Source organism: Delphinapterus leucas, chromosome 8 (assembly GCF_059928025.1).
Source record: "Delphinapterus leucas isolate spDelLeu-1000000601 "Yukka" chromosome 8, BTC_Dleu_Yukka2, whole genome shotgun sequence".
NCBI lineage: Eukaryota > Metazoa > Chordata > Mammalia > Artiodactyla > Monodontidae > Delphinapterus > Delphinapterus leucas.
Window position 1 is genome coordinate 102128573 of NC_143136.1, and position 131429 is coordinate 102260001.

Here is a 131429-nt window from a genome sequence, read left to right on the forward strand (position 1 = left end):
TGTCCGCTCCCCAGCCCCCGGCCCCTCTCCTCCCGGGACTGACTCATGTCACGGCACTGGCTGGGACTGGGCTGGCCTGACACCCCTCCAAAGGCTGGGACGGGGGCCTGGACACTGGGCTCCGACCTCCTATAGCCCTGGAGCGGGGTGGGGGGCATCCTTCTTTATATGGGGTGCACACACCTGAGAACTTTCCAGAGAGGGCTGTCTTCATGCTCCATTCCTGGCCACCTATCTGTGCTCCAAAAACTCTCTCTATATAACACACACACACACACACACACACTCTCTACATTTATACCCAGAGCCAGGCAACCTTCTTTCTGCCTGTCACCTGCCAGGGACCGTGGTCACCTCAGTGGTCTGTCAAGTGATCTCACGCCAGTCCCCAGCCACCAAGGCATGGCCTTTCACGTCCCCTCTCAATGTCCCCAGCTGTATGATAAGGAGACCGGACACATCAGCCACTTTGTCTGCACAGCTCTCTGGACCTCGCCTGCCTCTTGATCCAGCCACCTGGGTACCTCTGCGGGGACCAGCTCTGAGTTTTCGTCCACTGAGCACACCTTGCCTGGCAGACACGCAGTGACAACAGGAAAGGGTGGGATACAGGGGCCTGAGGATAAATCTCCCTCCTCCCTCCCCCAGGCAGAGTGTGTGCGGCTCTCAGAGCCAGGACCCAGCGGTCTGCCATCAATCCCATGCGAGCATCCATTCTCCATCCCAGCCTGTTCACTCTCCTGTCCATCGCTCCATCTCCCAGGGGGTCACACTCCCCCAAAAAGGTCTCACACAGAGGCCAGGAGCCTCAGTCTCTGCTTGGGTGAACCCAGGTCAAAATAGTGGGGGCCTCTATTCTGTCACACAGGAAGGGTGTTCTTTAAAAAAAAACAATGTCAAGGCCTGGGTTTTACTCATGCTGCACCTGGTGCGTCCTTGTCTCCTTGATTCTCTGGGTAACTGATTCTTGCTGACCCTTCCTTCCTTCCTTCCTTCCTTCCTCTGCGTAATGAGGCTGAACCCTTGCAGAACTGCTCCCAGGATGAAATGAGACAATGCATCCAATGCACTGTGAGCAATGCCCGGTGTCCAGTAGGTGCTCAAGAGGGACCTTTCCAGCTGTGCCTCAGGAGGTGCTGCCTCGCTGGCTGCCCTGATGGCAGAGGGACCCACGCCCACCCAGGTCCCACACGCCTCTCTCCTCTGCCAGCCCCCAGATCTGGCGTTCGCAGGCTGGATGGTGCGTGCCCAGAGCCACGGCGAAGACTCCGGCAGGCGCTCAAGATCAACAAGCATCAGGTTTCCTGGTTGAGGACACGCACGTACACCATGTTCCCTCTCTCCAGAAGGAGGTGGCAGCCCCAGAGCCAGCCTTGTGCTACTCTGTCACCCTGACCCTCTCCCACGCCCCTGCCCTCGGTTTCCCCCCAGCTGCCTGGGCCCGTTCACCTGAGCAAACCCAGAGCAGCTCTGAGGTGTTTCTCGGTGCAGCAGCCCCATCTCAGAGGGACGAGCGCCAGAGATAACTGTCTGCTCGCCCTGAGCCAGCCTCTAATCCTGGGCTCACAAGGCTCCGGGGACTTGGCTCTGCTGGAATCTCTGACAGCATCGCCATTCATCTCTGGAGGCCAAGGCCGGGTGGGGAGGGTGGGAGGCTGGCAGTGAAGGAACTCCAGGATGGCGGGAGGCGAGTGCCCCTGGCCAGGTTGTCAGATACGAGCACTGCTCCCCCAGCCATCTGGCCAAAGCTGCAGGTTGCCCAGTAAGTGGAAGGCCAGGGCCCTGGGAAGGCCTTGGCCTTGGGAAGTTGGTGTCATCACCAAACGGCCTGGGAAAAAACTCACAAGAGCCCATCAGCCCTTTACTGGCAGGTGCGGTGGGAGCCGAGGTGGGGAAGCGGCAGGTCCCAGGGGTCCCAGAGGGTCAAGTCCTATAAACTCTGACTCCAATTTCCACATCCTACGAGATGGGCAAATGCGTGAAGTAAAACTGACCCTCTGGCCTGGCTCTAAGATTAATCTGGATCTAAACCTTACCCTTATCCAGGAGGCCAAGTCTGGTCCTGACCCAAACCTGGACTTGAACCCTAATGGGATCCAGTCTGCAGGCAGATCTCAATCTTTACCCACACGGAGGGCTCAAGAAACCCTTGTGTGATGAGTAACCAAATCGAACTCAGAAACCCTCTAGAGAAAGACTCTGGAAAAAGTAAAGCAGATTCAAAGAGCGGCTCCTCTGTAGGAAACCCACCTGCAGCCCCAGACCACAGCCGAAGACAGTGGCAGGGACTCAGGTGTCTGGGAGAGACACGTCCCTTCAGTGCTTCCGGAAATGGGCTGAGGGTCCCCAGGGCACCTGGGGTCAGTTAAGGTGTCGGGAGCAGTGGACAGGAACAGCTGGGCTTCTGTCCTCTGGGCAGTTCCTCCTCTCCCTGGAGGTCTCACTGCCCACCATGACCAGCCATTGATCATCCACACCCACTTGGGAACCCCTGCCAGGGCCGGGACCCATTCTGGGCACTCAGGGACGAAACACGTGCAGATCTTGCCCTCAGGAACCCAGCTGCAGTGGGGGAGGGAAAATGTATTCCCTTGTTTACTCAACAGGCATTGCACATCTTTTGTAGTTCTCAAGCTCACGGGTAAGAGTCCCACAGAGTGAGGCTTTGGAAATCTGATTTAGGGGACACCCCACTCACAGCTCCGTCTCTCGGGATGGGCTCATATGTGTAAACCTTCAGGCCTATGCATTTGTCTATGATGAGCAGTCCTGGGACATGATGGAAACCACTCTTGGCCTGTGACAGTGCCTTCTCCCCCAGAGCAGACCTTCATCAGAAAACCAACAACCATTCGAGAGTTGGAGCATGAATGTGGCACAGAGAGAGCTGGATAAGCCGATGCATCCAGAATTCTGAAAGGGCATTGACTAAAAAGCCTCCTTCTCATGGGCATTGCTGGGGTGGGCACTGCCAGTGTTTGCTTCTGTGACACTCCCCTTCTGAATGGCTGTGACAGTAACATTCCTTCTTTAGATGTTGTACAAGATAAGAATACATTTGGCTTCAAATTCTCTGAGAGGCTTTTCCTTTATGCTTATTGCCTCATGGTGACAAAATGGCTGCTGCCCCTCCAAGCCTCACAGCAACATTCCAGCATCCCCTCCACAAACCCTGACAGAGGGAAGCAGGAAGGCTAGAGGGAAAGGCACCAGCTTTGGAGCTGGCCAGCCCTGAAGCCAAGTCCCAACCCTCTGCTCTGGCAGCTTCACCCCTCTCGGAGCCTCCATTTCTTCAAACCCACAGGCTTTGGGGGAGGCTAGCACGTCACGGGGTTAAGTGGAAGGCTTCCTGGAGGAGGGGATGACTGAGCTGAGTGGTGAGGGAAGTGGGGGGTAGGAGTCAGCCTGCATGGGTGGGCGGAGGGAAGGGAAGGACAGCAGCTCCTGGGGCTGCTGTGGAAGGAAGGGAGAGGTCAAATGTGAGGGTGGATGGTGGGCAGGGCTGGATCACAGAGGGCTGGAGGGTCAGGCGAGGGAAGGCTGGCCTCCTCCCGCCCCTAGGAAGGATCTGTGCTGTCCCTGCATTCTCGAGGTGATGGCTCACGTTTGCACAGCACCCACGAGTTGGGGCTGCTCGGAACTGTTTACTTGCATTAACTCATTTACCTGGTACAGCCCTGCTCTGAGGTGAGGACTCTTCTCACCTCTATCTTACTGATGAGAGAATTGAGCAGGGAGGGCAAGGCAGTTGTCCAAGGTCACACAGCGAGTCAGTGGCACCCAGGCTGTCTGGTTCCAGAGCACAGGCTCCTAGACTCTACCCCGCTCAGCACAGAAACACCTTTGGGTGGCTGCGGCCTGGGATGGGAGCAGCCCGGCGCTGCGACCTCTGATCACCTTGATTCTGCTTGAACCTCAAAGAGGCACCTCTCCGCTGCCAGCCAGGTGAGGATGCCGCTGACCCAGCCCTTCAAACCAAAGTCGTAAAAGGCAGCTTGTCTCCCAGGGGCAATGCAGCTGGCGCCAAGCCCCGGGGGGTGGGCTACGGGCCAGGGACTTGGTATGGCTCCAGAACATCATAGAGCGATTTGCAACACCTTCAAATCTCCCGGAGCAGCCAAGAGAGGCAGGTGAGGTTCAGGCCTGCGGGAGGAGGGCCAGGTGTCGGTTTACCTGGGGATGGGGGGGGGGGGAAGGGCCCTGGCAGCCCACCCCTCCCATCAGCACGCCCACATTCTCCCCCATGCAGCGCAGTGCCTGGGGCCCCCATGGCCGGGTACCAGCCTCTGCAGTCCTGCCTACGAGCTCCGTCAGCACCCCAAATTGGTCCCCTGGCTGGAGCTGCCCACTTTCCCCTCCTCAGTAATTCCATGTGCAGGGGTCTCTGTGGGATGGGAGCACACACGTAGGTGGGGAGTGTGGCCGTGACCTGCCCGCCAGGAGTGCCCATTACCTTCAGCACAGTGGGCTCAGGCTGGGTTACCCGCCCCTGAACAGATGCAGGGGGTCGTAACTGTGGATGGTTTAAAGGCCTCAGATAAGACAACTGATACTTCCCCAGGGTCTGCTACAGGCCAGGCGCTATCGTATGGGTTTACCTCCCTCAGACACCTACCGAGTACCTACTAAGTGCCAGGCACCCTGGCAGGAGCATCCAGGTGAGCCAGACCCAGGCACCGACCATCCCAGCTAATTCCCACCACGAACTACAAGGGATAGACTGCCATTCAGGCTTTAGAGGAGTGAAACTGAGGCTTAGAGACGCCAAGCAAGTTGCTCAAGCTCACACAGCAGCCATGGTAGGATTTGAACCCCATTCTGAACACCTCCAAGTTCTCGTGCTCAGCCCCAGGGAACAGGGCAGGCAGGACAGTGCCAGGCGGCTGGAGCAGGAAGGCTGTGTGTAGATATGGTAGGAGTGGGCCCTCTGAGCAGAACGGTGACTCACCCACTGGGAGACGTCAACGCAGGTTACACAACAGGCCTGGCCTGTGCCAGACCCTTATTCTCACTCACTTTTTTCTGTTCCTTCCCTGCCCTTCCACTCCCTGTTCCTTGGGCTCCTTGAGTACATTCTGTTCTTGCTGAACTGAGCAGGGTGACCGGGTTAGCCCCGAGGACCGAGGACCCTCAACCACCGGGATGATCGCCGTGGCCTCCCGAGGGACCAGGGAGACAGGGGCTAAGGTGAGCACCAGAGCCCAAGCTGCCCAGGCCGCAAGTCTGCACGGCTCCCCCTGCTTTTCAGGTGAAGTTCAACACTCAACTTAGCTCCAGGCCTGTTCGATTGCTGGGGCTGCCTGCTCTGCAGTCTGGCCTCCCCCTCCCCTCCAGGGCCCTCAGAACAGAAGTGCTTCTCAGACACACTAGCCATCTCCGCATCCCTGGGCCTCCCACCCTGCTGCCTGCAATTTCCTAATGTGGATCATTGTACTGTGGTTATGTCAAAGAATGTCCTTGCATTTAGGAAACACTCACTGAACTATTTAGAGGTAAAAGCTCATCATAACTGCAACTTACTTTGAGACACTTTAGAAAAAATAAATTTCGAGAAATATAGATAAATGATGCAGAAGAGGATACATGGTGGATAGACAGGTGAGACCGGGTGGTGGGGACACTTGGAAAGGCCCAGCCTTGCCATCCTTTCACTTGGGACTTGCTTTTCACTGGGCACCTACCTGTCTGCGCTCTGCTCCAGGTACGGGTGACCCAGCAATGAATGAAGCAAAGCCCGCCTCCCAGGGACCTGCCGTCCTGCTGCAGGATACTGGCAGCTCCGCACAGCATGGGGGTCTACAGCGCACCCTAGTGGTGGAGAGAAAATGAATCTGATTAGCGGACTCTGGGGAGAAGTGGAAGGCGCTGGTGCAGCCCCTAGAGGCTGAGCAGATGGCGGAATCAAGGCCTCCAGCTGGGATGCTGGGCCATACCCTACTCTCAAGTTGCCACTAGGGAGGTGGTGCTGGGGGACCCCCCCCTGCCTCCTTTGAAAGGTACCCATGCCCTTGTCTGGAGGTGTTAGGGAACCATTGACTGAAACTGCCCACCTTGGCCAGGCACGGTGATGGCCATGTGCATGAGTTGTCTCACAACAAAAGGTCCCCATAAGGAACATGGCTCTGCTGCCAAAAACTAACTGGAAGAATTCGGGAGGGGCCCAAAGGAGGGAGGAGACACCAGCCCATAATATGTCCTGCCAGCCTCCCAGACTTCTCCTCGCTGGAACCCATCTTGCCTGAGCGATGCACGCGCCACCAGGAAGGATCCTGAGTCAGACCAAACAGGGGCCAAGCAAGGTGATTGGCCAGAGACAACCCGGAAACTAACCCCATCACCATAAAACCAGAGGCTGCGAGCCACGTGGCAGAGCAGCTCTCCTGGGTTCCCTTGCCCTGCTGCTCTCTGCCCGGGTGGGCGCCACTTCCCAATAAAGTCTCTTTCTTCGTCAGCATGTGTGTCTCTTCGGACAATTCATTTCTGAGTGTTAGACAAGAGCCCACTCTTGGGCCCGGGAAGGGGTTCCCCTTCCTGCAACAGAGGGAACTCACGTGGGCCTTCCACCCCCTGTCCGAATGGCCTTGGGTAAAGGCAAAGGGGGATCTCGGCTGCGGCCCTGCTTACCATCCCCTGCCCTACCAGCACTGTCTTCCTCCACACACAGCACAAGACCTCTGGTCTTCCCCAAGGTCATAGCCAAGGTCAGCCACAGGTGAGGTGCTTTCCTCAATGGACTTGAGGACTCCCACACTGCCAGCCTAGGAGTAGTCACTTCAGAGCATCATCATGCGGGGATTAGGGTCCAAAGCAGGGAAGAAAAGTGAGTCGGGGAGACCTCTGCTTCTCTGCTGAGCCTCAGAACTCAGCCACCTTTTCGGCAAGTGTCCAGTGTCTGTTGAGTGGATGCCCTTACAGGCCTGTGTGTCCACCACCTCAGGCATGTAAGTTGACACTTGCACGGGGCAGCTTCCATGAGAGCTGACCTCTGCCCATTTGACTCTGATTCTCTCGGGGAACCAGACTGTAATGCAGCCTTTCCTTGGCGGGGGGTCTGGCCTTGCCCTGCCCTGGACCCCATGCAGGGTCTTGGACCCTGGTGGTCGGCCTCATAGGGCCTCACCCCAGGCTTGGCCTCTAGTTTCACCAGCAGAGCGCTTGAGGGCTGGCTGGTGCCTGGCCCGGTGAGGGGTGGGTATGCCCGCTGTCTAGGACAAGCTGCAGGCCTACACAGGCAAGGTGGGACACGGGATGGACAGGATGCAGGTGCTCAGCAGGGAGCCCGGCAGCAGGAGGTCGGGGAGTGAAGCTCTGACACGTTCCTGACCACTGACCTTCTTTCTCCTCTGTTTTCTCAACTGGAAAATGGGTGTAATAACACCCATCTGGCAAAGCCATTGTAAGGATTTTCCGAGAGAATGAAGCACAGAGTCTAGCTCATAGTAGACCCTCAAGAAACAGCAGTTCCCTGATTTTTCCTTATAAAAGTTTCACGTGGGCTTCCCTGGTGACGCAGTGGTTGAGAGTCCGCCTGCCGATACAGGGCACGGGTTCGTGCCCCGGTCCGGGAAGATCCCACATGCCACAGAGCAGCTGGGCCCGTGAGCCATGGCCGCTGAGCCTGCGCGTCCGGAGCCTGTGCTCCGCGACGGGGAGAGGCCACAACAGTGAGAGGCCTGCGTACCGCAAAAAAAAAAAAAAAAAAAGTTTCACGTGATGGGCGGGGCAGTGGGGTGGATACTAATGAGCCCCCAGATTCCCCTTCAGGGATGAAGGGATTTCTCTCCAGGCTGCAGGGTGGGGTGCCCACAACCAGCCCCCCACCGTCTCTGCGAGGATCCCCGCCCTCAAGCCACGCCCCTCTCGCCTTCAAACCACGCCCCTCCCGGGTGACTAGCATCCGTGGACCAACCATCAGGGCGGGTAAAAGTGTTGCCCGCCACGTTGGGGGGCAACTCTGAAATGTGGTCCAGCCTCGAGCTCCCCGTGGGGCCCGCGGAGCGCCCCTCCAGACTGCCTGGCAGCCCAGCTTCTCCAAGCCCTTCCCTGCTTCATCCCCTCCCCGCCTTTGCAGTGCGGACCTCAAGAGCATTCCCTATTAAGGAGCACCTTCCCTAAAGAGCATTCTCTGCATGCTAATCGCTGTCCCAGGGTACCCAGGCCCCCAAAGTCCAAATTCTGAATTTATATAAGAAAAAAAATTAGATGGGCTTCGTTGCTCTACCAAAGAATCCTTTACTCTCCCAAAGAACTAACTCATCACAGGCTTTCCTTAAAAGGTGAGACCCTCTGGTGCATTTAAACTAGCACTCAAGTGACCCTCATTCTGTTTGGCCTCAGTAACTGGACTGCCCTTTGAATCGGCTGTGTCCAGAGTAACCCGCGGAACCAGGGGCGTTGAATGGAGGGCTGGGGTTTGCTCTGGACGGCTGGTCAGCTGTCTGCAACTCAGCGGGGCATCAGGGTCTCCAGAGCTTCCTTACTGAGACCTGTGGATCCCTCTCTTGCTGCATCCAGACCCTGGGCTGGTGCCAGAGCACCTGGGATGTGAGTAAGACAGGTGCCTGTGCTCCAGCTGTCTCTCGGCCCAGGGGAGGGCAGGGCAGGGTGGAGCGTCTTCGCTGGGACAAGCCCAGGGCTGTGGGAGCTGCAGGGGGGGTGTCTGGCCCACCTGAGTTTGGAGGCGCTCAGAGGGCTCCCTGCAGCAGGTGAGGGGTCCGACGGACGGTGGGCTGGACGTCAGTGGAGAGGTCTATGCCTGCAGGCAGGGAAGGCCGTCCTGGGCATGGAAGCCACGTGGTCGGGCCCTCTCCACATAAGCACCCATGCCTTTCCCGTGTCATCGCATTGAAACCAGGCACCTGCTCTTGGGAGGAAGGAAGTACGGTTGTCTTTATTCTCCGGGCTCAGAGAAGTGGTCAGGGCGGATCTGCCTGAGCCCTGTCGTGTGCCAGCTGGCCAGGAGTGGGCTGAAATGCCTCACGGTGGGCAGCTGAGCTCTGGCTCCTGGGGGCTGGGCCAGCACATGGCCAGGGGATGCAGAGGACCGCGTCTGCTCCCACCCATTGTGAGGCCTCCTCTTTCTCCAGGGCTGTCAGCCAGAGCCGTTTCGGTAGGCAAGAACTATGGACAACCGCTCTGGCCTTTGCCTGGCATGACTGTGGGGTCGGGGGAAGATGGGCTGGCCTCCCAGGAGGGGTCCCCGTGGACGGAGCACGAAGCAAGCACGAAGAACGTGGACCCGAAACCAAGCGTGGCCAACACCATTTTGTGGAAGAGACTGGAAGCAAAGCAGGTGCATCCAGAGGAGAGGACAGCAGACGATTCTTCCGGTCCGAGGGAACTGCCCGCTCCAGCTAGGAGCCCTCTGGGAGTGGGCCCTTCTTTTGCAGAATGACATGTTTCACGAACTGAGCATTTCTTTCTCTTTCTTTCTTTTTCAAACCTATTTTATTGTGAAACTTTATTGTGGATACAGAAAAGGGCACAAAACAGACACACAGCTCAGTGATTTATCACAAAGCCAACATTCATTAAGTCAGCGCTGGGGCAGGAAATGGACCACCGCAGTTCCCCAGCAGCCCCGCAAACCTCGAATCCTCCCCCACTGCCCTGCCCTTCCCCCCCAAATTAACCACTAGCCTGACATTCACAGCCATCACTTCCTCACCTTTCTGTTGAACTTGACCTCCTAAGCATCCCTAAACGCTCACAGCTGTGCCTTCTTTACTGAGCTAGGAAGTTGGGCAACACGCCTTCTTCCTGACTTTTCACTCACTGTCACGTTCTGAGATGGTCACGCGCCACTTACTGAGAGGTCTTTACTGAGCATCTCTGAAGCCAGGCTGGCTGGTCCCAACTGCAGGGCACCTCGCGGGCTCTGAGCCTCCCCACACCTGGGCATCCTGTCCAAACCTGAGGATGTCCTGAAAGTGCCGCCCGGCTGAAGAGCTCCAGAACTCAGTATGAATCCAGGCTACACCACTTTTTTTTTTTTTTGGCCGCACTGCAAGGCATGTGGGATCTTACTTCTCTGACCAGGGATCGAACCCGCACCCTCTGGGTTGGAAGCGTGGATTCTTAACCACTGGACCGCCAGGGAAGTCCCTTCACCACTTTCTGATTGTGTCGTTTTGAACAAGGTACTTGTTTTCTCTGAGACCCCATTTTCTCCTTTGTAAAATGGTGATAATAGTATCTCCTTGCAGGATGGTTTTAAGAATTACGGATGTTTGGGTAAATGCAGGCCCGTGGTACACATCTTGTCCTCTAAGCGATAATGTTCCTGTCCTGATGTGATGTATATACCATATTACTTATAAAGCAACCACTTGTGAGACAGACCTTTTTTCTACTTTATATTTGAAAGCATGATGGTATCTACGTAATGCTGCCACAGTCCTGACTGAAAGGACGCCCTCTACAAAAGAGCTCTCTGGGAACTTCCCTGGTGGCGCAGTGGTTAAGAATCTGTCTGCCAAAGCAGGGGACACTGGTCCAGGAAGATCCCACATGCCACGGAGCAACTAAGCCCGTGCGCCACAACTACTGAGCCTGCGCTCTAGAGTCCGCGAGCCAAAACTACTGAGCCCGCATGCCACATCTACTTAAGCCCATGCACCTAGAACCTGTGCTCTGTAACAAATGAAGCCAGCTCAATGAGAAGCCCGTGCACCACAATGAAGAGTAGACCCCGCTCGCCGCAACTAGAGAAAGCCCACGCACAGCAACAAAGACCCAACGCAGCCTAAATAAATGAATAAATAATAAAATAAAAATTTTTTAAAAAGTGCTTTCTGCCCTCAACTCATTCCCGGCTTAAAGGGAGTGGGAGGAAAGGCCTGCTGCCCTGGGGGAGCCCGGGACCCAAGCAGCTTGTCCCAAGTCCTGTCCCAGCAGGAGCCTCCCAGGGCCTTCGGATTCCTCTGGCTTCCACCACCTCAGAGCATGGGGTGTCCATGAAAATGTTCCAAAACCCTTTGTGCTCTGCCAGTTTGGGCATTTCAAACCCACCCCAGCAGGAGCAGAGAAGGCACCTCTCAATAAGCAAAGCCACCAGTGTTAGAAAGAAAGGCAGATGGAGGTGACCTCTCTGGCACAGGACTGGCACACCAGGAGCTGTGGGCTGCAGGTGTGGGGCAGGACCCTAAAGTCAGGCTTCCCCCAGTCACACTCCCTCCCCAACTGGGCACCCAGTCAAGCCCAAGGCACCCCCTGACGTGGATGTCAGGCCTCGCTGGGGACGGCTATGTCCCTGCTCCCTGGCCTAACCCCAACTCCTGAGTCCGTCCTGGCCACGATACCCCTTTGAAGCTAAAGTTTCAAGAATCCTGGCCAGATGGAGATCAATTTTAAAATACAGAATACAGTAGTGAAAATAAAGAAGTGAATGAATGAAATTTAACACCCTCATTCACCCGTGGATGTTCCGTAATCTGTTTGCAATTTCACCCATGGAGGCAGATGTCCCACTGAGTTAAAGAAATGGAATTACATTCAGGTCCCCAGATGTCACTCTGGTCCCTCTTGGTCCTTTGTCCCTGCTGGACCCCAAAGGGGACAGGATAGAGAGGTTGGGCTTGGGTCACTTTCCTTAAACTGGGCCCCACCCCAAGAGGCAGCATCTTATACCCAGATTGCTGGTCACCATGCAGGTATCAGGCCACCAGTCTTGAGCGAAGGTGGTGTCCTCCATGGGAAAGATGATGTGAAGAGGTGGGATGGAGCTCTGTGCAGCCAGAACCCCCCTTTCAGGGTGTCAGCCCACACCTTCTGGCCAAGCCTTTACCACATGCAAGTCAGTGCTTTTAAGCCTGAGGTTTTTCCTCGGAGAACAAGGGCAGTAGTCCTGTCTCACAGGGAACTATATCCAATCTCTTGGGATAAACCATAATGGAAAAGAATATAAAAGAAGAAAGTATATCCAAAATATAGCAGAGGGAGGAACACTCCCAAACTCATTCTATGAGGCCACCATCACCCTGATACCAAAACCAGACAAAGGTGTCACAAAGAAAGAAAACTACAGGCCAATATCACATAGATGCAGAAATCCTCAACAAAATACTAGCAAACAGAATCCAACAGCACATTAAAAGGATCATACACCATGATCAAGTGGGGTTTATTCCAGGAATGCAAGGATTCTTCAATATATGCAAATCAATCAACGTGATACACCATATTAACAAACTGAGGGAGAAAAACCATATGATCATCTCAATAGATGCAGGGAAAGCTTTCGACAAAATTCAACACCCATTTATGATAAAAACCCTGCAGAAAGTAGGCATAGAGGGAACTTTCCTCAACATAATAAAGGCCATATATGACAAACACACAGCCAACATCATCCTCAATGGTGAAAAACTGAAACCATTTCCACTAAGATCAGGAAGAAGACAAGGTTGCCCACTCTCACCACTACTATTCAACATAGTTTTGGAAGTTTTAGCCACAGCAATCAGAGAAGAAAAAGAAATAAAAGGAATCCAAATCGGAAAAGAAGAAGAAAAGCTGCCACTGTTTGCAGATGACATAATACTATACATAGAGAATCCTAAAGATGTCACCAGAAAACTACTAGAGCTAATCAATGAATTTGGTAAAGTAGCAGGATACAAAATTAATGCACAGAAATCTCTGGCATTCCTATACACTAATGATGAAAAACCTGAAAGTGAAATCAAGAAAACACTCCCATTTACCATTGCAACAAAAAGAATAAAATATCTAGGAATAAACCTACCTAAGGAGACAAAAGACCTGTATGCAGAAAATTATAACACACTGATGAAAGAAATTAAAGATGATACAAATAGATGGAGAGATATACCATGTTCTTGGATTGGAAGAACCAATATTGTGAAAATGACTCTACTACCCAAAGCAATCTACAGATTCAATGCAATCCCTATCAAACTACCACTGGTATTTTTCACAGAACTAGAACAAAAAATTTCACAATTTGTCTGGAAACAACAAAGACCCTGAATAGCCAAAGCAATCTTGAGAACAAAAAACGGAGCTGGAGGAATCAGGCTCCCTGACTTCTGACTATACTACAAAGCTACAGTAATCAAGACAGTATGGTACTGGCATAAAAACAGAAATATAGATCAATGGAACAGACTAGAAAGCCCAGAGATAAACCCACGCACATATGGTCACCTTATCTTTGATAAAGGAGGCAAGAATATACAGTGGAGAAAAAACAGCCTCTTCAATAAGTGGTGCTGGGAAAACTGGACAGGTACATGTAAAAGTATGAGATTAGAACACTCTCTAACACCATACACAAAAATAAGCTCAAAATGGATTAAAGACCTAAAGGTAAGGCCAGAAACTATCAAATTCTTAGAGGAAAATATAGGCAGAACACTCTATGACATAAATCACAGCAAGATCCTTTTTGACCCACCTCCTAGAGAAATGGAAATAAAAACAAAAATAAACAAATGGGACCTAATGAAACTTCAAAGCTTTTGTACAGCAAAGGAAACCGTAAACAAGACCAAAAGACAACCCTCAGAATGGGAGAAAATATTTGCAAATGAAGCAACTGACAAAGCATTAATCTCCAAAATTTACAAGCAGCTCATGCAGCTCAATAACAAAAAACCAAACCACCCAATCCACAAATGGGCAGAAGACCTAAATAGACATTTCTCCAAAGAACATATACAGAATGCCAACAAACACATGAAAGAATGCTTAACATCATTAATCATTAGAGAAATGCAAATCAAAACTACAGTGAGATATCATCTCACACCAGTCAGAATGGCCATCATCAAAAAACCTAGAAACAATAAATGCTGGAGAGGGTGTGGAGAAAAGGGAACACTCTTGCACTGCTGGTGGGAATGTAAATTGATACAGCCACTATGGAGAACAGTATGGAGGTTCCTTAAAAAACTACAAATAGAACTACCATACGACCCAGCAATCCCACTACTGGGCATATACCCTGAGAAGACCATAATTCAAAAAGAGTCATGCACCACAATGTTCATTGCAACACTATTTACAATAGCCAGGACATGGAAGCAACCTAAGTGTCCATCATTGGATGAAAGGATAAAGAAGATGTGGCACATATATACAATGGAATATTACTCAGCCATAAAAAGAAACGAAATTGAGTTACTTGTAGTGAGGTGGATGGACCTAGAGTCTGTCATACAGAGTGAAGTAAGTCAGAAAGAGAAAAACAAATACTGTATGCTAACACACATATATGGAATCTAAGAAAAAAAAAAGGGTCATGAAGAACCTATGGGTAAGACGGGAATAAAGACACAGACCTACTAGAGAATGGACTTGAGGATATGGGGAGGGGGAAGGGTAAGCTGTGACAAAGCGAGAGAGTGGCATGGACATATATACACTACCAAACGTAAAATAGATAGCTAGTGGGAAGCAGCCGCATAGCACAGGGAGATCAGTTTGGTGCTCTGTGACCACCTAGAGGGCTGGGATAGGGAGGGTGGGAGGGAGGGAGACGCAAGAGGGAAGAGATATGGGAACATATGTATATGTATAACTGATTCATTTTGTTATAAAGCAGAAACTAACACACCATTGTAAAGCAATTATACTCCATTAATAAAGATGTTTAAAAAAAAGAAAAAACGATTTTGAGGAGAGCATTAATGAAAGTTTAAAGTGCCTCAAACTCACTGTTCATAGGATTTGGGATTTTGAGGAGGCTGCATCTGACATCATCTATAGTCCTTGGAGATGTAAATATGTTGACTCTTGTTTCTGTGGACTTTCACTAACAGTGGCTTATCATCTCATGTATTTATTGGTTAGGTCATTGCTGAGCTAGCTCCCAATGTCCTCTACACTGCTACAGAATCTTTCTAAAACACTTATCTCTTCATGTCATTCCACTGCCTAACTTTCTTCAGTTATTCCCGTTGCCTGTAGGATGATTTCTCGGTGTGGCACACAAAATCGTTCATGATCTGACCCCAGGTGATTCATTTAGATTTACTCTCTCTCACTTCCACTTGTAGTGTATATTCAACAGTAATTGAACCCTAAGTCCAACCAGCTTTCTTATACTTTTATTCCTTGGCACAAACTGTTCTTTCTGTCTGAAAGCCTTCCCTACCACCTGTCTACCTGGGGAACTCCTCACAATACTTCACAGAGATGCTCTATACCTCCTCTTAAAACATTCCACAATTTACTACACAGATTTCAGCCACTCATCCAAAATCTCATTGAAATTTTAATATCGTTTTATTATAGCAATTAACATAGTATATTGCATTTATGTGTCTGTACATTTATTTCTCCATTAGATTATAAGCAACTTGAGCTCAGGGCTTGGCATAGGTGGTTATTTAGAAAGTGTTTGTTGGGACTTCCCTGGTGGCCCAGTGGGTAAGACTCCGTGCTCCCAGTGCAGGGGGCCCAGGTTTGATCCCTGGTCGGGAAACTAGATCCCACGTGCATGCCGCAACTAAGAGTCCGCATGCTGCAACTAAGACTCGGCACAGCCTAAATAAATTAATTAATAAATATTTTTTAAAAATAGTGTTTGTTGAACAAATGAATGAATGAATGAACGGTGCTTTAACCCCTCAGTCTTTGAGCTCTGGGATTATATTTTTCCAGCTTTATTGAAGTATAATTGACAAAGAAAAATTGTATATATTTTTTTTAAAAAAAGAAGAAAGTATATATGTGTATAACTGAGTCACTTTGCTGTACAGCAGAAATGAACACAACATTGTAAATCAACTATACTCCAATTAAAAAACCCAAAATGTGGCCATTTAACTGGGTCTACTGTGCACTTGGCCTGAACCATGGTGTATGCATCCCGTAAGTGGTGGTGACGGGCGTCTGGAACAAAGACCCTCCCAACCCCAATACTCCTGTGACCCCTCCCTCGGAGGCAGGGACTCAGCTGCCCCGACCGAGGCCCCTCCAAGCCAGACAGCCAGCCTCCACTTGTCTCGGGCGCTACCCTCTGGGCAGGTGCCTTGGCCACCAGGGCCTCCCCTTGATGTTCAGGTGCCCGCATCCACCATCCTCACCCGCTCCAGCTTCTCCCTGCATCCCTGTCTCCTGAAGGCTTCTCCGTGCTCTCTGGGCCCAGCACAGCCCAGCACCCTCAGTGGCCACGCTGTCCCAGGAGCCACCCACTCCCGGGCACGTTCCTGACATCTCTGATGTGGGAAGGGCCTGAGTTGGAGGACAGAGCCGGAGGACCTGGGCACCTGAGCTCCTTCTCAGCCTGGATGGGCTCCCCAGACGCCCGGGGACCTGGGCATGCTGTTTCCTTTCTGTGGGCCTCAGTTTCCCCCGAAGCAACAACAGAAGAGTTTATGTAACCAAGGGTGGGCTCCAGCTGCTCGCCGCTCAAAAGCCAATAAAGAGGCCAGGTTGGTGGAAAGGAAAGTGTGCTTTATTCTGGATGCTGGCAACTGGGGCGAGGCGGGTGGGTGGACGCCTGTCCAAAGGCCGACTCCCCCCCACACCCTGACAATCAGGGGACAAGAGCTTGGAGGGGGCTACGTGCAGGAACAGCACAGTCGGCTCTGACCGTCACCTTGAAATTGGTCATCGTTGGTCTGACCACCATCATCTTGATTGTTTTCAGAATAGTTAGTCTTCAGTTCCAGGGTCGGTTTGTTCCCGTTTCTTTGAGGCCAGTTCTTGGAATTGTGGCAGCTTAGGTCATGGCGACAGGCTGGTCATCACGTAGTTAACTTCTTCCACCTGTTGGCGGTTCCAGTATCTATAGGACAGCTCAATGGATATGGCTCAGAATATTATCTACAGCCCTTGAGAAGGAACTAAAGGTCCTTGACTCTGCTTAATGACTAAACGATTATTATTTGGTCTCCTTTGACTCTTTTCCTTTGTTTCTGCATTTCCTCGCTTCTCTGATTAAACTTATTCTTTGGCTAAAGTTTTTCCACAGACAAAAGGTGGGCGGAGGACATGGGAACAAGGACCATAGGGTCCTGCTCTGTTTCATTTAGACAAGCTCAGAGCTGTTCACAGCCTGGCCCTCCGCACCCTGGGCATCCTCAGACCCCCTCTCATAAATCCGTGCCCTCACCACGTCCCAGTCTGGCCCCTCAGGGCAGAGTTTGGGGTGCACAGACACACGCTGCGGAAGGAAGGTTTCGGGGGGACGGCTTTGAAGACCCCTGGACTGGGCGATGTCGAGGGTTCCCGGCCGCGCTGACCGTCCAGGGCCGGGTGACACGGGTCCGGCTGGCGTTGCTGCAGCCGGGTCACGCGGAAGCAGTGGATACGCCTCCTCTGTCACCTCTGTGCCAGAGACGGTCAGGACCAGCCCAGGAGCCTCAGCCCGCCTCACAGTGGGCCCTGTGTGCCCCCGCCCAGCCCTGCACCCCCAGGCCCAGCCTCTGTTTTGTACACAAACACCCAGGACGGGGCGTTGGAAACCTGCAGGCTGGTTTTGTCTTTCCAAAAACAATGCCCTTTTTTTCTTAAAGGGACCTTTGCACACTCAGGTTGGGAAGGTAAGTAGAGGCCCTCAGAGAGGGCTGGAGGAGATGGGAGACCACAGCCCTGCATCCCTCCGCTACCTGCACGGGCCGGAGGGTCCCCCTGCATCACCCTGTCCAGCAAGGTGCCTGCCTGCCACACAGCATAGCAGGCTCAGAGTGACTGTTGGCTAAGAAAAAAATAATGAATGAATCTTGACGCAGAGCCCCTAAACATCACCCTACCTTTGAATTTTTTTTTTTTTTTTTTTTTACTTTTTTGAGATTGTGTCTCTATCAGGGCAGAGTCAAGGAGTGATTTAGGGCACAGGCTTGAGCCAAAACACTGGGTTTCAGATTCTCTCTTGGACAAAGTAATGAGCCTCTCCCGCTCCAGTTCTCTCCTTCCTGAAACGGGGCTGTGGATGGCGTCTGAGCAGGGCCGTTGGGAGCGTTGGTGTCTAGACCCTGAACAGAGCCGGGCACAGGGGTGACACACGATGTGTCAGCAAGTCCTTTCTTCATCGTGGGTTTATTTATTTATTATTAAACACCATGGAGGCAGTGAATGCCGGACTTACAGCTGGTGTGCATTTCTCAGCCGCCCAAGAATGGGGTCTGTGGGGTCGTGCAACCGTGTTCTGCCCACGGTCATATGAGGGGAAGTTGCTGGGGGCTGCTTTCAGGCTGGCCTCTAAAGTCTCTCCTCCCAGCCTGCAGGGTCTGAGCCCGTCCTCTCTCTGGAGCGAAGGGTCAAATGGAGGGCTCTGGGGCCCTAGAAAACAGTGGGACCCCCAGAGGGAGGGAACCTTGGTCCCTGAATGACCACATGGAACACAGCCCAGCAGCCCAGATCAGCCTGGGACACAGAGAAGAAACAAATCTTTATTGTGTTGGCTGAGGTCTAGGGAGTGTTTTATGGTGTCTAGCATTACTTATCTAATATGGCCATAATGTGAGACTACAGTAATCAATTCTCCTCAGGGCATCGCCAACTTAATCTTTTTTTCTAATAATTGTTATCTTGGTGGGACTGTGTTATATTCTCGGTAGCCTTCTTGTCTTTTGGCTGCTTCACAGACAGCTGAGTTGGTCTACCACCCATTCTTCTCTTAAGTCGCTAACGACCTAAAAATAAATGGCACCCAAAGCACTAAGTAGCACTAAGTAGAACACGTGGTTCCATCCACCCCTTTACGTGGCCCAAGGGCAGAGTTGGGACATGGCTGAGATGGGGACCATGGTACATGACCTCACCAAGGGTGTGAAGAGTTGAGAGGTACCCGGAGAAAACTCTAATTTGAAAGGATACATGCGCCCCTATGTTCATCGGAGCACTATTCACAATAGCCAAGACATGGAAGCAACCTAAATGTCCATGGACAGAGGGGTGGATAAAGAAGATGTGGTACATATATACAGTGGAATATTACTCAGCCCTAAAAAAGAATTATTTCATGCCATCTGCAGCAACATGGATGGACCTAGAGATGATCACACTAAGTGAAGTAAGTCAGACAGAGAAAGACAAACACCAGATGATGTCACTTATATGTGGCATCTAAAAAGTGATACCAATAAACTTATTTACAAAATAGAAATAGATTCACAGACACAGAAAACAAACTTACGGTTACCAAAGGGGAAACGGGGAGAGGGATAAATTGGGAGTTTGGGATTAGCAGATACACACTACTATATATAAAACAGATAACCAACAAGGACTTACTGTACAGCACAGGGAACTTATACTCAAGATCCTGTAATAAACCATAATGGAAAAGAATCTGAAAAAGAGTATATGTGTATAACTGAATCACTTTGCTGTACAGCAAAAATTAACACAACATTGTAAATCAACTATACTTTAACTTCAAAAAAGAAAAAGAATTGGGAGGAAGGGCATCCCACAACCTACCTAGACGTCCTGGATCCTCCTTCCTGGCTCAGAGCAACACCTCAACCAGCAGGTGCTTCCTCCCTACCTCTGGCTCCATCACCCCCTCCCCAGAGCCACCTGGCACAGCCCTGGAGTCCCTGGCAGTCCTTGGAGCCAACAGACGCAGGTCAGAAGCCTAGCTCTGCTCTGGACCAGCTGTGTGTCCTTGAGTAGACGACCCAGCCTCTCTGAGCCTCAGCCTCCTTGTGGGCAAGACGGAGACGTTAACACCCACCTCAAAAGGTGCGGTGAGCACTGCGCGAGCTCACAAAATGTCAGGGAGGGAAAATCTCTCCCTCTACCCTCTGATGATGTTCAGTGATTGGGGGCCAGAGAATTAAATGAACAGAAGGCAGATTAGCAAGAGAAAAGACAGAACTTTAACCTCTTGTGTATACAGCATTTCACAGAAAAGTGTGACTCAAGGAGACAGATAGAATTTGGGGCTTTTACACCATCTTCGTAGGGGAAGGCGTGGGGGAGGACGGCACTAAGGGGAAAACAAGTCACTTGCTTTCCAGAATGACAGGTGGGCCCTTAGGAGGACAGGGAGGGATGATCATTTTGTGAAAATGTTTGTTAGGTGATGTCTTATCCAAGTGAAGACGTCTTGACTTTTTCTCTCTGGTGATAGGAGTCAATCTTCCCTGGTTATAAAACCCCCGGGGAAGGGATTTGGCAGCTGAATTCTTTCAGAAAGCTCCGCTTTTAGGCAGATAAGGAGAGTTTTTAAGAAAAACAACAAAAAAAACGCTCCCTGGTGGTGTGCTCTGGCTCATTCAAACGTCTGTAAGACCCTCGGCCCGTGGTGGGTACCTGACTCGGGGCTCTTTCCACGCCGACCCACCCAGTGTTCCTTTGCCCCGTGCTTGGTCCTTTTCCCAGCTCCCTACTCTCCCATCCAAAGTGTCCCGTTCCCCATTCCCTACTACCATAGCCCCATTCCCTGTCCTGTGAGTGAACGCACTCACGTGAAGTCCTGCCAAGGCACGCCAGCTGGTCCCCTGCCCCATCCAGGCACTCGTTCCCTGGGGCCTCCAGCTCCCACTCTTTCACTCGCCCACCACCATATTGCTCTCATTTAGTCATTCAACAAACGTTCCCGGAGAGGCTTCTCCCTGCCGGTCCCTGGGCTGGACCCCAGAGTGGCAGTGATCAGGCAGACCACCCTCTGTCCTCTAGGCGCTCTTCCCAGTGAGGGAGGCATTCAGACACACGGACAGTTCAGCCTATGCCCAGGAGCCCACGGGAGCTCAGAGGAAGAGCGGGACTGGCAAGCTCAGTATCTTGTTGGTACCAGGAGATCTGGGTCCACAGAGGGATGGGAAGGAGGGAGGGAGGGAAGGAGGGAGGAAGGATGTCCCTCCATCCACCTTTCTCCCCTCTGGACGTGTTCGGGGTCCAGCCCCTCCCCCCTCCCCCCACCCCCGTTCCATGTCAGCCTCTCAGATGATCAGATATTCCAATAGCCACTCCTGCCCGAAAAACTCTCTCCAGATAACCCCTTTCCCTTGTAATTGAGTTTAAATATTGATCTGCCCAATCAAGGCAGGTTAATATGCAACCCAGCTGAGCTCCCAGCCGCCAGGCTCCCTTCCCCAGAGAGCCCTGGGCAGCCATGGGGCATGGTCTTCTCTGGAAAGCGTGTTCATCTGGGGGCTTGGGCTGGGGGCTGTCCAGGCCTGGCTCTGCCCCTGAGGGGCTGGTTCCCCGTGACGGAGCCAAGAACCCTCTCCAAGCTAAGCCTTGGTGCCTCTGCCTACAGCACAGAAACCCCAGCACCTGCCCTTCCCAGCTCACGGACCAGGTGAGGGCAGAACACATGGACGGTTTGGGCCCTGTCCACTGCTCTGGCCAGGTCAGGATGCAGAGGGAGAAGCACTTCTGCTGGTTCCTGCGCTCAGCTGGGAGAACAGCTCTCCTTTAGGGGCTCTGCTTTGCTGGCGTGGAGCGGATTCTCTCAGGCTCCTGGGGGTTTGGTCCCTGTGAGTCAGCCCGTGAGGGCCCATCCTCTCCGACACCCTCCTGGTGGACTCTCCAGCCCACAGGGCAGAGGCCCAGAGAGTGTGTCCCCATCCCCAACTGGTGACTTTCTCTGGTCTTCCATGGGGACAACCACAGTCAGTGACGTGGGAGCTGCTGCAGCCCAGGACTCAAGAAGGGCTCAGTGTGGCTGCCACGCCTGGTCCAGAGTAAACAGGGGAGTGGAGAGCCAGCAGCCTCCACACCTGCAGCCAGGAGGCCTCCTGCCTCCCCGGGGGTGGGGGGTTGGGGGCAGAAACCGGTTTCACAACCCAAATCAGCTTCCCCCAGACTGAGGATGGATGATCCCAGAGCTGTGACCGCACTCCTCAGGTTCTGGTGACCTTTGTGTCCGCTGACCTAACATTCTCCAGTCACGCCCACCCCTCCGCCACCACCCCCCTCTTAGCTCCCACCCAGGTCTGCATCCTGGGTGACTTGGATGCTTCAAGAGGGCGCAGTCCTCCAGGGCAGTGGTTTTCAAAGGGTGGTCACCCACCAGCAAACAGCACCCACTGGGAACCAGGGAGAAATGCAAATCCTCAGACGTCCTCCGCCACCTCTGCCTCGCTGAATGGGAGACAGCGAGTGGGACCCAGCCCTGTGCCTTACGAGCCCTCCCCCTTCCCAGGGAATCTCAAGCTTAGGACACTGGTTCTCAGCAGGGGCTACAAAGTTACCACTCCTGTCAGGGCCATTCCAAACTCTTTACATAACTTAAACCCATTTAATCCCTAGAACAATCCTAGGAAACAGGCATCATTAGTCCCCTTTTATGGATGAGGAAAGCAAGGCACAGAAACGTTGTCACATCGCCCAGGTGACAAAGCTAAAAGCTGACTTGGAACCAAGGCAGTTACCCACTGCTTCAGGGGTTCTCAAAGTGTGGTCCCCGGACCAGCAGCGTTGCCTGGGAACTTTCTATTTATTTATTTATTTATTGGCCTCACTGTGCGGCATGCGGGATCTTAGTTCCCTGACCAGGGATCGAACCCACGCTTCCTGCAGTGGAAGCACAGAGTCTTAACCACTGGACGGCCAGGGAAGTTCCGCCTGGGAAATTTTTAGAAATACAAAATCTTAGGCTCTAGCTCAGATCTACAGAGTCAGAAACCCTGGGCGTGAGCAGTCCGTTGAACAAGATCTCCAGGTGACTCTGATGCAACTTGAGGACCATAGTACCCTATCCAATTTGAGGATCACGGCACCCCATCCTGCTGCCTGAAATTGGGGCATCACATGCAAGTCATCCCCAAAGCCTCATGCCCACATCGTGGCTAAGGGAACGTTTGCTGGAAATGGAGCATCTTGCGGTGTGGCCCTGCTCCTGCCCAGCTGGGACGTGCCTGGTGGGGCTCGCCTGCTTGGGCCTCGCTGGCTCTCTTGCAGATCGATGGGCAGGGGCAGCTACTGCTGAGCCCGGGCGGCTCTAGGTTCCAGCCGCTGGAGTGCCTGCCCAGGGTAAGCCAAGAGCACTGCTGGGGACACACCACCGTGCTTGTTGCGCCCTGCTGCCCATGTCTGGGTTCCCTGCTGGGGCAGAGGCCACACAGTCATCTGGACAGCCAGCAGCCAAAGCCAGAAAGAAAGATAGGGTGATGCGGGGTAACCCCCAGGCTCCAGCCTCTAACGGCTCTGAGGCCTTGATGAGCTCCCGAGTTCTTCGTGGCGGTGCGCGGGCTTCTCATTGCGGTGGCTTCTCTTGTTGCGGAGCACGAGCTCTAGGCGCGCGGGCTTCGGTAGTTGTGGCTCACCGGCTCCAGAGCGCAGGCTCAGTAGTTGTGGCGCACTGGCTTAGCTGCTCCACGGCATGTGGGATCTTCCCAGACCAGGGAACCTGTGTCCCCTGCATTGGCAGGCAGACTCCTAACCATTGCGCCAACAGGAAAGTCCCCAACTCTGAGTTTTTGAGCCCAATCCCATCCATCCCTTCTTAGTCTAAGGACCTCCATGGTTGTGTCCCACTGTGCTTAGAAAACAAACCAGAACTCCCCTACCCGCCCACTGAGACCCTGTGTGAGCCTTGTCAAAATGCAAGGCACAGCCCACCCATGGGCTGGGAAGTCAACTTGGCAGGTCAGGACCCGCATTTCTAAAGAAAAGGTGAAATGCAATCGTTCGAGTACTGTTTTGTGAGGCTCTTGTTCATAGGTAGGTGAGCATGTACTGGGTAAGATCGTAAGCCCAGAGAAGCACAGCTTTATCTGACCTGATCCCCGATCTCCATCTGTTTACCCCAAGCCCCCCATGGCATCACTTTCCTTTGGATCTTGGAAAACATCAAGCTGTCCCCCACCCCGGGACCCTCACCCCAGCTGCTCCCTCCTGTCCCTGGGAGCCTGGTCCTGCCAGGCCTTGTGCTAGGCTGTGCAAGGTCACATGTTGGCCTTGGGCTAGGCGGTGACAAGGGTCTAGGGTGGTGGCCACTGCAGATGTGCCCCCAGCAGGGCTCAAAACAGCCCACCCACTGATCAAGCTTCAAAGACCCCAGGCCTCCTATGAGGATGGTACTATCCAAAAAAGAAAAGAAAGAAAGAAAGAAAAAGAGAGAGAGAAAGTGAGTGTTGGTAAGGATGCGGAGAAATTCGAGCCCTTGTGCACCACCGGTGGGAATGGACCATAAGATCCAGCAACTCCACCTCCGGGTGGGTGTGTATGCAGAAGTGAAGGCAGAGGCCCCAATAGATACTTGCACACCCATGGTCACGGCTGCATTATGCACAACAGCCCAGAGGTGGAAGCAACCCAAGTGTCCACGGATAGATGGATGCACACACAGCATGCAGTGTGTGCAGAGAGCGGAATGCTATGCAGCCTTAAGAAAGGAAACCCTTGGGAATTCCCTGGCGGTCCAGGAGTTAGGACTCGGCGCTTTCACCGCTGAGGGCGCGGGTTCAATCCCTGGTTGGGGATCCCACAAGCCTCGTGGCACGGCGGGGAAAAAAAAGGAAGGAAATTCTGACACAGGGTACAATGTGGATGAACCTTGAGGACGTGATGCTGATTGAAATCAGCCAGTCACAAGAGGACACAGACTGCAAGATCCCACTTACATGAGGTCCCCAGAGGAGTCACCTTCATAGAGACAGAAAGCAGAAGGGTAGGTGCCAGGGCTGGGGGGAGGGGGAGGGGGCGGGGCTGCTGTTTAATGGGACAGGGTTTCAGTTGGGGAAGACGGAAAGTTTCTGGAGATGGACGGTAGTGATGGTTGCACAAAACAGTGTGAATGTACTTGTTGCTGGATCCTACCCTTGAAAATGTTGAAGATGGTAAATTTCCTGTTATGTGCATTTTATCAATACAAATGAAAAAAAAATTAAAAGGCCAGAGGCCTGAGTCACAGAGGTTTCTTACAAATGAGTTTTATTTGCTTTCTGACCCAAGCACAGAACCCCAAACAGATCTCTCGTCTGCACAATGGTACAGTAACAAGTGCAAAATATGCTTTATTTCGGGTACAAAACGTGGCAGTGTGACAACTTCTGCTTCAATGCCCACTCCCCCCACCCACGCCATGACCCATCCCGCTGCCGTCACACCCACCTGACCCATCCCAGGGCCACACCACCCCAATCAAGACACCCGCCACCTTCAGAGAAGAGTCACCCAATCTGGAGAAAGGTGAGGAAGTGGCATTTTAAGAAAGAAATCACTTTCAATACAGGAACATTGGCGAACACAGTAAGCAAGATTTTGCCCAGCAAGGGGAGGGCTGGTGGGAGGCACACAAAACAATGCCCTTCTCTGCTGTCCCCAACCAGGGCGCGGAGCCCAGGGATGATGTCGGCACAAAAGTGAGTGCTAAGGACAAAAGGGCTCCCTCCACCTGCGTGTCTGGGGCGAGAGCGTGCATGTCTGGATGTGGGATCCAGAGCCCGGCTCAGCCCACCAGTAGTCGTAGGACCCTGGGCCCCTGTCTGATTTCTCAGTCTTGATTTCCTCACCTGGAAACCAGGCTTCGGGGGCCTCAGAGCCGTGGGGAGGCTCAAATGAGACAACGGCAAAGCACAGAGCACAATGTGTGACCCAGGCGAAGCCAGCCAGCATCAGCGGCTGGTATTAACAGAGGACCAGCCGCAGGCTCCGGCCATCTGCACAGGGAGCGAAGGAGCCGGGGGGCCCAGAAAGGATGGCCAAGCCACAGGGAGGTGGCCCCATCCCGGCTGGACCTCAGCATGAGGGATTCACCACGTGAGGCTGCCTGGGGGCTGGCTTCTCCGGGGGCAGAGCTGGGAATCGGGCCCAGGGAGCACCAGCAAGCTGAGGCTGCCACAAGTGGGGCCCTCATCAGAGGAAGAGCAGCAGACACGTGCGGAGGAATTTGCGGGACCCCAAGGAGCTGCGAGGTCCTCAAGGCACCATGGAGGTGAAGGTCAGGCTGCACCTCCCAGGACAGGAAAGTCCCAGTGACGTAAGTCAGCAGGCCGCCACCCACCGTGGCTCGGGGCCAGTAGAGGTCCCTCACCGCACCTGGCCCTCGGGACACCAACCCCCAGCACCCTGCCCTGGGGATCCAAGGGTCCAGCAGGTCTCCAGGAACTGGACAGCAGGAGGGAAGGGGCAAGAGCAAAGGGCTCTGGTTCCTGAGTGGCTGGGGCAGAGCCGGCGGGGGGGAGGGGGCCGCATGCCCAACAGGCAGCAGGGGTTCAAAGGCTGCTCAGCTGAATGACTCTCCTGCTTCAAAGCTCCGAACAAAATACTTTTTTTACTATTTTTAAAAGTCCTTATTTTCTAGGATTTTCTTCAACATAATCCAGGGGGAAGAGTAACAGAGGTCTAACTCAGCAGTGGGCAGTTTTTCTGCAAAGGGCTGGATGGGACCTATTTTGGGCTTTAAAGGCTAAGAGGAGGTAAATCGATATTATGTCAGTATAAGAGAAAACAAGTTTCCATAACGTTTTTGATGATGAAATTCAAAATATAACCTTTGAGAACATTTTTTGGTAATACAGGTATACTAATGGGAATGGAACAGGGGAGGGGTACAGGATGCCTTTCACTTCATTGGGTTCAGTGTTCACTGTCATCAAAGAGACCACGAAACCCAGCAGGGAGCTGCATTCAGCTCCTGACGAGTGGGTGTAGGTGACCACTGCAGAGGCTGGGTGACGGGTGCCAGGGTTAACTATATTCTTCTGCCTTTGAGAAAGGATTGCGAACCTTCCATGATAAAAGGCTTCCCTGGTCCCTGCTAGCTCCCTGGAGACCACCCTCAGGGCTCCCCAGGATGAAGGGCACAGGACAGGCTGACACACTCCCTCTTCGGAGGGGGCTGGTTTGGCGGCCGGGAGGGCAGGGCGGCTCAGCCCCAGACTAAGCAGTGCCCGCCGTTCCCCACCTCACACCACCAGCTGCCCTGCATAGAACAGCAAAGCCGCCTCTCAGAGCTATTTCTTGGGGACACTGCCGCTAGAAGGGCCCCTACATGACAAGGGGGGGCGCCCCTCAGAACTTAGCCGTTCCCCAAGGGAGCAGAAGGACAGAGAAAGCCCAGGAGAAGCCTTTGCAGGGAGCTCTGGAGAGCTGGGCGGAGGCTGCAAGCGGCTCTCAGGATGCCGCTGGGAAGGAGGCCGGGGGACGGGGAGGGGCGCGGCTGCCCAGCACCTCACTGCCCTGTCCCCACAGGACAGAGGGGAGAGGGCTGGGAGGTGACCAGACAGAGTGTACAAACATTTCCTATTGGCCAGCCTGACTGATGATGTCACACACAGGATACACAGCCCTAGGGGACAGAGGGCACCTGAGGCAGCTTCAAGGAAGACCAACTCCACGGACTCCTTTGGGGTCCTGGTCAGATGACAGATGCCAGCACTGCTCCCCTCCCCAGATGAGCGGGACTTAGGGTGGGCATTTCCCCTCCATTAGGGCAACTGTGCCCTAAGCATCTTCGTCAACGGAGTCTAAACCAGGAGGATCCCATAAGATCTAAAGAGAGCAGCTGTAATCACCGCATCTAGGTAAGCTGAGGATGCTCAGGGCTGTGCTCACGGCAGATACAGGGGTAGGGAAAGGGGTCCACGCGCATCCATAAACACACACGTGCAGGCATGCATGCACGCACGCACACACACATGCATCTATAATGTAGACATATAGCCAGCCAATGGAATCCAGCCTCAGGCTGCAGGGAACAGCTGGCGGCCACTCTTAAGAGCGCTGATGGAGTCAAGTCAACCCGCTTGTAAGCTAGGCTGGATTCTTAAAGACACAGCTAAGATGCCATGCCTCACGCTGAAACGTGTGCAAACCTTGCGGTGCGTGCACCAGCCCAAGCGGGAGCATCTGAGGTGCCAAGTACCACGAGGAAATACACACACGCACGCCACCTGCCCACAGTAAGACTCTGATGGTGGGAAAGACGGAAAGCCTTGCTGCCCCTCAGACTCACCGAGGACTGAGTCAGCCACGACCCCAGAGGCCTCCCAGAGAGGAGGCAAGACCAGAGAGGCAGAAGCCAAGTGAGGGTCTGGGGACCCAGGACCCCTGGCTCTTGGTCACCTGCTTTTCCATCTTCTCTGAGAGCCTGGGGGCTGCCTTCTTTTGCCCCATGACAGCAGCAAAAGAGGCTTTTCCATTCTCGTCAACTCGTTAATGATTTTCAGACCTTAATTTACTCAGCCCACCCCTGACGCCACTCTGGACTTGGAAACTGGTGACACACTGTTCAGGCAGCTCCACTGTGCTCCCAGGAAAGGCCCCTCTAGGCTCACAGCTCTTCCCAAGAGGCCCTCGGGCAGAAGGTCACCAGGGCAACATCTGACCTTCGCTTAGGACCCCAAACCAAGATTTCGACCTCCCTCCCCCATCCTGCTCTTTCCAAAGGCCCATCGGCCCTTCCCCCATTCAAAAGCCCGTGTCTTTATTATAAAGGTGCAACTTGGTAACCAGGAGAAGGTTCATCACAGCCTTGCAAACAGACACCTGCCCAGCAAAGAAATGTGATGGCCTGAGAATAAAGCACTCAGCTTCAGGTGACCCGAGACAGTGGCCCAAGTGCACAGTTTATCTTTTGTCCCTCTGCGGATCCCTTTTAAAATGTGTTGCTGCCGAGAAGCCACAGCCTAGAATACGTGGGGGCAGAGGGGACAGTTCTGGGAGGGGCTGCCTGTCCAGCAGGCCCAGACTCTGGACTCAGAGCTCACAAGAAAGACAGTGGACAGGGGTGGGGAGCGCTACAGCTTTTCTGTACTTTAATAAAATGAACAAAACAGAAACAAAACCCAAAATCCTACAGCTAGCTCAGCTGACCCCTATGGAAGGGACGAGCTGCTGATTTGGGCGGCAAAAACATTTTGGTACCAAATGACTATGTGTATTCTTTTTTTGTATTTATTATTTTCTACTTCTCTGTAAGTGCATTCCAGAGAACAGAAGACTCTACCTACAGCAAACTTAAGGTACCAGATCTTGATTAGACCCTCATCTGGAATGAAGAAATAAAAATAGTAGCCTACCACATTTTTAGAATTAAGATTTCAGCCTGCCATCACTTGGGTCTGGGTAGTGGCATCTCTTGGGTCTAGTGAATGGCAGACACCTTGAAAGGCCAGCAGTCACAAGATCAACAGTCTAGTCCTGGATCTGGGGGACCCTGAGCAAGTTATTCCACTTCTGTGCGACTCTGTCTCCTCAAAAAAGGAAATGACTGGTCTTGATGCCCTAGAACTGACGTGTGGAGCTACACACCCAGAAAGGTTGCAGAACATCAGAGAGTGACGTGACCCAGTACTGCTGAGACAGGGAAAGGGGGGAGACAGCAAGAATAGAAAGCCAGGTGTAAAAATGGGGGAGCCAAACATGGGCTGAGTTTAAAAAAAAAAAAAGGTGAGCTTCCTAATGACAGCCCCATGTCGCAGAAAAAAAGATCCAGTAAGAATCAGGGGCCGTTAGCAACGGTATGAAGGCAATTCTATGGGGATTCCAATAGTCTTCTGAACAACTGGTGCTGGGACAGCTGGATATCTACATGCAAAAGAATGAAGTTGGACCCCTACCTCACACCATATATAAAAATTAACTCAAAATTAATCAAAGACTATTGGAGAGCTAAAACTATCAAAATTCTTAGAAGAAAACATAAGCATAAATCTTCTTGACCCTGGGTTAGGTGATAGTTTCTTATATAGGACACTGAAAGTATAAGCAACAAGAGAAAAAATAGGTGTCTTAGACATCATCAAAATTAAAAACTTTTGCCCTTCAGAGGTAAAAGTTAAGAAAGTTCACTTTCTTATAATGAAAGTGAAGGCAACCCACAGAAGTGGAGAACATGTTGACACCTCATATATCTGATAAAGGACCTGCATCTAGAATATACAAAGAACTCATACAACTCAATAATAAAAGGACAAATAAGCCAACTGAAAATAGGCAGAGGAGGTGAATAGACATTTCTCCAGAGAAGATGTATGAATGGCCAGTAAGCACACGATGAAACGCTCAACATCACTAGCCATCAGGGAAATGCAAATCGAAACCACGATGAGACACCACGTCACACCCACTGGGATGCTATAATCAAAATGACAGAGAGTAGCAAGTGTTGATCAGTATGTAGAGAAACTGGAAGCCTCACACACTGCTGATGGGAATGTAAAATGACGCAGCTGCTTTGGAAAACAGTCTGGCAGTTCCTCAAAAAGTTATTGAACACAGACTTACTATACGACCCAGCAATTCTACTCATATGTATATTCCTAAAAGAAAACATAGGTGTACACCAAACCGTGTACAAATATGTTCATAGCAGCATTATTCATAATAGCTCCAAGGTAGAAACAACTCAAATATCCATCAAATGATGGATGGATAAACAAATGTGGTATAGCCATAGAATGAAATATTATTAAGCTATAAAAAGGACGGCAGTACTGATATATGTTCAATATGGATGACCCTAGAAAACACTATGTTAAGTGAAAAAACAGCTAGTCACAAAAGACCACATATTGTATGATTCCACATACGTGAAATGTCCAGAATAGGTCAACCCATATAGAAAGAAGATTTGTGGTTGCCTAGGAGTAGAGGAATTGTAAGGAAAATAGGAGAGTACTTGCCAAGGGTACAGGGTTTCTTTTAGGGATGATGAAAATGTTCTAAAATTGATGTGGTGGTTCTGTGAATTGACTAAAAAATCATAGAATTGTATACTATAAACGGGTAAATTGTACAGTATGTGAATCATATCTCAGTAAAGCTGTTATGTGCTCCTCTCCCCCAACCCCCAAAAAGGAGAGGGAACCAGAAGCTTGTCCTTACACCGTAGGACACCACACCCGTTGTCCCAACGCAGTTACTGCTAGAGCCCCTTTCACTCTCAGAAGTGTCCTGGTTTAGATGACAAATTTATGTCATTACCCTATCACTATGTGATATCAGGCAGGTGGCTTCGCCCCTCTGGGCTTTGGTTTCTCCATCTGTAAAGCAAGGTCTACCCGTTCTGATCATCTCTATATTCCCCCAAAGCTCCACTTTAAAAGCTGTCAAGTCCTACTCGGTTGGTCACAGCGCCCACCATGCTTTATAAGTTGAATTTACATGAGCAAAGAGTTGAAGCCTGGGGCCAGTACAGATCAGTGGGTCCCAGGAAACAGAGATAAAGGCTAATTGCTGAGTCTACTGGTTACTGATATTCAAATTTCCCGAAAGTTAGGCCACTAAGAAAGGTGATCCAACCATTCCAGTGCAGGTGAAATGCCCCAAACACACCCTCTACAAATGAAAAAAGAGAAACATTTAAAGGGGAGCCCTCCCAGAGGATACAACGTCTCTAGGAAGCTTGGCAAGTTTGGAGGTCTTCTCTAAATGGGATTTGCTGAGTCCATTCAAGAGGGCCTGGTGTCGGGATAGTCAAGGTCATGTGATCCTACAATGGAATGTTCATTTCCTAGTCCTCCTTTACCCATGATTGCTTAGGAAATAAAATTATACCGAAGGAGCTCAAGAGGAATCATTTGGTTCTCTTCCCTTTTATATTCATGAGAATGTGCCTAAAATTAGTCTTTCTAGCCTCCCCCTGTCCCTCCCAAGGGCCTTAGAACTAGGTCTGTGTGGCCCCGTGGCATGTCTAGCCCGGCAGTGAAGAGATGCGAGCCCACCTCTGGGCTCCGAGCAGCAGCAGACCCTTAGAATCAAGGTAAACGTGAAAGAAGCAGGAGGCACAGAATAAACCCAACTCCCATCGATCCACCCAGTAACAGGAAAGACGGATGCTCACCAGGGTCACGGAGACAGAAAACCGACAGGAAGACAGGAGAACAGTCGCAAACCCCCATTTCATCAGCAGCCCCATCACTGAGCCAGTTACCAGAGAAGAGGGTGAAGGCAGGGACCAGTACAGGTGGCACCCTGGTACCCGGTGAGCTAGCCTCCAACTAGGGGAGCATCAGAGGAGATGCCCCACCGTCGGCCTCTTCAGAATGGCAGGGCTGGGAAGAAAAACAAGGAACCGCTCCCAAGCTGGGGCTAGGGGGAGGGGGAGGCTTTCTGCCCGCCAGAGACATGGCCTCCGAGGGTCTCGGCTAGGGGTTGGTCTGTGGCTTTCACGGGCTGGGCCAGGCCCCTCCTCGCCGCAGCTTCCCAGGGTGCGATTTCTACATCCAAGGGGGGGTCCGTGGGGCTGAGGGTAGGAGGTGGCTGCCTGCTCGTCTCTGTTCAGAGGCCACATTTCAGGATGACGTGGTAGCCGTCATTGCTCTCGGCTGCAAGAGACAAACATGGCGTTTTACAGGAAGAAAGGCAGGGCGCTGTGGCATCTGGGGGCCATGGGATTAGGGTACCAGCAGACACCCTGCCGTGGACACTGGCAGAGGCCACCCAAATGAGACTGTGCAGAAAAAAGCAAGCTGACAAAAGCAGAGATCTCAACGTACACCTTCACGGCTGCCTTGTTGAGTTTCTTTTTGACAGCGGGCTTTTCCACCACAGCCTGAGGCCCAAGGACTGAAGGGCCTATGTCCGAGGAGGCTTCGGGCGTCGTGGCCCCCAGGCCTCTGAAGGCAGTCGGTGGCTAGATGCAGAGAACAGGGGGGAGGGTCCAGGGCCACGGTCCAGGGTCTATGGCCCGGTCAGGGGGCTTTCATTCCCACCTAACCCCCACACTCACCTGCCCCAGCCCTACAGGGGGTCACAGCTGGTCTCCCACTTTTCCTGGCATGTGAGTTCCTTCTCAGACCCCTTCCTCAGGTGGGTCCTCCGTGTCCCCCTGGTCCCACCCAGCCCCGGGTCCCCGATCCACACGGCCTGCAGGCTCAGCTGCTGTATTCCATGCCCACCCCTCCCAGAGACCCACACTTTAGAAACATTCAAACGCGTCTTACTGTAAGTCCCCTACACACGAACGAGTTCCATTCTGAGAGCACGTTCGTGAGTCCAATTTGTTCGTACGTCCAACAAAGTAAGCCTAGGTGCCCAACTAACACAATCAGCTATATAGTACTGTTTCTACACCTGCTTCCGGACATCCTGGGCTCGAAATAAAGATACTGTATTCTATACGGTACTGTACAGTAAAGTACACAAAAGCACAACCACTTGTAGAGGATGCACGCACGTGACAATGTACGCCAGACACGTGAACTAACTTACGTGACTGGACACGTGAACACACGCTCGCATCTTTGAAAGTTTGCAACTTGAAGGTTCGTATGTAGAGGACTTATAGTACTTCTCGTTGGCACTGGGTTCGTGAAGCACATACTGTCTGGCCAGGATTCCCCTTTCAAAGTGACCTTGGCGCCAGCCACACCACTTCTCACGTTTCCGAGGCTAGGCTTCCCGGGAAGTGTGTGTTTCTTTTTCCCAGAGGATGGTCGCAGGTAACACTCTCTCGAGGGCCCACCCCATGCAGGCCCCACTCACCAGCCTGCTCTCCCCGATACTCCGTTAACCCGGGGGGAGTGCAGCCAACATCCTTTAATTAAACAAGAGAAGGCAGGGAGGCGGGGGCTTTACCTTTTAAGGTACTGAGGATGAAACAGGATTCATCTTGGAAATTCTGCACCATCTGAAAGGCAAAAGAGAGACCATGTCCCTTCAACAACGAGTTCAGAGACTGAAAAGCCTCAGCGACACCGAGTCCAGCTGCTCGCAGCATCAGAAATGACAGGCGCCGCGTTTACGCAAGTGCAGGAAGACGCTTGCGCTTAGCTCTCATGGAGAGGATGTGATACAGAGTAGATGGACAAAGCAATTACAGTTTCGAGTAACAAAAACTGAATGTAAAGGATGGAAAGAAGCCTGGAAGGGAATGAAGGTGTAAACGTTTAATACAAGACTAAATTGTTCCTGATTTGCTTTCGTTTTGCTTTTCTCCTAGTGACTGGGTTTTCCGATCCCTATAAGGACACGTTACAGGAGCGGGTGTGTGTAAACAGCACCAGATAAAAAAACTAAAGTGCTTTACACGGGGAAATATATTCAACATCTTGTAACAACCTATGAGGGAAACGAATCTAAAAAAAGAATACATCTATGTATATACACATATACTGAATCACTTCGCTGTACACCTGAAACTAACACGACATTGTAAACAAACCATCTTTCAATTAAGAAAAAAATGCTTTAAGGAAACCCTCGTGATTAGTAGGCTCTGCATATCAGAGTCCTTTGAGGACCAAGGATAAACAGAAGTCCACTCCCTGCGTCTACAAATGCGGGGCAGGAAGCTTATGATTACTCACCAGCCCCCGCTCTGGAGCTCTCGTTTTGATTAACAGCCCGGTGACCTTAGATAAGGCAACTTCCTGTCTCCAGGCGCTGTCTGTAAAATGAGGCTGTTTCGATGATAAAAATATATATATAACCAGGATGCAGAGCAATGGGAATGGGCATCCTCTTCTGGGGGGGGGGGGTCGTTCATCCAAATGACTGCTTTCTACAACTGTTCACGGGACGCAGCACAGATGACCACACACATCTCTCCTGCAGGCAGGTGCCCTAGGTAAGCTCCTGCATGTACACACACAAAACACACCTAAGAATGCTGAGAGCAGCGCTGTCTCTATGAGTGAAAACTAGAAACAGCCCTCACGTCACCCAGCAGTAGAAGCAGCGGGAACAAACTAGGACCTGATCACACCCGGCTGCTCGACAGGGCCGGTGACCTCCAGCGCCCCTCAACATGCATGAATCACAAACCGTAAGTCCCTGAAGAAGGCACTCCTATCCCCCTTCTATGAAGTTTAAAAATAGGTGAAATTAAAGAATGTATTGAAGAAGAACCAGGGAATGATCAATATAAAATTCAAACCAGCACTGGAGAGGAACATGAAATTAGCCCACAAAGGGAGTTCTAACAAACACCGCACTAACCTGAGTGCAGGCATCGAGTACTTTAGTTACTCTTTAAACTCTACAAATGAGCTTCCTCTATTCTAAATATGTATGCTGCATTTCACAATACACCTTTAAACAATATGAAAAATGTACACATCTACCTAAACATACCCACAACACACATACTAGCCAACGGGACGGCAAAACCCCTTTCCAGATGAAAAGTACAACCCACATTTTACTGCCCCCCCCCTCCCCGGATGACTGCCCCAGATCCTGCAAATCCGTCCACCTGTCGACCCCTGCCCCTCCCCCAGGCCCTAATGATGCATGAAGTACATTTAGGCTATGCCGCCGACCTGCTCCCTCGGGGACTCTTGGCAACCCCACTGCTGGGGCATGCCAAACCTGAAGCAGGGCCCACACGGGCTTAATCAGTAACTGCCTTGTTTAATGAAGTGCCCTTGCACCCCAGGGGCCGGCTGCACGGCTGGCCAGGCCACCTCCAGTGCTCCGGGCAATTAAGAACCGAAGGTTTCCAACTGATTCGGGGTTAAGAGGCAAGGAGACCAGGGGAATACGAATCACCTACTTAGCCGAGGTGGCGTTTGAGCTCTGTCCTCTGCTTCACTGGCTTAACTGCCTGCTCTGGGGGGGGGGGGGCGCACAGGGCAAGCTGGGGGAAGGAGCCCCTGCGGGGACCTGTGAAATTGCAAGTGTTCTGAGCATTCTTGGCTTTTGTCTTCACGGCAGAAATGCATTTGTGAGATGCAAACTGACGAGTTTTCCATGTCGTCGCTACTGCCTGATGCTCAGGGCGTTTCACGCTTCCCGGCTATTCTACAGGACTTGCTCAGGCCAGCAACTCTGGGCTTCATGTGCTTTATCTGTGAAACGGGGGCCAAAAAACAGCCACCGTACACTCGATTTAACGATGTGGAAGGAATTCTGAACTGGTGACAACAATAGCAAGTTGCAGATCAATGGCCCTTTGTTCAAATGGATCCTGGTTGTGTGTTTTTTAAAACCCACACCTACACACACTCAGGCATGCAATGGACACACACACAAAAAGTTATCTGGCAGAATTACATCAAACCTAAGGTAACTCCGCTAGGAAAAGGGAGTGGGGAAGATAAGGGCCTTTCACACTTGCCTTCTGCTTATATTGCCTGACTTCTATGAATTGTGAATTACTTTTTAATTAAAAAGGACAGAAGGGACTTCCCTGGTGGTCCACTGGTAAGGAATCCACCTTCCAGTGCAGGGGACGCAGGTTCGATCCCTGGTCAGGGAACTAAGATCCCACACGCCTCAGGGCAACTAACCCCGTACGCCACAGCTGGAGAGAGAAAACCCGCATGCCACAACTAGAGAAGCCCACGCGCCGCAAGGAAAGATCCCGCACGCCTCAGCGATCCCGAGTGCCATAACTAACACACGGCACGGCCAAAAAATAAAATAAATAAATAAATATTTTTTTTTAAAAAGGAAGGAAAACACCACCTTGCCCACCCCCAGGATGAAACTCCCATGAAACGGAGGACTCCCACGTAGGGGGGGCTTGGGCAATTATGATGACAAGTGACAACAGGATTGCCCCTGATGATGACGATTTATGAAATATACAGACCATTAAAAGCCTTACATGTTACACGCTGTCAAATTTAAGGATCTCTCCATCACTTGTTTCCCAAAACAAGTGCCTGGCTAATTTAGCATCTGCCGGTACCTGACACTGTTTTCTATTTTATCCTTACTACAGCCTGATTGATGGATAGAATTATCCCCGTTTTGCAGACATGGAAACTGAGGCTCAAAGTCATTAAGTAGATTTGCCCAAGGTCACCCGGCTACGAGGAGCCAGTCCAGGTGGGGACATGGGTCCAATTCCGAAGCCCACAACTTCCCTGCTTTCCCAGCCCCCCTTCCTGTACCGTTCCCTCCATCATCTTTTGCTGAGGCTTGCAGAGTTCCCAGGGTGGGTGGAGGGTCTGCTGGGGGCTGGGCTGGGGGCTCAGGGTTCCACCTCTGCTCCTATCAGGACAGTTCTGTGTAAACGCCTCATTTCAGGGGTGGTTGGAGAGCCTGTGGGCTCGACGCTCAGGCTCTGCTGCTGGGCCACCAGCCTTCCCACCACAGCCCAACCTCTTACGAGCTGTGCACCCTGGGGCCATTACGCAGCCTCTCTGTGCCTGTTTCCTATCTGTGAAATGGGCTCATGACAGCACCTGCCTCACAGGGAGGCTGCCAGGATTAAATGAGTCACTTAGAACAGTCGCCGGGACACAGGAAGCGCTGATGGAACTCATTATTGGTATTATTATTACTATTATTAAGAGAAGGGGTCCAGGATAAGACAAGCTTAAAAGCTTTTGTTCTACAACAGGCAGGAACGCATGAAACATGTCATCAAGCCCGTTTGATAACTCCGTCAGGAGCCAGCAGTGGGATCTGATCACTCGAGGGCACGGTCGCCAGGGGGCCGTGTTCTGTATCTGTGTCCTCTGTCAGGGGCCGCTTATGCCCTGCAGAGGCCTGTGTGGCCAGAGACAGACCCTGGAAGGCTGTGGCACCTTCACCATTCAGCAGAGGACACCTCTGTTCCCCGAGAGCCCCGGCCTCTCCATCATCAACCCAGCCCGTGTCACCTCTCCCGGGCCTGCCCCCTCCCAGCCCCCGCCCCTGCCCTGGGTGAGCACCTGCGCCTGAGTCCTCACAGCCCTGACTGTAAGCGCCCTAAGGCAGGGATGCGGAGCAGGGCACCTGGCCGAGGGCGGGGCTCCAGATGGAGAGGCGACAGCTGTTCAGAGCCCGTGGTCGTGGCCTCAGACCCCTCTCTCCCAGCTCCCCCGGCAGCCCCTGCAGCTGAGACCAGGCCATAGGCAGGTGAACCCGGTTTGCCATCTTCAGCCTAAAGTCACCCCCAAGCCCCGCAGGGCGCATTTCGGATGTGGGTCTGCGGCTCCCGCCCGTAGCCCTGGGCCCAGCGCCTCGGGCCGGCGGGGCTGCAGCGCTCACCTCGTTGCTGACCACCACGTGGATGCCGGTGGGGCCCTGCCGGTACACCCGATGGATGTGCTGCGGGGAGATGCTGTACAGGTTGGCGATCTTCTCAATCAGCTCCAAGGTGGTCAGCTCCTCCAGGAAGATGGCGTGGTACACTGCAGGGCGGTGGACAGGGCCTTCTATAGGACAAGTGGCTGCCTTCAAAGGAGCCCGCCTACCCTCTCCCCCGACCCCCCAAACCAGTAACGTGCTTGTAAGAATGTCCACCCCCAGATGGACTCGCAGGTTCTGGCTGTACTGGGGACGCATCTGGAAGCCGCAAGGCTCCCTCTCGGCCCAGCGCCAGCTGACAAGATTCCAGGCTCCGTTCTGTATTCCTGTTTCATTCTCTCTTGGGGGACTTGTGTAAAATGGAGAATCCCTGCATCCACCCTGGACCAAGGACGCCCATCTAGGGGTGGAGGCTGGAGGGGGAACAGCTGGCCGAAATCTACATTTAAAAAAATTTGGGGGGGGGGAGGCCGTGCCCCACAGCTTACGGGATCTTAGTTCCCTGACCGGGGATTGAACCCGGGGCCATGGCAGTGAAAGCCCCCGAGTGTCCTAACCCCTGGACTGCCGGGGAATTGCCGAAATCTGCATTTCTTATTAGAAGCTTCCGGTGATTCTGAGGTGTGGCCTGCTATGGAGGAGAAAATCCTGTGTCTGCATTCCTTCCCTTCCACTGGTTAAAGGGGTTACTGGACGGCTCCCTGTGGCCAAGAGTGAGACGTAAGATAATTGCTACCTGACGGCAGAAGAGAAAGGGTCTGTCCTTACCCTTCTCCAGGGCACAAACAATAGTCAGATGGAGCGCCGTGACCCCAAAGGGCGGGGTGGGGGGGCACCAGGAATATCACCAGACAGTTGAGACAACAGGGACCCTGAGGCTGGAAGCAAAAACCCAAACCAGTCGGGGAGGAGCAAACCCCGTGGGTGAACTGGGGGGGATGAAGCAATGCCCAGGAACTTCAAGTCCCTTAAAAAGTAAAACACAGCTGGATGAAACAAGAGGTGCTGAAACTCCTTGCTCAACTAAGGAAGGAACCCTTGGTTCAACAAATCTGATCGGCGGCCTGGTATGCTAAAAGCACGTGCGCACACACACACACACACACACACGCACACACGGTGGCTCCCTTTGAAGGGGTGGCAGAGGCCATGGGGTTCCAGCCACACGAGAGACTCGCCTTCCCAGGATTTCAAATAGGATGACCCGCACCCAGACCCTGTTCAGAGAATGTGGTCGCTGTGTAACCTTCCTTCCCAAACTAACGCCAGGGAAGAATCCCAGGCCTCTGTTGTAAGATTCCTTTTTATAACAGAATTCTCATTGAACTTTTCCCCCCAACTTTTCAGAGCCAGTTCCACTTTTTCGTATTTTACTCTTGGACTGCTGGCAGAAAAGAGCCAGAGGATTGCAGTGCGGCCCTCTGGCTGTAACCTTTTGTCTCTGGCCTTTCCTGTCCCTGGAGGAATGTGGGGGGGACCAGTACTGCTCAGAGCCAGCGGACGGTCAGTCACCCACTGCTCAGAACTCCTCTCATCGGGGGCCGCGTGGAGAAACAAGAGGCCCTCGAGCGGGCCAGCCTAGGTTCAAATCCCAACGCTGCCACTACTAGAAGCCAGACCTCAGCGCTCTCCACACCTCTGAGGCTGGGGGTGTGGGCTGGGCGCCTGCCCTCACCGCATGTGCAGGAAACCACGAGACTCGAGCTCTGTCCTTCACAGGCTGACCGCGGCGGAAGGACCTGGACATTCGCAGAAATGTCCTGAGGCCCGGACGCCAACTGCCAGTGCCCGGAGATTTGGATCCTGGCTCTGCCACTCACAGCACTGGCATCTCGGGGCAGCCGCTGTGCCTCAGTTTCCCCCACAGCAAACCATGAGCAGTTCCTACTAGGGGAAGAAAATGGAACACCCTTAGCCCAGGGTCTTGGGCATCCTTGCTGATCTGGAGGGGCCCGCAGAGAGGTATAGGGCGCTCTCTCTGCAGACGATGCAGAGTCCAGACCCCGCGCGTGGGGCCGGGCAGCTCATCAGACTCGGCACTCACAACGCTCAGAAGCAAGACGCTGAAAACTGCCAAACCCAAAGAGCCATGTACCCCAGAGGCGCTCCGAGACCCCCCTGTGCAGCGACCGAACCAAATGGGAAAGTCTCATCCAGCTGGCGGACACGCTCCTGGGAATACAGCTGTCACTCGTCACCAGCCAGGGAGCCAGAAAGCCCAACTTCCAGTTCTACCGTGAGTAGTTGAGTGGCATTAAGGGGACACAGCTGCTCTCCAGCCCTGCTTCCACAGGTGGAACATCGGTAACCTGGACCAGCCATGCTGGGAGATGATGCCCACCCTAAACATTTCACCCCTAGGATGAAGTACAACAAGAACTCCTCCTGCATGAACGGCGGATCAGAGGAGGCGTCCTCAGCCACGGACTCATGTTGCCTTTCCTTCTTGTGTCTCTTCCCGTTACTCTGCCGCCCTCTATCCGGCCAGGGGTGTGGGGTGCACCCCACAACCCACCACACAGATTGGGGTCCCCACCGCCGTCCCGCTTCTGCTGCAGGGGCACGCGGCTCTGCTCCAGCTCCTGGCAGACGTAAATGGTCATCTTCGGCCTCACGTTCCTGGCAGGAGGAAAGGAAATAAACAGCAGGTATGAGGGACCAAGCTCTGTTGTTCCAGAAAGTTCCAGAACCCAGGGTGGAAAGAGCAGTAGGAGGGACTTAGGGGGAAAGAAAGAAGGCTACGGGGGTACAGAGTGCCTTTCATCGAGGAGCTGTCGGGGACAGAACCCCGTCTGGAAGGACCTTAACAGCTTTGCACAGGCTTGCTGGGCACGGGGGATGGACGATCCCCCCACCCCCGACCCTGGTCCTGCAACCTGCCCAGAGTGGGGCTCCGCCCGGGGCACCAGTCTCAACATAGGAGGTTTTCCAGGGTGATAGTCAGAGCAAGCGCTCTCTCCGGCTCATTCTGAGCTCATTTCATCCTCACACACCTATGACGAAGCCAGGACCACCCTCCCCTTCTACAGATGAGGAAACTGAGGCTCACGGGGATTAAGGGTTTGGCCCAGTTGCCAAGTTCCTAAGAGGCAGATGTGGGATTCAAACCCGGAGTGAAAACTGCGCTGTCCACATTGTGCCTATTTAGACCACACCATCCACACCTGCCCCGCCCCCAGCAGGAGCAACAGGAAGCAGCTCGAAGCCCAGGACCGTGCAAGCATCTAAGAACCAGAGGAAGCGGCCAAGGGGCTGAGACTCAGAGGCCAAGGCCCCCGTCAAAGAGAGAAGAGGGAGGGAGGGGAGGAGGGGGCCTTCCGGGCAGGGTGGGCTGCGAGCCACAGCATCTCACTTCCCCGCGGGGGCCGCCACCCCACTCCTGGCACCTCCCAGCCACACCCTGTGCCCCCAGCGGGCACCAACACCCACCTGCCTTTGATGGCGTTAAAAAGCCGGATCCCATCTGCAGGGCCGCAGATCTGGACCAGGTCATCACGGGACATCTTCAGCAGGTCAGCACCTGGGCAGGTACATGGGGCCGCCTGTGACCCGGGGTGCGGGGGAAGGGCTGCACCTGCAGACCCCGGGGGAGGGTCGAGCCAGCCTCACCCTCAGGGGGTCCAGGCATCCCACAGGGAGAAACAGCAAGAGGAGATCATAGCCCCAGAGATGTCAGAAGCTCAACAACTGGCTTCACAAAGGCAGAGGAACCGCCGGGCATTTGCAGAGGTTCAGAAGCCCTCACTGCCTGTGGCTGCCTGGCCCTCCCTCTGGACCTTTTATTGGCATCACTGTCAGTGATGTATCTTATCAGTGTGATCGCGTGTGCACTTGTCCGGAGACGAAAGCTCACAGCTCCCCGACGCTGCCGTTCTGAATGTGCCCGGGCACCCGTGCACCCAGCGCCCAGGTCAAGAGGCAGGACATTCCCACCATCCCACAGGCCACCACCTCCCCCACCCTCACCTCTGGGGAACTGCTCTCCCCACTTCTCACATGCAGAGGAGTTTCGCTTGGCTTTTAGCACCTGTGTGAATGGAACTGAACAGTAAGCACTTTTCTAGGTCTGGCTCTCCCTCCAAGCTCCATTTAAGGGCTCATTCGTGCTGTATGTAGTTGTGGATCATTCGTGCCCACTCTTAGGTAGGATTCACTGCACGAATAAAGCACAGTTCCTGTAGGGCCTCTCTGCCACTGGGCTTTGGGGGTGCTCCCAGTTTGAGGCGATCATGAGTAACTATCTATGAGCATCCTGGTACGTGGATGAAGGCGAGTCCCTTCCTCGAGGCCCGAGGAGTCCCCTAGAGCTCTGTGCCCAGGTGGACTCCGGAAGGCACGAGGATGCCTTCAGCCTTCTGCGGAAAACTTCACAACAGCCACGTGGTCTAGAGCCACAGCGTTCGCCCCCGTTTCCTGCCACAGTTAAGATACAGTTTTAGGTACAATACTGGCTCCCCTTCCATGGGGAATAAAAGCCAAACTCCTTGCACTCTCCAAGAGGGCCCCTGGGCGCCTCTCTGACCTCACCTGCCGCCCGGCCCACTCGGCCCCATCATCGGGGCCCTCCGCTCCGTAGGCACACCTGGCAGGCCCCACCTTGCGCCTGCCCTCCGCTTGGAAAGCTCATCCTCCCACACCCACCTGGCTCGTGCCCTTGCCTTTCCAGGCTTTGCTCAAGGCCACCTCCTCGGCACGGCCCACACCACCCCCTGCTTAAGGGGGGGGCTCCCCTCCACCCTCCTCCCACCCAGGCTGGCCCAGGTCCCTCCACCAAGCCTGCCCATCCCAGAAGGGACACGGCGTGTTGAGATGGGCAGTTTACACCTCCGCGCTGACTCAGAGCTGCCCGAGGACAGGGTCCCTGCCTGACTGCCCTGGTACTGTCTACCCGCAGCACAAAGAACATGCTCAGAAAAGCTGAGCTCAGGGACTTCCCTGGCAGTCCAGGGTTAGGGGGCCCCGGGTTCAATCCCTGGTTGGGGAACTAAGATCCTGCAAGGCGCGCGGCGCAGCCAAAAAAAAAAAAAAGAAAAGAAAAGCTGAGCTCAAAGACCACGGATGGGGCGCTGGTTCCCTTCCGCTGCCACAGATGTCCTTGAGGACCAGTCTTCTGGTTTCGGCCAACACTTGACTCTCTGTCACTCTGGGCCGACTGCCGGGGAGCAAGGTTCATGGCTGTTACCCTGTCCCCCAATGCCCCCGGCTCAGGGCTGCTGTCTGATGGGACCACCAGCAAGGGCTTGAAAAACCTTTAGAGAAGGAAGAGCTGCTTTCCCTTCTCGCCCGTGGCTGTACCACCATCTCCCGGGTCACGGCTCTGGAGACAGCACGACGAGCAGCGTTTGCGAGGAAAAGGCTGGGAGGCTTGCTGAGTGTGCACCGGCCTGTTGGCTAAGGGGCTCTTCTGGGCGAAGCAGAGCCGACACTGCGGGTGAGGGGCACCTTGAAAAGGCTCCCAGCCGGTCCTGCCGCAAAGCCACGCTTGGCTGGACACCTCAGGGGCAGGACCGCCCACGAGCCCACGGCCCAGGGCCAATACACACAAGTGACCACAAGTGACCACTCTGGGTCCCCAGGACAGACCGCGGCCCCTGGGGAGCCAAGCGCACATGCTGAGCGTTCCGAGATGCTCGTGGGTTCTGAACACCATTCAGAGAAGCTCACCCGAGAAGCTGGCGAAGAGCCGGCAAAACTGGGAGAATCTGTTGCGGTGGAGCCACTGCTGGGCGTCCTGCGTGGAGGCCGAGGGAAGCAGGTGCTGCGGGCAGAGAGGACGGGCCTTGACGGGGTGCTCAGTCCGCACGGGACAGGCAGCCAGCGCCCAGCCGCGGACACTTACGTCACTGCCCACGGGCAGGGCCTCCACCGGGTGGGTTGGGGAGCTGTTGCTGAAAGGAAGAAGAGAGGTGGTGAGCGGCGAGGATGCTCCTTCCTGGCTGAGAGGCTCCTCGCTGGCCTGCCCTTCACTTCCGTCTGCTCTGGGGCTCATTTGAAATGAAATGGGTCCTCGAGAAAAATACAGACCTGCTCCATCCCTGGAAAGCCCTAACAAAGCCTCTGGTGTGGATGGGGGTCCTGATTAACTACACACCCTCATCCCTCAGCTACGGCTCCGGGGCTTGTTTTGGCCAGATGCTGTGGTCCCCACCCCAAGCCCCAGCACGAGGGAAGGGCAGGTTGACCAAGCAGACCAGGACACACGCCTCACAGGGACTCAGTGCTGGGACAGCGAAGGGCCAGCCACACCCAGGAGAGGGCAGAGGAGTCCCTCGGGGAATTATTCTGCAGCGAACAAGCACCCACAGTTTGGCATCCGCCACGAGAAAACCATTCTCACGTTTTTCCCCAAAGGGAGGCAGAGACCTGAACACCTGGGTTTTTATGTCAAGAGAAAGACACATTGAGAGACGACCCTTCCAGATGGACAGTGGTGATGGTACAACTTGAACGGACTTACTGTTACTGACCTAGCCACTTAAAAATGGTAAAATGGTAAATTTTACGTTTTGTGTATTTTACCACAATGAGAAAAAAACAGACCCCTGAGGGGACGACCCCTAGACCAGTCATCGGTGACTACAGATGCACGTCATCAGGGTCTAGGGGGTGCCAGGGACTTTATACATGTTCCCCTGACCCTGCGTGGAATTCATGCTCCCCCGGTCGTGAGGAAACCGGAGCTGCAGGAGGTTAAGGAACTTGCCCCCAGAAAGGTGCCGATTTAAGACTAGGTCTGCTGAATCTAAATATGACAGCCCTTCCTTGTGCCCCCTCTCAAGGAGGACTGTCCTCACCTTGTAAATCAAGTTCATGTCTCGCTTACCCATCAGTAGTTATCTCTCTAGCACGCATGGGTTCCATTCCGCATGTTCTACCCTCACCTGTTAAACCCGCCTGGCATCCTCCCTGCCTCACCCTGCCCCCACGAACAGGATGGGCAGAGCCATCACAGTGATGCCACGGCCCTGGGACAGGTGCGACAGCTGCCCGCTGGTCCCTGCAGCCCCGTCACCTCGGAGTCAGCACCGCCTGTGCCTCGGCAGGGCTGGGTCACCAGCAGTGAGGCCACTTCTGTGCTGCCGGCCTGTGACCCCAGGGGCAGGGAGGGTCCTGAGCTGAGTCCCACTGCCTAGTGACCATGCACGAGGGTGCAGAAAGATCTAAGAAGCCCCTCCAGGGACCTCCCTGGTGCTCCAGGGCTTAGGACTCGGCGCTTCCACTGGGGGGTGGGGGGCGGGGGTGGCGCGGGTTTGATCCCTGGTCGGGAACTAAAACCCTACAGGCCGCTTGGCGCGGCCAAAAAAATGAAGCCCCTCCAGCCGCTGCAGGGTCCAGAGATCTGCCTCCTGAGGCCCCCAATGTCCAGGAGGTGGGCTTTCCCCTGGGAGGCACCAGGCAGGCTACCTCAGGGGGCTGGCCCAGGACCCCCGCAGCCCAGCCCACTTTAACCGGGGGAGGGAGTGGGTGCCTGGTGCTCGGCTGCCCTAGCAGACAGCCTTCCTAGAGGTGTGTTCAAGCACAAGAACCTGGACATGTGATGCTAAAAATGGTTGTGAATGTTAACACCAGTCAGCCGCCCTGAAACCCAAATCGATGCCAGGCTACAAAAGGAGCAGAGACCCAGGGAGGAATGGGAGGAAAGGAGCCCACACTCGTGGTCACTCCAGGGACCGCAAAGGGAGAGAGGGCGCACGTACCCTTCGCCAAGGCCGAAGCTGTTCGGAGAGCCGTTGTAGCTTGGGGACGAGGCACTGTTCACCTGGTAAACCACGTCGGGCCACGGGGAGCACTGCAGGGAGAGAGCGCAGGGCAGCGGTGGTCCCGGCCGGGCCACTCGGTGCGGAACCACGATCCTTCCACACCCAGCCCACGCTGACCCGGCGCTCGGGGACGGGCACGCTGCTCGGGCCACACCGAAGAAACCAGATAGGGCAGAGAAGAGGCAGTCCCCAGAGCAAGCAAAGCATGACACGTGTCTGTCTGAGCTTCCGAGGAGTCAAAGCAAAGAGGGAAACCTCATCGGTCCCTTGATTCCTGGGTCCACAAGAAAAGAGACTAAAAAGCAAGACAGGCCAGTTGCCCACAGGCGGGTCTTGGGAGCAAATGCACGAAACAGGGAGCACGGGGCCACAGACCACTGCCAACGGGAAAGCACCAGAGAAGCTCAGAATCTCCCGACGGGCCTCAGCTGAGGGGACAGACGAGGCGTCTCCACGCTGACCAGGAGCAGCCCCCTTCCAACCCAAGTCTTCGCACATTTACTACATTTCAGGAGCTCCCCCGCTTGCAGACCAGGGAGACGCAACAACACGAAAGCTGTGACCCCTGAACTCCAGGAACTTCTCGTGCGGAAGCTCAAACGAACATGCGAGAATCCCCCAAGGAAAGCAGAGACGTCGGGCGCTGCCTGGTTGGGGGCGGCAAGGGGTAGCCCGAGCACCAAGCATTCCCTGCTTCCCTTCCCTGTGATGACACCGCTTTGGACACGGCCAGTCGGAAGCATTCCTGAGATTTACTATCACCCACCCGACCACAGGGTGGGTCAATATTTAACTCTGTTACGAGTGAGGCCTGGAATGTGTTGGTGCTAAATCCTGCAGCCCCGGGGTGGGGGGGTGGGGGGAACAGGAAGGTTGATGAGCAGACAAGAGGGGATCCGGCAGCTCCCAAGGTCACAGGCCAGGTGCGGATTTCAACACCTGGCCTGGGACAGGGGCTGGGACGTTGCCTGGAGCACGCCAGGGGACCTGTCCTCCAGCAGGGAAGTCGGGGGAGAGGCAGAGGCCGGGAGGAGAAGGGTCACCGGGGTGCATCACGAGCACACACCAGGCCTGGGAAGGGCTAAGGGTCCAAGCACGGCCCCACACACTGCAGAGCTGGCTCTGCCCTGCTGCAAGGGGGCAGGACTCCCTGGGCCAGGGCTCTCCGGCCACCGTCAGCCTCGACCCTATGAAAAGCCAGCATGCATCTGTCCACGCCACAGAATTAGCATCCCTGCTGCCCTGCTGCACATACTCTTCTGTGTATGGCTTTTCACACACACACACGCAAACACACCCTCACACACCCACAGGCCTCTTAGCCCCCTGTCCCTGGGCCTCACCCTTAACCCAGACTTAACCCCACCATGGTCAGCACTGGACCTGAGGCATCCACGGAGGGCCTCCTGAGTAAGTCAGATTACTCAGTGGACGAGCCCAACACCTATTAACTGGCCCGATGGCAGGACACAGCGGGGAAGAGTTGTTCAAATCAAAAACAGAGCCCAGTAAAAGAGGCAGTAGCAGCAGTGACCCGTGACAGGAGGAAAAGGGACCTGTGGTACGAAGCATCTCAGAGGTAGCCTGGACGGAAGAGCGGCTGGAGCAGGCTGGCGTCAGCGGCAGGGCTGAGAGGAAACGCACCCCAGTATCCACCCAAACAGCAAAGAACGAGAGCTATTTACAGTCTCTGACCCAGCAATCCCCCTCCGAGAACAGACGCTGCAGACATTCTTTCCACGTGCAGAACTACACTCGCACAAGGTGTTCACGGTACCCTGTGTGAAATGGCAAGAGCCTGGAAATAACCCAGCGTCCAGCAAAGGGCCATCCAGACAACGAAAGCTACACAGCTGGATAAAGAACTAGAAAGCTCTTTATGAACAGACAGGAAACAGACTCCAAGAGAGGCCATGAAATAAAGACAGTCAACCACAGAACAGTGTGTGTATGTACTGTCGGGGGGCAAACGTGTATGAACTGGCTTCATCTGCAGAGAGCGCTGGGCCAGATACACAAGGAGCCAGGGGTCGCCTGCTGCCCTGGGGAGAGAGACCGAGGCCAGACAGTGCTGGGAAGGATATCTTCCGATGGAGATGCTCTTATACCTTTTGAATTTGGGCCACATGAATATATTATCTATTCCAAAAATCTAAAATAAAAATAACCTAATTCTGAAATGCGCAAATGGTAGCAGAGAGCTAGAAGGTACTTGTGAAACACCTCCCTGGACACCAGGCCTTAACTGAAAGCAGCTCCAGACAAAGGAACACACCACGATTTAACGGGCGCTCTCGGTAGAAGCATTCACCCCAAATGGGCACTTTTCCAAGGATCTAAACCAGCCCTCGCCGCCCCTGGCAGAAGGCTCCGGCCGGCTCACCTCTGAGAGGATGGTGGTTTCATAGGATGGCTGGTACTTCTCCTTCTCTTGGGCCGTTCTTTTTTCCATCTTCTCTCGGTCAGTCTTCTGCTTCCGGTCAGCTCCCTTTGGCTGTAAGTGCAGAGCACAGGGGTCCAATGAGTTCAAAGCAGGCAGAGGCAGCTGTCAGGGGGAGATCCAGGGCTGAGCAGTGGGCCCCCCCACCCAAGGCCAGCACACTCCCCACCTCACCCAGAAGCCCAAGCAGGATCTCACGGACAAGAAAGCATCTCTCTCACCTCCCAGGCATCCGACACACAGGTCCACCCGCCTGGAGCCCCTTCCCACCCCGAGGGACTCAGAGCCTGCTACAGGGTCCTACGGGGACTCTACAGGGTCCACTCAGCGGACCATGCAGAAATGCTTGGAGCAGAGGTTTACCAGTGGCCACTTGCTAATGGAGAGGACCCCTCGAGGGCCTTCCGTGGGTTCCCCGTGGACCGTGACAGGAAGTGGATGAGCTGGGAGCTGCTGGCCGGGGCTCGGTCTACAATCGCACACCATCTTGGCCATCTTAGGGGCCTCCTTGCCCCCAAGTCCTAGGACTACGACCATGCTCCCGGCTTCCACCCCAGGAGGCCCAGCTGATGGGGACCATCCTGACCACTGGGACTATCCCCTCCTGAGTTCAGGGTCTGGTGGTCGGGGCCAGATATCAAGAGTCCACAGGACCCAGAACTGAGCGCTTTACTCTGTAGGCAGTGGACCACATGCAGTGGGCAGTCAGGGAGGAAAATTCATCCTCAAGCTCGATGGCGCCTTTGGGATCATCCTGGCGGGCACCTTCCTCAGGCTGCAGCTTTTGACTCCCAGCTCAGGAGATTTGAGGAAATAGCCCTCAGGGGGATGCCCAGGCTGGAGGGAGGGAGGTTTGCTGGGGGTCCTATGGGGACGTGAGTGACAGACCCGGTGTCCAGTGGGAGAGCCGGACATGCGGCAGCCGGGCCCCCATCATCTGGTTTCCCTGCTCCACCTCCATCCTCCTGTCCTCCTGTCCCAGAAAGGAGGCCCTTCTTCCCGGCCCAGAAGCATTACTGGTAAAGCGTGGCTGAGCCTGCCTGTAGGGGGCAGCCTGTGGGAAGCCAGCGGGGCAGGGAGCGGCCCAGACACCCCCATGGAGTCCCAGGGCCGGGCTCTGAGAAGCCAGGGCTTCCTAGTAACCAGGGTGATCTGAGACGGGAGAGTGACGGGCGGTTCGGCTGGGCTGTGCCTGGCGCCAGTGCACACCCGTCTGAGCTGCTGCTGGTGCGGGTTGGGGGGCTGGCCAGGTCACCTCAGGCATTCTGGGGAGCCCGTTTCGGGTATCAGAGGCTCCTACCCCCCTGCAGGAGATGGTAAGGCAGCTTCCGGCCCCAGTCCCCCAATAACGCCTGGTGTGCGGCTGAGAAGTTGAGCAGAGCCCTCACTCCTGAGCTTCCGCCTCGAGCTGTAGGAGGGGAAGCTCACGGGAGCCATGGGGAGGGCTAGGCGTCCCTGGCGCAGACTGCGCCTCCCTCCTACCGTCCGGCCGGCGCCCATTCCCAGGGCACGCGCTCGGAAAGCGCTGGAATCACACTGGACGCGCCCACCACCTGAGGGCAGAAGACAGCTGGTGGAACCCTGGACCTGGTCTGTGCGTGACAGGGAGGGGGTGGGACTGCAGGACAGGCAGAGGCCACCCGCTGCACAGCCTCGGAGCTGTCCAGGGTGAGCCAGAATCACCCTGGACCCCGGAGCACACACAAGACCAGAGGCACCGGTGGACGGGGTCGGCAGACTAATGCTCCCCAAAGATGGCCACGTCCTAATACCCAGAGCCTGGGAGGATGTTACCTTCCAGGGCAGAAGGGGGCGAGGTTGCAGATGGAATTAAAATGGCCAACAACGTGAGATTAAAATAGGAAGATGAGCCTGTATCATCCCGTGGGCCCAGTGTAATCACAGGGGCTTAGAAGTGGAGCGGGGGCGAGCCGGGGAGTCAGGGTGATGCGTGTGAGCGGGGCTCTACCTGCTCCAGCTTTGAGGATGGAGGAGGGGCCACAGGCCAAGGAATGCGGAGGCCTCCAGAAGCCGGAAAGGGCAAGGGAAGAGAGATTCTCCCCTGGGGCCTCCGGAAAGGAATTCAGCCCTCGTGACGCCCAACTCTAGCCCAGTGAGACCGGGTTCAGACTTCTGACCTCCAGCATTAAAAGACAGTATGTAGTACTGAGCCACTCAACTTTGGGTCATTCTTTTACAGCAGAAAGAGGAAACAAATATGGGGCAGAAATGTAACTTCCTTCGGAGGCCGGTTTCAAGGCTTCATAATGATGCAGCAGGTTTCTGGAGGGTGCTACCGCCCTGGCAGAGAAGACAAACTCACGCTCCCCCCCACCATCCCTCCCTCCCCACCCAGGGTGGCAGCGCTAACTGACCGAGGTGTCCCAGTGCACAGAGCCCGGCCAGGGCCTCAGGACCCTTTGCCCACAGCCCTCGGGCGGCCAGACGCTATCAGTGGGGATGAAGCCAGCCGCCCGGCTGTGTGGCCTGCGTGCAGACACGGGCAGCTTCAGGGCCTTCCAGTCCAGTTGGGAAACAGGCCAGATCACCACTCCACCACCAGGTTGATGGTTCTACCTGTGGGCACTTATTTCCACATCCATCCCAAGCTCAGGAAGATCAACACTGACCCAGCTTCCTCTGGGACGAGGCCCTATTTCTACGGCCGATCACTCTGGCATCTCCAGCCCCAGCAGACGGAACTTTGTCGGTAAGTCCCCAGGTCCCCTGATTGTGAAAGACGGGAAGGACGGGGAAGGCACTGGGGCCGGTCCGCGCCCCGTCCTGGGGCACCTGCTGGGATCTCCTGGCCGGCGGGCAGGTCCAGCCTGCTGGCGACGGGACCTGTGGTCCGGCTCGGCACCGGTCCGCCCACCCTGAGGATGATGCGGGGTCCGCGGCCACCCTCCCTCCCCGCGGGGCCACCCTGAGCTACACCACTGTGGACCGTCTTTAGGAAATACTCTGTCCAGACGGATGAGGTGAGAAGCAACGGCAGGAGACTGCAGGGGGTGAGACGAGAAAGGAAAAGAAGGGAGGTACCAGGAGGCCACTGTGCAGGGGCAAGGGAAGAACATTCGCTGGGATTAACACATACACGCTACCATACGTAAAACAGATAACCAACAAGGAGCTGCTGTGCAGCACAGGGAAATACTCTGTAATAACCTAAATGGGAAAAGTATTTGAAAAAGAATAGATACGTGAATATGTATAACTGAATCACTGTGCTGTACACCGGATACTCACACGACATTGTAAATCAACCGTACTTCAATAAAAACAAATAAACACGGGAGGTCTCCTAACTTGACTTCTAAGGAGAATCTAATGGGCAACTACAGAATGTGCGGCCAAAGTGCTTGGGAGGAAAAACAAAAATCTACAAGTGTGCCAATCCCACCACTCTGGTCAAGTAGAGCCGAGCCCGGCCGTCTGTGGGGAAGAAAGCAGGCAGGCTGGCTCATCAGAGTCCAGGCAGGAGCCCCGGGGCTACTTATGGGGACGCCGCACTCCCTGCTGGGCCTCCGCGTTTTGGCATCGCCGTCCCAGGCAGGGCGAGGGGCCGGGTGACGGCGGATGGAGCTGGCGGGGCCGTCCTACCTTGAACACCTTGATCTGGCAGCTGGCCGAGTGCAAGTGTTCCGTGTACTCCCCATTCTCACTCTGCTTGAAGGTATCGATCTGCACCCGAAAGGGCACGCCCTTCTCGCCCCCGTGCTTCCTCGGGGTAAACTCTGTGCTGATGCAGTGCACCTGCAGGGGACGCGGGGGGCAGGTAGCCAGAAGCAGGCGAGGGTGGGCTCTGGACCGCCCCCCGCCCATGGGCTCCTCTCCAAATGGAGGTTTCCATTCCGCACGGTCAGACCCACCTCCACCTCTCCGCTCTCCCCCAGTGCTGTCCACTCTGTCGGGCTGCTGGCCGCCCCATCCCCTAACCACAGAGGGCCTGCCCTCTCACCTTTGTCCCTTGACCTTGGAGGCCCTGCCTGACCACCTAAGTCCTTGCCGTTGCTCCAGGCCCACCGACCCCAGCAGACCCCCTCACTCCTGCCCCTGAGAACTCTCCCTTGGCAAATCCCACAGACCACAGAGCAGGGACCACAGCTTAGTCCCTAAGGGCCTGGTGGCCAGGTTACTCAGGCCAGGCCAGAAGCTGGGACCACTTCTTTATTTCTCGTTAGTGCCTGTTACACAGAAGGCACTTGACGTACATTTCTTGCTATAACGCTGTGATCACATCATAATACAATTCATCTTATTGTAATAGTAAACGATAACATTATTATAATTCTTTTAAAATGCAATTCAAGTATCGTAATTATGCAAGGCAAAAAGATCGCTCACTTTCACTGAGCGATCACTATGAACCAGGCCTTGTGGTCATGGCTCTATTTTCACTCTCTAATTTATAAGACAGGTGGGAAAACCAAGAGGCTCAAAAAGGGACACACAGTAAGAGAGCCAGGGGCAGGCCCGGAAGCACAGGGCCCCGGCTGGGCCCTTGGCCACCTCTATCTGCCATGGTGTTTAACACAAGGCCAGGTTCACAACCAGGTGCTTGAGAATTAAATAATTAATTTAATAATAGAAACAATTACGAAAAAAATTTTCACTTCAAATTATTTATGCTAGGCCATACTTATTTTGTAAAAAGCTTACATACTGATAAGCAAAACCCACACAGGATGCTACAACGTCCCGAGTCCTGTGATTCTGAGCCACACCCATCCACCCTTTCAGCCTCCTTTCCTGCAGCAGAGGGCAGGAGCCCATCAGGGCCCCCCGGAAGGATGGTTTCGAGAAACGACCCAATGCACCCCAGAGCTCCAGCTTCCCCACCGAGGGCAAGCTCCCTCCCGCTCACCTGAATGAAAGCAGACGCTCTCTTCGAAGGGTCCCACAAAAACTCAACTGCATTCAGCTGGGTCGGGCTGGCCCTGGGGTCCAAGATACCAACAGACAGTGGAATATCTGTGCACATACACACACAAAAGTGCAATCGTCAGCCACTCCCAAATATTTCAGGAAGGATTCTCATTACAGGTCCAAATTCCTTACACAATTCGAAATGCCAGAAGTTCTGAAAACTAGGCTTTGCGTAACTCACTTGGCAGAAGCCTGACTTGACGCCTTTACCCCATTGTGTAGAGTCATTCTGTTTTGCTGGAGGAACATTGCTCTGCTTGACTGCCTGTTGGCGGTGTGACCCGAAGCTATGGGTCTACACACCTTACTGTCATTCCAACTTCTGAGTTCCAAAACCCAGCTGGGCCCAAGGGTCGTGGATAAAAAACCACGGGCCACCGCCTGAGCCCCCAGTTCCATTTCCACTGCCCCTCTCTGTGAGGCCCCCCGGGCCTTCATCACTCATCATGACCCTTTAAGGCAGGATCTTTCTGCAAAGCTTTCCCTGCTTCTCGCTCCCTGACGGCAGGTCCTTGAATCCCACGTGCCACCCCATCCCAGGCCCCCGCAAAAGGTGAACCCCTGAGGGCAGGCCTGGTGGCACGGTCACCTCCACCAGCTCCTGTGGGGTTTTACACAAGGCAAAAGTGCGCCAATATGCCCTGGACAGGCCCGGGTCCGGATGGCACCCAGGAAGGACCCCCGTGTGCCTGGAGCTCCGTCGGCCTCTCCCTCCTGGCCCGGGAGACTCACCGATGTCCAGGATGCGATCCCCGGGCCGGCTCCACCGCCAGCCCTCCAGCTGTTGGTGCTCCGTGTACTGTAGCCGCCGGTCGTGGAACACCACGCGGATGATGCTCTGGGCGGGGGGAGGGGCAGGGGTGGCAGTAAGGGACAGCTGAGGGTGGGTCCTGAGAGGGACCCACAGGGAACCTGCCCTCAACCATCCCCAAGCCAGACACATCTCCTGCCCTCCAAGGCCTGGAGCTGCCTGGAGGCTTCCTCCCCGCACCCCTCCCAGAACCCCAACAATATGAATGACGGCACGAACACGAGTGCTGCCCTTCTTTCCAGGGTTGCTAAGCGCTCTGCACATGGGGGTCATCTACAAACCCTTCTGCACAGATGAGTAAACTGAAGCTCAGAAAAGGCTGGGAAGAGGCAAAGCCAGGCTGGAAGCCGAGTCTGTCCAACCCAGCGCCCAGTCCATCAGCCCACGTCCCTCTAGCTCCCAATGCTGCCGGCCCGCCCGAGGCCCACACTCCAGGGACCAGGAGCCCACCTCTGTCCCTGGAGCTTTCCCCAAACCTCCCAGGCACTCCCGCCGCAAGCCCGGGTGCTGGGACCCCGAGAGAGCACCCTCAGGAGCCCAGGAAGGGCACAGCTGGCAGCCTCACCTTCACATATTTTGTGTTCAGATCCTGAAAATCTCCCAGCTTCCGATTCTCCAGCAGTCGGATTTCATAAGACTGACCTGGAGGGGGGATAATAGGGCATTTTCCATTTCTGTCTTCAAATTTGGGACTCCCCCAGCTAGAGGTCTTCTCAACACCCTCAGGGCCCACCCAGGCCTCACGGCCCCAGGGACCAAAGCAGAGAACAAAGGCCACGGACAGCTCAGATCATGCTCTGAGTTTGTCCATGTGGCCTGGAGGGGCGCCTGGGGCTCCCAAGGTAACGCGCGTGACCCCTGGAGAGAGACAGCACCTCTACAATGTTCAAAGACATAGAATCGAAAACAACACACTTAGCGTTCAATTTACAGAACACAACTTCGTATTTCTTTTTTCTTTTTTCTTTCGGCCTCACCACGGCTTGCAGAACTTCCCTGACCAGGGATCGAACCCGTGCCCTCTGCAGTGGAAGCGCGGAGTCTTAACCACTGGACCACCAGGGAAGTTCACGACTTCATATTTCTTTATGAAGAACACCCCCTATACACTCGGATGGAGAACACAGATACTTAAATCTCCATTAAATAACTGACCGGACCCTTCCTGAGAGCAGGTTTAAAGGAACGAATAAAAGCCTGTTAAACATTGTCTCTAATTGCAGAATGAAATGCATTTTCTCAAGTTAAAAGAATTTCATGTATTTGAAAGGGTGTGGGGATTCTATTTGGGGACATGTAACCAGCACGAGCCAGTGAAAGAATGTAAATGGAGAAAAGATCCATCCATAAGAACAACCCCAAACTTTAAAGTATCTGCAAATAACCTGAAGAAAACTACACATATTTTATTGGAAAATAAAATATAGCTTGAAAAAATAGGATATGCCACATTCCTAGAGGGGAAGACCACCTAGCAAATGACGTCAACTTTTTCCAAATTAAGTAAATTCAACCACAACTCTACAACAGCTCAGCATACATCAGAGCTTCATAAAGCATGCTTTACAAATAAGAGAGAACAAATGATCTCATAATTGTTCTTGGTAAATCTAATCAAAATTTGTTTAAAAATTTGTGAAAATGATACACTCACAAGAAGTTACAAAAATAGTACAGAAAGGTCCTGAGTATCAACCCCAGCTTCCCCCAGTGATAGCATCTGAGGTCACTACGGTAGGTTATCGAAACTGACCATGGCACAGTACAATTAACTGAACTCCAGACCTCACGCAGATTTCCCGGGGTTTTGCAGGTTTAATCCAAGTTACCACTGGATTAAAAAACTAATTTCCTGGAATAAAGACACAGACCTACTGGAGAATGGACTTGAGGATATGGGGAGGGGGAAGGGTGAGCTGTGACAGGGCGAGAAAGAGTCATGGACATATACACACTAACAAACGTAAGGTAGACAGCTAGTGGGAAGCAGCCGCATAGCACAGGAAGATCAGCTCGGTGCTATGTGACCGCCTGGAGGGGTGGGATAGGGAGGGTGGGAGGCAGGGAGACGCAAGAGGGAAGAGATATGAGAACATATGTATAACTGATTCACTTTGTTATAAAGCAGAAACTAACACACCATTGTAAAGCAATTATACCCCAATAAAGATGTTAAAAAAAAAACTAACTAATTTCCTAAGGTTTTGTTTTAATGTGAATGACGACTCAATAGGGAAGGACTTTCTGAACCCAAAATCAATGAGGGAAAGAGAAATCTGATAAAGATACAGATACAGATGTAGATATATATACATCTATATCGTAAATGCAAACAGCAAACTAGGAGCAGCACAAATCCAGTGGTTAACAGCTTTAATATGTCTAGAAAAGCAATGATTAGAAAAATATTAAAACAAACAAACAAGAAAGACAAAACAAAACAAAAAAAATATTAAGACTCCCTGGAGTGGGTTAAATTGTAGTCCCCCAAAAGATATGTCCATACCCTAATCTCTAGAACCTGTGAATGTTACCTTCTATTTGGAAAGAGTCTTTGCAGATGAAATTTAAGTTAAGGATCTTGAGACAAGGAATGATCCTGGTTTGTCCTGGAGGTCCCTACATCCAATGACAAGTGTCCTTATAAGAGGACACACAGGGAAAAGAGGAGGCAAGGTGACCACAGGAGCAGAGATGGGATTGATGCAGCCACAAGCCAAGGAATGCCTAGAGCCACCCAAAGCCGGAAGACACAAAGAACGGATTCTCCGCTAAAGTCCCCACGGGGACCACAGCCCTGGAGGATTTCTGACTTCTGGTCTCTAGAACTGTGAGACAATAAACTTCTGCTGTGTGTTAAGCCAACGTGTTTGCAGTCCATTTGTTAAAGCAACCCCAGGAAACAAATATACTCAGTCCCCCAGTGAATAACAGAGCAGGCAGAGACTACGAAATTCAGTCCTTCATTCCAAGTATTTGCTGAGCACACAACCACACGCCAAACGCCGTGCAATCCTGGGGACACGGTGCCGTGGGCGTGGACATGACGCTGGCTGGCTCAGAGGTGCCCACTCGGTGAAGCCCCCTGCTCAGGAAGGTGGGACCCGTCCATCCAGCTTTCGCCAGCCCGGCTGCCAGGACGAGTGAAAACCAGAAGGACACACCAGGCCCCGGCACCGCTCAGGTCGCGCTGCTGAGCACGTTCCATCAGAAGGAAAAGGCATGGACCCCAAACTCTTGGCCTGCTCATGTGCCAGTTCCTAAGGGTCTCACTGACCTGAATCGACACTTGTACCTTTCTGAAAAACCCAGATTTTTCACATGTTTCCGGGCTCCGGAGCCAACACTCCCTTGATAGCGACAGGCAATGGAGCCTCACACACCCTAAACTGGTTTTTCCAGTGTCCTCCACCTTCCCCCAGGAAGAATGCAGCCAGCTCTGGCATGAGGCCCAAGGCCCAGATGGTCATTACCGTGGGTTTACGGGCGCCCCAGGGCCCCATGAACACTGACCCCAGGCTCTGCGGGGCAAGCTCAGCTCAGGCCCGGCAGGCGACACCTCCCGTTCCGCGCAGAGCAGTCCCCAGACATGAGCATCACAGGTGGCCACTCAGGGATCAGAGCTACTAATGCGGCTATAGGCCCCGGGTCCCGGCCTCCTCCACCAGCAGCACAGACCTGCCCCCCTGCTTCCCCACCGCATCTCCCTTCCTCACGGAACCCCCCCAGCCACTCTGCACCCGCCCTGCTCAGGCCTCAGACAGACGCCCGGCCTCCCTCCCCATTCGGCCTGCCAAGGCGCCAACACGCCTCCCCAGCCCCCTCCCACCCAGCGCAGCAGCAGCATCTCCAGTGACACATGGGCTGATGAGCAAGGTCAGGACGGCTGAATTGACCCGGGGGACATGGACATCTCTCTCCTTGGCCGGCATCACCTCAGGGCACGGGTGGGAGCTGAGGAAAGCGGGCTCTGTCAAGGTACAGGGCTGTGTCTGTTTTGCTCACCACTGTACTGTTTGACGCAGGGGGGACTCGATGTTCCGTGCTAGAGCTACAGGGCTGGCAAAGGCAAGACAGCCTCCCGCCCTCCAAGGGTTGGCAATCTTCTGGGGTATCTCAAACAGAACCGGCATAAGGCGAACCCTAGAGATGATCACACTGAGTGAAGTAAGTCAGACAGAGAAAGACAAATACCATATGATATCACTCATATGTGGAATCTATAAAAAGGATACAAACAAACTTACTTACAAGACAGAAATAGACCCACAGACATAGAAAACAAACGTATGGTTACCAAAAAGGTGGGGAGGGATAAATTAGGAGTTTGGGATTAACATATACACGCTATACATAAAACAGATAACCAATGAGGACCTACTGCATAGCACAGGGAACTCTATTCAATATTCTGTGATAACCTATAAGGGAAAAGAATCTGAAAAAGAACAGATATGCGTATATGTATAACTGAATCACTTTGCTGTACACCTGAAACTAACACATTGTAAATCAACTGTATGCCAATAGAAAAGAAAAATTAAATTTAAAAAATTTTAGAAAAGAAAACAAATAAGAAACAACAGAGATCCAGAGGGGGAGGTGGGGAGAAAGGGTCTGAATAAGAAAATAACACTTGGCGATAAACTTTGAAGAGTGGGCAGGATTTCTACAGTTGAGGGAAGAATGAATGAGAAAAGTAACCCCAAGCAAAACTGTAGTCGGGAGGTGGCCCTGAGAGACGTGCCTTTAGGGAACACCTAACAGCTTCCATTCACTGGGTGCTTACCCAGCAGCAAAGTCTGCCCAGGTATTAACTCACCTGAATCAACAGTGCAGTTTAGATTATGAGCCCCACCTGACAGAAGGAAGCAGAGGCTCAGAGAGGTTACCTGACTTGAGCAAGCTCACACAGCTAGTCAGTGATAAAGCCAGGAGCAGAAACTTGCCCCAGCCAACCTGGTGGATGTTCTCTGCTGGGCAGAAGGCTCTCTCTCAACTTCGCCTTTCTGGAAGGCATCTGGTTCCATTCTGGTTAAAGTTTGCCCCCAGCATCTGGTGGCATATAAAGCGCCCCATGAGCCCCATCCCCAGTCAAGATGGTATTTTTTTCCCCCTTCCTTCTCCCCTTTAGGACTAGAAATAAAGGGGATTCTTAGGATGACCAACTCGACTTGTTCCCTGACCCTGGATAAAGCACATTGACTCCATTTCCTTGTCTGTAAAATCCTCTGTTTCCTACACCCTAAACAATAAGCCAGAAGGATAGCAAGAGGGAGGAGATATGGGGATATATGTCTATGTAGAGCTGATTCACTTTGTTATAAAGCAGAAACTAACACAACAGTGTAAAGCAACTGTACTCCAATAAAGATGTTTAAAAAACAAACAAACATGACTTTAAAATTTTGAAATAAAATGAAAAGATTCTGAACTTCTGGAAAAAAAATAATAACCCAGAAGGATAAATAAATCACTACAGAAAATGACAGTAAAGCCTGTTGTAATTTCAGAATTGTGAAATGTGGGACAAGGAAAAAATGTTGGTCTTAGAATCAAGGGAATAGGATAATAAATAAGTAAACAATCACTTAGTTGTCATCTAGCTCTGTGTCGGGACATTGCTAAGCCCTCGTGAGCATTATTTCATTCAGCCCTCTCAACAGTCTTATGAGGAAAACCCATTATTGCTCTTGTTTTATAGATGAGGACATTAAGATCCAGAGAGGTTAAGTATCTTGTGGAAGACCAGACCCAGCTCTGCTGGACTCCAAAGACTGGTCACTTAGCCAAGCTATTCTGCACGGTGCCTGGTGGCTTCAAAAGTTCCCTTCTGGTTCTAATATTCAAGGAATCCGTCTGTTATATTTCTCCTGAATTTCTTGATATTTGTCTTATTTCATGACCCTGTTCCATCCGCCTAAACCCTCCCCTTTCTTTTAATGCTCAAATTCCTAATGCCCAGGACCTCAGTTCTCTGAACCAAGATGGGTCTTAGAAATCTGATGTATATGTGACCATTCTGTAGCATATCATTTCCTCATGATAAACGAGTCTCCCTGAAACACATGTTCCTATTCCCTTTAAAATACTCTGTATAGGGACTTCCCTGGAGGTCCAGTCATTAAGACTCGACGCTTCCACTTCAGGGGGCACAGGTTCGATCCTGGTGGGGGAACCATGATCCCACCTTCTGCGAGGCGTGGCCAAAACATAGAAAAATAAAATAAAATAAAAAAGAGAACAAGGGGATATATGTCTATGTATAGCTGGTTCACTTTGTTATAAAGCAGGAACTAACACAATTGTAAAGCAATTATAAATTGTAAAGCAATTATACTCCAATAAAGATGTTAAAAAATAAAATACTTTGCATAGCACAGGGAACTATATTTAATATCCTGTGATAAACCATTATGAAAAAGAATGTATATATATACATATGTGCATAACTGAATCACTTTGCTGTACAGCAGAAATTAACACAACACTGTAAATCAACTAGACTTCAATAAAATAATTTTAAGGTAATAATATAAAATATCCTGAACATATTATAAGGTGACAATAGCTAAAACCATGACATTTTTGGTATGAGGACAAATAGAACAATGTAAAAGAGCCCAGAAATAAACCTTTAGATTCCAGGAAACTTGATCTATGTAGCAGTGCTTTTAAAAAAAAGACAGACTTTTCAAGAGTGTGAGATAACCGGTTATCCATATGGAAAAATAAATCCATACCTCATATCACACATAATAAATTAATTCTAGGTGGATGAAAACCATAAAATAAAAGCAAAACCTTAACATTTCTAAAGAAAATAGGAGACTACTTTATGACCATAGGGTAGGAAAGGATTTCTTAAACAAGAAACAAATACACAAAAGAAAAATTATATCCTTTATAAAACATAAGAAAATCTGTGTTAAAATTTATATTGAGAAACTTCTGAAAATACCAGGGGTGCTGTTAATATTTACACAGTCCCTATCAGTGGGAAATGACCTAGCAAACTGGGGCATATGTTCACCCTATGGAAACAGAAGAAGGTCAACAAACACACGGAAAGATGTGCCGGACGGTACAAGAAAACAGGATACTGTAAAGTAAAATAAGATACTATCTAACATCTGTCCGAGGGACAAAAACTTCAGCTTGACAGTAGCAAGTGTGGATGAGCCTGTGGAGAATGGGCTCTACGGCACTGCTGATGGAAGTGTTACACTAATATAACCATTGGGACCATAGTTTGCCTCCCAACCCCCCCAAAAAAAGAGTTAGGCTAAGGACACACAAGCCCCTTGTCAAGCACATCAATTCTAGAGGCACATCCTAAGGAAGTACTTGATATGCACTGAGAGACTTAGATAAAAATTGCCCACTGTGGCATTGCTCATTGCAGTGAGAAATTGTCACCAACCTATATCCAGCCACAGGAGAAAGACACATTAATTCTATTATGGGACTTAGAAGGGAATAGCACACAGCACTTAAAATGAGCCCTCCAGAGGCATGGATCAACATGGAGAAATCTCAGAAACATACTATTAAACAAAAAAAGGGACACAGTGATGTCTATGAGACCAGTTATATAAAGTTTGGAGACAGGGAAAATACTGGTCGCCTTTATGGTGAAGTATGCATAAAGGAATAAAAATTTAAGCGTGCGCAGAGGGACCACCAACTTCACAACGATGGTTTTGCTTCTGGGAGGAAAGGCAACAGGATTAGAAACAGGTAAAATCAGAAGCAAATTTGGCAAGGTTGCAAACACCGCATTGGGCACATGAATATTTGTTCTCTTATTCTCTAGAGCATTCAGTCGATCTGAAATTAAAATACAGTTGACCCGGGCTTCCCTGGTGGTGCAGTGGTTAAGAATCCTCCTGCCAATGCAGGGAACACGGGTTCAAGCCCTGGTCCAGGAAGATCCCACATGCCGCAGAGCAACTAATAAGCCCATGCACCACCACTACTGAGCCTGTGCTCTAGAGCCCACAGCTCGCGAGCCACAACTACTGAGCCCGAGCGCCACAACTACTGAAGCCCGTGCACCTAGAGCCTGTGCTCCGCTACAAGAGAAGCCACCGCGATGAGAAGTCCCTGCACCGCAACGAAGATCCAACACAGCCAAAAATAAATAAATTTTAAAAAAAAATAGTTGACCCTAGAACAACGTGGGGGTCAGGGGCGCAGACCCTCAGGGCAGATCTGCCGTTCCTCTGCGTCCCTGGGCTCCGCCAACCTCAGACTGTGTGGTACTGTAGTATTTGCTATTGAAAAGAATTCAATCTTGTGTATAAGTGGACCCGCACAGTCCAAATCCATGTTGTTCCAGGGTCAACTAGTATTTCTCTCGCATGAAAAATAATTCAATGGAGGAAGAACTCTTGGAGCTGGCTGTCATTCTGCACTGCATTCTGGTTGTGGGTTCCAACTCCCCAGCCCTGCCTTAGAGGGAGGATCTCTTGGGCTCCATTGCTGAGCAATCATTGCACACCAGCCCCCTCACCCCTCCCCTGTGCCAGTGACACGCTGGGTGCAGGACAGCCCGAGACACTAGCAGGGGTTGCATTCACCATACGCATTCACACACCGCTCGCACCATTTTGCCACTGAAATTCAAAACCACCTGCAGTGTAACGAGCCTATTTTTTTTTATTTTATTGAAATAAATGTTGTGTTAGTTTCTGCTGTACAGCAAAGTGATGCAGTTATACATACATATATAGATTCTTTTTCATGTTCTTTTCCATGATGGTTTATTGCAGGATATTGAATATAGTTCCCTGTGCTCTACAGTAGGACCTTGTTGTTTACCCATCCTGTATATAAGTTTGTCTCTGCTAGCCCCAAACTCCCAATCCATCCCTCCCCCACCCCCCTCTCCCTTAGCAACCACAAGTCTGTTCTCTACATCTGTGAGTCTGTTTCACAGATAAGTTCAATTGTGTCGTAGTTTAGATTCCGCACGTAAGTGATACCATATGATATCTGTCTGTCTCTGACTTACTTCACTTTGTATGATCATCTCTAGGTCCAACCATGTTGCTGCCAATGTGAGCCTATTTTATTTAATCCACTCACTTCAACTTAATTTCTCCAAGTGCGTGTCACGTCTGCATACTGAAAATCATAAACATATACCATAATTAAATAAAGTCATGGTAAACACCGTACAGCTACGCAGTGCCAGCGTTCTACAGACCCGTACGATTACCGTGGGGATCTCGTTAGCACCCAGGTTTGGAGCCCAGACTCCCCTCTGGGCCCACGACTTTGTAATGGGTAAATAACTCCAAAAATGTGGACAGTATTGGTGGTTAACGCAGCAGGCTGATGTAAGTTTGAAGACACACCCAGCACACAGTGGCGCACAGGAGGTCCCCGGCTCAGAGGCTCCCCTGCGACGAGGCCATCAACAGCACGGCAGGGGAGCCCTACTGCTGGTGTGGCCTTCCCACAGCCTTGACAGAGCCCTTAAGGCCCTGGATTTCCTCCAGTGATCCTGTCCAGCACCCCACTAGCCCTGGAGCCGCAGAGGCCAGCAGAGCTCGGTGACCCCTTCCCACTTTAGGGCTCCAGCTTTAGCCTGCGGGGAGGGGTGTGGGCCCCTCAGCTGGGCTGAGGCTCAGTGGGGAGCCCGGGTCACCACCGGGAAGAGTGGCTTAGACTTTGTCCAAAGGGCCCTGACGCCACTCAAAGGGGGATGGAAGCTTCCCTCTTGCACAACCTCCCACTGCCCCCCACCCCCGTTGACCTTCCTGCTTCCACCCCACGCAGGGAGGGGCAGAATGGGGGAAGAGGGCAAGGAGCACATGGGAAAGGAAGAGAAGACTCTTTCAGGGAGGTTTTAAATAAAATGCACAAGTGCAGCTCTCTATGTGGTACCCGGCACAGGCAGGGGCTCAGCAAACCGAGCTTCCCCCGATCTTCCCTCGTGTAACCCACAATAACCAATGTCTTCCAGCCCAGGCATCAGCAAACTTTCTCCAAGAAGGGCCAGGCAGTAACTATTTTCAGCCATGTGGGCCATAAGACCCGTCACAACTCCCCAGCTTAGTCACTGTAATGAGGAAGCAGCCACAGACAGCACATGAATGAATGGGTACGGCTGGGTTCCAGTCAAACTTTTTATGGACACTGAAAGTTGAATTTTCACATAATTTTCACTCTTCCTGTTCACTTCCTCCTCCCAACTTCTCTCAGCACTTTGCAACTTTGCCCCTCAGCTTTCTTGCCTGATGGCTAAGTCGGAGCTCTCAGAAGCCAGCTACCAGTTTACCTGAACTAGATTTGTGCGCACACACACACACACCCATAGCCCCTTGGACAGTACTAACATGTTTTAGGTTTTTAACTGATGGCTGCAGAATCTGACATTAAATTCCCTAAAGCAAATAACAGAGCTGGAACTAGTCAGCCAAACCAAGAAGAACATGCAAAGATGTTTAACCTCTTTAGTGGTCAAAGACAGGCCAAATGAAAATAACGCAGACTTCCCTGGTGGCGCAGTGGCTAAGAATCTGCCTGCCAATGCAGGGACACAGGTTCGAGCCCCGATCCAGGAAGATCCCACATGCCGCGGAGCAACTAAGCCCGTGTGCCACAACTACTGAGCCCACGTGCCACAACTACTGAGCCCACGTATCACAACTACTGAGCCTGCGCTCTAGAGTCCGTGCTCCGCAACAAGAGAAGCCACCGCAATGAGAAGCCTGCACACCGCAATGAAGAGTAGCCCCCGGTCGCTGCAACTAGAGAAAGCCCATGTGCAGCAATGAAGAACCAACGCAGCCAAAAATAAATAAATAAATTTATTTTTTTTAAAAAAAGAAAAGAATGCAATGGCAGTTTCATTTATCAGACTGGCCAACGTTTAACAGATTGTTAACATCCTCAAGGACAAAATGTGGGGAAATGGGCTTTCACACGTCAGAGGTGGGAGAGGGGATGTCACAGCCTTTAGACAATATCCATCAATACTACAAACACATACAGCCTCTGACCCTACCATGCCATCTCCTGCACTCTAGTCCACAGAAGAAGGTGTGGAGAAAAGGGAACCCTCCTACACTGTTGGTGGGAATGTAAATTGGTATAGCCACTATGGAAAACAGTATGGAGGTTCCTTAAAAAGCTAAAAATGGAACTACCATATGATACATCAATCCCACTCCTGGGCATGTATCCAGAGAAAACCATAATTCAAAAAGACACATGTGGGCTTCCCTGGTGGCGCAGTGGTTGAGAGTCCGCCTGCCGATGCAGGGGACACGGGTTCGTGCCCGGGTCCGGGAGGATCCCACATGCTGTGGAGCGGCTGGGCCCGTGAGCCGTGGCCGCTGAGCCTGTGCGTCCGGAGCCTGTGCTCCACAACGGCAAAGGCCTCAACAGTGAGAGGCCCGCGCACTGCAAAAAAAAAAAGACACATACACCCCAATGTTCATAGCAGCACTATTTACAATAGCCAAGACATGGAAGCAACCTAAATATCCATCAACAGAGGGGTGGATACAGAAGATGTGGCACATATATACAATGGAATATTACTCAGCCATAGAAAGGAATGAAATTGTGCCATTTGCAGAGACGTGGATGGACCTAGAGACTGTCATACAGAGTGAAGTCAGAAAGAGAAAAACAAATATCATCTAGTATTGCTTATATGTGGAATCTAGGAAAACGATACAGGTGAACTTGCAAAGCAAAAATAGAGACACAGACGTAAAGAACAAACGTATGAATACCTACCAAGGGAAGAAGAGGGGAGGGTGGGATGAACTGGGAGACTGGGATTGACATATATACACTACTATGTATCAAATAGATAACTAATGAGAACATACTGTATAGCACAGGGAGCTCTACTCAATGTTCTGTGGTGACCTAAAGGGGAAGGAAATCTAAAACGGAGGGGATATGTGTATATGTATACATATATGTAAAGCAATATGTAAATACATATATTGTAAAGCAACTAATTCTTAATTAAAAAAAAAATATTTCTCTGAGGCTATTCAATGCAGCAGTACTGTTATGGCTAAAAACAAAATGAACTAAATGGTCAACAAAAAAAGAACAAAACAAAAAAAAACCACACAAACAAAACAATGAACTATATGGTCAACAGCTACGTTAAGACCATGCTGTGGAAGAGCACGCGGCTGTTACAGAGATTGAGGCCTGTCCCTTAACCAGATGACACAGCATCGTGTGCCCCCGGATATGCTGTAGCCAGGACACAAGGTCACGAACTAACCCTGCCTGAAGTACACAGCCTGAATCTATTCATGAGGAAACATCAGGCAAACCCACATCTGGCCTGGGTACTCTTCAAAATGTCAACCTCGTGAAAGACAGGGTGAGGATCCTCCAGACGAAAGGACAACTAAGCACAGTGCATCGTTCTGGACTGGACCTGGAATCGGGGCAAAAAAAACTGCGGAAAAGGACGGTGTCAGAACCATTGGCCCAATTTAATAGGGCTGTGTGGTAGGTGAAGTTATTGTATTAAATTTCCTGAATTTGATCATGGAAATATGGTTATAGAAGAGAATGGCCTTGTTTTGAGGAAATACCTGCTAAAGTAATTAGGATAAAGGAGTATGATGTCTACAACTAACTCTCAAATGATTCAGGGAGGAAACATATATATAAAATACAGAGATAAAGGAAATGTGACAAAACATTAAACACTGATGAATCTAGTGAAGGGTGCAGAGAAGTTCATTATACTAACCTTTCGATTCTTCCACAGTTTGAAATTTAAAATCACTTTGAGGGGCTTTCCTGGTGGCGCAGTGGCTAAGAATCTGCCTGCCAATGCAGGGGACTCGGGGTCGAGCCCTGGTCCAGGAAGATCCCACATGCCGCGGAGCAACTAAGCCCGTGTGCCGTAACTACTGAGCCTGCGCCCTAGAGCCTGTGCTCTGCAACAAGAGAAGCCACTGCAATGAGAAACCTGTGCACCGCAATGATGAGTAGCCCCTGCTCGCTGCAACTAGAGAAAGCCCTCGCGCAGCAATGAAGACCCAATGCAGCCAAAAATAAATAAAATAAATTTTTAAAAAAATCACTTTGGGGGCTTCCCTGGTGGCGCAGTGGTTGAGAGTCTGCCTGCCGATGCAGGGGACACAGGTTCGTGCCCCGGTCCGGGAAGATCCCACATGCCGCGGAGTGGCTGGTCCCGTGAGCCATGGCCGCTGAGCCTGCACGTCCGGAGCCTGTGCTCTGCAACGGGAGAGGCCACAGCAGTGAGAGGCCCGCGTACCGCAAAAAAAAAAAAAAAAAAAAAAAAAAAAAAAAAAAAAAAATCACTTTGAAAAAGTTAAGAGTTAAAAAATAATTTTAAAATTAAGATTATATATGTAAAGGACCTACTGTAGAGCACAGGGAACGATGCTCACTATTTTGTAATAATCTATAAGGGGAAAGAATCTGAAGAAGAATATATATATATATACACACACACACACACACACACACACACAAAGAATGTATATATATGTATTACTGAATCTCTGTGCTGTACACCTGAAACTAACATGATATTGTAAATCAACTATACTTCAATAAAAAAGATTATATATGTATAAAGTAAGCTACAAGGATATATTGTACACCACAGGGAATATAGCCAATATTTTATAATAACTGTAGATGGAGTATAGCCTTTAAAAACTGTGAATCACTATACTGTACACCTGTAACTTATATAATATTGTACATCAACTATACTTAAAAAAAAAAGACAGTGGAAACCAAAAAACAAAAAAAACTTAAGCAGATCTAGATCCACAATAGACAGAAAAAATCCAACACACACACACACACACACACACACGAGTGGGAAAAAAACAAGTCACTGAATAATATGTACACAATGATTATACTTTTATTTTAAAATGTTACAGTACGTATATCCCTATATTTGTGAGCCAAATATATGGAACTAGTAATGCATAGAGAAGGACCCTTCCCTCTTAAATTATACACATCTTCAGCATTAACTAGGAATATATTCCACGTGACTTTGAAAAAACGACACAAAGAGAAGAGGGAGTAGTGCCTCATACTGTCCCAAGCACATAACAGATGACCACGGTGACGATGGTTGGCATTTTTTAGTTCTAGCAGCAGGCTGGTACTCAAAAGCCAATCAGACAGGGGGGCATTTGGGGAAAGCAGTTCTTTGTCCCATAAACAGACACAGGCAGACGAGGTCAGACCCGGAGGTCTCTCTGGGCGGCCACCAGAGAACCTGCCTTCCAGGATCCCTGTGTCCATTTTGGGGGTAAGGACACCCAGGCCCAGGGAGTTGCTGATGTGCCCGAGGTGACACCGCAAGTTAGTGGCGAAGACTCGGCGGCCTGTGGCCTGGCCCAGGACGGGCGGCGGGGAGGAGAGAGGGGTCAGGGCAGACACACTGGGGTAGAGTCAGACCCTCCCAAGTCCTGGGCAAGTTCTCGAACCTCTTTGTACATCACTTTCTACATGTGCAAAATGTTCTTGCGGTTTGTGGGGAGGAAATGAGATCATGCACCTGCAGCGTGGCAGGGAGGAAGGGCTCAACAAGTGCCCATCGCGACTACCACCTCCCACCAACAAGCGTAGAGCCTCCCCTGGGGCCCAGCCACTGTCCTGGGTGCCGCACGCCCTCCCCACTGCTCCAGCACTGAGCAGACTGGCTGCCCAAGGCCATTCAAGGTCACCCAGTCCCAGGAAGCCCAGCTGGAACAAGCCCCCAGGCTACCTGACTCTCTTCCGGACTGTCTGGGGGAGGGGGTGCCCAGGGCAGACAGACACACCCCCGCCCTTCCAGCCACCTGCCCCGGGGCCGTGCCCACCGGGTGCCCCTGCAGCGTAGCTCTGGCCAGCCAGTGGAACCAGCGCAGGGCCTCCTGCCCGGATCACCGCGTTCCCAAGAACAGGAGGCAACTTCCCCGGGCCGGCCAAGATTTACAGGTTGTTTACTTTCCAACAGTTACTGCTTTGGGTAATTAATGTCACAGAAAACATAATGGAAGCCATCGCTACCTCTCAGGGAACAGACGGCTGGACTCCAGCAGTCCCAAGATAATAGCAGACGGGGAAAACGCAAGGCCACAGTGTTTTCAGCAAGGGTGGTCTGTCTTGTCACTCGTGTACGTGGGGTCTCGGGCAAGTGTGTAACACAGAGCGCTCACACACAAGGCTTTGGTGCAAAGCCACACACCCAAGTCCTGATCCAGACGGCCCATCACCTGTGTGACCTTGAGCCTTAACCTCCTCGCGGCCACCTACAAAGGCCAGGGACTAGGCTCCGTGCCTGGCATACAGCGCGTCCCCAATAAACACTTGGAAGACAGTAAGTATGTGTGTGCCTGTACCACAGCAGAAGAGGACATCGTATCCTGGAGACCCCTTCGAGAAGGGATTGTTTCCGGGGCAGGGGTCCGGAGAACATAAGATGCTCAGCTTGTGGTAAGCATCTTGCAGTGCCATAAGTGGGGAAACGCTCAATAAAAGGATGGAGGTGTGTCACAGCATCGTAAGAACCAGTCTGAAGGAGCTCCCAACAGCCACAACTGGAACAATTTCAGAAACAAACTAGATAACAATAGTGTTGAATTTCAACACAGAGAATAAAAGAAATTTCCACTAGTCTATACTGATATAATAAATAGGTGAATAAATAAATTAGTGGTAGAGGAGAGAAGCTCTTTCTTACAGTAGCGTTTCAATTACTAGACGTAGAAAGAATTATCTCCTCCTCCCCAGAATGTTTATTAGTTACAAAGGGGAACGTTGTAACTTTGCATCAGAGAAGCCTGGCAGACACCCCTCAATCATTAAGGTTAATGCCATCAGCAGTAAGACATATCGGTGTCATGATCCCCCAGTATGATGCCCTGGCAAGGGCGTCATGTCACTTCAACCCCAAAAGGGCAATAATCTCAACATCATCATCTAAAAACATCAGACAAACCCAGATTGAGGGGCATGCTACAAAATAACCGGTAACCACTTCTTAAGCCTGAAGGTCATGGAAGAAGAAGAAAGTCTGGGAAATTATCACAGATTGGAGGAGATATAACAACAAAATGCCATGTGGGATCCTGGATTGGAACCCAGAACAGAAACAGGACAATCGTGGAGGAATAGATAAAATTCAAATGAAGACAGAGAAGAGGTAACAGAATCATGCCCATGCAATTGCCTGGTTTCAATCACCGTACCGTGTTTATACAAGATGTTCACGTTATAAAAAAAGATGGGTAAAAGGTAAGCAGGAACTAGCAGTAGTACTAGTTCTAATTTAGACTAAGTCTCAATTAGTCTCTCCTTGTTCCCCAAAATGCAAAATGCTCCTATCCTCCAGCCCCACCCAGAACTGGGGAATGGTAGACCTGACTGGGACCCACGCTCGTATGCACTGCTGGCTGATTCCGAATCCGGGGTGTCTAGACCCCTAGACACTTGATTAGCATCTTCTAAAATTGTTTGATTTGCTCTCAGTACTAGGGATGGTTATCTCTTTTCCCTGTTTCATTCTACGCTTGGTTGTTGCTGGTTCACAGGAAATTCACTACTTTCTACATGATGAACTTTTATCCAGCCACCCTGCTAAACTGAATCCTTAATCTATGAAAATGAGTAACGTGAAACTGCAGATCGGCAACACATTACGACTTACACTTTGTTACAAAGCAGAAACTAACACACCATTGTAAAGCAATTATACCCCAATAAAGATGTTTAAAAAAATAAATAAATAAAAAATAAAATGCAGCAATTACTTATGAAAAAAACAAAACAAAACAAAATGGTAACTGCATTCGGTTCAACCTAATACCATGGTCCTTGCAGCTCAATACGCAAAAGGGCAGGAGAAAAATGGGCGATGGACATAAACTGCAGGTTTTTTAAAAGGTAAAAGGAATGCAAAAGGCTTTTCTCAGTTTCACTCATTTTTTCATGATGGAAAAGAAGGAAATGCAAATCAGAATCAGGAGCTTATTTTCTGTGCCTCTTAGAAAAGATTCAAAAGGCTGATAATATAGAGTCCAGGTAAGGATGTGGAGAAACAGGTACCCTCCTACACAGGTGGGAGGGGTGTACACAGGTAAGTTAGTAGCACAAAGGACAGCACAGGGTAGAAAAGCAAATCTCTAAGATAAGGTCAGAACTGTGACTCACTCGGGCATCTCCCTCCATGCTCAGCCCAGCAGGAACCATGTGCCGTGGCTAGGGCTGTTCACAGGCTTGCAGGCCCTTGATCTTGAAAGTGGGAGCCAGACCCTCCCGGTCGATTATATTCCAACCACCACTGCCTGGCCCCGGGCAGCCCCGTTTTCGGTCTCGGCCTCTGGTACATGGAGGACACCCTGGGGCAGTCACTGTGGGGCAGACCGGGCTTGTCAGGGCAGCCCCAAGGCAGCCGAAGCCTCCCCCGAGGCCACCCAGGGGAGTGGGCACCTGGGGACCATCTCAGGGAAGTGCTCCATCGTCAGGTTCTGTTTAGAGCGGAGAAAGGGCAAGGGTGGGGGGCGGGGGGGGGCAGCCACACTGATGCAGCTCTCGGGTGAGCATCTCATCTACCCTCCTGGAACCAGGGGATGGGCGCAGCAGCCCCTCTGGGGGGGTGGGCTGAGGACCTGTGATCCAGGGGCGTCTGGCGGCTTCACCGTCTGCCCTCTGGCCATGGACACAGGGAAGCTGGTGGGCACAGAGAGCATAAGGCAGACAGACCCTCAGAGCATCCTCACAGCGCTGGAGCCTCTCTGGCTTCAGTTTGCTCCTGAGACCCAGCAGCAATCCTGCCTTGAGGTCACCTGCTCTGTTGAGGCCGGCAAATGGCTGAAGAGGCCTCCATCACCCCACATTTTATTCCATCAAAACGATGGACGATAAAAAGCGCTAGATGTGGAGAAACTGGAACCCTCCTCTACTGTTGGTACAATGAAAACTCGTGCAGCTGCCTTGGAAAATAGCCTGGCAGGCCCTCATAAAGCTAAACGCACAGTAGCCATAGGACGCAGAAATGCCTCTCCTAAGTGCATACACGTGAGAAATAAAAACACAGGTCCACACAAAAACTTGCACCTGAAGATTCATAGCAGTACATTCATAAGAGCCCAAAAGTGGAAACCACCCAAATGTCTATCCACTGAAGAGTAAATAAAATGAGGTACGTTCGCACAATGGAATATTATTCAGCAGTGGAAAGGAAGGAAGTTCTGATACATGCTACATTGTGGATAGCCCTTGAAACCATTATCCTGAGTAAAAGAAGTCAGTCCCACAAGACCACCCTTTGCATGAGACCGATTAAATTAAATGCGAGAAGAGGCAAATTCATAGATGGAAAGCAGATTAGTGGCTGCCTAGGACTTGGAGAGTAGGGGGACGGCAGGTGGAGAGGAAGAAAATGAAGACTGACTGCCACTAGGTGCAGAGTTTCTTTTAGGGGGACAAAAATGCTCTAAAATTAGTTGTGGTGATGGCTTAACAAATTTAACTGACTAAACTAAAAAACAATGAATTGTACACTTAAACAGGTATGTGAATGTATATGGTATGTGCATTGCATTCTAAGGTAACTTTAAAAAGAGAGAGACCAGGGCTTCCCTGGTGGCGCAGTGGTTGAGAGTCCGCCTGCCGATGCAGGGGACGCGGGTTCGTGCCCCCGTCCGGGAAGATCCCACATGCCGTGGAGCGGCTGGGCCCGTGAGCCATGGCCGCTGAGCCAGTGCGTCCGGAGCCTGTGCTCCGCAATGGGAGAGGCCACAACAGTGAGAGGCCCGCGTACCGCAAAAAAAAAAAAAAAAAAGAGAAACCACATGGAAATCCCACTCTGTCACCTGAGGCAAGTCACACAGCCTCTCCGGGCCTCCATTTATCACCTATACCATACAGGGGGATGGGATGCGGGGTGGACAAGCTAGATCAGAGCTTCTCAAAATGTTCATAAATCACCTGGTCACTTGCAGGAAAATGCAGGATCTGATTTAGGTGTCCTGCAGCAGACCCCAGATTCTGCATTTCTAACCAGCTTTCAGGTGACACTGGTCCATGGACATTTTCAGTAGCAGGACATCAGAGACGGCATCTTAGGCCCCCTCCAGCCCTAATACTTAGGAATCTCCTCCGGTCCACCTCTGTGAATTCCCAGAGCATGTATGGTCTGTCCTTCCCACTCAAGACAAATAGGGTCCCCTAACCATCCAATGGAAGTGACTGGGAACTGGTCACTGGATGGAGACCATGTGTTCTCCACATGAGGAAGGTCAAGAACCTCCCAAGTCTGCCTAAGCACAGAGCACCTGGCTGGGCACAAGGGAGTCCCCGACCTGCAGAGCACAGAGCCATGAGTGGGGCAGGGCCCACCCTGTCCTCACAAGGTCCGAGTCTCTCTTTCTGGAAGAGGTGGAGAACGGCAGTATACTCAAGGCAGTGGCTCTCAAACCCAAGAATACTTACGTATCAATCACAGGTGTGCTTGGCGAAAACGGATTCCTGCCCCTCCCAGCTCTAACACGGAAGGAAGCACACACTCCAGGAGACTCTGATGCTGGTGGTCTGAGGCCCAAACACTGCCCCAGAGCCACCCTGGAGAGAAGATAGGATTGCTCTCTAAGAGACTGTCAGAAATGCACTCCACACGCTGACAAGTCTGGTCCACCTTCCAGACCTCTCTTTCCCCATCAGGAAAGGGGCAAAGTAGAAGGGGGGAAGGGAGGCCAGCTGTCCACCTCTGGCCTCCAACCAAGTCAACACCAATCCACCCAAACGATAGGTTTCCTTGCTGTAGGGCCTTGCAAGGAAGAGTATCCCATGGGGAACTGTGAGAGGGACACAGAGTCTGGAGAAGAATGAGGTAGGGACACCAGCTCTTAACTGACACAAAGAAGCATTTCCCCCTCTCCCTGTGGCCTCGACAGACTCCAGATCTGTCCAGCCCGGGGCTCACGCCTGCCCCGGGAACATTCCACCTTTCCTCTGGGCTTCTTCCTCTTCTTGGGAAAGGAAGGGGTTGGACAGGTCACGGTACCTACTTGTGTACAGCAGTTGCTTTAAAACAAGACACAAAACCCCTTCCTCATTCAGAGCAGAGAATCTGTACACGTTTTTTTTAATTGAAGTATAGTTGATTTACAATGTTTTGTGAGTTTCTGCTGTACAGCAAAGTGATTCGGTTATACATATATCTATTCTTTTTTTTTTTTTTTTTTTTTTTTTTTTGAGGTACGCGGGCCTCTCACTGTTGTGGCCTCTCCCGTTGTGGAGCACAGGCTCCGGACGCGCAGGCTCAGCGGCCACGGCTCACGGGCCCAGCCGCTCCGCGGCACGTGGGATCCTCCCTGACCGGGGCACGAACCCGCATCCCTGCATCAGCAGGTGGACTCTCAACCACTGTGCCACCAGGGAAGCCCTTATATATCTATTCTTTTTCAGATTCTTTTCCATTATGGTTTATTACAAAATACTGAATATAGTTCCCTGTGCTAGACAGTAGGTCCCTGGTGTTTACGTATTTTATATATAGTAGTTTGTATCTGCTAATCTCAAACTGCTAATTTATCCCTCTCCTCCCCTCCTTTCCACTTTGGTAACCATATGTTTGTTTTAGACACATTCTTCTAAGTAGTGATTCTAACCATAGTTCAGTGGTCCCTGAAACCTAACTCAGGAGCTGATTTACACAGAGCAAAGTGGGCCCATCTACTCCTGACCTTCCTTCCTGCCCCCTTCCCTCCAATCAGCCAAATTTTGTGGCAGAAGGGAAATAACATTTTTTGAGACCCACTTATAGACCTGGCACTTAAATTATCTTCCCAATGGATAAACAACAAGGTCCTCCTGTATAACACAGAGAACTATATTCAATAGCCTATGATAAACCATAATGGAAAAGAATATTTTAAAAAAGAATGTATATATTAATATAACTGAATCACTTTGTTGTACAGCAGTAATTAACACAACATTGTAAATCAACTGCATTTCAATAAAAAAAGTTTTTTTAATTATCTTCCCACAATGCCATACAAAGTATAACCCTTCCTACCTGTGCAGTGACCAGAGTGAAGTCAATTAAACCTGATACCACCTCCCCCAAACTGATGGTCTGTCCTGGTGGCCAGGCCCATGTTTGGTTTAGGAATACGTCACTCAAGGCTCCAGGCAAGCAGTTGTAGCCCCCACGCCACTGACCAGGGGCAGAGCTGCTCTGATCAGAAGTGTTCCTATGAAGTTGTCCAAATTATGGGCACCAAGCGCAACTGCATTTGATTTTCCCCTGGAAATTTTGGCGTGCGCTGCTTTGACTATTTTTACAGTAAAAAGCCAAGGTACTTTGGTGGGGGGCGGGGGGTGACGGGAATCAAACTAGCCAAAAGCGCTTTTGAAGAGTGTGTCGTCAGTTAACAGATTACAGAAGCCCTCAAGTCCACTGCAGCAGGGGAAAGTCCTTGGACGTTACAAACTCTGTTTCTGAATGCTTGGAATGCACTTAATAAAGATGCGACTAGGTCCACCTTTGCACCTTGACTGAGAATAGAAAGCAGGTCCCCCAAAATTTCATTCCATGGAGTGATGATGGCTCGTCTGGAAGGCCAGACACAGTCACTGGCAGAGGCATCAAAATCCTTCCAGTCCCGGGACTTCCCTTAAAAGTGGTTAAGACTCCATGCTCCCAATGCAGGGGGCCCGGTTTCGATCCCTGGTCAGGGAACTAGATCTCACATGCATGCCACAACTAAGAGTTCGCATGCCGCAACTAAGGAGCATGCCTGCTGCAACTAAGACCCAGTGCAACCAAATAAATAAGTATTAAAAAAAAGTCCTTCCAGTCCCAAGTGACTGGGGCCCAAAACGTCATAAAGATTTCTCGGAAGAATGTAGAACGTATTCTAAAGGGACGGAAAGGATGGGAGAGAGGAAAAAACACAGAAAGAGCTGGAAAACTTCACAGAAAGGGAACGGGAGGGCAATGATACAGCAAGTCAGCTAAAACCTCTGAAGATGATAACCTCACCTGCTCTCTTGAGCGATTACATGAATGATGGCAACTTGGCATCAGCCAAAAGAGTGAGTCAGAAAACGCAGACCGGGCTTCCCTGGTGGCGCAGTGGTTGAGAGTCCGCCTGCCGATGCAGGGGACGCAGATTTGTGCCCCGGTCCGGGAAGATCCCACATGCCGCGGAGCGACTGGGCCCGTGAGCCGTGGCCGCTGAGGCTGTGCGTCCAGAGCCTCTGCTCCGTGACGGAAGGGGCCACAGCAATGAGAGGCCCGCGTACCGCAAAAAAAAAAAAAATCTAAAAGAAATAAAATAAAGAAAGAAAACGCAGACCAAGGTCATCAGTCACAGGTCATTCTGAAGAGACTCAGTGATGCTATTAACTTAAATATTTCCTTAAAAAATCTTGAGAGTGGTTTCCCTGGTGGCGCAGTGGTTGAGAATCCGCCTGCCAATGCAGGGGACACAGGTTCAATCCCTGGTCCGGGAAGATCCCACATGCCACGGAGCAACTAAGCCCATGTGCCACAACTACTGAGCCTGCGCCCTAGGACCCGTGAGTCACAACTACTGAGCCTGCGTGCAGCAACTACTGAAGCCTGCGTGCCTGGAACCCATGCTCCACAACAAGAGAAGCCACCACAATGAGAAGCCCGCGCACCGCAACGAAGAGTAGCCCCCGCTTACTGCAACCAGGAGAAAGCCCGTGAACAGCAACGAAGACCCAACGAAGCCAAAAATTAATTAATTAACTAATTTTAAAAAAGAATATATGTATATATATGTACAGCTGAATCACTTTGCTGTACAGCAAAAATTAACACAACATTGTAAATCAACTATACTTCAATTAGGGAAAAAAAGAAAGAAAGAGAGTTTGTTGATGGTTGTATAGCCTGAGAGAAAGCTCAATCTGAAGGGGGGAAAACACTCACAAGTAAAAATGGCTGACTTAGAATGAGAAATCCAGGGAATTCCCTGGCAGTCCAGGGTTAGGACTCTGCACTCTCACTGCCAAGGGCGTGGGTTCAACCCCTGGTCGGGGAACTAAGATCCCACAAGCTGCGCGACAAGGCCAAAAGAAATTTTTAAAACAGAATAGGAAATCCAGCTTTTCCCAAGTGGCCCCTTTGTGCCTGTAACTCAACCTGCAGCCCAAGGCAGTGCCCAAGAAGGTCCGGTAATTTTAAATGAGCCATGGGTTTCTGATGCTTTGACATCTGGAGCCCTGTGAACCCTGGGTAGGGTGCCCCTCCCAGGGCTGGCCAATTCTTAGGGATAGTAAATGACTAGCCTAGAGTATGCTTTTCACATGCAAACTAACCTAGAGTCCATACTCCAGTCCATCCCCTGCTCTATCAGGTTTTCACAGAACGTCACACTCCACCAGTCCCCTGCCCTAATCACTCCAGAGCTGGGTGGGTACCAGACACCTAGGGACAGCCTTTCTGCCCCAGAGCCAATTCTAAACCTGCTTTCTCTGCCTCACCCACTCCTTCCCCTAGAGACCACCAGAAAGGGTCTCGCCCGGATTCTCCCCTCATTCCCTCTGCCTCCTGACTGACCCTGGTGCCTCTCCCTAAGGCCCTCCACGTGGGAACCATGAGTAACAAACTGTCTTTTTCATGGTAATGTCTCCTTATCTTTTGGCCTCACAAAGCCTGAAAAATAATAAAACCTCCATTGAAAACAGATCGGGACATCCCTGCGTCATCAGGTCCCCAGGGGAGCAAAAGGAAAAGCACAATGATTCAGGGTAATGTGGAGGCTGGATTCAGATTTACAGCAGCCAACCTCTGAACCCATACCAGCACGGCAGGACAGCGGATGTGTCTTCTCTTTAAATTAATCATGATGGAGGCCAACTCTATTTAATGTGTTGCTTCATGGATGCTGCATTTGTTCTCATATTATAATTTCTAATATAGTGTTTCTGGAGGTCTATGAAGAAATGTTGCCTGCCATCAGTAAACAAAGGATGTTGCAGCCTCGGCCGCTGCAGTCACCCCCCCCAATGATGCACCCCGAGGAGACTCAGGGTGAGAAAGTATAGGATACTGACCCTAGGTAGCTAAGGTGCATACCAAAGGAATGATTTCAATCAGCCCAGACTCTTGCATCTTCCCATACATAGAAAAGCGTTAAATTCCTTACCTTGAGCTGTCTGGTTTTCTTTAATTTTTAACATAATTCTTTTTTTTTTTTTTTTTTTTTCTGCACCACACAGCTTGCAGGATCTCCGTTCCCTGACCAGGGATGGAACCTGGGGCCCTGGCAGTAAGAGCACCGAGTCCTAACCATTGGACCACCAGGGAATCCCCTTACATAATTCTTAAGAATATGTCATTCCTAGTTCATTGGACCCCGTGGAATTAGACTGTCTAAGTATTCTATCTTAATTTAATTAAATAGTCCACCATTGCTTAAAGCATAAATGACATGTGACACGACCAGGAGACCTTTGAAACATTAAAAATCAGTTCTCTATGCTGAGCTGTGATAAGAAATCTGTACAAGGAAGCTCCTATTTATTTCAATAAATGTTGGTCTTAAAAACAAAGAAATAGGGACTTCCCTGGTGACACAGTGGTTAAGAATCCACCTGCTAATGCAGGGGACACGGGTTCGAGCCTTGGTCCGGGAAGATCCCATATTCCGTGGAGCAACTAAGCCCCTGTGCCACAACTACTGAGCCTGCGCTCTAGAGCCCATGAGCCACAACTACTGAGCCCTCGTGCCACAACTACTGAAGCCCGCGCACCTAGAGCCCGTGCTCCGCAACAAGAAAAGCCACCACAATGAGAAGCCCACGCACTGCAATGAAGAGTAACCCCCGTGCGCCGCAACTAGAGAAAGCCTGTGAGCAGCAACGAAGACCCAACGCGGCCAAAAATAAAATTAATTAATTAATTTAAAAATATATATGTTAAAAAAAAAGAAAAACATTATTTAAAAAAAAACAAAGAAATAAAAAAACCAAATCAATAACCAAAACCCCAGCTCACTTCTTAGTATTTTCATTAGCTGATGAATTCATAAATGAATTATGAGGAGTTGACATCTGGGAAAACATTTGTTCCTTAATTTCTGGGTTTTTTATTTAAGCTTTGTTGTGTGGTTTATAAAATCCTTTGCTGAAGAAACATTTCCAAATTTTATGGAGCCAAAATAAAGTATCCTGGCACAGCAAAAACAAACAATAACCAATACCTTAGTTAATTCTCAAGACAACACCTGAAGTTGTTCTGTATTTTACAGAAAACACAGTTGACAGGTTCGGTAACTTGGGAAAGAACAGAGAGCCAGGAATTGAAACATGGGTGTATCCAGCTCCAAAATTCCTGGCTTTCAATCTGCCACCAAGTTTCTAAGAACGGATAATTAACAGCATTATCCTAATTGGTGTTACCAACAAAGAGAAAGTCTGTTTTGTTTTGTTAATTTAATAGCACATGCTGGATATCCTTCATGGATATACATAAGGATCTACTTCATGCTTTTTATGGTTGCATATTCTACCAAATGAAAGTTCCCTGTTCAATAAGTTACTTTGGGGCAATATGATGGTCATTTGGAAAGTAACAGAGTTGGATTCCCACCTCATTCCTTCCATACCAAAACAAGTGCCAAAGTATGAAAGACCCAGGTTTGGGGGTGGGGGGGAGGACAACATTTCTAAAAAACAAGTGAATAAAAAAATTTTTTTTTAATTTTTTTAAAAAAGGAATTCCCTGGAGGTCCAGTAGTTAGGACTTGGTGCTCTCACTGCTGGGACTGGGGTTCGATCCCTGGTCAGGGAACTATGATCCTGCAAGCCACACAGTGTGGCCAAAAATTTTTTTAAATAAAAAAAAAAAAATTTCTTTAATTTAAAAATAAAGAAAAACAGGTGAATACTATTAAGATCTTAAAGTGGAGAAGGCCTTTCCCAAATGGGATGTGAAACATTAAAATCCAATAAGCCTGATCACATAAAAATTTATTAAAACTTTTATTATGTAAAATAAAGAACAAGCAAACAAATGAAAGAAAAATGAATAAAATATATGAAAGCGTGGGAAAATATTTCTAACACATTATCCCACATATGCAAAGAGCCCTTACAAATAAATAAAAAAGGATGAAAACTCCCACTTGAAAAATGGGTAAATCAGATGAAAGGCAAAAAAGCATAGAAACAATCAAATCAAATATGAAAAAATATTCAGCATCATTGAGGAAGTGAGGAAAGTATTGAGGAATACCTTATATTTTCCCCACTAATTACCAAAGGTTAAAAAGTGTTGGCAAAAGGATAGAAAAATAGACATTCTCCATTCATTCAAAGAAGTTCTGTGAGCCAGGCACTGTATTAGGACTAGCAGTGAACAAGATACCCAGGTCTCTGCCCTCTGGGAGTTTATGTTCCAGGTGTGTAGGGATGGAAGAGCAATGGTGAATGAGGAGGAAATAAACAATTATTCAGATAGTTACTGTTCGTAAAACTACAAATTGGTGCAACTCCATTGACTCTATCGCATGGCAATATGGCAGATGCTATCAAAATGTTGTGCCGGCCATTCTATTTCTAGATATTTATTCTACAGATATTCTCACTCCTGTTTAAGCACAAAGATATGTGTACATGGATGATCACTGGAGTGCTGGGTGTAATTATGAAAAAAAGGGAAACAAGCCTAATGTTCCTCAAGAGAACAAATTACACAACATCCATACCATGGATCACAATGTAACCAGTAAAGATCAGCTTTTTTGTTTGTTTGTTTTTAATGTACCCACATGGAAAGACTTTGAGGATACACTGTTTGGTGGCGGGGGGGGGGGGGGCGGGAACCAAGTTGCTAAAACAGTACACATAATAGTATCTCATTTCTCTTACAGAGACACACATTCCTAAAAGTGCGTATGTGTGTGCGCCTATATAATTAGACATACATTTAACCTATGACTAAGAAAAATTTGGGAAGTGGGATTATGGGAAGCTTTTTAGAGTACAAATTTCTGTACTGTTTGGCTGTTCTGTTTAACAAGAACTATGTGCTACTTTTACACTCAAACAATAAGGGAGAAAGCATTAAAAAAAAAAAGTAATGTATGTAAGGGTCATTTGGTTTCCTCAGTTTATATTCCCAAACTTCAGGCTAAAAATTAATCTGGAAAGAAAACTTCAGCTAAGGAGGAAGGATAACAAACAAAGTAACTAATCTTTTGCCTCATTCCTTAAATTCAAAGTCACTGATATAACTGGGGAGAGGAGAAACTATGTGGCGTACCATTTGCCAGACATTTGTTCTTCACTTAATTTTCAAGGCAACGCACAAAATGCTACCCGGCTCAATTCCACAGGTGAGGAGCTGGAGGATTTTAGAGGTTAAGTGATCCCCCTAGAGCAGAAGCTGCCTCAGTTCCAGGATCTGGGAAAACAAGACTTCCCGCTGGGAGTTCTTATCTCCTGACCATTCCCTCAGGTCACGGTGGGCGGAGGCATGGGGGGGGGGTGTGGAGTAGGAGAAACTGTAGAGTTTTGGGTGTTGTTCAAGGAAGCGTTTTCTCCGGCTCCATTTCGGCTCCTTCCTGGCCTTCTTCCCTGCACGGCTCCTACGTGGCCCCTCAGAGCTGCACCAGGCGTTCCAGGCGGCAGGCATGGCCCCTGGAAGTGCCAGCCTAGAATCCTTCCTGTAGGGAGCCCTAGGAAAAGTGGGTGCCTGCCCCTCCCAGAATTCCCTTTACGGTCACATCAATGCTCAGCCACTCCCCCCAAGCGTGCCAGATTTCACCCCTCTCGGCCTGTAAAATAAGAATAATACATTTTAAGGGGAATTACTCAAAAGAGAATACCAGGGACTTCCCTGGTGGTCCAGTGGTTAAGACTCTGTGCTCCCAATGCATGGGGGCCGGTTTCGATCCCTGGTCAGGGAGCTAGATCCCGTGTGCTGCAATTAGAGATCCCTCACACTGCAACTAAGACCCTGTGCAGCCAAAATAAATAAATTAAAAAAAAAAAAAAAAAAGAATACCATAAAGTGCTTTGGGAATTCTAAAGGCTAGGGTCCTCACCTTGCAATTAGAGTAATCCCTAACACAACAACTCACATCTTGTAGGGGTCCAGCGCTTTCTGTGATCACAATTTTTTTTTGTTTGTTTTTGTTTGCAGTACGCGGGCCTCTCACTGTTGTGGCGTCTCCCGCCGCAGAGCACAGGCTCCAGACGCGCAGGCTCAGCGGCCATGGCCCACGGGCCCAGCTGCTCCGCGGCATGTGGGATCCTCCTGGACCGGGGCACGAACCCGTGTCCCCTGCATCGGCAGGCAGACTCTCAACCACTGCGCCACCAGGGAAGCCCCTGTGATCACAATTTTAAAGACAGTATTTTAACATCCTGCATAGGAATGTCTCCTGCAGGTTACGTCTATTATCTGGTTGTACAGTGAATGAAGAACTAACAGAAAAGGTCAGCAGGCCTTCCTACCTTTAACCTATTCCAAAGCTACCACCTTTCAGTTCTAAGAGGTACAATTCTTAGTTCTAGAACCAACCCTGTGTTAATCTTTCAATTAGGAAAAGAAAGGATTAAAGTAGCAAAAAATAAAATAAAATACATCAAGGTCCCAATTTCATGGCCATGTTAACTTCCTAATAGGACTAGGGGAAACATGTATCCACTTTACTATTAATAATAGCTTATACGTGAGTTCATATAAAGTGCCACACACTGTTTTCAGTGCTCTTCCTGCATTAACTTATTTTAGCTACATAGTAGCACGTACTTCGTAGGGATTCTATTTCCTTCCTTTTACACATGAGGAGTTGGAAGCACTGGGAGGTTGTTTAAAGGACGTACCCAGGGAGGGCTGCCCCAATAGCTCAGCCTCAGCAAGGCAGCGGGAGATCTTGGCTATCTGGTCTACCTCTCCAGCCATATACATTCATACTCTTCCTCATGTTCCAAACCCTAGTCATACTGAATTGCTTAGGATCCTTCATAAACAGTGTGCTTTAACTGCACCCACACCCTACCCGTTCTTGCCTTTGCACGTGGCTTTTCTCTCTCTCCCTGAACCATCCTCTCTTTCCAATGGACAGGAAGTTTTATTCCATGAATGAATGAACATAAGACTGTTGGAAAAATCCATCACTATATTTAACATCGAAGAGTTGCTTTGGTAGGAAATTCCAAAGTTTTCTCCATAACAAGCCATTCTTGCAAAGCTGTTCTTATCTCAAAGCCAGAATTGCCTACACAGATTGCCTGGGGTCCTCTTTCTTCTGATCTCCCTGACTCTCCCACCACCTTACCTACTTCATCCCTTGCCTCCGGCTCCAGCCTTCAGGAAACATGTCTCCACAGTGACCTTCGGCCACTGACAAAGAGATTGGCCTGGGAGTTTGAAGACCTCCATTCAACAGCTGTCTACCCCTTCACCTCAGGACTCCATTTCAGGGGAAGAGCACGTACTTTGGTTCTCAAACCATTTTCACTGTATCCAAAACTAGCCGTTGGGCTTGGTGATAAGACACCCACAAGGAACACACCTTATCCAAGCCATGATGTGAGGGCACTGGTCTGACACTGCACTGAAAAATGAGCATCCAATGGTTTAAATGACTTTTTCATTTACAGATCCAGCATCCCTTCCATGTCTTTGGAGAACCTTAAACACATCATTACAAGAAAGAAGACATGGGATGGCCTCAGAGAAATAGGGCCCTAAACATCATAGAGCCAATGCAATAAACATTAAACACTTAATAGCAAACTTTTTAATTAAACAGAAAGGTTTTGACTGTTGACTGATATGTCAAAGCTCCTTTTCTTTTAAACTGATGCTCATTTGTCATATGACATAGGCATAGAAGCTACTTTAAATAAGGTACATTGAAAAAGATATCAAGTACAGCATTACTGATAATAGCAACAAAAAAAAAAGAGAGAGAGGGGAAGAGAGAGAAAAGTGAAATGGAAATAAAATAAATCATGCTTATTTTTAAATTTTCTGAATATTTACAGAGCATCTACTATCAAGGCACCAAGCTTAACACTTGGGATATAATGTTAAAAACATAGACATGGCTCTGCCCTCACAGAGCTTCCATTCTATTATGGGAGACAGACACTCAAGTAATTACATTGTATATTTCATCCCAGCAGTTAAGACAATAATCAGTCCTAAATAATAAAAGAAAATAGTGAAATATTACGCAGACATTTTAAATGATGTCTAAGAGGTTTTATAATAGAAAATATTACAAGAATAGTTTAATAAAAGTAAGAAACAACTTTATAAAGTATATGATCTCATAAATATTTTTTTAAAAAGTATAGAAGGAAGATTCAATGGTTGTAAAATCCATCTGTAAGAATAGGTGAGAAAGGTTAAGAAGAATGATAAAAGGAACTTCTACTCCCAAAAAGGGAAACATACTTCCAAGCTACAATTAGTTCAACTAGAAATGGGGCAACAATCAGGTGTACAGGACAAACATCTACACATCTGTTTCTGGACCCATAGTTTAGAATATGGCTTTTTAAATGTTTTGAAAGTGGCATTTAAACCAGTGAGAATAAGAGGTAAACTAGGCATTAACTAGTAGGTCAACTATTTAGAAAAATAAGTAAACTTAGACTTTTACATCACATCACAAACTCCAAATGTAACGTATGAAAGTATAAATCCCACTGGTAAAGCTGGGAGAAAAAAAGAAATACATATATTTTATATAGTAATAATCCAAAATCATCATTAAATGACTAATTATCGTTTCCAAAAGAATCCCAAGCACATTGCAATGTTAAAATTTAGAAACCATTACATGAACTTTAGGAAACCACTAAGCTGATTTTGGGGTGGGCAGGCATTCTAAACATAAAAGGAAAATCATTTTAGAAAACTGAAAGACTTGACAATAGATGTTGAAAGTCAATTTCCATCCATGACATACATCTCACACCATAAATATAGTTATCACAAAATAAATATGGTTAAATGGTCAGGGAAAAAATTGTTTCCAATATACGGCAGCTAAAAGGTTAATATTCTTCATTTAGGGTATGCTCTTACAATCCGTGAGATGGAACCATCCCAATAAGAAATGTGCAAAGAACATGAATTTAACTGATGGAGAAATTTAAAAGACCAATAAATATATTTTAAATATTCAACCACATTAGCAATGAGGTTACATTTAAATGCTAGTTTAAGCCCTGTGGGGACTTCCCTGGTGGCGCAGTGGTTAAGAATCCGCCTGCCAATGCAGGGGACACAGGTTCAATCCCTGGTCTGGGAAGATCCCAGATGCTGCAGAGCAACTAAGCCCGTGCGCCACAACCACTGACCCTGTGCTCTAGAGCTTACGAGCCACAACTACTGAGCCCATGCGCCTAGAGCCCGTGCTCTGCAACAAGAGAAGCCACCGCAGTGAGACACCCGCGCACCGCAACGAAGAGTAGCCCCCGCTCGCCGCAGCCCGCGTGCAGCAATGAAGGCCCACCGTAGCCAAAAATAAAAATAAATAAAATAAATAAATTTATTTTAGGAACATATTAAAAAAAAAAAGAAAGACCTAAAGCAAATACACTAAAGCAAATACACTAAAAAGACCTAAAGCAAATACACTAAATTAACACAGGGGCAACTCTTTCTGCCTCTTTTATCTTCTCTATATTAAAAAAGGATAACTCTTTTAAAAAGACCTAGTGTGTTGACTGCCAAACGTTGTTGAAAGTTGACTGAAAGAAAGGAGGGATGGGGTGGAGAGAAGGTAGGTGGGGCAGTCAAAGGCCTTAGAGATGGGGGAGGGGGGAGGCGGGCACGCTGGGCCAGCAGCTGGGCCTCTGACCCCAGGATGGGCCAGGAACAAGAACCACCCCTGACCTCAGCTCTCTGTAAACCTCACCCAGTTTCTTCATGCTGCACTTAGGCAAGAGAGCAGAGGCCCAGAGGGGAAAACCACTGCTCCAAGATATACAGGTTGGTAGCGTTTGACCTTCTGTGAAAGAGAAAGGAAAATGGCCAAAGCCATTCTGCAAACAAGCACAGACACACAGAGGCATTCTTCCACACGGCCAGCTCACCTGCCGTCGGCGGTCACCAGCTTCAGCAAATGGAACACAGATCTCAGGGCCTGAGCTAGGCACCCGAGAGCCGACTGAGCTTGGCTTGGCGACCAGCTGAGGCCCCAGAGCCACCCACAGGGATAAGCATGCCCTTGCCCTGGCCACGTCCATAGGCCGACGCCAAGCCACCTGCTGATTCTGAGCTGGTCCCTGGCCCAGAAGCTGGCCAGTTGAGCTGTCAGAGGTAAGCCTGATGGTCAGGCTGGACTTCCGCCCCCGGCTGGCTCCCCAGATCAGGAAGCCAGAGTTCTGCAGAAAGGAGGCCGCCCGTGGAAGATAAACTGCAACCACACTGTCATCCCCTGCCCTTCCAGAAAGTACTGCATCCCCCTGCCCCTCGGCTCTGCTCACCTTAAACACAGGGGCAACTAATCCGCTGCATGCCAGGGCGTCTGAGGTGACCCAGAGGGGAAGGGCAATAAACACAGGCACACAGCATACAGAAACCACAAAAACACCATCGGTTAGGCCACTGGTCCACGGGTCCTGATAAAGGACCCATCAGAAATGGAACAGGCACTTCACACGCCTTCATCCTCTCAACCCTCACAAAATGACGCTTCTCATTTCACACGTGAACACACTGAGGCTCAGAGGAAAAGTCAAAGAGCTGGGAAGCACCGGGGCTGGAAAGCAAAGTCAAACGCCCGTGCCATTTCTCCCAGGACACGCTTGTCCCCATCGCCACAAAGGGCTCCTGCCTGGCACGTGTGGAATCCGGCCCCTGGGCTGCGTTAGGATGGGCCTTCCCATCACTGCCGGGTGCAGCTCCGGAAAGGGCAGCTGACCTTGTATACCAAAGGTGCTCAATCTACGTCCGGGAAAGGACACCGGCTGTGGTCCCAGCAAGTAGTAACTACCAGTATGGCTGCCAATCACTGAGCATCATCTGCTCCCTGGAGGGCCCATATGAGGGATGTGAACCTTCACTCATTTGGCCTGAGTGAAACATAGCTGATGTGTCCATTTCTCAGATGAAAACACTGAGGCTCAGAAGTCTCACGGCTAGGACACCAGAGCTCCTTTCCCGAACCCCAACTCTCCCACCCTGACAAGGTAACAGGCCCAAATGGGTCATTCAGGTCAACTCCCCACTCCTGGGCGGTCTCCCCAGCTCCCAGGCTCCACCCTGGCCTGGTGCTCCAGGACTACCTTGGTTGAGGTAGGTCAAAGTCTCCTCGTGCAGCTTCACAGCTGGGGACGTGGCGGCGCACAGCACATACTGCAGGGGTGGCAGACGGGCCTCGTTCTCGGGGGACAGCTGGGGCTCCTCCTGCTTGAAGATGGGCAGGGCGAGGACGTCGCTGCAACACAGGAGGGAGGGGTCAGGAGCAGGGTCCCCGGAGCCCATTCGAAAAGACAGGGCCAAGTGGCCAACCCTGGTGTCAAGGGCAACGCAGCCCAGCATGGTGCAGCAAGCGGGTTCAGCCTACCACACCACGTGTCACAGATCCTCTAAGATGCTTTCCAATGAGGGAGACCAATCCTGGATGATTCTACTTTCACGCCAAGACCTTCGAGAGATTTATTCAGATGCCGCCTGGTTGCCATCCACAAGAGTCTGGCTTTTAGAATAAGAGCCCGAACAAAATTTTTAATCTTTTTAAATAAACTCTTCCAGTTATTGGCCACTTCTCAGACCAAGACAATTTCCTGTCCTCCGGACTCTGTAAACCATGCAAATGGAGAAACTGCTTCACCCACCCAAACTGAGACAACCCTCCACCCTTCTAAAAAAAAAGGACAGCTGGCCCATAAGCCCTATTTTAAGGGTCATACTAATATCTCCTAAACGCAAAACAAGAAGGACCTTGGTTTCTGTTCAGTTTTCTTATCCAAATGGAAAATACTGAGATGCTCAAAGATTCTTTTCCTCCACCTCTAAACAAAAATCCCCATCAGATCCAAAAAATCAGCCTCACATCAGCCTAGGACTGGGTAACTTGTTTCTGGATGTATTTCTTAAGTGCCTTCCCAAGGAAAATAGAAATCCTTGAGAACATGAAGGACCTGAAAGCAGGAGAGACTTGGTTAAGCTCTCTGGATTATGAACAGATTATGGCACGGACACCCATGCCAAAAAAGTGCCCGTGCCCTTATCTTAATAACCCTCTACCCTCGGAGCATCCTGGGTTCTGAATCAGATTCACTGACCCCACTTCACTATATCAACAGCAGAGTCACTGGTATAATCTGCTCCTCATACAGCACCACAAACGAGTAGCTCTAAAACACAGACCCGGCACACACCCCAACATGTCGCAACAACTCTCAGAAGGAAAAGTCTGGCTTGGGGCTCACGTGGAAAACCTCCCCTGTGGGGGGCCACCCCTGCCACCATCCATGGCCCTGGCTCTCCCACCCCACACCTTCCTTTGCCCGGACCGGGTCACACTCCCAGCCCAAGAGGTTATCTAGGAACAGGGGAGAAGCAGGCAGGCGTGCTCCCCGGGCGATTGCATAATTTTGTGTTTGCCCAGACCACGTTAAGTTAATAATCCATGGGCTGGTGCCTTTAAATTTAAAAAAAGGGAGGGATGCAGGGGAGGAGGGTGGGTAAGAGCCATCACTCAACAGTAACTTGTTTCAAGCCTGGCATCCTTATTTGCTGAGGAATAAAGTCACCAGGACATGAAACAGAAGGAGGGAAGAAGGGAGTACAGGCCACTACCTGGGAAGGTGAGACAACTTGCAGAGGTGCCGCTCAGTGAGGAGAGGACCAAAAAGAAAATGCACAAACTAAACAAAAGGACAAGACCTTCGCTCTAGAGCCAGGGGGACCAGAGGCATATTCACTGACCCTCACCTTGGCGTTCACCAAGGTCAACCTCTCCAAGGGTGAACACCCCAGCTTCCAAGAAGTGAAATTAAAATAGAGTGTGGGGACCTCCCTGGCTGTCCAGTGGTTAGGACTCCGCACTTCCACTGCAGGGGGCGTGGGTTCAATCCCTGGTCGGGGATCCCGCATGCTGCTAGGCGCGGCCAAAAAAAAAAAAAAGAGTGTGGACCAACATGCTTTTTAATCCATGCTCCCCAAACGACCCCAGAAGCCCATATGGCTTTATGGCACCTTTCACCCCAACTCTCACCACGCTGAATGCAATACCAAACTCCTAAAAGGTACTCCCCAAAATCCCATCTCCAGAGCAGGGGCACCTCCCGCCCAAGAGGAGAATTATTCCCTAAAAGGATGACATTTTCTGTATCCAGGAAGTTTTAAATACACTCACTTCTCCACTCAGGGTCACCTCCAAACTTATTTCTAATCTATGGCAACATACCGAATGGCCACAAACTATAAAATTCAGGCAAAATCACACCTAAAACTGCATGGTGCGGTACAATAAATGTATCCCATTGTAGCATTTCAAGTAAGCGAATAGACACAGCCTTCTGCCAGGGATTAACATCTGCCCAGTAGGGGACTTGCCTGGCGGTCCAGTGGTTAGGACTCCACTGCAGGGGGCACGGGGAAGTAAGATCCCCGCGAGCCGCAAAGCATGGCCAAAAAAAAAAAAAAATCTTCCCGGTGGGCTTAACATCCCCCAGGGCAGTCTCCCTCTGGTGACATCACCATGGTCTGCAGAGAAGCCATCAGTCCTTAATTAAGACCCTAGACTTTTGCCATCCCCTACCACTCTGGCCCATGATAAAACACAGCAGACACATTACATAAACCCAATCACTCCTTTGCCTCCTGAAATGGGGATGCCTTCGGGGACGACTACTGGACAAATATCTATCAAAAGCCAGGATTTCCAAATCACCTGTACTGCTAAATCTGACTTGAAACTTCTAGGGACCAAAAATAAAAATAAAATGAAGCATGCAGGACGGGCTCTCACTGTGGGGCAGTCTGTACCAGCGACTTCCCACCTAGGTCCCACAATTCACTTTCTCTGAGCTCACACCAAATGCCCTTTGGGTTAAATTAGGCACATTTCATAAACTGTGACTAGGATGGAAATAAAGACAGGCTACAGCTGGTTCAGGCGAGTTCAGAAAGTGAAATGACCGCCCATTAGTACCCGGCCAGCTGCACAACAGGGAAAAACAATCCTCCAGGAACTGAAGCTAACGGAGGTGCCACTTCCTTCAAGGGGACAGGGGAGAAAACTTTGCAAGACAGGCAGGACTTACTTTTCCCTTTGAAGAGCACTAGTCAAATCCCTGCAGAAGAAGAAAGATTTCCATCAAGGGCAATCAATGTGCGGGCCTCGGGCCTACACACGCAAGACCACCTGGTGGGAGGGGGGACCCTGTCCCTCCCAAGCCCCCGCCCGCCCCCGCCGGCCCGCGAGGCCCAGCGCAGGGCCGCGCTCGCCGCTCACTCGCCCCTCGGCCGGAGCAAGGACACTGGAGAGGACGCGAGGCTCGGAGAGGAACCGGGCGGAGAGGGGCAAAGAGCAGGGAACTAGAATCCCCGGGACAGGCTCCAGACTGACGGCAGGAAGTTTCCTCTTCTCCGACGCGAGCGGGGAGAGGAGAGACAGGGAGGCGGACGGCCCCGGAGAGGCTGCGGCCAGAGATGCGCGCTCTGCGCCCGCCGGGGTCGTCGGGGAAGCAGCCTCCGCGGGCACCAGGCTCCGCAAACCCGCCTCCCGGGGGGGTCCCCAACTCTGAGCGTCGGCTCCCGCTGGGGTCGGTCCGTCGGTCCCAGGCGGGACTCTGGGCGGGTCTCTCTCAGTCCCCCAAGGGCAGACAGCGGGGAGGCGGGGGCGCAGCGGGGGCGCTCGGGACCCCTGGCCCGGCCGCCCCGCTCCCGGCCCGCAGACCCCGGCCCAAGCCCCTTACCGCAGGTAGCTGCCGGAGTTGTGCTGGTTGTAGTGCTCGGGCTGCGTGTGCCAGAACAGCATGGCTGGGGCTCCGAGCCCGGCCCGACCCAGGCGCGCGGCGGACGGGACGCGGGGCGCGCCGACCTCTCTCAGTCACCTGCCAGCAGCACTCCCAACCGCTGGGTCCGCCCGCCCCCGCGCATTTATGGACTGCCCTTGGGGCGGGGCCTCAGCCGGATCCGCCCCCAGGCCGCGCGGCCGGGAGATGGCTCCAGCGGCCGCCTCACCTGGTGACCCGCACGGGCGCGTCCTCCCCGGGAGCGAGCGCGCCTCCAGGGCGGCGACCGCGAGCGGGCGGCGCGGCCGCGGGCGGGGGCTGAGGCCCGGGCTCCATCACGGCCCCCGGGGCGGGGCCCAGGTAACCATCACCGCAGCCCCGGTGTCACCGACGCGCCTCCTCCGCGCGCCCATTCGCGCGGCCCCAGGGCGGGTGCCCAGGGCGGATCCCCAGAGCGGTACCGCGGTTGGGGAGAGGCCGCTGTGAGCTTGGATGTCAGGGACCCCGACCTTGCTCTGCCTGCCCCCTTACCTTGCTCTTGCTTTTTCATAGCACTGTGACACTCTCAGAAATCGTATTTTGTTTTGTTGTTTAATGTATGCTTGTGTATGGATTGTCTGTCTCCAAGAGGGCAAGGCTGTGGACTCTCTAATTCACTGTTTTATCCCCACCGCCTAGAAGAGTGCTTGGGACATAGTGAGTGCTCAATAAATGTTAGCTGAATAAATATTTTTAAAAAGAAATGCATCAAGTGAGTAATCAGAGAAGGCTTCCTGGAGGACGCGACCTTGAGCTGAGGCCTTATAGATTCAGAGGAAATGCCTGTGTGAATATCCGGAGGGAAAGTGGTTCCAGGCAGGGCAACAGTAAGCAAGGCCCTGCGGCTGACCTACTTTGGCGTGGCCTGGGGCTGGGTGACCCAGGGGAGAGCTTAGGAGGTGAGGTGGGCACAGTGAGTGGGGCAGATCAAAGAGGGCCTGGCAGGCCCTGGCAAAGAAGCAGCTGGGCTTTTATTCTAAGTGTGTTTTCAGCAGAGGAGTTGCATGTATGATCTGCCTTTTGGAAGGATCAGTCTGGAAGGAGTGTGGGCAGTGGGTCATGGGGGTGGGGCAGTTAGGACGGAGTGGAGGTCAAAGCGCCATGACCCACACCCGAGTGACATTCACACCCCACCCCGTCCCCAGGTTGGTCCAGCGGCTGGCGCAGAAGAGCTGCGCGTTCTATCCCAGACTGGTATTCAGAGCAAATGACGTCCCCCGGAGACCGCAGCCCAGAACTCCCAGCTCCCCCAAGCATGGGGGTGAGTCAAAGCCTCCCTCACTCTGCTCTCTAGGTCTCCCCCGCCCCACTGCAGCCGCTGGTCACAACTGGCAACCCACTTCCTCTGGGCAGCTCTGAGGGCCCACCACCTCCCCACTGCTCTCCTGCCACTCAGATCCCCCTTCACGGATGGATTTGTTGCACCAGCCACAGGCAGGACTACAAACAGGCAGCCCACAGCCTTCCGCCCCAGGGACTCTGTGGCTGAGAGCCTCCTTGCCCAAGGTAACCCCCTGTTGGGGTGACCCCAATGACTACCCACACAAAATATCAAAGTCTGGCCATCTCAGCTGATGGGCTATTGTAGGCTTAGGATCCCCCGTGGGGCCAGTCAGAGCTGTCACGGGACCTTCTTCATACACTCCTGTTTCCTTCCCATCCCTTGCATGGGTGTTAATTTCAAGGGAACCTCCAAATAAACATCCTTAACACTAAGCTCCGTCTGAGGGTCCATGACAAGTCCGGTGTTCATGTGGGAGGCGCTCTGAGGTGGTGTAGAAACAGCGTGCCCTTTTCTGGATTCCCTCACTGGGCAGATACCCCCAGAGCACCTGCCGTGTGCCAGGCGTGGCCCTGGGTGCGAGGTGCAAGCTTGCATTCTGACTGGAGAGGCCGGTGGGTGAGCAGCAATGACAGTGCAGTGTGATCAAGGATGTAGAGGCTGCCCTGTGAATGCAAGGGAGGATTTTGGAGCTTGGAAAATCTCCCAGGTAGTGTGATGTCTCCTGATGGATGGGCGGAAGTTTGGCCAATCTGTGAAATCAAAGCTGGACGAGGGTCTCCAGCTGAGCACGAAACCTGTGCAAAAGCCTGGAGAAAGGGCATGGGAAACATGGGAAGGAGATGACCCTGATTCAAATCCAGCTTTCCCACCTGGCTTTGTCAGGATGTGTGGGCCTGGATTGGGGTAAATGGACCGCATGCAGCCTCTCACGTCAGCGTGGTCCTGGGACTTGCTTTGACTGTAGAACACAGGTGTTCCAGTTCCAGTCAGCCCTAGGAAGCCAGGCAGCTTCTGCCTACACTCTCCTGGAGCTCTGGACCACCGAGGGGAGAGTCTAACCACCCCGCTGGAGAGCAAAGCCCACCAGGCCCCGCCCATTCGGGCCACCAGCAAGGGCCATCTTGGCTGGGCCAGTGGATCTGCTCCAGCAGACACCGCATGGAGCAGAAATGAGCAACCCACCAAGCCCTGCCCAGAATGCAGCCCTGGGAGCAAACACACAGATGTGGCTTTAAGCCACGAACAGGTGACACGGTTTGTCTCATACCACCGGAGAGATGATTACTGGACCCTTTGAACCTCAGTCTTGCCTTTGGTGAATGGGAGTGATCAGGCTTAGTTTCAAGGTGGTGATGAAACTTAGAGTCAGTGAGCGTAGCCTCTCAGGAATGACCAGCCTTCTCTGTCCCTTTAGGTGACTACAGACCTTCACTCCATTCCTAGATTTTTTTTTTTTTTTTTTTTTGCGGTACACCAGCCCCTCACTGCTGTGGCCTCTCCCGTTGCGGAGCACAGGCTCCGGACGCGCAGGCCCAGTGGCCACGGGTCACTGGGCCCAGCCGCTCCGCGGCATGTGGGATCCTCCTGGACCAGGGCACGAACCCACGTCCCCTGCATCGGCAGGTGGACTCTCAACCACTGCACCACCAGGGAAGCCCCATTCCTAGATTTTGACTCTTGTTTCTGTTGATGCTGCACGGCTTGAGGGATCTTAGTTCCCTGCCCAGGGATTGAACCCAGGCCCTCGGCAGTGAAAGGGCCGAGTCCTAACCACTGGACCACCAGGGAATTCCCAGATTTTGACTCTCCTGAGGGTAGGATTGGCAATGCCCTTGGAGACTGCCTCTGAGTCATGCTGTGTGAACAAGGATGCATACCCCTGCCTGTGACTTGTCATTGTTGCACAATTAGGACCAGCCTGGGCCCCAGGGGCTCCCAGTCCTGTCAGGAGAAGACAGACGTGCAGGCGATAGCCTATCAGTCTCTCTTTTCATTTTGTAAATGTCCACAGTTCACTTATGGTGGACTATTATTATTATTATTTTTTTGGCTGCGTTTGGTCTTCATTGCTGCGTGCGGGCTTTCTCTAGTTGCAGCGAGCGGGGGCTACTCTTCCTTGCAGTGCGTGAGCTTCTCATTGCGGTGGCTTCTCTTGTTGTGGAGCACGGGCTCTAGGCACACGGGCTTCAGTAGTTGTGGCATGCAGGGTCAGTAGTTGTGGCTCACGAGCTTAGTTGCTCCTCGGCATGTGGGAGCTTCCCGGACCTGGGATCGAACCCGTGTCCCCTGCATTGGCAGGCGGGTTCTTAACCACTGCACCACCAGGGAGGACTATTGACTTTTACTCTGTTCCAGGCCTGGCGCCATCCCCTGGAGTTTGCCAATGCTGAGAAGTAGGCTTATCACCCCATCTCACAGATGAGGAAACTGAGGCTCAGGAATCTGAATGCCACAGCTGGGTTTCGAGGCCAGAGCTGAGAGTTCAGGGCCTGTGCTCTTTGGTTACCATAAATTCCTGTCCTGAGGCCTTACGTTTCTTTCTTCACATGAGGCTGGGCAAATGTGCTGGGATCAGAGGTGTGTCTGCTCCTAAGGAGCGGCCTGGGGCCCCACAGAGCTGGTGGGCAGGGGTGTTCTCCTGGGATGAGCCTCTCCCATGGGCCCTATTATGCCCACAGGCTTGGGGACAGTGGGTTGCAAATACAGAGCAGGCAGCATCCTCCAGCTGGAGGCCAGGCCCACCCCCGCTGCTGTACACTCCGCCCAGGCAGGGGAATGGGATGGGCCTGGTGCTGGCAGGCGGGAGCCCTCCTGCACTTGGTGTCTGGCCTGTGGGGCCCTCTTGACTGTACCTCGGGCCCTGACTCCCGCTGAGGGGCAAAGCCCCAGGCAGGGGACACACCAGAAGCTCCCATCTGCTGAGCCCTGGCTCTACACAGGCATTAATTTCACGAATGCACTCTCTCCTCTACAGCCCTGCAAGGTTCGCTGCGATTACCCCAGGAGGCTCCAAACACTGGAACGACCTGCCCAAGGTGAGGGGACTGAGATGCCAGATTTGAACCCAAGCCTCCTGACCTTGGGCCTCTGGACTCGGTGACCTGTGCCGGTGCCGCCTCTCGGCCCCCAGCCTAGGCCAGGGCATGGGTGGGGCAGCTGTGCCCAGGGTTTTGGCCCACCTCACCCCATGTGCACCCAACAGCTGGGGGAGGTGGGGGTCTCCAAGGCCCTCAGGAGCTGACAGCCCTCCTGAGGAAGCAGCAATCTTCTGTGAGTCTGTGCCCCCAGCAGGCCCTGGAATCTCCTAGGCAGGGCCCACGTCCTCCTTGGAAATGCGTCCCCTGCACGTGGCGTGGGGTCCTCACACAAAGGCTACTTAGGAGCTGCTCTTCTAATGTGAATGACTTGAACTGACATGAAACACTATGGGAGGGAATTCCCTGGCGGCCCAGTGGTTGGGGCTCAGTGCTCGCATGGTTGGGGCCCTGGTTCCATCCCTGGTCTGGGAACTAAGATCCCACAATGGGAGACGCTTCCGATAGGAAAATCACTAGTACTATGGATTATGCAATTAACTAATGTTCTAGGAATAACATAGAATTACGCACAACATTCAAAAAGTTCAGCCCCCCCCGACTTCCACCCCATCCCGCTCATCAGTGTGCCTCCTGGGGACTCTTCCCGAGCTGTGTGGCGCCCATGAGCACGCATGTGTCCGAAGGAGGCTGCAGGGGCCACACTAGGGCTGCCGGGGCTGCCCAGAGATCTTAGAGCTGGATAATCCTGGCAGGCTTCCTTGGGGAAGGAGAGGCCGGTAATCTGAGCTGGGTTCCAAGGGAGGTAAGATTTCTGTAGATGAAAGAAAACAGCAGGAGGTTCTCCAGGCATGAGGAACAGCATGTGCAAAGGTGCCGAGGGAGGAGAAAGTGTGGTTCTCTAGGGGGACAACAAAGTGGGAGCCACAGGGAGTAAGAAGGGGCCAGGTGACCTCTGACTTCTGGGGAGTGGACTGGCTGTGTTGCGTTGGGCAAGTCACTTAACCTCTCTGTTGCAGAGTTGCAATGGACATTTACTGAGGAGTGCTCTTGGGATCAGCAGCTGTGGGCAGTGGGGGTGAAGGAGGGAAGACGTGGGCAGACGGGCGAGTTAAGCTATGAGACCTCCATGGATCCTAAAGGGACCCGGGGACTGGAATGGCCCTCCGAGTTTACTAGAAATGGGACAAGGAAGTCAGGTCTTTGTATACTCACACTGACCAGTAGCATCAGGCACGGGTTGCCCCTGGGGAAGGGAGGGACCTTGGCAAAGTGACTCAGCTGGTGGCCAGTCCTAGAGAGGGACCCAGCCAGTGCTATGCTCTGAGTGCCTCAGCCTGGGAGGGCACACCTGGGCTGGACGTGACCATGCTCTCCGACCGAGCTCTCCGAGCCGAGCCTTCGTTTACGGAATGAAGGCACTGCCTGCGTCTTGGAGCCGTTGGGAGGACTAAGCAAGAGAGTGTTCAGGATGCTCCCAGCTTCCCTAAACACTGTCAGCTTTTCTGCTGCACATCACCAATCTGAGTGTTCACTCCTTCTCGAATGTTCCAAAGTGTGCAGTGGGTAAAAAACCCCAAGTCCAAGTTAGGGTTACATTCTGATGCAAGTAACAGCAACCTCGACATAAAGACAGCTCAGATGAGATAGAGGTTTATTTCTCCCTCAAGTTGTAAAAGTCTAGAGTGTTGACACTGTCCGATACGGTGCCAATGAACCACATGCGGCCAGTGAGCAACTGAACCATGGCAAGTCTTACAAAGAAACCTGTCTACGAGACAGGAACAGAATCACGGACATTGAGAACAGACTAGTGGTTGTCAAGGTGGAGGGCACTGGGGGAGGCGTGGAGTGGGAGTTTGGGGTTAGCAGATGCGCACTATTATATAGAGAATAGATAGACAACAAGGTCCTACTGTAGAGCACAGGGGACTATATTCAATATCCTGGGATAAACCACAATGGAAAAGCATATTTAAAAAAAAAAGAATGTATGTATACGTATAACTGAATCACTTTGCTGTACAGCAGAAATTAACACAACATTGTAAATCAACTAGACTTCAATATAAAAATTGATAAACAACAAAAAAGAAATATGGCTAGTCTTAACTGAGATGTATTAAAAGTGCAAAGGGGCTTCCCTGGTGGCACAGTGGTTAAGCATCCGGCTGCCAACGCAGGGGACATGGGTTTGATCCCATGTCCGGGAAGATCTCACATATCTTGGAGCAACTAAGCCTGTGCGCCACAACTACTGAGCCCATATGCCACAACTACTGAAACCTGCGTGCCTAGAGCCTGTGCTCCACAACAAGAGAAGCCACCGCAATGAGAAACCCGCGCACCACAACAAAGAGTAGCCCCCGCTCACTGCAACTAGAGAAAGCCCGTGCACAGAAACGAAGACTCAAAGCAGCCAAAAATAAATAAATAAATTTATTTAAAAAAAGAAGTACAAAGTACAGGAATTCCCTGATGGTCCAGCAGTTAGGACTCCGCACTTTCACTGCCAAGGGCTCAGGTTCAATCCCTGGTCAGGGAACTAAGATCCCACAAGCCACAAGGTGCAGCCACAGATAAATAAATAAACAAAAGTGCAAAGTACACAGCAGTTTCAAAGATTTTATATGAAAAACAGAATGTAATGTAGCCCATCAATAATTTTTACACTGATCATATGATAAATGATAATATTTTGAATATACAGCTGGCCTTTGATATCCGCAGATGTGGAACCCTGGGATAGGGGGGCAGGGGCAGCCGTAAAGGGCTTGAGCCTCCTTGGATTTTGGTATCTGCGGAGCTCCTGGAACCAAACCCCTGCAGATAGCAAGGGACAACTGTGTTGAGTTAAATACACAATATTATTAAAATTAATTTCACCCATTTATTTTTACTTTTTTTAAATGTGACTACTACAAGAAATTTTAAATTTAAATCTGTATCTTGCATTATATTCCTATTGGACAGACTGGTCCGGAGCAGTGGCTCTCAACCCAAGATGGCTTTGCCCCCCAGAGGACACATGGCAATCTCTAGAGACATTTCTGGTTGTCCCAACTCAGGGTGTGGGGTGCATCTTGTGGGTAGAGGCCAGGGATGCTGCTAAACACCCTACAGTGCACAGGACAGGCCCCACAGCAAAGATTTCTCTGGTACAAAATGTCAATAGGGCTCAGGTTGTGAAACTGTCCTAGAGGTAATGAGTGCCTGGAATTCTGCAGTGTCAGGAACCCAGCCTTCTGATACCTTGTTTCTTTGCCATGTGTACCTTCCACTTGCAAGGTCACAGCATAGTCTAAAATGGCTACAGTAATCAAGACAGTATGGTACTGGCACAAAAACAGAAATATAGATCAATGGAACAGACTAGAAAGCCCAGAGATAAACCCATGCACATATGGGCACCTAATTTATGACAAAGGAGGCAAGAACATACAATGGAGAAAAGACAGTCTCTTCAATAAGTGGTGCTGGGAAAACTGGACAGCTACATGTAAAAGAATGAAATTAGAACACTCCCTAACACCATACACAAAAATAAACTCCAAATGGATTAAAGACCTAAATGTAGGCCAGACACTATAAAACTCTTAGAGGAAAACATAGACAGAACACTCTATGACATAAATCACAGCAAGATCCTTTTTGACCCACCTCCTAGAGAAATGGAAATAAAAACAAAAATAAACAAATGGAACTTAATTAAACTTAAAAGCTTTTGCACAGCAAGGGAACCATAAACAAGACAAAAAGACAACCCTCAGATTGGGAGAAAATATTTGCAAACAAAGCAACTGACAAAGGATTAATCTCCAAAGTTTATAAGCAGCTCATGCAGCTCAATATCAAAAAAAACAAATAACCCAATCCAAAAATGGGCAGAAGACCTAAATAGACATTTCACCAAGGAAGACATACAGATGGCCAAGAGGCACATGAAAAGATGCTCAACATCACTAATTATTAGAGAAATGCAAATCAAAACTACAGTGAGGTATCACCTCATGCCGGTCAGAATGGCCATTATCAGAAAATCTAGAAACAATAAATGCTGGAGAGGGTGTGGAGAAAAGGGAACCCTCCAGCACTGTTGGTGGGAATGTAAATTGATACAGCCACTGTGGAGAACAGTATGGAGGTTCTTTAAAAAACTAAAAATAGAACTACCATATGACCCAGCAATCCCACTACTGGGCATATACCCTGAGAAAACCGTAATTCAAAAAGAGTGATGTACCAAAATGTTCATTGCAGCTCTATTTACAATAGCCAGGACATGGAAGCCACATAAGTGTCCATCAACACATGAATGGGTAAAGAAGATGTGGCACATATATACAATGGAATATTAGCCATAAAAAGAAATGACATTGAGTTATTTGTAGTGAGGTAGATGGACATAGAGTCTGTCATACAGAGTGAAGTAAGTCAGAAAGAGAAAAACAAATACCGTATGCTAACACATATATATGGAATCTAAAAAAAAACAGAAAAGGTTCTGAAGAACCTAGGGGCAGGACAGGAAGAGGTAGACACAGACAGTGGACTTGAGGACGTGGGGTGGGAGGGCGATGCTGGGGCGAAGTGAGAGTAGCATGGACATATATACACTACCAGATGTAACATAGCTGGCTGGTGGGAAGCAGCAGCATATCACAGGGAGATCAGCTTGGTGCTTTGCGATGAGCTAAAGGGGTGGGATAGGCTCAAGAAGAAGGGGACATGGGGACATGTATATGCATATGGTTGATTCGCTTTGTTGTGCAACAGAAACTAACACAGTATTGTGAAGCAATTATACTCCCATAAAGATCTATTAAAAAATAAAAATAAAATGGCTGCTGGAGCTCCAGCCATTCTGACAGCACTCCCATCAGCCACAAAGAGGCGCAGAATAAGGGCACATCTTTTTTCTCTCTCTCTTTTTTTTTTTTTTTTTGGCTGCACCTCGCAACATGTGGGATCTTAGTTCCCCGACCAAGGATTGAACCCGTGCCCCCTGCAGTGGAAGTGCAGAGTCTTAACCACTGGACCACCAGGGAAGTCCCACATCTTCTCTCTTCACGGAAGATGTACACGCCATTTCTTCTTACTTACAATGATTGTAAACCTAGTCACCTGGCCTCACCTTGCTGTATGGGAAACTGGGAAATATAGTTCTTAAGGTATGGCACATACTCAGCTAAAATCAGGGGTTTCTTACCAAGGAAGATGGGAGAATGGATCTGAGGAGGAGACTAGTATCTGCCAGGGGCACCAGGCAAGACATATTATTCCCATTTTACAGAGGAATAAACAGAGGCACGTGGGTGAGGGGACTTGCCAAGACACAGAGTAAAGGGCATTTTCCAGCACGAGCTGAGGTCTCCCGACTTCCCGTGCCTCTTCCTCATACCTGCTACCCTGCAAACTTGGCTAAATCACATTTTTGTCCTTGGAATCCCACCGGCCAATTACCCATATCGTCATCTCCATCACCACGATGCCAGTTCCTCTGGCGAGAACTTCACTCGCTCTCAAAAACGCTCCTTCACGTTCAGGTAAAGTCTGGAGTTTACTAGCAGCACATCTACCTTCCTGAAACCAGCCACAATGGAAGTGCAGGCTTCTTTTTTTAAGTGCACACACACACACCCCCTTCCAGAGTAACTTTTTCTCCTGTCTTGAGATGACAACACCTGTGGGTGTAGGGGATGCCGCAGTGTGCTGTCCAGGCATCCCCTTTAGGTCCAAACATCTGTCCCACCCTTGCCCAGCCCTGGGAATGCTGGCTGCAGACACTTTACAGCTGGGCACCTCTCTGGAACTTTCCCTCCTCTGTCATGTCCCCTTCACTGGGGCCTCCTACACCCAAGGGCTGGTCGACATGACATATAAAGGTCTGGTTCCCACGCCCCAGCTTGGGACAATGCTGCCAGGCCATCCCAGCGTCAGAGCTGCCATGGGATTGGCTGACGCCTTCCTTGCATCTGCCTGGCAGTTCAGCTCTCCCCTCCGTGCACTTCATTTACACACACCCTTACATCCATGCCAACAGCACTCCCCCAGAAACTTCCTGCACCCGATCTCCATCTCAGAGTCTGCTCTCGGGGGGTCTCTCCTAGGATGGCAGGTGGGAGATGCACAGGGATGGGGGGGGGCAAAGCCCTCGGCTCTACCATTCGCCAGACCTGGGGGTCCTCTGAGTCTCACTGTCCTAGTCCCGTCCCTGTCATCTGTTAGCTTATTCATTCATTCATTTAACAAGTATTTTTTGAGCTCTATTACTGGTCGGGCAACCACACAGATGGTACCCATCCTCACAGAGCTGAGGCTTTGATACCGGGAGACAAATGTGCAAGCAAACACATGGTCCCACGGTAGGGTGTGGAATTGGGAGGAAGCAAAGGCACAATGGGTGTGGAAGGGCTCCACAGCCTGCCAAGCCCTAGGAAGGAGCAGAATTCTGCACCCAGGGGTCGATACTCCCACCTGCAGAACCCGATTCTGCAGGAGCCTGGGGTTGCCAGGGAGCCATGCTTCCCTCCTGGGCCTTGGGTACATTCAGGAGGCTGTTCTGTCCATTGGGCAGCTCCCTGCTCTTCCCAGGGTGGCCTGAGGAGTCCTGAGAGCTGTCCCCTTGGAACCAGGCACACTACCCATACGTCCAGGACCCCACGTTCACCAGCAATTCCCCCGCTCCTACCATGCCACCTCCGGTGGTCAGGAGCCAGGAAACATTTCCTCACTGTCCTGTCCACCAGTGCAGACTTTGCCCTGGTTGCCTAGAATCTTTTGACCCCTTCCCCATGCTTGACTGACTATTTCATTGAATCTAAGATGCCACCAATTGTAAGATGTCCCATTATTTTATGGACCAGTAAGAGAAAACACTGGGAATTAAACTCTGACACAATGTTTTCTTACCACTTAGAATCTGCATCTTGTTCTTCTTGAAAGATCTCATTTTCTTTACTGAGGCATCTATCTCTCTTGTGCACACATAGAGAAGGAAAACATAAGCAGAGGAGATCATTTAACTTATTTCTAGAAGTTCTCTATATTTTCAGGTACAACTCTTCTGGGTCCCCTTTTAACTTATAGTAGTCTGTTGTAGGTTCTGCATTTGGGGATGGAGCATTGATGGTGCAGCATTTACGAGCACTGTTTGTTCCAGAATTTTCTTCCAAGCTGCAGATACCTCAACTGCATCCTTTTTTATTTTTGGTTTGTTGTGTTTTTTTTGGCTGCATTGTGTGGCATGTGGAACTTCCCCCACCAGGGGTCAAACCCACACCCGTTGCAGTGGAAGCGTGGACTCTTAACCAGTGGACCACCAGGAAAATCCTGCACCCTTTTTTTTTTTGCGGTACGCGGGCCTCTCATTGTCGTGGCCTCTCCCGTTGTTGAGCACAGGCTCCGGACGCGCAGGCTCAGCGGCCATGGCTCACGGGCCCAGCCGCTCCGCGGCACGTGGAATCTTCCCGGACCGGGGCACGAACCCGTGTCCCCTGCATCGGCAGGCGGACTCTCAACCACTGCGCCACCAGGGAAGCCCCTGCACCCTTTTGATGGAGGTGTTTCACAACCTTATAAAGAAGTTTCATGTATGTACGGGCAATGCTAACTCCATCACAAAACTGGCAAATGGCCAAGAGACATCACCAATGGTCAGAAGCATCCTGATTTGAGAGACATGAAAATGTGGAGGAAAGAAAATAAATAAATAAAAAATAAAAAAATCATGTCTTAGAATCAGTGAAATATGCTGGTTTATCACAATTGTGAATCCCACTTTCTTAAGGTCAAATTTTTAAACTACATTTCCCAGCCTCCCTTGCAGATCTGTGACCTAGTTTCTACCAATAAGATGCACTCATCAAAGGCTCTGATTTGGAAGTGACATGAAGAAGCAGGCTGTGCAGAGGTCATCCGTTTTGCTGGCATGGGTGGCAGCAGAAAAAGTGTTTCTGAGGCTAATCAGACCAATTAAGCAGGACCGTTTCTGGGAGCATTGCTTAGACTTGCTTCTTCAGCCCTTCTAACAATTCTGCAGGAATGAAATTCCTTTCTGCCCCCAGCCAGGTAGAATTGCCCATCTAAGATCTCTTCTTTCCTTCTTCTTTGTTAAAATAAACAAACAACAAAACCTCTGATCTTGCTGGGGCTTAGCAATTTGTGGCCAACTGAAAACCTACATTTCCCAGGCTCCCTTGGAGAGCTAACCACATGACTAAATTCTGACCAATGAGATGTGAGTAGAAGTTGGTGGGTGGACCTTTGGGGGGAGTTCCTTAAAGGTGAGCTGACTTCAGTGTATCCCACAAAGTAATGATCCTCAGATGGGGTGGTGTGGGTCAGCTCCCCAAAACTAAAATTTCATCTTATTATTATTGTTCATTGTAACCATAGGTCACATATTCAAGGGAAGTATCTTCAAAAACAAAATCACACCCTGAAGTGCATATTTGCAATTATGGTAAAGCAAGAAAGATATAAAACCTTAGTTCTCTCCACTGTCTGTTGATAACCCCCTGCCCATGGAGAATGCTTTTGGCTCTGCACACACGTTTATACTTAGTGTCTGGACCCCAGTCAGCTACAGAAGAAATTGCTGGGTACAAATTGGCAAAGTGCTTCTGTACATAATGTTAATGTAGGAAATATTTGACAGGCTAGACTCTGAGTTTATTGCCTTGCCCTTTTTGCAGGTAAATTTTGAATTCCCTGACCACTGATTTGGGTTTTATTTTGTATTTACAAGATGTGTCATTGAATAGAAATGAATGTCCCTAACTAGGGGAGGTGATGGATGTGTTAATTAGCTTGATCTTGGTAATCATTCCACAGTGTATATGCATACCAAATCATCACATTGTACATGTTAAATATATTCAATAATATGTGTCAGTCATTCCTCAATAATTTCAAAGTTAGAGGAACGAAATTCATGTCCACCTTATGGAAACCTGTATTTATAAGTCCATCTAGTTTGCTCTACATCCCTTTTCATATTCTCAGAAGTTGCTTTTGTTTCCTGGTGGTCCTATCTCTTACTGTTTTAAATGGGAATAAGTCCTGCTGATGAAGCTTTAAATTATTATTATAAGTCTCTTTGCAGATTAAGTATTCCTTGTTTAACATTTGTTTCAATGTGCATTCAATGTAGCATTCTTCAACGTTATATTCTGTTGAACCTAGTAGAGAAATCTGAGTATCATCTTTCCCACCTAAATAAGTACCTAAATGCTTATGTAAATATAGTTTATGGCAAAGAAAACTGGAAGGGAGAGCTGAATCAGTTGATCAATAATATCCTTTTGCCCTTGTCTTTTCGTGCTCCCTGCTGCCTTGAGGCAGCTGTGAAGGCTGGAGCTCAGGCAGCCATCTTGTGAAGGCTAAATGCCCATTCTAACATTGTCTGAGCAGAAAGACAAAAGCAATTCGAATCCCTGAAGACATCATAGAGACACTATTTCAGCCCTGAATTGCCCATCAGATCATTTTTTATTTTAATATTTATTTTTTATATATTTGTTTATTTTTATTTTTATTTGGTTGCACCGGGTCTTAGTTGCGGCATGCATGTGGGATGTAGTTCTCTGACCAGAGACCGAACCCGGGCCCCCTACATTGGAAGCACAGAGTCTTAACCACTGCACCACCAGGGAAGTCCTGCCCATCAGATCTTAAATGATATTAATTGATCCTAATTTGGTACTGGGAGCTGCAATTTACAGAATCTAAAGTTTTAAAATTGGGTGAATGGAGAGGGTTGGGTTTGAGGCTATAAAGGTAAAGATGTGACAGGCTGGAAAGTTGTTGCCTTTAGGCATATAGTAGTGAAACATTTGGTCAAATTGTTGCCTGTGGTCCTTTGGAAGCTGGATTCTGTGCCACCCAAGTCTGTAGGTTAGCACCGATGGTGGAAAGGGGGCAGAACATTGGCATGTGTTGACTCAGCTCATTCTGGCTGCTCTGAGCCAAGTTCTACAAGAAAAAGAAAACCAAGACGAGAGCCACCTGGTTGGAAAAGAAAGGAAATACCACTCTGCCTACAGCCTGAATTCTAAATTGGTTGAGGGTCCTGGTTTGGAGCCTTGCAGAGTTGAATTCCGCTGCTCCACAACCCCCCCACCCCCCACACCAGCCACCCCATATCCCCCACGCTGTGCAATGAAAATGTGAAGAAACCGTCTTAGCTGGGGACAAAAAAATGGTCTCGCATCCTTTTCAGTCTCACTCTAGTGAGAGTTTTCTGCCAGATGAAGGGGGCAAACCCATCAGGAAGATTGGATTAAGGGTGTGATTAAGGATGTTGCCTTCCCACCTGAACCTATTGTTTCAAATGACCTCAAGGCAGGGGCAGAGGGGGATGGGTCAAGGGGGATGGGCAAAGAGGGTGGGCCAAGGGAAAAGAGGATAGAGATCTACAGTTACAGAGCTCAATATTTTCAGACTAAAAAAGTCATTGCAGTATATATAATTGTCATGGGATTAGTGTCCAGGATACATTAAAAAGTCCCATAAATTAGTGAGAACAAGACAACACATTCAGTTGAATAAGGGGCAAAATAATTGAAGAGGAATTGCCCAGAAGAGAAAACACAAATGGCCCATAAGCATATAAAACACTGTTCAACCTAATTAGTAGTCAGGAAAATACAAATTTAGGCCATGAGATAAAATTTCACAGCCTGGCAAAAACTTTAAGGTCTGAAATACCAAGTTCGGACACTTGTGCAACGGTGCTGAGGATGGTGTAAATTGGCAAACCACTGTAGAAAATGTTAAATGTGCACATTCCAAGCCCTAGCAATTCTACCCCTAAGTATATTCTCTGGAGAAATTCTTGAACTTGTGCACCAGGGGTCAGAGCAGAAGTGTTCATAAAAAAGAGGAGCAGTAGCCATCTTCAACTGTAGAATAGATTAACAATTTTGGTATGAACAAATTCAACATAGAAATACATACAGCAGTGAAAATGAAATAAAAACAGTCACATGCATCAATGCGGTTAAATCTCAGAAACATAATCTTGAAAGGAAAAACTCAAGTTGCAAAAGAATTTTTTCTATTTATAAAAAGTGTAAAACCAGGCAAACTAAACAATACATTGTAAAGGGATACATAACTATGTAGAAAAATACGGATTTTAAGTGCCAATGGGGGGAAATGGGGAGTTGTTTTAGCTTTTAAACACCCATATATGTATATGCACTCTTTTATGTATGATACACATATAAAAACAAAACAAAAAATCCACAATAAAAACAAAACAAAAAGCTGTGGGGAGGCAAGTTATTGGGCTATGATTACTCACACATAGATCTGACCAGGAGAAATAGCTCTAACATAACAGTCAGAGACTCCAAAGTCCCACTTTCAATAATGAATAGAGCAACCAGACAGCAGATAAATAAGGAAATAAAGGACTTGAATATCACTTTAGACTAATTGTACCTAATAGGCTTATACAGAACATACACCCAACAACAGCACGGTACACAGTTTTCTCAAGTGCACACAGATTATTCTCCAGGATGGACAATATGTTAGGTCACAAAACAAGTCTTAATAAATTTAAAAAGTTGAAATCACACAAAGCATTGTTTCTGATCACAATGGAATGAAACTAGAAAGCAGCAGCAGAAGGAAAATCAGAAAATTCACAAATGTGTGAAATTAAACAACACACTCTTTAACAACCAACAGGTGAAGAAAGAAATCAAAATGAAAATTAGAAAATATCTTGAGACCAATAAAAATGAAAACACAACATACCAAAACTTATAGGATGCAACAAAGCAGTGCTAAGAGAGAATCTATGGCTGTACGTGCTTACATTTAAAAAAAGAAAGATCTCAAATCAACAACCTAACTTTATACCTTAAGGAACCAGAAAAGGAAGAACCTAAAGCTGGCAGAAGGAGGGAAATACTAAGGATTAGAGGTAAAATAGAGAATAGGAAAACAATAGAGAAAATTACTGAAACCAAGAGTTTCATTCTTCAAAAAGATCAACAAAATTGACAAACCTTTAGCTAGGCTGACAAGAAAAAAAGAGAAAAGGGTCAAATAACTAAAATCAGAAATGAAAGAGGAGACATTCTACCAATTTTACAAAAAAGGTTTACAAGAGAGTACTATGAACAACTGTATATCCCCCCTAATTGAATGACCTAGATAAAATAGACAAATTCCTAGAAATACACAACCTACCAAGACTGGATCATGAAGAAAATAGAAAATATGAACAGACCTATAACTTGTAAGGAGACTGAATCAACAATAAAACACTTCCCAACAAAGACAAGCCTAGGACCAGATGATGTCACTGGTGAATACCACCCAAACACTTAGAAAAGAACTAACATCAATCCTTCTCATACTCTTCCAAAAAACTAAAGAGGAAGGAACAATTCCTAGCTCGTTCTATGAGGCCGGCGTTACCATGATACCAAAGCCAGGCAAAGACATTATACGAAAAAGCAGACCAATATCCCTTATGAACATTGATGCAAAAATCCTCAACAAAATACTGGCAAACCAAACTCAACAGCTTATTAAAGGGATTATTCACCATGACCAAGTGAGATTTATTCCTGGAATGCAAGGATAGTTCAACATATGAAACTCGGTCACTCTTATACACCCCATTAACAGAATGAAGGACAAAAACTGCACACATTTATCTCAATTGACACAGAATTGCATTTGACAAACTTCAACACCCTTTCATGATCAAAACACTCAACAAACTAGAAATAGAAGGAAACTACCTCAACATATGGAAAACTCACAGCTAACTTCATACTCAATGCTGAAAGATTGAAAACTTTTTCCCTAAGATCTGGAACAAGTGAAGGATGACTGCTTTCCTCACTTCTGCTCCACATAGTACTGGAAGTCCTAGCCACAGCAGTTAAGGCAACAGAGAGAAGTAAAAGGCATCTAAATTGGAGGTGAATAAGTAAAAGTACCTCTGTTCACAGATGACATGAGCTAATATGTAGAAAATCCTAAAGATTCTACAAAAGAACTGCTAGAACTAACAAACAAATTCAGCGAAGATATAGAAGCAACATGCAAAAATCAGTTTGCTTCTCAAGTAACTTTGTTCTGAGGATTTTGTAAGCTAGAAACTTTTTTTGGAGATTTAAAATAACTTAAGGATGTTGTAAAACACTGCAAGAAAAAAGATATTTTTAAAAATTAAAGATGAGTTGGTAGAAAATCCATGCAAGAAAGGAAATATAAAGTATACTAATTCACTCTGCAGAAAGTATATTTATATAAACATTTAATACATAGCCAAGAAATATATGAGTTTAAAATGAAAATAAAACCAATAAACAGTTTCCTATCTCACCTACCAACATTTTCTAGACTTTTCCTGAAGTGATTCAAAATGGAATGACTTTTAACTAATAAACCTGTTTTGTTACTGTTATTTTTTTATTGTTCTAACGCAGACTTGGAAAACTGACTGGCAATCATGTACATGAGTAGGATTTGACTGGCAAATGTTGCTGTAGGTAACACTGTAAAGAGCTAAATATTGTGCTGTCTTTCCCCAAAAATACCAAAAGAAAGGAGAGCTAGAGTCTGGGACAACAACACTCTATACATTTCTCCTGATAATTCATTCATTTTGAGGGGAGAAAAATCTCAGTTGTGCATTTGGTTTTGTTTGTTTAATTGGTTTGGAGAAGTGTCAAATTATATGTCATTTTAACAATAGGTGTGTGGGGCTTCCCTGGTGGCGCAGTGGTTGAGAGTCTGCCTGCCGATACAGGGGATACGGGTTCGTGCCCCGGTCCGGGAAGACCCCACATGCCGCGGAGCAGCTGGGCCCGTGAGCCATGGCCGCTGAGCCTGCGCGTCCGGTGCCTGTGCTCCGCAACGGGAGAGGCCACAACAGTGAGAGGCCCGCGTACCACATAAAAAAAAAAAAAAAAATAGGGGTGTGTGTGTGTGTTTGTTGGTGTATGTGTGTTTCCTGAACTTAAGAAACTTACTGTTTTTCTGCACACAGAGATGAAGAAAGTTGAAGATGGGAAAACTTTCTCTGTAGACCAGTTTTCAAGTATTACTCTCGTTTTCATCCAATTTCTCATTGCTACCATTACCAGAAATTCATTCCATTACTGCCAAAACCTCTCTTGGAGGTGTTTTAGGTAAATCAGTTCCAAAGAGTCTTGCAGTTTCTATGAAGGGCATGTTCTGAGCAAGATTTCTTATACTTCCTTTCTTTCATGAACACCATCCTGTCTTATTTCTTCCTTCCTAGAGTTTCTTGGTACCTTTCATCTACTGCTAACCACTTTCCTTTCCTACTTTTCTCAACTGTACTTCACTATTACGTGCCTCCTTGCAATGTGGTACGTTTTAATACCAGGAAGAAGAAAACCTTCTCCTTTATTTTAACTTTTAATCACATTTTTATTTCCATTTTTTGACAGGGACTATTTTGAATAAATAATTTTTAAAGGTAACTTGAATAAACCCATTTAAAATTTTTAGAAAATCAGTTCATTTCCATACACTAACAATGAACAATCCAAAAAGGAAATTAAAAAAAAAAAGTTCCATTTACAATAGCATCAGAAAGAATAAAATACTTAGGAATTAACTTAACCAAGGAGACAAATGAGTTGTACACTGAAAGCTACAAACCATTGCTGAAATTAGAGAAGACACAAATAAGTGGAAAGACATCACATGTTAATGGATTATAAGACTTAATGTTGTTAAGTTGTCAATACTACCCAAGTGATCCATAGATTCAATACAATCCTTATCAAAATCCCAATGTTTTCTTGCAGAAATAGAAAAAAATCCTCCCTAAAATTCACAGACTCTCAAGGGACTCTGAATAGCCAAAACAATCTTAAAAAAGAACAAAGTTGGAAGAGTCACTCTTCCTAATTTCAAAACTTACTTAACAAAACTAATACTGGCATAAAGATAGACATACGGAACCATGGAATTGAATAGATAGACCACAAATAAATCCTTGTGTATATAGTTAAATAATTTTTGGCAAGGATACCAAGACCATTCAATAAGACAAAAACCATTTTTTCAACCAACAGTGTTGGGAGAAGTGGATATCCACATGCAAAAGAATAAACTCGAATTCTTACCTTACATCAAATACAAAAATTAACTCAAAATTTATCAAAGACCTAAATGTAAGAATTAAAGCTATAAAACTCTTCTAATAAAACACAGGAGAAAAGCATCACGCATAGGATTTGGCAATGATTTCTTGAATGTGACACAAAAACACAGGCCACAAAAGCAAATATCAACAAATGGGACTACATCAAACTTTAAAACTTCAGCAAAGAAATAAAAACTATAAAAAAAAAGAACCCAATTGAAAATTCTAAACTAAAAAATGTAACATCTAAAATTTAAAATTTACTGGCTTTATTTAATAGCAGTTTGTAGATGTCAGCAGCATCAGTGAACTTGAAGAGAGATTAGCAGAACGGATCCAATCTGAAGAACAGAGAGGAAAAACTGGAAATAAAATGAACACAATCTTGGGGAACTGTAAACAATATTCAAACCCCTTACACACTTGTATTTAGGGTCCTAGAAGGAAAAGAGAAATAATCAACAAGGACCTACTGTATAGCACAGTGAACTATACTCAACATTTTGTAATAACCTATAAGGAAAAGAATCTGAAAAAGAATATATATATAAAACTGAATCACTGTGCTGTACACCTGAAACTAACACATTGTAAATCAACTATACTTCAACTTAAAAAAAAAGAAAAGAGAAATAACATGGGGTAGTAAAAATATTTGAAGAAATAATGGCCAACACTTTCTCAAAGTTGTTGAAGGACACACATTCACAGATTCCAGAAGGTAAGCAAACCCCACAAAGAATAAATACCAAAATATGGCAACTAGGCATGTAATTGTCAAATGGGTGAAAACCAAAGATAAAGCAAAAACTTTGAAAAAAGCCAGAGAAAAATAATGCATTATATTCAGAAAATCAATGATAAAAACTGTGGCTACCCTCCCATCAGGAAAAATGGGAGCCAAAGACCGTGGAATGACATCTTTAAAATGCTGAAAAAAATCCAGAATGCTTTATTCATTGACAATATTATTAAACAATGATGGAAAAACAAAGAGATTTTCGTATAAATGAAAACTAAGACAATTGCTAGCAGATGTACACTACTATGAGGTAGCAAAGACCATTTTCAGGCTGATTACATAGAATATTCAGGAAGGAATGAAGAGCAAGAGAAATAAAAAAAGAAATATGTGGGGACTTCCCTGGCGGTCCACTGGTTAAGACTCTGCACTTCCATTGCAGGGGGCGCATGTTCAATTCCTGGTTGGGGAACTAAGATCCCACAGGCTACGCGGTGCAGCCAAAAAAAAGGAAAGAAATGTGTGGATAAATATAATAGAATATTGTCCCTCTTAATGTATTTTTATTCAAATTATTTTTAATAAAATTATTTATTTATTTATTTTTGGCTGCATTGGGTCTTCGTTGCTGGTGTGGGCTTTCTCTAGTTGTGGCAAGCGGGGGCTACTCTTTGTTATGGTGCATGGGCCTCTCCATGTGGTGGCTTCTCTTGTTGCAGAGCATGAGCTCTAGGCGCGCTGGCTTCAGTAGTTGTGGCACATGGGCTCAGTAGTTGTGGCTCACGGGCTTAGTTGCTCCACGGCATGTGGGATCTTCCTGAACCAGGGCTTGAACCCATGTCCCCTGCATTGGCAGGTGGATTCTTAACCACTGCGCCACCAGGGAAGTCCTGCATTAAGGTATTTTTAATTTAAGGTGTGTACATTAATGCTATTGCACACAATAGACTACAGTATAGTGTAAACCTAATTTTATATGTACTGGGAAACCAAAAAGATTCTGTGATTCACTTTATTGCGATATTCACCTTATTGCAGTGGTCTGGAAAAAAACCTGCAATATATTTGGAATATGCCTGTAAATGAATCTATACAGTTTCAAGCTTCCTGCATTTTACATGAAGTGGTATAATATTATTATTTTTTCTATGTAATTCCATTGTGGTCAGAGGACATACTCTGCATGATTTCAGTCCTTTTTTAAAAATTTATTAAGATCTGTTTTAATGCTCAGCATCCAGTTTATCTTGGAGTAAATACCTTGTTTTCCCTCTAATATCAGGAATTAGACAAGGATGTCCATTCTCACTACTTGTATTAAACATTGTACTAGAGGCACTAGCTAGTGCAATAAGGCAAGTAAAAGAAATAAAAGGCATGCGGATCAGAAAGGAAGAATCAAACCTATCTCTTTTTTCAAATGACATGATTGTATTTCACATAGAAAATTCTTACCTAGAACTCTGCAAAAAAATGACAAGGATTTAAAAGTTAATTTAGCAAGATCACACAATATAAGTCAGTGTGCAAACAGTTGGAAATTTAATGAAAATACATTCCAAGTATACCATCAAAAGGTGTATAATACTTAGGAGTGAATTTAACCAAAGATGTGCAAGACCTGGATCAGTGGAGAGACATATCAGTGTGATTAGGGAAAGACTCAATATTGTTAAAATGTCAGTTCTTAGATTTGTCTATAGATCCAATGTAGTCTCTATCTCATTAGGCTTTTTATTTTCTAGAAATTGACAAACTGATTCTAAAATCTGTATGAAAATCCCAAGGACCCAGCATATCTAAAGCAGTCTTGAAAAAGAGGAACAAAATGGATGGACTTCATACTACCTGACCTCAAGATTCACCATATGCTTTAGTAACCAGCTCAGTGAGATACAGGCATGAGGATCAGATGTCATGGAACCCAGACATAGACCCACATTTACTCAGTCACTTGATTTCCAACAAGCAGTATCCTCTTCTGTAACTATTCCCTGAAGAAACCGATTTTGCTCTGGTTAAGAGTGAATACCTAAGGGGTACCAGATGACCATGACCATGAAACTGAGCTGCCCAACATGAGCTGGAGGTTGTCAGATCATCCCACCATCAAATGGATGGAATTGGGCCCATGCAAGTCCTGGAAGCACAAGGAAGGCACATGAGCAGCTGGCTCACCCACCCACTAGCAATCTCTCCCTCAACCCACCCTAAGACCAGCTGAGGAAAGCACTGAAGCCCCGTTCAGATGGCCCTGAACAATACGTGGCAGCCAGCTGAAGATAAACCACCGAGGAGCGACAGCCCAGCTCAGTGGTGTGCTGAAAGACAGTGGTAATGGGAAATCCTCCCAAAGCCAAAACTCCAACCAGTACATCATTGCACGATCCTATAGATGATGTGAAGTGAGGATCTCTCCTGATTTGTGGGTGGTAGTTAAGGTCAGGGTAAGGAATTTGGAAGTAGCTAGACGAAAAACTGATAGCAAGGTTGGAGGAAGAATGGGCCCATCATGTGACAATATTTGTGTCTTATGTGAATGCTTCCCATTCTGAATACCCACTGCAGAGGAGGTTTTTAGTCATCCCTCTCTTTCCCCAGCCAGTACTTACTCATTGACAAAGTGGAACAGTGATGGCAAAGATGGAGGTTGAATGTTGGCACAACAGCATGGAATTGATCACTCTAAAACTGATTTATATAAAAAACAGAAACAGACTCACAAACTTAGAGAACGAATTTATGGTTAGCAGGGGGAAGGGTGGGGGAGAGGGATAGATTGGGAGTTTGGGATTGACATGTACACACTGCTATATTTAAAATAGATAACCAGGGCTTCACTGGTGGTGCAGTGGTTAAGAATCTGCCTGCCAATGCAAGGGACATGGCTTCGAGCCCTGGTCCAGGAAGATCCCACATGCCACAGAGCAACTAAGCCCGTGCGCCACTACTACTGAGCCTGTGCTCTAGAGCCTGTGAGCCACAACTACTGAGCCCACATGCTACAACTACTGAAGCCTGTGTGCTTAGAGCCCGTGCTCTGCAACAAGAGAGGCCACCACAATAAGAAGCCCGCACACCGCAACGAAGAGTAGCCCCCGCTCGCTGCAACTAGAGAAAGCCCACACGCAGCAACAAAGACCCAACGCAGCCAAATAAATAAATAAATAAATAAAATAAATAAATTTTAAAAGTAAATAAAATAGATAACCAACAAGGACCTACTGTATAGCACAGGGAACTCTGCTCAATATTATGTAATAACCTAAATGGGAAAAGAATTTGAAAAGGAATAGATACATGTATATATATAACTGAATCACTTTACTCTACACCTGAAACTAATATAACATTAATCAGCTATACTCCAGTAAAAAATAAAAACTTTAAAAAAAGGGGCTTCCCTGGTGGCGCAGTGGTTGGGAGTCCGCCTGCCGATGCAGGGGACAGGGGTTCGTGCCCCGGTCTGGGAGGATCCCTCATGCCGTGGAGTGGCTGGGCCCGTGAGCCATGGCCACTGGGCCTGCGCGTCCAGAGCCTGTGCTCCGCAACGGGAGAGACCACAACGGTGAGAGGCCGCATACTGCAAAAAAAAAAAAAAAAAAACTTAAAAAAAAAGAGAGGATATATTTTAAAAATATATTTACTTTATTTATTTGTTTGCACCAGGTCTTAGTTGCGGCAGGCAGTCTCCTTAGTTGTGGCACGTGTGGTCCTTAGCTGTGGCCATTGGCTCCTTAGTTGCAGCTTGCTGGCTCCTTAGTTGTGGCATGCTAACTCTTAGTTGCAGCATGCGTGTGGGATCTAGTTCCCTGACCAGGGGTCAAAGCCAGGTCCCCTGCACTGGGAGCACGGAGTCTTAACCACTGTGCCACCAGGGAAGTCCCAAGAGGATAGATCTTAAATTGAATTTGCTTACACACAAAAAAAACCCTGATTTGGCTACTGTCATTCCCAATTCCTCAATATGGCTCCATACCCTCAGGGACCAGTCTTCCACCTGGTTGGTCACATTGGTTGCCCTCCATCATGGTGGTGGCAGTGATTTTTCCTTATTGGGTTAGACAGTTCTTCGAAGGGATTTTTCTTCCCTATCTGCCTTGTTTCTGCTGGCAGTATCATCTGTGGACTTACTGGAGCCCTTAGTCACTCAACATTGCTACTGATCAAGTAACTTATTTCACAACCTAAGAAAAGTAAGACAATGGGTTAATAATACCCATGGGATTCATGGGTTTTTACCATGTACCTGTTCACTCCAAAGCAGTTGACCTTATAGGACAGTGGGATGGCCTATTAAAGACCCCGTTATAGCACCAGATAAGAGACAACGCCTCACAAAAGTTTCTGTTCTACACTGTACAATCAATGTCCTGAATCAGTTATCAATACATGGTCATGTTTCTTCCTCTTAGGCAGCATACCTGAGTCCAGGAGTTGAAGAGCTAGTCACCTCCCTCATAATACAACTAATGACTAACACAGGTTTTTTGTCTTTATAACTCCATAATTTTGGGCTCCATTATTTAAGTAGTCTTGGTAACTCGAGGAAGGAAGGAATGTATCCACTAGAATAATTAAGCTAAATTAAATTAGAAGATGAGACCCTCACCTGGCTATCTGGGGATCCTCACGTCAATGAACAAACAGGAAAAAAGAGAGTTAAAATGTTGCATAGCACAGGGAGATCAGCTCTGTGGTTTGTGACCACCTAGAGGGGTGGGATAGGGAGGGTGGGAGGGAGGGAGATGCAAGAGGGAAGAGATATGGGAACATATGTACATGTATGGCTGATTCACTTTGTTATAAAGCAGAAACTAACACACCATTGTAAAGCAATTATACTCCAATAAAGATGTTAAAAAAAAATGTTGACTAATGAGATTGACCTTAATTTTCAAGAGGAGATATCATTACTGCTACACAATGGGGGCAGGAAATCCTCAGGAACTGTCCCTGGTACAGCTATGTCCAAAGGTAAGATTAATGGATGACATAATAATCCAACATAAACAAGATCACTAAGAGCTCAGATCCGTCAGGAATGGTTTTGGGTCATGTCATTGTGTAAAGAACCTTTTTGGGGTGAGAATAAAAAGACCTTGGGTAAATGGCCAAGTGTCTGCTTTGGGGTCCGATTGAGGGAATGAATGGGGGTCACCCACTCTCTCCATTCCACATACCCCCCTCCACCAATGTATTTCCCACACCCAGAGCTTTCATCCCCTCTCACGCTGCTGCCCCTTAGCACACACTGGTCCCTCTGTCTGGAGGGGTCTGCGTAGATTTCAACATTCAGTTGAAGCCATACTCCAAGGAACCTTCCATCCTTGCCTCCCAACCTTCCTCACCCCCAGGTTGGATGGTGTTCCCTCCTCGGGGTCCTGGGTTCCTCTGGCCTTGTGCTCTCAATGCTGCATCATCACACCACAGATATATCCACGCTTGTCTCCTTTCAGAGGATAGGAACTTTTGACCTATCTCTCATGCTTGGTGCCTGCCCAGTGGCCAGCAAATGAGCTCAGAAGCCAGCTGAAAATGGAGCCCAGGAGGCAGAGGTGGCGTGGGCATTGGCGGGGGAGATGGCATGGCCAAGGAGCATGGTGGTCCCAGGGGAGGCTGCAAGGACTCTGCCAGAGCTGCATCCCAGGGGCTCTAGCTGCCCACCAGGGAGGCCGACCGCAGCTGCATGGTGCTCTGATGCTACCAAACCCCCAACCCCCTTGTAGAACAAACAGGGATAGTAGGTCCAAAGAGCAGCAGAAGAGCTGTAACCCGGAATCAGAGGCTAGGAGCCTGGTGGAAACAGCTCCAAACGGGGACGGGTCAGGAGGGAAGCAAGCCTCTTTGTACTGAGAGGTAGGTAAGCAGCAATGACAGCGAACTATTGAATAATAACAATACAATTCCATGTTGAGTCCCCTGCCCAGAGCCACGCACTCTGCTGAACAACTCACATTTCCATTTTGCAAATGTGAGGCTGCAAAAGCTCTGAGGATGTGAGCACCTTCCCAAGGAGGCACAGCTACTCAGTGGCCTCACCAACGTATGACGAACTGTATGCGTCTCCACTGCCTGTCCTCTTAGCTACCGTGCCATCCTGTAACTACATAAGAACCAGAAAATACTTAGGGGAAGAAATCCACATTTGGGCTCTTGGATCAATGTTACAGGGTGTATAAATTATTGCTGCATCACAGATTGCTCCAAAACTTAAAAAATTAAAATAACCAACATCTTTATCCTCACACACAGGTAGGTGATGCTGGCTCAGGGTCGCTCGTGATCTTGCAGGCTGGTGGTCAACATGGCTGTGGGCACTGAAGGCTGGGCTGGGGTTGGGGAGCTGCTTCCAAGATGGTGCACTCGTGTGGCTGTTGGCTGGGGGCCTCAGTCCCCGTGTGACCTCTCCACAGGGCTGTCTGAGTGTACTCTCAACGTGGCGGCTGACTCCTTCCAGAATGAGCGATCCAACAGAGCGTAAGGAGGAAGTTTCAGTGCTTTTTCCGATCTAGTCTCCGAAGTCCAACACGGTCACTTTCACTTTATTCTATTCATTAGAAGTGAGTCATTAGATCCAGCCCGTACCAAGGGGGAAGGGAATTAGGCTCCATCTCTCTCTTTTTTAATCCCAAAGGTTTTATTTTATTTTATTGAAGTCTAGTTGGTTTACAATGTTGTGTTAATTTCTGCTGTACAGCAAAGTGATTCAGTTATACACATATATACATTCTTTTTCATATTCTTTTCCATGATGGTTTATCACAGGATATTGAATATAGTTCCCTGTGCTCTACAGTAGGACCTTGTTGTTTATCCATTCTATATATACTAGTTTGCATCTGGTAATCCCAAACTCCCAATCCATCCCTCCCCTACCCAACACTCCCTTGGCAACCACAAGTCTGTTCTCTATGTCTGTGAGTCTGTTTCTGTTTTGTGGATAGGTTCCTTTGTGTTGTATTTTAGATTCAACATATAAGTGATATCATATGGTATTTGTCTTTCTTTTCTGATTTACCTCACTTAGTATGATAATCTCTAGGTCCATCCATGTTGCTGCAAATGGCATTATTTCATTCTTTTTTATGGCTGAGTAATATTCCATTGTATATATGTACCACATCTTCTTTATCCATTCATCTGTCGACGGACATTTAGGTTGTTTCCATTTCTTGGCTATTGTAAGCAGGCTCCATCTCTTAAAGCGAGGAATATCAATGATTTTATGGACATATATTAAAACCACAACTTAGGATGAGATTAAGAGTGTTTGTATTTCATCATGAGACTTTAATCCTGCCCTGACACCAATTCACTGACACCAACTGGGTGTCCTTCTATTTAATTTTGACACTAACTACCCAAGTTAGCACAGACCCCACAGATTAAGGGCAAAGTTCTCCATAAGACTGCTCCCACTTCAGATGTCCACTGCAAGTCTCAGGAGCCTCCTGCACTTCTGACTGACCAGTTATACATTTAGGGGTCCCCAGGCTCCCTCAGCTTTGAGAATTCACTAGAACAACCAATTGAAACTCTCTGAAAGCATTATACTTACGATTACAGATTTATTGTAAAGGGTGCAACTAAGGAATAGCCAAATGGAAGAGACCCATAGGGCAAGGTCTAAAAAAGTCCCATATGTGGAGCCAGAGCATGACACTCGCCCAGCACATAAATGTGTTCACCAACTAGGAAGCTCCTTGAACTTTGGGTGTCCAGGGTTCTACTGGCATCTTTTTACATCATTGGTCGTGTGACTGAGCTGTCTTGAGCTCCTGGGAGGTTGGGGGCTGAGGCTGAATATTCCAACCCTATAAACATGTGCTTGATCTTTCTGATGTAGCTAGCCCCTCCCTTGAAACTGTCTAAAGGCCCGCCTTAGCATAAAAACAGGTGTGGTGAAAGGGCTTGATATGAATAACAAAAGACACTCCTATCACTCAGGAAATCCCCAGTGTTTTTTTGTTTTGTGTTGTTTTGGTTTGGTTTATTTATTTATTTTGCCCCTCTGCAGGAGCTTGCGGTATCTTAGTTCCCCAGCCTGGAATCGAATCCGGACCCTGGGCAGTGAAAGTGTGGAGTCCTAACCACTGGACCTCCAGGGAATTCCCTCCAAGTGTTTTTGAACTCTGTGCCTAGAGCTGGAGGAAAAGACCTGATATATTTTTTATTGTTTCACAGATCCATATACATATGTTTCACCATGGAATTTTAATCCTACACTTCCAATGCACCAACACAGGGCATTACTACCAGTAAATAAATAATTGAGTCCGAAACTGCCAAACTATCTTCCAAAGTACCGGGACCATTTTGCCATTCTAATAGATGTGTAGTGGTTTCTTGTTTTAATTTTTATTTCCCTGATGACTTATGCCATGGAGCATCTTTTTATATGCTTACTTGCCATTTGTATATCTTCTTTGATGAGGTATCTGTTAAAGTCTTTGACCCACTTTTTTGTTTAAATATTTATGTATTTGGCTGCACCAGGTCTCCGTTGTGGCATGTGGGATCTTGTTCCCTGACCAGGGATCAAACCCAGGCCCCCTGCATTGGGAACATGGAGTCTTAACTGCTGGACCACCAGGGAAGTCCCTGACCCATTTTTTCATTGGTTGTTTTCTTTTATTTATTTATTTATGGCTGCGTTGGGTCTTTGTTTCTGTGCGAGGGCTTTCTCTAGTTGTGGCGAGCGGGGACCACTCTTCATCGCGGTGCGCGGGCCTCTCACTGTTGCGGCCTCTCATTGCAGAGCACAGGCTCCAGACGCACAGGCTCGCTAGTTGTGGCTCACGGGCCTAGTTGCTCTGCGGCATGTGGGATCTTCCCAGACCAGGGCTCGAACCCATGTCCCCTGCATTGGCAGGCAATTCTCAACCACTGTGCTACCAGGAAAACCCTAATTGGTTGTTTTCTTATTGTCAAGTTTTAAGGGTTCTTTGTGTATTTTGGATAACGGTCCTTTATCAGACGTGTCTTTTGCAAAATAGTTTCTCCCAATCTGTAGCTTGTTTTCTCATTCTCTTGACATTGTCTTTCACAGAGCAGAAGTTTTAAATTTTAATGGAGTCCAGCTTATCAATTATTTCTTTCATGGATTGTGCCTTTGGTGTTGTATTTAGAAAGTCATTGCCATAGGCAAGGTCATCTAGGTTTTCTTCTATGTTATCTTCTAGGTGTTTTATACTTTTAAGTTTTACTCTTAAGTATGTGATCCATTCTGAGTTAATTTTTGTGAAAGGCATATGGTCTGTGTCTAGATTCATTTTTTTGCGTGTAGATGTCCAATTGTTCCATCACCATTTGTTGAAATATTATCTTACGCCACTGTATTGCCTTTGCTCTTTTGTCAAAAGTCAGTTGATGATACTTATATAGGTCTGTTTCTGGGTTCTCTATTCTGTTCCACTAATCTATTTGTCTCTTCTTTCACCAATACCATGTTATATTGGTTATTGTAGCTTTATAGTAAGTCTTAAAGTTGGGTAGCATCAGTCCTCCAACTCTGTTCTTCTCCTTCAATATTTTTTTGGCTATTCTGGATCTTTTGCCTCTCCATATAAACTTTTTTTTTTACATCTTTATTGGAGTATAATTGCTTTACAATGTTGTGCTAGTTTCTGCTGTATAACAGAGTGAATCAGCTATTTGCATACATATATCCCCACATCCCCTCCCTCTTGCGTCTCCCTCCCACGCTCCCTATCCCACCCCTCTAGGTCATCACAAAGCACCGAGCTGATCTCCCTGTGCTATGCAGCTGCTTCCCATTAGCTATCTATTTTACATTTGGTAGTGTATATATGCCAATGCTACTCTCTCACTTCGTCCTAGCTTACCCTTCCCCCACTCCGTGCCCTCAAGTCCGTTCCCTATGTCTCTGTCTTTATTCCTGTCCTGCCTCTAGGTTCATCAGAACCATTTTTTTTAGATTCCATATATATGTGTTAGCATACAGTATTTGCTTTTCTCTTTTTGACTTACTTCACTCTGTATGACAGACTCTTGGTCCATCCACCTCACTACAAATAACTCAATTTCATTTCTTTTTATGGCCAAGTAATATTCCATTGTATATATGCACCACATCTTCTTTATCCATTCCTCTGTTGATGGACATTTAGGTTGCTTCCATGTCCTGGCTATTGTAAATAGTGCTGCAATGAACATTGTGGTATATGTCTCTTTTTGAATTATGTTTTTTTCAGGGTATAGGCCCAGTAGTGAGATTGCTAGGTCATATGTCCCACCAACAGTGCAAGAAGGTCCCCTTTTCTCCACACACTCTCCAGCATTTATTGTTTGTCGATTTTTTGATGATGGCCATTCTGACTGGTGTGAGTTGATACCTCATTGTGGTTTTGATTTGCATTTCTCTAATTCCATATAAACTTTTGAATCAGTTTGTCAATATCTACAAAATAACTTGCTGGGCTTTTGACTGGAATTACATTGAATCTAAACACCACATTGAGAAAAACGAACATCTTGACAATATTGAGCCTTCCTATCCATGAAAATGGAATGTATTGACTTAGTTCTCTTTGATTTCTTTCATCAGAGCTTTGCAGTTTTTCTCATATAGGTCTTGTACGTATTTTGTTCGTATTTAATTTTGGCAGTGCTAATGTAAATGGTATTGTGCTTTTAATTTTAAATTCCACTTGTTCATTGCTGGTATATAGGAAAGTGATTGGCTTTTGTATATTAACCTTGTATCCTGCAACTTGTTATAATTGCTTATTGGTTCCAGGAGTTTTTTGGTCAAATCTTTCAAGTTTTCTATGTAAATGATCATGTCATCTGTGAATAAAGACAGTTTTATTTCTTCCTTCTGAAGAAGCAGAAAAATCATCCAGGTTCCCACCCTTTGAAGGCAGCTACACATTACATTATGGTATCTTTCTTTATACATGTATATAATTTCATAGTTGAGATTATATAGTATATGCAGCTCATATCTTTTTAAAATGCACAGAACAGTGCATAGATCATAAGTGTTCAGCTTCATGAATCATTACAAAGTTAACATCCATGTAACTATCAAAGAACAAAAATAGGGCTTCCCTGGTGGCTCAGTGGTTGGGAGCCCGCCTGCCAATGCAGGGGACATGGGTTCGAGGCCTGCTCCTGGAGGATCCCACATGCCACGGAGCAGCTAAGCCCGTGCGCCACAACTACAGAGCCTGCGCTCTAGAGCCCACGAGCTACAGCTGCTGAGCCCATGTGCCGCAACTGCTGAAGCCTGTGCGCCTGGAGCCCGTGCTCCACAACGGGAGGGGCCACTGTGGTGAGAGGCCTGCGCGCTGCAGCGAGGAGTGGCCCCCGCTCGCCGCAGCTGGAGAGGGCCCGCACGCAGCAACGAAGACCCAACACAGCCAAAAATAAAAGCAAATTAAAAAAAAAAAGTAGAACCTACCAGCACCCTAGAGACAACCATAGTCCCTTCCCAGTCATGGCTCTCTTTGTCTCCCTAAAGATAATCATTGTCCTGATTGAATGGTAATCTCTCCCTTGATTTTCTCTACTTTTAAGTGTTTGTCAATAAACATTATAGGTTAGTTGCACCAATTATAGCACTTATATTTTTTGTGTCTGGATTCTTTGGCAAATTGATAGATGTAGTCTGTTTATTTTTATTGCTGTGAATTATTGCATTGGGAGAATATACCACAATTCATCCATTCTGCTGCTGATAGATATTTGTATTGTTTACAGGGTTTTAGTTTTTTGAGCGAGGGGGTGGAGAATATTATAAATAATGCTTCTGTTTTTTTTTTGGCTGCACCCTGCAGCATGTGGGATCTTAGTTCCCCTACCAGGGATTGAGCCCATGCCCCCTGCTGTGGAAGCGTGGAGTCCCAACCACTGGACCCCCAGGGAAGTCCCTAAATATTGCTTCTATGAACACTGTTTTGTTTCCTAGCACCCCCAAACTTTTCTGTTGGGTGTAAAGATGTAGTGAAATTGCTGCATTGTAGAATGTGCCTTATTCAACCTCAGAAGTGCTGTCTGGGTTTCCAGACTCTTAACATGAGAATGCCCATTACTCCATTCTTGGCATTGTTTGTCTTTTTAATTTCAGCTATCTGGTGGGTATGTGTTGAAGCGTCTCACTGTGATTTTAATCTGCATTTCCCTGACCACTAATGAAGCTGAACACCTTTTCTTAACTCTCATTTGGATTTCTAGTTTTGCAAACTGCTAGCCTATCACCCACTTGTCTTCTAGGGTGTTTCTTTCTTATTGATTTACCAGAGGTTTCCTTTTTTATATTTTGATATTGAGCCCTTTAAATATATTGCAAATATGTTTGTACTCTCTAGCTTATCTTTTCACTCTTTTGATGATTCTTTTGAATCCATTGCTTTATGATAATTTCTCTGTGTCCTGCTTAAGAAATCTTCCATATCTTGAAGTCATGAAGATATTCTCAATTATCTTCTCAAGGATTTATTGTTTTGCCTTTTGTGCTTAGGCCTCCAATCCCCCTGGAATTAATTTTTGTGCATAGTGTGAGGTAGGGGTCAAGTTTCTCTTCTTTTCCCCCCACATTTATGACCTAGTGTACTTATCGAAAATACTTGCCTTTTCCCACTGCTTTGCAGTGTCTGTCACCTTTGTCATAAACCAAGTGTCCAAATATGAATGGGTCTATTTCTGGGCTCTTTATTTGTTCTCATCATCTATTTGCAGTTTTTCTATTGCTGCAGAAAAATGAATTATTGTGGGCTTTGTAAAAATTCTTGATTCCTGGTAGAACAAATCTTCCCACCTTGTTTTTCTTTTTCAAGAATGTCTTGTCTATTTTTGTCCCTTTACATTTCCATATACAGTTTAAAATAAGCTTTTCAAGATACATAAAAACACTTATTGCAAATTTTATTAGAATTGTATTAACTACATAGATCATTTGGGAGAGAACTGATAACTTTACAATACTATGTCGTCTGCTGAACATCTGTTCATTTAGTTAAATTTTTCTTTCAATAATGTTCTTATAGTTTTCTTCAATGAGGTGTTGCCCATTTTTGTTGTTGTTGTTAGATTTATTTCTAGGTATTCAAAATTTTTATTCTGTTGTAAACAGTACCTGTTTAAAATTTTCGTTTTTTGTTTGTTGCTGACATATAGAAATACAGTTTGTTTTTTTTTAGTTTAATTTATTTGGCTGCATTGGGTCTTCGTTGCTGCGCACGGGTTTTCTCTAGTTGCGGCGAGTGGGGGCTACTCTTCGTTGCGGTGCACAGGCTTCTCATTGTGGTGGCTTCTCTTGTTGCAGAGCACGGGCTCTAGGCGTGTGGGCTTCAGTAGTTGTGGCATGCAGGCTCAGTAGTTGTGGCTCACTGGCTCTAGAGCACAGGCTCAGTAGTTGTGGTGCACGGGCTTAGATGATCTGCGGCATGTGGGATCTTCCCAGACCAGGGATCGAACCTATGTCCCGTGCATTGGCAGGCAGATTCTCCACCACTGTACTACCAGGAAAGTCCCAATACCGTTTATTTTTACTGGGTTTTATCCAGCAACAGTGCTGAACTCATTATTTATTGGAATAATCTATCTGTAAATTCTCTGGATTTCCTATTTACATCATCATTTCTCCCATGAATTATGAGTTTTATTTCTTCTTTCCCAATCCTTATGAATTTAATGGCTATTTTTCTTGCCCTTCTACACTGGCCAGGGCCTGTAGCACAACATTTAGTAGAGGTAGCAATGATATGCATCCTTGCCTTGCTGCAGCTCTCACAGGGAAAGCTTTCAATACCTCATCATTAAGTATGGTATTTTTCCCTAGCTTTTTTTAATAGGCAATCTTTATCAGATTAAGAAAATTTTCTTCTATTCTGAGTTTTCTAAAAGTATGTTTAAAATCATGAATAAATGTTGAATTTCATCAAATGCTGTTTCTAGATTTATCATGTTTTTTCCTCTATACTCTGTTCATGTGTTGAATTTCATTGACTTTCTAATGTTAAACCAACCTTGGAGTAAACACTACTTGACCTTATATGTTACAAGATTCCGTTTGCTAATATTTTGTTTAGGACTTTTGCATCTGTAATGAGTGAGACTGGCTTGTACTTTTCCTTTCTCATAAGGTCTTATCAGGTTTGGTATCAAGGTTATGTTGACCTGATCAGGTAGTGTTCCTTCTTATTCTATTCTCTGGAGGAGTTTGTGTGGTACTGATTTTTTTTTTTTCTTCCATAAATGTTTGGTAAAATGCACAAGTGCAGCCATCTGAGTTTGGAGTTTTGTGCAAAGGTTTAAAATTATGTATTCAGATGGCCAAGAGACACATGAAAAGATGCTTGACATCACTAATTATTCTTTTTCATAAATTTATTTATTTTATTTATTTATTTTTGGCTGTGTTGGGCCTTCGTTGCTGTGCACGGGCTTTCTCTAGTTGCAGCGAGCGGGGGCTACTCTTCGTTGCGGTGCACGGGCTTCTCATTCCAGTGGCTTCTCCTGTTGTGGAGCACAGGTTCTAGGTGCGTGGGCTTCAGTAGTTGTGGCATGCGGGCTCAGTAGTTGTGGCTCGCGAGCTCTAGAGCACAGGCTCAGTAGTTGTGACACATGGGCTTAGTTGCTGTGCGCCACGTTGGATCTTACTGGACCAGGGATTAAACCCGTGTCCCCTGCATTGGCAGGCGGTTCTTAACCACTGAGCCACCAGGGAAGGCCCAACATCACTAATTATTAGAGAAATGCAAATCAAAACCACAATGAGGTATCACCTCACACTGGTCAAAATGACCATCATCAAAAAATCTACAAACAATAAATGCTGGAGAGGTTGTGGAGAAAAGGGAACCCTCTTGCACTGTTTGTGGGAATGTAAATTGTTACAGACACTATGGAGGTACCTTAAAAAACTAAAAATAGAATTACCATATGACCCAGCAATCCTACTACTGGGCATATACCCTGAGAAAACCATAATTCAAAAAGACGCAAGATGGGGGAGATATGGGGATATATGTATATGTATAGCTGATTCACTTTGTTATAAAGCAGAAACTAACACACCATTGTAAAGCAATTATACTCCAATAAAGATGTTAACAACAACAACAAAAAAAGACACGCACACCCCAATATTCACTGTAGCACTATTTACAATATGCAGGTCATGGAGGCAACCTAAATGCCCATCGACAGACGAATGGATAAAGAAGATGTGGTACATATAAACGATGGAATGTTAGCCATAAAAAGGAACGAAACTGGGTCATTTGTAGAGACATGAATGGACCTAGACACTGTCATACAGAATGAAGTAAGTGAGAAAGAGAAAAAAAAAATCATATATTAATGCATATATGTGGAATCTAGAAAAACAGTACAGATGAACCTGTTTGCAAGGCAGAAATAGAGACACAGATGTAGAGAACAAACGTATGGACGCCAAGTGGGGAAAGGCGGGGGTGGGGTGAACTGGGAGATTGGGATTGATATATATACACTAATATGTATAAAATAGATAACTAATGAGAACCTACTGTATAACACAGGGATCTCTACTCAGTGCTCCGTGGTGACCTAAATGGGAAGGAAATCCAAAAAAGAGGGGATATATGTATATATGTATAGCTGATTTACTTTGCTGTACAGAAGAAACTAACCGAACATTGTAAAACTATACCCCAATTAAAAAAATAAGTTAGAGGTCAAAATAAATAAAATTATCTATCCAATTTCATTAACAGCTCTAAGACTATTAACAATTTCTTTTTCTCTTGCATCAGTTTTGGATTGTTGGATTTTTTTCTACGATTTGTCAATTTCATCTACGTTTTACCATAATATTGTTATCATTATACTGTATATACTCAGCCTTTTTGTTTATTTTTATTTTTTTATTATTTATCTACTCATCAGCTGATGGGCATTAGTGTTTCCACTTTGGGGTTATTACGAATAGTGTTGCTATAAACATTATATCATAAGTTTCTGTGTGGACATGTATTTTCAATTCTCTTGGGTAAATATCCAGGTTTGAAATTACTGCGTCATTTGGTAACTATGTTTAGATTTTTGAAGCACTGCCAGACTTTTCCAAAGTGGCTGCACCATCTTGCATTCCTACCAACAATGTATAAGGGTTCCAATTTCTCCACATCTTCCCCAAAACTGTTCTTGTCTGCTTTTTGATGCTAGCCATTCTAGTGGGTATGAAGTGATATCTTGTTGTGGTTTTGGTTTGCATTTCTTTAATGACTAAAAGTGTTGATCATTTTTATGTACTAGCTGGCCATATTTTTTATTTTTCTGAGAAATGTCTATTTAGATTCTTTGCCCATTTTTAAATTGAGTTATTTGCCTTTTATTGTTGACTGTAAGAGTTCTTTATATATTCTGGATATAAGTCTTTTATTAGATACATAATTTACAAACATTTTCTCCCATTCTCTGGGTGTTTTTTTGTTGTTGTTGTTGTTGTTTTCTTTTCTTTTCTTTTTTTTTTTTTTTGCCGTATGCGGGCCTCTCACTGTTGTGGCCTCTCCCGCTGCGGAACACAGGCTCCGGACGCACAGGCTCAGCGCCCATGGCTCACGGGCCCAGCCACTCCGCGGCATGTGGGATCTTCCCAGACCGGGGCATGAACCCGTGTCCCCTGCATCAGCAGGCGGACTCTCAACCACTGCGCCACCAGGGAAGCCCTCATGAAGATTTAACGTATGTTTTCTTCTAAGAGTTTTATAGTCTTAGCTCTTACATTTGGACCTTTGATCCATTTTGAGTTAATTTCTGTATATGGTGGGAAGTAGAGATTCAGATTTATTCTCTTGCATGTATTTTCCAGTTGTCTCTGATTATCTTTTTAACACCTATAAGATCTTTGATGATGTTCCTTTCTTCATTCCTGATATTGATAATTTGTGCCTTTTCCTTTTTATCTCAATTAATCTTGCCAAAGGTTTATCGATTTTGAGGTGTTGTCAACTGTATTAGTCTTTCCAAATAGTCAGCTTTTGGCTTTATTGATCCTCCCTATTACATATTGGTTTTTATTTAATTGATTTCAGCATTATTTTATTTTTTCTTCTACTTCGTGTTTATTTTGCTATTCTTTTTCTAACATCTTGAGACGAATGGTTAAGTTATACATTTTCAGCTTTTCCTTTGTTCTAACATATGCATCCAAGGCTAAAATTTTCCTCTGAGCTTGGCTTTAGCTGCATTTCCAAAATATCAAAATATTTGATATTTTCATTATCATTTAGTTCATATTTTTCTAATTTTTGCAATAATTTCTCTTCAACCATTGGGTTGTTTAGAAGTGTATTTTAAATATTGTGCTTGCATGGTATATCTTTTTCCTACCTGATTTTCAACTTACCTGTATACTTATGTTTAGATGTGCCTCTTGGAAACAACATATACTTGTGGTTTTTTAAAGTCCAGTCTAAAATTTTTGTCATTTCATCATCATATTCTGTCCATTTGTATTTAATGTAATTGGTAGGACATAGGCTTAAATCTAACATCTTACTATGTGCTTTCTATTTGTCCCTTCTGCTCTATTCTTTTTCTGTTAGTTTTTGCCTTTTTTTTTCAATGGATTGTTTTTATTATACAATTTCCCCCTTTTAGTAGCTTGAAAGGTACACGTTGTTGTAACTTTATTTTTAAGTTTTTCTTAGAGTTTCAAAATACATGCTTGACTTTTCAAAACCAAATGTTAATCAGTACTTCTATTTTCTTCTGTACAACACTTAAACCTCATTTGGATCCCTATTTATTTATGCACCATTGTTGTTATGAATTTTAATTCCATATACATTTTAAACCCCATGGGACTTTTTTTGGGGGGGTGGGCCATGCCACGTGGCTTCTGCGATCTTAGTTTCCCAACCAGGGATTGAACCTGTGCCCCCAGCAGTGGAAGCATGGAGTCCCAACCACTGGACTGCCAGGGAAGTCCCTGTGGGACATTATTGTTGTTGTTTTTTCCACACAGAATCTTTTGGATTTGCCTTCGAAATTACCATTTCAATCAATCTGTATTCCTTTCTGTAACAACAACCTAATATTTGAGGTAATTTCTTTCTGCCTGGAGAAATCCCTTTGACACTTTTTTAAAATGCAGGTCTGCTCACAAAGAATTTTATTGTTTTTTGTTTGTCTGAAATTTTATTTGTTTCATTTACTGTCTGACAGGATGTTTTTGTTAGGTACAGAATTCCATTATCTTGTTTTCTATTGTTTCTGCTGAAAAGTCAGCTGACAGTCTCATCATTGCTTCTTTGAAAATAATCTTTGTTTTTCTGTAGCTGCTTTCAAGATTTTCTCTTTATCTTGCTTTAATGAAGTTTTATTATGATGTACCTACATTTGCTTATTTTATTTGCCCGAAATGGTAGGATCAGGGCTAGAGCGAGGCAATGAGATGCTTAGGGCACAAAATTTAAGGATGTACTCAATATCAGGGTCATGCAAGTGTACCTTCAACCCAACCTTGCTTACTGGACTTCATTGGACTTTGTAATTTGCAGTTTGATGTCTTTAGTCATTGAAAAATTCTCAGCCATTATTTTCCAACATATTCCTTCTGCTCAAATCTCTTTCTACTCCCCTCTAAGATTCTCATTACATGGATTTTTACGTCTTTTATGGCTTCTTTGCTTCTTACTATTGCTTCTGTATCTTCCATTGTTTTATATTCCTGTGATTCATTCTTGATATTGTCTTCTGGTCTGCCTTCTAGTTCATTAATCATCTTTTAAGCTATGTCTAATCTTGTGTTATATTTACCTCTAGAGTTCTTAATTGCAGTTAATGTGTTTTTCAATTCAATAACTTTTTAAAATTCTACTATATTCTTTTTAAAAATATGATATTGATTTTTTTTAAGTTTCCAGTTCTCTGCAGAAATTCTCAATCTTGTCTTTTATCTCTCTGAACATGTTAAATAAGGTTATTTTAAAGTCTATGTTTGATAACTCAACTGTTGGAGCCCCTGTGGGTATTTATCCATTGTCTGTTGTTTCTGTTGTTCTTTGCCCATTCATGTGGCAGGTTACTATTTATTGTTATATTTGAAAAGTTGTATAAATATTTTTGTGGCCTAGCTGGTGTTATCTTCCTCCAGAGAAGTCTTATGTTTGTTTCTGCCAGGAACTTGGGGCATCTGCAGTTTGGATCATGTTACTTCTTTCTTTTTTAAAAAAATTTTATTTAATTTTTGGCTGTGTTGGGTCTTCGTTGCCGTGCACAGCTTTTTTTCTCTAGCTGTGGCAAGCGGGGGCTACTCTTCATTGCGGTGCACGAGGTTCTCATTGTGGTGGCTTCTCTTGTTGCGGAGCATGGGCTCTAGGTGTGCGGGCTTCAGTAGTTGTGGCACACGGGCTTAGTTGCTCCACGGCCTGTGGGATCTTCCTGGACCAGGCCTCAAACCCGTGTCCCCTGCACTGGCAGGTGGACTCCTAACCACTGCACCACAGGGAAGCCCCGGGTCGTGGTACTTCTGTCCACATCTCAGTTGCCTCGGCTTTCCCTTCTGAATTGGGAAACACTCCCAGGACACAAGGGGCCCTAAACACAAGGCTCATCTCTCCAGATTTCCATCACTTCCTGCTAATTCCAGGTAATTTTTCACTACTTTATTAAATCTCTGATGTCTTTAATCAAATTCTCAAACTATTTTGTCCAGATTTTTTAGTTACCTTCTGCAGAAGGTAATACCAATTTGTCTGGTATACCATTATTAGATAAGGGAATCCTTCCTATCTTTTCCTTTTCCACTTAACTTTGTGGGCATTACTCCACATCTTTAAGCATTTTTTTGGACATACACTTTTACATGACTGGATAGTATTTCGTCAAAAGGCTGAACCGTGGGCTTCCCTGGTGGCGCAGTGGTTGAGAGTCCGCCTGCCGATGCAGGGGACACGGGTTCGTGCCCTGGTCCGGGAAGATCCTGCATGCTGCAGAGCGGCTGGGCCCGTGAGCTATGGCCGCTGAGCCTGCGCGTCCGGAGCCTGTGCTCCACAACGGGAGAGGCCACAACAGTGAGAGGCCCGCGTACCGCAAAGAAGAAAAAAAAAAAGGCTGAACCGTAGTTCACTTAGTTGTTGTTTTGGCTTCAGCTGGACGTTTGTCTCTCTCGCTGTTGCTCAGGGTTCTCTGTTACAAGTGAGTGATGGAGTCCCCTCCAGTTAGTTTAAGCAGAAGGGGATTTCTTACAGAGAGCTATGACATAGTGGACATTATCTTTGGGAGAGCCAGGGGACCAGGTTGGGTGCCACTCAGCCAGGAACAAGAGCAGACAGGGAAAATTCCTTCCCAGATAAAGGGATAAACCTTGGTGGTCCAGCCGGCAGTTGGTAGCTATGACAGTGGGGAGAATCTAGAACGTGTACCTGGCTTGCCCCTCTCCCCACCAGTGTGTCCATCCTCAGTGAAAGCTGCTTCCCTCCTTGATGAGGCACATCTCCTTGGCAGAGCCCAGGGACACGTGGAACCCAGCACCGAGGGAGTTT

The 131429-nt window shown here is 48.6% G+C and overlaps 1 protein-coding gene and 1 non-coding gene across 5 annotated transcripts; both read right to left on the reverse strand.

Annotated features, from left to right (window-relative positions):
- Positions 1-24591: 24591 nt before the first annotated feature.
- Positions 24592-90778, reverse strand: TFCP2L1 (transcription factor CP2 like 1). 4 transcript variants are annotated; one of them, XM_022590620.2, is made up of 15 exons: positions 90635-90778; positions 86993-87144; positions 54285-54361; positions 53641-53746; positions 52847-52953; positions 51583-51735; positions 47923-48033; positions 45477-45568; positions 43619-43667; positions 43444-43537; positions 41209-41299; positions 40295-40398; positions 37741-37883; positions 33394-33445; positions 24593-32141 (listed from the first exon to the last, which is right to left on the reverse strand). In XM_022590620.2, the coding sequence occupies exons 1-15, from the start codon at positions 90694-90696 to the stop codon at positions 32095-32097; spliced, it is 1440 nt and encodes a 479-aa protein (XP_022446328.2). In that variant the 5' UTR covers positions 90697-90778; the 3' UTR covers positions 24593-32094. The 4 variants fall into 4 exon arrangements, with proteins under 4 accessions (XP_089773029.1, XP_022446328.2, XP_022446326.2 ...); XM_089916903.1 differs by having other exon boundaries at positions 24592-32141; positions 43444-43667; XM_022590618.2 differs by lacking the exon at positions 90635-90778 and having other exon boundaries at positions 86993-90287.
- On the reverse strand, positions 77969-78041 carry TRNAK-CUU (transfer RNA lysine (anticodon CUU)). The gene has a single exon. It is a non-coding gene; the product is annotated as a tRNA-Lys (tRNA).
- Positions 90779-131429: the final 40651 nt, after the last annotated feature.

What these genes read in the sequence shown, in the direction of transcription:
- TFCP2L1 (XM_089916903.1), bottom strand. Translation starts at nt 90,696, where the DNA reads ATGCTGTTCTGGCACACGCAGCCCGAGCACTACAACCAGCACAACTCC. An exon ending in ACGTGGTGGTCAGCAACGAG is followed by an intron (nt 33,446 to 37,740) that starts GTGAGCGCTGCA and finishes TTTGCCTTTCAG; the next exon opens with ATGGTGCAGAATTTCCAAGA. An exon ending in CATCCTCAGTACCTTAAAAG is followed by an intron (nt 32,142 to 33,393) that starts GTAAAGCCCCCG and finishes TGTCTCTTGCAG; the next exon opens with CCGAGAGCAATGACGGCTAC.